Below are 117,016 nucleotides of genomic sequence, written 5' to 3'. Positions count from 1 at the left end.
AATTTTTTTTTTCAAAAAATAAAAAAATATTATTTTAATATATTTTTAAATAAAAATTTATTTTAAAAAATATTTTCTATTGCTGCAATCCCGTCCTATTCAGATACAGTCTCACTTGCAAGCCTACAAACTCAGCTCACAAGCAAACTAGAAACATCAAAAAGTTGCAACTCACAAGCAAAATAGAGACATTAAAAAGATGCTTTATTTATGTTCTTTATCCTGGAGCGTGGCATGTGTGAAAGAGTTGATTCTAATAAAAATTAAAAAAAATCATGCTTTAATAAAAAAAAAAAAAAAAAAAGTTAAAGAGATTAAGAACTGTGTGTTTAACCAGGTTGGTTAGTAATAAAACGAGTCACAGTGACCTGGTAGATCCGATGAGCTGTTCTGAATTTTATGAGTATGATAAATAAGTTAAAGTTTCCATAATTAACAATCATGGAAAACCCAAGATCAGTGCACACTTCACCTGTAACATTTTCTGTCCAGGCGAACAAAACCAGTAGGCTTCCTCTGCTGTAAAAGTATTGTCTTCTCAAGCATGACTCCCCGCCCAGGTGTGTAATCATGCAAGGCCTGTCTGTAAACCTTGAAGTATACCTGTCTTCAATGTGGCAAACAAAACCATTGACCATTTGTCGGGCCATAAAAATATGCAGCATGGTTCATTGATTCTCACAGTAAGACACCTGCCCAAATGGATCCTGGCTATCATGCTTGCTTTTACTGTAAGATTTTAGCCATCATATTTCCAGTCTCCCTCAACAAAATCTAGGGTTTTCCCTATTTTCAGATGGCTGTTTCAATTACAACCACTGATCTTTTATGTGCTTGGACTTGTCATGAAATAAGAGTATTGCTGACTCCAAATTTAATTTGAATTGAGATTATTTCAAACTATTTTAAAGAATATTTTTTATTTCGGGATTGTTTCGGGTTTACGACCCGGGACGGGGGGTAACAACTATATTGTCTAGTGTTTTTTGTCTCTCTTTTTTGTCCGAAATGAAATTTGTTTTCAAGGAGCAGCATAACCTAACAAGATTTGCCTTACCTCCAATACCTTTTGTTATAGTTTAGAAACTCGGCTCGGTTCGGCGGGTCAATCTAGAACCCGGCTGATTCGGGATTGAAATTGAGCTATGTTAAAGAAAAAACAGGGAAAAAAAAACTTGGATTGACCTTGGTCAACCCAGCAAAACCTGGCTGCAAACCTGTTAACTTTTATATTTTTTGTTTTTTTAATTAAAACGATGTCATTTTGATTTTTTAAAAAAATATTGACCGGACCGACCCGATCAAAACCTGGAACCCGAGTCTTGGACCATGATTTTTTTTATATATATACGGAGACTTTTCAATGTAGCTCATGCAAAACCGTGAGATATACTAATTAACCAAATATTATTAAAAATGATGCAATTTTGACTATATCCCACCATGTCATTAAACAGGCCCTGTTTATAGGATGAGCAGTGACTATATTATTATTTTCTAATTTTTTATATCTTCACAGCTATTTTTTAAACGGCTCAAAGATGGAACTGGCGATGTCAAGTCACACGAATTATTTATATATCTAAGTTTTTTATGAAAATCACATGCCTAACAGTCCACAAACATGAAGAATTACAAGAGAAAAGTAAGAAAAAGAACCCAAAAACCTGCAGTGACTTTGGCTATAATTCTTCAGTGATGACTTGTTAAGAACGGAAACTGGAAGGCACTGTTGCGTGTGGGATTACTTTTACTTGGTAACTATGCTTGCTACGCCAGGAACGTGTCTTGGGTAAGCCAATTTGCCCACCAAATCCTAGCATGATTCAAAGAATATTCTTCTTTTTTCACACCATGCGTTTTCAATTTTATTTTATTTTTATCCTTGTTATTAGTTATTTATAGGCTGTTTAAGTGAGTTGTAAATGTTAATTTCAGACTGTTTTTTTTTTTAAATATATATATTAAAATAATATTATTTTATTTTTAATATCAGCACTTTAAAACGATTCAAAAATACATATAAAAATTAATTTAAAAATAATTCTTTTTAAAATATGGTTAGATTGCAACAAATTGAATAATATTTAAATTTTTATATTTGATATATTAATGTAAAAGTTAATTTATTTTTAAAAAATATAAAGAAACGATAGCTTTTTTTAAGAGCTATTTAACGTGTTTTTTTTTTTATTTGTATAAAAGGTTATCAAATTTGATGATTTTCCAATTGAAATGTAATTTAAAAAGGAATTCCAAACTCAGCCCAAATGCACTGTAAAAAAAACTATAGGAATTAAAGGGTAAAATGGAAACTTTCAGAAAATAAATATAAGGATGATGTTGACAATTTGAAACTATAGGGATGGAAGTGTAGCATGGATGCATGGATATGTGTGAGAATATAAATTACCCGGAATTTTATGGAGGATATATAGATTTTTCATATGATCTCACCCTCTCTATCATCATCCACTGCACATCTTTCTCTCCTAATCGATTTCTATTTCCATCTTTTTCTCTCTATATATATATATCTAATCTTTGATCATCATCTCTCATATTTTCTTCAGATTTTTCATCCATTGATCTCCTATTGGGATTTTCTCTGCTTTGTTCTTTGATCAATTCAAAGCAGAGCTTTCACTCTTGAAACAAACTTGTCTTTTCTTGCTGATTTGGTTCACTGGTAATTGTCTAATCAGATCAGGGAAAACAGGAGAAAAGATGGGATTTCTTGGAAAATTATACTGGGGCTTTTCTTTTTCCATTTGTTGACTTGTGGGCTGAGAAATTAAAGAAAAAAAAAAAAGGTTCACAGAAACAGAGGATATTAGGTCGGAGAAGCAGGGAAGACTGAGACTTTGAGATTTTGGTATGGGTTCTTTGATAAATTCTTGAACTTTATGGTGTTTATTTTGTATAGATCATAGGGAAAATCCATTTGAAATGGTAAAGTTAAGCATGCAAGTAACTCTTACTCCTTGCTAAAGCCTTTATCGTGAATGATTAGTGTGTATTTCATGCATCATGATGATGATGGTGGTGTTGACGATGAAGGACCAAAATTGAAAATTTATACAGTTTTCTGCACCTGATCATCACAGGGAGCCAACCCTTCTAAGGAAAAGGAAAAAAAAATTGCCTTTTGAAACTTGGAGACTTTTTTTTTGGTTGGAATGTAAAGATGATTGATTTACTTGTAGTTGTTACTGTTGGTTTGATCAAAACATGCTGCATCAATGATGATGCCAGCTGGTTTGGATTGATGGTTTATGTTAGCTTTGGAGGAGAGTTCATTTGCATGTGTTTTATTTTGTGGGTTTGAGAATTGAAGTTTGCTGATTGATTTATAATTTTAGGTTAATACATCTTGGATGAGATTCTCTTACTGTGTAAATGTATTATGAAACACTGAAGTTTAAGTCTTTATTACTATGTTGGATAACAATGTGGTGATCTTTGCCTCTGTTTGTCTGTTTTTATCCAGCTATTTAAATCCTCTACTCTGCCAAGTTTGTGCGCTGCGATCATTTGGCAATGGCCATGGATTCCACAACGAGTGGAACCCCTACTATACAATACCATAACATCACTGATCAGCCTGTTACAGCCATTGTTGCTGTTCCTGTCTCAACGTATCAACGAAATCAGCGTCATTGCTTTGGGGACTCAATTCCTGGAGAATTCCCCTTAGCTGCCAATCCATCAATTGTCCTCCATGTTCTCACCACATGTAACTTGGATCCTCAAGATCTTGCAAAACTAGAGGCATGTGATATTTTTCCTTAACTTGCGACTGTGAAGCTTTTTTTTATTTCGTAGAATTGATAGTGCTGCTGATTTGATTTCCAATGTCCATATTGCAGGCAACATGTTCCTTCTTTAGGCAGCCAGCAAGCTTTGCCCCTGACTATGAATTATCCATGTCAGAGCTTGCTGCTCTTGATATGTGTCAAAAAAGAGCCATATTTAAGCCAATGACACCTGAAGAACGCCAAGATTTGAAACAAAGGTGTGGGGGCTCATGGAAACTGGTCCTGAGATTTTTGCTGGCTGGAGAAGCATGTTGCAGGAGGGAGAAATCCCAGGCAATTGCAGGACCTGGTCACAGTATTGCTGTGACTTCGAATGGAGTAGCTTACTCCTTTGGCTCTAATAGCTCTGGACAACTTGGGCATGGCACCACTGAAGAGGAATGGCGACCTCGGCAAATCAGGTATGTGTTGTTAGTTGTGGAAAATGAAAAGGGTGATTTCTGTGCTATAGAAATTTAATGGATCTTCACTGTGTTGCAGATCCCTGCAAGGCATTCGAATTATCCAAGCAGCTGCTGGGCCTGGCAGGACAATGCTGATTAGTGATGCTGGGGAGGTTTATGCCTTTGGAAAGGACTCCTTTGGTGAAGCTGAGTATGGAGTTCAAGGAACTAGAACTGTCACAACTCCACAGCTGGTTGAGTCCTTGAAAAACATATTTGTGGTGCAAGCTGCAATAGGAAATTTCTTCACCGCTGTATTGTCCAGAGAAGGAAGGGTTTATACGTTTTCTTGGGGCAATGATGGCAAACTTGGTCATCAGACCGAGCCAAATGATGTTGTACCCCATCCTTTGTTGGGGGCACTTGAGAACATACCAGTGGTTCAAATTGCAGCTGGATACTGTTACCTTCTCGCTCTGGCCTGTCAACCTAGTGGCATGTGAGTTGCTCCTTGTGTTTACCATGAGACAACATTGTAAAAGAAAAAACTAAAAATTTTCTTAGGAACTTACTTTTTAACCAAGGATAAGTATAAAGGTCTGTTTAAGAAGTAACTGTTATTAACTATTTAATATTTCCTTCTGATCTTTTCAAAATCCTTGATTTAATTCTATCATGTCTCATCCAACTGTATGGTCGTGACTGATATTGAATCGGCTACAACAGCTTAGTTGTCTCTAATCTTTGTGCTTTATTTTGGATGTATATAAGGTCGGTATACTCTGTTGGATGTGGCTTGGGTGGGAAGCTTGGACATGGATCAAGAACTGATGAGAAGTACCCACGATTGATAGAACAGTTTCAGCTTTTGAACCTTCAGCCAGTGGTGGTTGCTGCTGGTGCATGGCATGCTGCCGTGGTAGGAAGGGATGGACGGGTTTGTACATGGGGTTGGGGCCGCTATGGGTGCTTGGGCCATGGAAATGAAGAGTGTGAATCGGTTCCTAAGGTGGTTGATGCATTGAGCAAGGTCAAAGCTGTTCATGTTGCTACAGGGGATTACACAACCTTCGTGGTATCTGATGATGGTGATGTATACTCATTTGGTTGTGGTGAATCTGCTAGTCTAGGTCATAATGCTGATGGTGATGGACAGGTCTGGCCCTCTTCTGTTTGATCCTATGTTTATATATTGATAGATTTTGTTTCATTAATGTGGAAAGAAAGAAGTTTGCCTAATTTCCTGGTCTCATGGAACAAATCTTGAACACACTCAGCCCTTTCTTTACACCTCCATAACATAATTTCATTGCATGAAGTGCAATTTAAGATCGATGATGTAATCTGTTAATTGCTTACTACTTTATGCAGTCATTACATAATTATATCATATTTTTTTTCCATCTTAACATTAATTGGTGGTCCCCTTATTGCTGGGGATATTCTTGCTTTCTTTTCAATTTTACAACTGTTTCTCTGACATGCTAACTACCAGCTGTTTAATTTCCTGATATTAATGATTTGTGTGCCACTGCCAAGTGGAAATTAACCATATTTAGCAAGATATTGAATGATTAACCTTATGGTTGTTATGTCACCACTGATATATAATGGTTACTGAAAAGGTGATTGCGACACGACAAACTGGCAATGCTTCATGTTGTGCTGATTGATTTTAGAATCTCTTTAAGTATTTTGATTGTTGTCCTGTCTTAATATGGCCATGATTCTAAAATGCTATCTTTGAATATTGATGCTTGCATGAATTCGGTCCTCCTTCTGCAAAACATGTTTTAACTTATAATTTTTTTTTTCTACAGGGAAATAGGCATACTAATGTCTTAAGCCCAGAGCTAGTAACATCGTTGAAGGAGGTGAAGGAGCGAGTGGTGCAGATCAGCCTAACCAACTCCGTATACTGGAATGCTCACACCTTCGCTCTCACTGAATCCGGGAAACTTTTTGCATTTGGTGCCGGAGACAAAGGGCAGCTTGGCATGGAACTTGTTAACAACCAGACTGAAAGGGGGAATCCAGAACAAGTGGACGTGGATCTAAGGTAGAAATTAACAAAATGTCGTCCCCATGGCTCCTTCAACCATGCTAGTATAATTTATCATCATTGCACATTGCATTTGGTGTTTAGATTTCCTTGTTTATTGTGTACATAGAAACAGAAAAGAATTGTGAAGATTCAAGGCTAGGTAGTAATGGCCAAAGCTCAACCATGTATATGATTCGACAGTCAAAAAGATGGTTAGTGCTTGGGCCACAAGTTGTTAATAGTTCATGCATTGTTTAAGGAAGGTTCGTTAATAACCTGTTTATGTTGATTTGGATTCCTGATTCATTTCATGTTCACTTGACTGTTAGTAGTGGTGAGTAGGTTTTACATATTTGTGATCATCAACAAAATGTATCCCAATTACTCCGACCGCGGTGGTCGGCGAATTGACAATTCCACCCATCTTGGGCAGGCTTGTTGTCGCTTATTGTAATTTTCTAATGGAGCCATCCAAACTAATTAAAAGAATAAGTGCCTTCTCAATGTGCTTTTTTAGTGCCTTCATTTCTTTTCTTTCTTTTTTTCCGTCCTTGGGGAAATTATTTACTGATTAAAGGAGTTTTTTTTTTTTTTTTTTTAATTTGACCAGTTAAGTCAAGAAATTATTGTTTTAAAAAAAGCTATCTTGGATTAACTTTTTAAAAGTAGTATAGGCTGTTTTAGCAGGAGTAAGTTTAATTTAATTTAATTTTAAACTCGGGTTACATAATAAAAAGTCGGGTTGAGAGGGTAATTAGATAAATAAATAATTAGATAAACAAATAATTAGATAGTAGTATTAAATAGGAGGTGGTGGTGGGACCACATAAATGTTGATGAAAGCACAGCACTCAAGAATGCTTGTGCACTCAACATCCTTTTACACTAGTTTTTAAGGAGCTATTTTATGCATTACATGTTGACTCTTTTATGAAACATATAACAATGCTGGATGCTTATTTATTAGGGTATTGGTTTTATAAAAACAACAAAAAAAAATAAATTTGCCCGTAAATTTCAATTACAAATGAAGGATATTTTAGAGAGAAAAAATTAGATTTCATGGAAACAAACCAAATCATCAACTTACAATAAATATTTATTATTGTATATATCTATATATTAATTTATTTTATTATTATATATAGTTGTGCTTTTACTTTTCAAATTACTTTTTACTTAAAAAAATATATTAAATTACTGTTTTTTAGATTTTTTTTTATAATTTTAATAAACTGATAAAATTATTTTAATATATTTTTAATAAAAAAAATATATTTTTAAAATGTACATTAACATGAATTAAACATTAGATTATAGTTCACATGAACATAAAGCCCATTAATCTAGTAGTTTTTGGTCCTTGACGAGCCAATGCCTATATTGCCCCAAATTGCACGCACCATAAATCATTCAATATTCTCCTGTTTAATTATTTGCATCTCCTAAAAGTCTCATCCAACTTGAATGGGTGCTTTGATTGTTATTCAATGTTCACTAAACTAATTTTTTATACATTTTATTTATTTATTTATTTTTTTTAATGTGGGGTATATGGGTTAGCTTGTGCGTACCTCAACTAATCTTGCAGGCCCTAAATTAACGATTCATTTTATTTATTTGTTGTTGTTGCTGCAACATAACATTATTATTATTATTATTATTATTATTATTAAAAAGTATATTATAACTTACAAGCAGAGAATATATTTTAGAGTTTTTTTAGTATTAATATTATTAAAAAGATACAGGAGAGACGCTTCAATGGACAAGAACAAAATATCATAACAATATCTAAGAAAATGTTAACGGAGCTTCTCTATCTTTGACAAAGGAAAAACCACAACACCTGCCTCTTAAAGAATTGCTAAACAAAGCACATAGCATTGGAAACACGTGCCTTGTATAATTTGTAAAAAATTTATGGAAATGTAAGATTCCATATGATTTAAAGATAATATAAAATATATAAAATTAAATTTTTTTTGAGTGTTTTTGGATAGTTTTGATGTGTTAATGTCAAAAATAAATTTTTAAAAAATATTATTTTAATGTATTTACAAAGCAAAAATATATTTTTAAAAACAACATCTACCGCAAAGCAAAACACGCATGCATGTTATGTGCATGATAACATTATATTTCAATACACATTATAGTTTTTGAGAATTATTTTTTTAAAACCAAATATTATAATTTGTGCATATATTTAATATTGTGGTACGTAATGATACTTTAAAAAAAAATTACTTTGCAATTTATTAAAATAATTTAATTTTTTTTTTTTTAACATCAACACATAAAAATCATTGCAAGACACTAAAAAAATTCATAAATCTAATTTTTTTTGAAGTAAAAAATATTTTTAAAAATCATCAAAAAGTAGCTATTATCACATTTTAAACATTAATAGCATGTTTGAAAATATGATAGCTCAGAAATAAATTAAAATAATGTTTTTAAAAAATTATTTTTTATATTAAGACATCAACAAGATTTGAAAACTTAAAAAATATTAATTTTAAATAAAAAAAAAATTTTTTAAAAAAAAAAAAAAACAGTTTAAACCATGTTCGGAAACATACCCTATACATGAATATTCTTATTTTCCATTGTACGTGAACCACAGGCCATACAAGTGGGTCCTCTGATTTGATCCTACTGTAGATGATTTTCCCAATCAAATCATGTTTACCCTTACTAATCAAGAAATATTCTTGAATATAAAGTAGGTCAAACATTGATGTCTGCCTCCTAATTTGATATCCCAATAATTCACCATTCCATGCATGAGAAACCCTAAATCAAGTTTGATGGCTCCCTCGCCACCATTAATTAAAACATTAATTATTTTCAAATTATAATTATCCTTAAATCAACTTTTACTCATCTTTATTAAATTTATCATTAAGAATGCTGACCATCCTTTGCTTTGGGGTTTAGAAAATTCCCAACTCTTGAAATTTTTATAATTAAATACTTCGCATTCCCTAAAAATATCATGTTTTCCCCCTTTGCCCTTCGAAGTTTACTCTTTTTAAAACTCAAACTCATTTCACCAGTCACCTCCTAACCTTTGTCAGCCTCTTAAGAAAAATAGAAATTTATCCTATTTGTTTTTATATTTTAAAAATATTAAAAAAAAAAAAAAAAAAAATTAATTTTTTTTTTTTATCTTTATTTTAAATTAATATTTTTTTATATTTTTAGATAATTTTAATACACTGATATTAAAAATAAATTTTAAAAAATAAAAAAAAATCATTTTAATATATTTTTAAATAAAAAAATATTTTAAAAAATAACAATAACCAAACTTCTAACCATAAATATTTCATAAACAAACGGCAAGCATTTGGTTATTACAGTTTCAGATTTATTGGAAAGTGGATTAAAAGGAGATTTATTTATGATTTTGTAATACCGTAACTCTATGGATGGATCGTACAAAGGTAGCACTCATGGATGATTATAATGGATTTTATTTTCATGTAAATATAATTAATATCATCAAAATCGAATCAAGTGATAAATCTTCGACTCACTGGTTCATTAATTCAATAAATGGTTATTTACTCAACTACCAGTTCATTCTTTTGTTTAACTAGTCAGTAATTCTTTATTCTTTTCACGACATTGTTTTGGAGATTTTTTTTTTAAATCAAACTGAATTTTATTTGAATTACTAGTTGACTTGTTATAATATGTTTTAATTTAGTTTTTAAGGTAATATTTTGTTCTCATTATCAAGGTAGTATTTTAACCACAATTAAATCGAGTTATTTTTTATTTTTTATTTTTTCTCTCAGAGATTATCACGGTTTTATTATCCGAATCATGGCTTGTCTTCGTTTCATGATCCAGGTCTAGGGTTTGACATAGTAACCTAATTGAATTAGTTTTTTTTAATTAATTTTTTTTAATTTTATCATTTAATATTATGTTTGATTGAAAATTAAATTTCAAAATTTGTTTTAATTTACTTTTTGTTAGGTTATCTCGGCTTTATGACCAAGAAATAATGCTTAACAAGTTAACTTGGGTTCACTTGGCTTATTTTCTTGTTATTTTTTTTAGACAGGATTTTTAAAATCTTCATCATTCAACATTGAGCTTAACAGGAGCAATTGAGAAATGAGTTTCATAATTTATTTTGATTTACTCTCTAAGGGGTTATCTCAATCTCATGACCAAAATCACGGGTATGGTAGGTTAACTCAAGTTAAATCATGTTATTTTTTTATTGTATTTCTACGAGGTTATCTCGGTTTAATAGCTTGACTTATAAGTTTAGTGGATTGACTTGAATTATTTTTTATGTTTTTTTCTAATTGATTTTTTTTAATTAATTTTTTTTATGAGGTTATCTTGATTTATAATTCGAGTTGCAAATTTAACTGACTAACTCAAGTCAGTTTCTTAAGTCATTTTTTAATTGATTTTTTTTTTCAGTTTCATCATTCAACATTAATTTGATCGAGGATTATATTTTATTTTTTTATTTGTTTTCTATAAGATTATCATAGTCTTATAACTTAGGTTGCGAATTTGATAAGTCAACTAGTTAATACAATATATTTTTATTTTAATACTAAAAAAAATAGCATCTCCAATCTTTTTAGTCAAATTATATTTTTCAAGTTGTATAGATTACTTTTTGATCCACATATTCAATCGGGTTATACCGAGTTAACCCTTATATATTTTAATTTTTTTATTAAAAAATATTAGTAATATTGAAATATTTTTTATATTAAATAAAAAACTCGAATATAATTATACTATAACGCTGGTAGATGATCTACTAACGTACTAAACAACCACTCAAAAACAAACGAGGTTAAAGAGGAGGCAAGTAACCAACTCGAAAAGAGGTTTAGGTAACGTGTGATGCAGCAGGGAGCCTGCAATTCCTGGCCCTACAAATTTCCCATCACTTGACGTGGTTGATTAAAACAACACCATCATTTTTTCCATAAATCATCCACCAAGATCAAGCGGTCGCTGCAGATTCTCTTTTTCTGATTGTGACGGGGCCCACTTACGTGACGTCACAGACACGTTTCGATATTCAAGGGGGTCTGGGGTCCACTTCTTGACATGTAACTTTTCGCGCCGCGTCTATATTCTATCTGGCGCGAAGCTCTAGTTGGCTTGAAGTTCTAGCCGCTGCCGCCGCCACTCCGTAGGAATATATTTTTCTTATTACCATCAAATATATAACAGTATATGTTAAGATAAAAAAAAAAAAAAAAAGGGCTTAAATTAGAGGGTTATTTTTGAAGTCAAGATAAAATTTATGTTAAGCTAATAAATTTCTATTTATATAAAACAAGATAATTGGATAAACATTTTACAGAGGCTTGAAGACATTACATTGTAGCTTAATTAGTTTGTTAATTTTATGTTAAAAAAAACGTTTTTGAGAATTTTTATTTTTTAAAAAGTTATTTTTTTATAATTTTAATTTTTTTTTATGTATTGATATCAAAAATATTAAAATTATACAAAATTCTTATTTAAATTTTAGTGATTTTTTAAGTTAAAAATGCAAACAACTTGATAAAAATATCCAAATATAAATGTGCAAGCTTGCAAAAATATTAGTAAAAAAATAATTAAGGATTATTTTAGGGTTTTAGGTTTTTTTTCTTTTAATGGAAATTCCCCTCTTCCAGCTATGTATACTTTTTTTTTTTTTTTCCTGGTTAGATGTCCTTTCCAATCAATATGTGCGCACCACATATTTCTAAAACAAAAAATAATTAAAAATTAATCTCAAAAAATATAAAACTGGTCAAGTTTTAAATTTACTTTTTAAAAATTATCAATTCAAGTTTTATAAATCAGAGTTCACTAAAGATTTACATGATTGTTGACTTTAAAGCTCAAGAAATTAGTCAAGTATGTATAACCTGACCCTGAATATCTCAATTAATAAAAATAATAATAATTAAGAATTGATAAAAATAATTTCTCAGGTTCTCATATTAATTAAATTCTTTTAACCAGCCGAGGCAAAATCTATATAAACTCAGCTTGTGAGTGCTTGTGAGTGCTTGTGAGTGCGTGTGAGTAGGGTTCAGACTCAGCCATCCATCACATTTAGCAATCGATAGCTGGCTAGCTTTTTTTTTTTTTTTTTGGCTAGGGAAAGAAACTTGATAGACTTGAAAAGGAAAGCACTACCTCCTCGGTGCCATTTTTCATAGGTTTTTTTGGTACTTAAAAGGTAAGTTTCAACAATTGTCTGGACTCTGGACCCTTTCAAGACTCCCAAGTCTTTAGAGTCATTCTGAAGCATCTTATATAATGAATATATATATATCTAGGCCTTATATAGCCTCCTGTTGAATTTCCTCGACAGAGAAGAGTAAAAAAAAAAGAAGACAAATTAGAATTAAAAATGCTATTTTTTTACCTAACCTAGATTATCGGGTGAACCTAGATTAACCCTGATTAAGTTAGCAATGTTTTCTTTGACCTGAACAGGTTTTTCTTAAATTTTAAAAGATCCATGGTATCGAAAACTATTCAAAATAAAACAAAATTATAAAAAATTGAAGGCATGGGGAAAGCCGAGGTCCCTCCTGAATTACCATGTCTTTGACACAAGAAAATCCAGGGACTAGAGAACAAGAACAATAAAGAAAGGAAAAGGGGCAGCAGAATCACTTGTTACTTCCTCGACTCTCTTGTCAGAAACCATAAAGAATAAGCATTGACTAATTCATAAATATGTCTGCAAGATCAAATATGTACACACACAGTATATTAGGGCTCGTTCATGTGGCAGATGGGTGATTTTACTCAGCCAAAAAGCACCAAATCCGAGTTCTTTTTTAATAATATCTTATTTGATAATCTATTTGAGCTGCATTTAAAATATTTTTAGAAAAAAAAGCTAACAAAATCATTGGGAAAAAATATATATATAATACTTTTTTCCCCTCTCAAATCGAATACACTATGGCTCTATTTCCTTACTTTACTTCGTGAAAGTTAACTTATATTTATTCAAAGTTTTGCAGCAGAGCCAACAGCTATGTTTGGCCAGGTCCATTGTTAAAACCGACTTCATATTTACCAAGCTTAAAAAATGTTTGTTTGTATTCAAACCAACTTTTTAAATTGTTTTTTTTTAATGAAAAGATATTAAATTAATATTTTTTTAAGAAAAAAGTTCCTATAATTTTAATGTGCTTATGTAAAAAATACTCTGCACAATATTATCAAACACCACTAACCTTGCACAAAGTTATTAAACCTAAGCTAAATCCATAACTTAACACAAGAATATCCAAGTCATAAACTAATTGGTTAACCCAAGTCAATCATAACAAAATAATGTTATTTAATTTTTTTTTTTTAAAAGATATATCATTTTATTTTAAAAGTCTAACTAGATTTTAAGTAAGTTATATATTGACCTACTAAATCACTCAGGTTTAATCATATTAATTAACTCCCACATGATTTTTCTGAAACCCATTATAAGTCACGTTTTAAATCGATTCTTCAAGTTAAATCAAATTTAATAACAATGCATATAATCATTTGGATTTAACTAAATTAACTTCCATAATTTTTCTTAAATCTGAATATAACAATGCATGTATCCTCTTCCAAGATTTTTGTTTAGACCATAAAATCAACAAGATTTTTATTTATAACATAAAATCAGCATCACACATGCGTATGAAGGATATTAAAAGACAAGAATGGCCCGTTTTAATTTAATATATACTTGATTATTTTTATGTTTTAAAAATATTTTTTTAAAAAATATTTTTTTATTTTAAAATTATTTTATATTATTTTAATATATTGATATCAAAAAATAAATTTTAAAAAATAAAAAATATATTAATTCAATAATATATATAAAAAAACACTTTAAAAAATAAAATTTCACAATTTCAAACGTGCTGACAATAGTGAAGAACTACTAGCCAACACAAAAGCCACAACAAATACCCTCACAAGTGTTCCATCTTTATGCTTTTAAGACCACTTTGCAAGAAAGTTAAAGAGCAGTTGATTTTTTATTGAGCAAAAGACTGCCTAGCTTTTCTCTCTCTCTTTCTCTCTTTAATCCATGGATACTTCTACTCAGTGGCCACAGGTAAAGGCACCGATTTTTATTTTTTCTCTACACATAATCATGCTGTTCTTTTCCTTTCGCCCCCCTTTCTGGGTTGGGATTTAATTTGAAGGCTATTTAGAATATAATTTATCTATTGTCTTGTTGGTATATGTGTTTTTTTCTTGATTACTACTTGCTAGTATATATAAAGTCTCACCTTTTCTCTATGAGATGATGCTGTTCAGCCCCCACTAGTGTTTGAATTTAGTGTTCTTTCTCTCCTTTGTTCTTGAAAGTTGAAAGTGATGCCCTTCTTTTTATCTCCGCCTGATAAAGCACCTAGAAAAGTTGTCATAGTTAGTATTTTCTTCTTCTTCTTCTTCCAGTTGCATGTAATCCTCATGGTGTAAAGAAGTCTCCTTTTGTTTTTCTGAGTCATCATGTTTGTTTCCTTTGAGCTTTCCTTTTCTCCATCTTTGTCTACCAAATTTGGAGCGAGAGTTCTGAGAGGACTTGTTTTGTGTTGTGTCAGTCCTGAAATAATGGCCTTTTCGAGTCTGTGTTTTTTCACTTTCAGGGGATTGGTGTTGGTAAACCAGTGGAAGGGCCTGAAATGTTAGAGAGAAGGGCAAGGCCGCAAAAGGAACAAGCTTTGAATTGTCCGAGGTGCACTTCGACTAATACAAAGTTTTGTTACTACAACAACTATAGTCTGTCTCAGCCAAGATACTTTTGCAAGACTTGTAGAAGGTACTGGACTGAAGGTGGGTCTTTAAGAAATGTTCCTGTTGGTGGTGGTTCGAGAAAGAACAAGAGATCATCAAGTAATCCATCATCATCAGCTGCGGCAGTATCTGAAAAGAAGTTTCCTCTTGATCTGACCCAGCCAAATTTCCATCAGTCAGCTACTGATCAAAACCCTAAGATCCATGAAGGCCCAGATCTAAACCTAGCTTACCCTCCATCTCATATCTCAGCCATGGAGCTTCTCAAGAGTTCTGGAATGAATCCAAGGGGATTTAGTGCTTTCATGTCGATTCCCGCAGCATCTGATTCAAACAACATGTTTTCAACTGGGTTTCCTCTGCAAGAATTCAAGCCATCAACCCAGAACTTTTCTTTTGAAGGGTTTGAAAGTGGGTATAGTAACATTCAAGGTGTGCATGAGACTGGTAGTAGTGCGAGGCTTTTGTTTCCTATCGAGGACTTGAAGCAGCAGGTCCCAAGTAATTCTGAATTTGAGAGGATTAATGCTAGAGGGCAAGGAGATGGTGCTCCTGGCTATTGGAATGGAGTGTTAGGTGGTGAATCATGGTAAAATTCACATAGAGAATTATGGATATGATCACAAGATGTTAATTTAGCCTTGTGTTTTATCTTAATTTAGTTTTCCTTCCCCTTTTCTTCACTCGGCGATCGAGTGACTTGTTTTATGTTAAATCGAAACTAGCTAGCTAGCTGACAGATAGGGTTAATTTTCTCTCTTGCTTTCATTAATTTCTAGCTTGATTTTTCCACCCTTTTCTTTACTTTCATCTTGCTTCGTCTTCTTCCTTCGCTCATTTTTACTCAACATGGATGATTGTTTGAAGCTTAATGTAGTTCTAGCTAGCTTCATGATAGAACAGGAGGTCTATAGGCTTCGCTATAAATTGAGAACAAAGACAGCATGTACTTACCTAGCCCCCTCCTTTGGCTTCACACCAAGGGTTGTTACCAACCTAGCTTAGGTTTTAGCTTAGGGTTGGGCATAGATGTTAATTGTTTTTTTCTAATTGAATTTTACTTGAAAATATACTAAAATAATATATTTTTATTTATTTATTACAAATAAAAACGATGTAAAAAACGCAAAAAATAAAACCAGCCATTCTTCCGAACATTCCCGGCCGGAGAGAGTAGCATGCACTGTGATGATGATGATCAAAACTTGACCTGGTTTTGTTTATATATTAAATTAAGCACTGGGATGGATTTGTGGGGATGATTATTGGTGATTGATTGTGTACGGACTATTTTCTTTCTTGGCGTAGAAGCGAGGTGGCGTGATGGCTGTCAATCCTTCACAGCACCTTTTTGCGTTTCTCCCCTCTCCTTTTCTTGCTTTTTTGCTCGCCATCAGGTCCCCAAGTGTCGGGTCTTATCAGCACCATTTTGGTCTTTGAGATTCTTCCACCCATTAAAGCAATCTTTAGGATCTGAAGGAGAATAATTAACCTCCAGAAAGTATTATTTCTCCGCATGGTGTGCCACAATTTCTCCCTATAGGAGGTCTAATTCAATGCGAGCTTTCTTCAGATCACACCTCTCACCTGCTTTTCTAAACAGCACTTCAATTCTTCATCCATTTCTTTTAATAATCCGTTTGTCTACGCTCTTTCTCTTTTACGTTTTAAACTGCGGTTTAGTTGGTTGAAAAGCAGCCAAAATAATACTTTTTTATAATTAATTCTAAAAGCGCAGTTTGAAAAGCACAAAAGCACGTAGACAAAGCACACCTCTTCAGAAATACAACCTAATTCCTATACCTACTTGATCTTTATACCTGAAACTTTGTCATGTCTTGCATATGTTTCCTATTTTAGCTTCTCAATTCTGAACTCCTTGCTCCACATTTTGCTCCAATTCCATGAATGATAATTGCTTGCCCCCATTTTTATTTCCTTCGTGTATTTCAATACCGTCTAGCTTGAAGTAGTATTCTGCCTCCCTCGTTGTTTCCCACAAACATTCTCCTCGGGAACTCTGCTTAGGAATAATTTTCTCCACTAAACAAAGCAAAAGATCTCTCTCTCTCTCTCTCTCTCTCTCTCTATATATATATATATATATATATATATATATATATATAGACCAGCCATGCATCACCATCCTTAAATATATTTACAAGAGAAAAGTAGGGATGTACATCTTGCATTTATAGATTATTACTGTATTATCATATGCAATGTGTCCACCTTAAAGGCGTGAATGGAGGTGGTGGGGTGGTCCTTTCTTACTGATTACTTATGTCCCTAACTTGTTATTTTTTAAGTACTTATTTTTTTACCCTTCTGTTCTTCGAAATTCGTCAATGAAATTGACAGATGTTTTCATGTTTCCCTTAATTTCTAGTGTCGGTGGCAATCAGAGAGCATAGTTTTAACTCCTTGTGGAGGTGGCTCATTGCCTTGTGCCCGGAATCATTGGGTGAATTTAGGAATTGTGTATGTAAATATTGGTTATAATCTGGAGGGTAATATAAATTAAGTTTGCTCAAAAACTTATTTAAATGTTGGACTCCATAATAATTGTCTTATTATCCATCCATCATTCTTAATTACAAAAACTCTACAAGCCTATAACTTGGTGGTTAATTTATTTATTTTTCTGAACCACGGCCATAACTTAGTTAATTATTTCATCTACAAACCTCTACCCTAAATAAATGTAGCTCCAAAAACCATCAAATGCATGTCACATTCAATCGCACCGACTCCTTGCAAACAAGGAAATTTCTTATATATATATATATATATATATATAAAAAAAACTACAGTTCTCTCCATGTTGGATCCATATGCTGATGATGACCAGCCTCTCGTCAGGGTGAGTGTGTTGCCTATAAAAGTTTCTATTCTGGTGCAAGACGCTATAGCTGTAAATGCAGCCCACAGCATCGAGCTAAGTAGATAAGTATTTATGAAGAAGATGGAAGCTTATTAATATGGTGAAAGTAATGTCTGCAGAAGGCAATGATGTCGCCATCATTAGGTCACTCATTGCAGCATTATTCAGAGCTGCTGAATTGGAGGACAATGGACACCTGAAAGCTACCTAGCCCTCGATCAAAACAGACAGCGACAGAGTTAATTTATACTCACTGATTAGTTTTGAGAAATATTACACCTTAAGTAGCCTATTAGCTTAGTTCGTCGCCTGCATGTTCAAATCCTGCACGAGACACATTTTTGGATTTTCTCGAATTACTGGTTGTGTGGGCCAATCCGTATACCAGCAAGTTGTTTTAGGTCTCTTGTGTTTTTTCAATGAAAGGATGTTGATTTTGATATTAAAAAACCATATTAGTTTTGGATAAAAAGAAATTAACAGGTGGGTCTCCACTAATTAGTTTTCTAGACAATTTCAAAACAAGGTCGGTTTGATAATATCACTAACTAATATAAATTCACATTATTTACCAAATACAATGTACATTATTTTGTCGGTTAAGAATTGTGGTCGGTTATTTATTTTGAAAATATCTAAAAAAAACATATCTAAGCTTGAATTTTTTTTAGGTTGATTTTAAATTTCGGGACAATTATTTTGGGTTTTTTTTAGATCATTAATAGATCTATCATGGTTTTTAAAATGTTTTAGATCAAAATTGATTTTTGATTATCAACCCAGATTTTCCAGCAACAATAAGAATCCAGATTCTGGACATGTTGTTCTCCCTAGATGCAAAGGGAAAAAAAAAAGAGAGAGAGAGGACTGTAACAAAAATGGTCTCAAAAAATAGTTTTCTCTAGGCAGGCTGGCCTAACCTTCTTTTATTTTTTTGTTTTCTTTTATGACTTTTTATTTATTAATTAATACAAATAGTTTTCAATTTATTTGATCACATATAGGAATACACATTTTTAGTTTCACTTAGAATTTTCTTAACTACAAAAACATGTTCGAAAAGCCTATTATATAATTATTTTTGTTGGAAAAAAAATCTTTATTTAAAATGGTTTTGTATTTGATATTATTGTTCTAAGCCATCTATCATAACTATTTTTTGGTTATTCCCCCAAAATTTACTCCTTTTCCTTTAAAAATAATAAATAAAGTAATAATTGCAAGAATATTGATAATTTAGTAAAAATAGGCTCATGAAGATTTCAAATGTATAAATCATCAAGTTGCGATTTTGAATGGGATTAGGATTTTCATTGTGCCCCATTGTATCAAAGACTGCATAAACCATAGTTTTTAGGCTCGACCTAGTTCAAGGCTCGGGCTCCGAGTTTTGATCGGGTCATCGAGTTTTGACCGAGTAACCAGGTCGCTCGGGTCAATTTTTTTTTAAAAAAATCAAAACAACGTCGTTTTAGTAAAAACAAAACAAAAGTCAATGGGTTGCAACCAAGTTTTTGACTGAGCATTGCCGGGTCAACCGGGTCGTCGGGTCACGTCGGGTTTTTCATTTTTCTATTTTTTTAGTCAACCTAGTTCGGCTCCAGGCTCGGGTTGACTCACCGAGTAGGGCCGAGTTTCAAAACTATGGCAGAAACAATGTAGATTTAAGGTCAAATTAAATGATTATTAAACGAATTTGCATAAAAATTAAGTTTAGGGACATAATTAGATTTTTAATAGGCCAATTTGATTTAATCATGGGCCAAATTAAATTTTAATTATGTTTAAGAGTTAATTTGGGTCAAATTAAAGGATTTAATTAAGTGTAAAGACTTAATTATACTTTAAATGGGTCAAATTAATTTTATTAAGAACTTAATTGGTGAAAAATTAAGTTTGGAAGTCCAATTTGAGTTTAATGGAGAGGGTTGAAATTTTAAAAGACCAAATTTAATTTTAAAAAAGTCAATTGGTTCAAATAAGGGGTAAAATCATAAGAAAATTGAAAGTTTAGGGTCAATAGAGGGCTAAATTAAAGAAATTCACAGCCAATAATTTTTAGATACTAAACTCTAGGGATTTAATTAGCTGAAATCAGGGATGAAATTGAAAAAATTAAAAGTTTAATAGTCAATTGAGGGTCAATTTGCATAAATATAAGACTAAGGATCATACTAAAAAAAGTGTTGAAATTCAAGGCTGATGTTGAAGTTTGACAGGGACAAATTTGCTTAAAATCATAAGTTTGAGATTTTTTTATCTCATAACCTATGTCACGAGTTTAACAGGTTAACTCGGTTGATTAAAGTTTTTTTATTTTTTTTAATTGATATTTTTTTTCAATTTCATCCTTTAACATTGTGTTAATTGAGAATTAGACTTCATGATTTATTTTAGTTTTCTTTCTAGAAAGTTATCTTGGTCTTATGACTTGAGTTACAAGCTAACCAAGTTGAATTGAGTTTTTTTTTTCTACCTTTTTTTCAATTAATATTTTTTCAATTTTATCCTACAATTTTGAATTGATTATGAATTAGGCTTCTTACTTTCTATGAGTTTATCCCGGTCTTATGATCCAAGTCACGTGTTTTGCGGGTTAACCCGAGTAGACTTAGGTTGTTTTATTATACCTTGTTTTTCAATTGATTTTGTTTTTCAACTTCAACCTTAAAAACTAAGTTAATTAAAAGTTGAGTTTCATAATTTATTTTGATATATTTTCTATGTGGTTATCATATTCTCATGACCATTGTTACAGGTTTGGTGGGTTAAACTTGGTTGACTCGGGTTATTTTTTTTGTTTATTTTCTATGAGATTATCTTGATCTTCTGACCTAGATCGTGTGTTTTCCAGTTAACCCAGGTCATTTTTTTTGTTTTGTTATTTTTAATTTATTTTTTTAATTTTACCCTTTAACGTTTGGTTGATTTGAAATTAGGCTTCATGTTGTTTTTAGTTTTACCTCCTATAAAATTCTTCTGGTTTCATTACCCGAGTCACATGTTTGGTGAATTAGCTCAGGTTGACTCAATAATTTTTCTTTGTCTTTTTTAATTATAAACTTCAACATTGGGATTGCCTATCCCTAGTCGCGAGTTAACTCAGTTTTTTTGCAGCTTTGACATGTTAACTCGGGTTGATTCGAGTTGTTTGTTTTTCGTTTTTTTTTAATTGATTTTTAAAAAAATTTCATCATTCAACAATATTGGTTTTAGAGAATTGAATTTCATATTTGGTTTTGATTTGCTTTCTATGAAATTATTTTGGTCTCATGATCCAAGTTGCGAATTTAAAAGGTTAACTCAGATTAACCTAAGTTGATCCAATAAATTTTTATCTTAATATTTTTTAAAAATACATGTTTTAATTTTTTTAATCAAACTATATCTTAAACGATTTTACATGTTATCTTTGAACTCGTCAAGTTAATCAGATTATATTTGGTGAACCCATAAACAAAAACTTTGATGGTTTGATTACCACTTTCATCAATGTTTAATGTTATGTTTTTCCTTAGAGGTTTTCGTAGTTTCTGCTGAAAGTGTAAAGGCTAGATAAAGAGTGAGCTAGGGAATCAAGAACCTTGACTCGGGGTAGTAGTGCTTGCGAACTTTGTGGTATGTTCACGGTTTGATTGAGGTAAAAAACTCCAATCGAGCCGGGAGTTCTATGCTTCCTGGAGAATATACTAAACCAAAAACTGGTTTAAATCGAACTAGTTTGGTTCGATAGGTTGGGTTTTTTTTACATTAAAAACTGGAAAGTGTATTCTTGTTCGCCCGGTGCAAAAATTGCCTAAAAACAATGAAGATATTATCTTCTTCTGGATCATTGAATAAATATTTTACAATCTAACAAAAAGGGAAAAAATAGGATTTTTATGCTAGCAAGTACTGTTAAATCAAATCCATAATCATAACAGAAACATAAATTTTATCCGTCTTGTTGATTCAAGTCAATGAATTGATGGTTATAAAATCTAACAAAAACAGAAAATTTGATGGAGGTTTGGTGTTCTCATTTACTTTTTTTCTAGTTTTTATGGTTTAACCGGCTAATCGGTTTTTTTTAACATCTTTAAAGACTACATATGCATACCGGCAAAGAAGCTGTTGAAGTTGCTACGTTATCTCTGCTGTTTGGTCATGGTTTTGATCGATTTTACTGTATTCCTTTCACCTTCCTCCTGATTCTTGAATGGAGTTCCTGTTTTATTTCCTGCAGCGGACTTTCTGTGTTTGCTCTTGAGCTTTGCCGTGTCAATTAACGTGCCATCGTCATGCATGCTCTGGATCATCATCTCACAGTTTCTAGCCATTACAAAGGCGAGAGGTACTTGATTTCAGTGCTTGAAAGGTCAAATATTTGGCATCTATCATTTCCTTTTGGTACAAATATACTGCTTTTGATGTTGAAAAGGCGTAATCTATACAACTCAGTGCTGATGCCACCCCTACAAAAGTGCTGGGTTGGAGGGCAACGGGCACCTGCAAACAGCGAAGAGCTTGATCATAACAGCTTCGAAACCTGAGCCTTTTTTTTTTGTCCTTGTCATCGACCATTGACAAATGCACAATTTTTTACTCCATTGACAACTTCTTGATTTCACACACTGCTGTACTAGCTGATCTGATTCTGATGTGATCATTGGTGTTAACCTCCTACCTTTCATGACAAAACCAGACACTGATATTTACTAGCAGTAGCTTTTAGAAATGTAAAGATGCTAGACGTGGTGGCTCTGACCCATCGTCGTTGACTTAAGAGGCTCAACTCAACTGCAGAGAACATGTCCCGTTAAGTTTTCAATCCATCTAACCCAGATGATGATGATGAAGTTTGGTTATTGTGGTGCATGGGATGTTGCTATTACTTGTTCATTATAGAGAACGCACCAGGAGAGGATCGGGCAATTTATTAACAATTTTACTTAAGCCTTTGTCATGCTATATCATGTGAAAGCTGCAGTTTATCAAAAGGCACCATAAATCTGTAATTATTTTGCAAATTGATAAAATAAAAATAAAGGGTGAATTCCAAATGGGTTTTATAAAAAACTCACAAGAAATGTGTTCTGCATCAGTCTCCTCAAGATCTCACCTAGTTCAGGCAAGCATGTAGCTAAAGAATCGCCAGCAATCCAGGATTTCATTGTTCTGCCAATCCCAGTTCTCAGATTAGAATTCAGGATTGCGGATGGCCAAGTAAAAGGGATTCCAAATTAATCAAACCTTTGCCAGATTCTATATAGATCGTTTGTTTTTGTTTTTGCTGTGCACAGCACAAAAAGCATCAATTGGTGCACCACAAAAACAAACAAACAGGCACTAAGAGCACCATTTCTTTTCCATCTGCTTCCAGCAAGTAAAGCAGAAACCAGAAAAGCCTTGTATCTAGTACTAATACCTACCACTTAGTAGGATTGAATATAGAGTAAAAACACCATTAGCCTTTTCAGGTAAATCGCAATTCTATTAACAAGGAAATTGAGAATCCAGCCATCTTTCATACAGGGAACATGACAAGAAGGAACTACTAAGAACAATTGACAATTTCAATTGGTTGATAAATTCCTGTACAAGATGAACATCACCAAGCAACAAAGCAGCTACTGAATCAAACACTGGAATAATTAAAGGGACTCTGATGGGGTGCTACCAGTTCTCCTTAACAATCTTCAACTTCTCAAATATGTATTTCCCTTCCTTGTACTTCTGAGATGCCTCATAAGCTCTTTCATACTTCCAACCCAACACCTCACGACACTCGGCACAAGATATATCAGCAACAGTGTGGAGACCAGTCAAGAGATGCCTATCTTCTTTAGGTCCCACGACAATATTCATCGCATGAGAGAACAAAAAGGCTCGACCATGTCTTCCCTATGAACAAAATTATGGAAGAGAAAATTGGATAAATTTCTGGTCACTACTTTCTATCATAAAAAGATATATAATTCCAATGTTTAGCAGAAAATAAAAATGGAATAACTTGACAAAACTAGCAATCTAAGACGAACTGAATACATCAATCTTAGAAACATAAAAGAATGGCAACTATTAATTGTTCTTGTGTTTTCTACATTATTCAAGATAAAGCAGTCATCAAAGACTTTCTTACAGAAACCAGATGATAAAGGGCCTGTATTTTCTACATAGGGTGCCATCAATGGATGAGAGCAAATACTACGAACAGGATCGATTCACACATGTGTAGGTAATAATCCAAATCGTTTATCACAAATATAATGAAACCATTTCAATCTAATGAAAAATTACACAGAAAATCTAAATCACAGATGAACAAGGCACTAACAATTATCAAATTTCATGATCATCAAGACCAAGTCAAGACATGAGAATAAGGAAATGCCAATTGTGATCAAAATAGCTAGAAAGATAAATCAAGCAACAGTTTCATCAAAGATTCAAGTGATTCACCTGGAAAGCCTTAGAAATTATATCATCATGAAGTGAAACATGGTTTCGACAATTACAACAGCTGTACAACCTTGGACCCACGAATTCCGCCATTAATCAACAGTTTCAATGTCTAAACACCTTACTGATCACCAACAAAACATAAACACACGAAAAGAGAAAAACAAATAAATCCAAGATTGATCACTCACACGGCAAGAAAACCCAAGAGGCAATACCTAACCAAAGTTGCAATCTTTACTCTACAGTGATCAAAACACGAATAAGAAGAGAAGCAAGAGACCACAAGGCACAAGTTTCTTTACCTACAACAAATTCAATGATGGCCCAAAAGTCTGAAACAGGAAGATAAGAAGCCAAAAATAGTGTTAGCGTGCAGGAATAGACTAAAGTTTGAGTGTAGATTCCAAGTAAGATTAAATTCCAGTTTTGAAAAAAAAAAAAATTGTGGGGTTGATAGCTACAAGCCTACAATGATTGGCTTGAAAGGGTAAAACAACAATGACATCAAAAATTTAAAACTAAAAACATTACTGTAACACACTAACAACGGTATACTTTAAAAAGACATATATAGGCATATGTTTTACACAAACCCACAATTTTATTTTTTTTCAAAACTGGAATTAAAAAAAAAAAAAAAAAGACATATAAAGGCGGTTCAAGGTAGAAAAGTTTTACACAACCCCATGTAATTCAAAGAGGAGGTTATATTCTTTGCTTGTGTATGATAATTAGAATTTTATTTGATCATCGCTGAAAACTTTTAGCATCAAGAAATGATAAAGAAACTTGCTTTAAAATAGTAGGCAAGTAGTGCAACTGTCTGGTGAATAGCATAGAACTAACCTGACCACTGTGGCTTGGGGTTCATGGCTTTTGAGTAGTCTAGCGACTGTAGTCTATGATTTAATGAGAGCCTAGAGAGAGAGATTGGAAGAGGGAGAGAGGCTTTTGCGCAATACTTTGAGCTGATGATCATGGTGGTTAGCTTCCTTCAATACACTCAAAGAGTTGAGTTGGTGAAGGATATTTTCAACCTTATAATTGTTTAAGTATTTTACTCTCATACTTAAAGTTTGAACATTACTGTGTTCTTCTATCTTGAATTAGCTTTTTGATCCAAAATCAATCTCATACCCTCCACTCATACAAGAATATTCTATTTTTTCTTGTATTTTTCTCCAAAAATTGATGAAAATTGCTTAAATGAACTCCATAATTCACATTAATACTTGTTGTATATTGTTAGTTAAGTTTTATTGTCAATGTATAAACAATATTTAATTAAAGTATACTTCCTATATCTCATATATATCTAGGTTCGTGATCAACTTCATGCGAAAAGAAAAAAAAAGCATAATGTATAATATGTTTGTATTAATTTAAATAAATTAAATCACAACTCCATTAATTTAGGATAAAATAATTTATATAAAAAGTTCAAATATAAAATAACACCTTAAAATAACCATTTTTTGGATAAATGGGACTCAAGAAATGGATCCCACTTAGCCAACAGATGATTTTCAGAAAATGAAGCTTTGAAACAATTAACAATACTCTAAAGTTTAAGGACTGAAATGTAGTATTTGAAAAGTATGAGTGGGTTTTGTAAGAAATGGACAGAGCTGTTAATCAATAAGGAAGCACGCGCCTTAAATAGCGCATGGAGAGCACATGTATTGAAATGATGCAATAGCCAAAGCTGTCGTTTGTTAGTGATTGAAATTGTAATACCTTTGCTTTAAAAATGTTTTTTTTTTAAATATTAAAATAATATTTAAAAATAATCATAATTTTTAATACTAATATATAAAAAATTTCTAAAATTTTTAAAAATATTTTTTTATTATAAAAAAATACACATTCTATCATTACTAGTTCTATTAGTCGACCTCCTTAATATAAAAATAATAAAAAAAGGGAATTGATCTGGATTATCCAGTTAAATCTTGAGTTTATTTAGTGGAATTTGATGAAAAATTCATTGATATTTTTATTTTTGAAATAATATTATTTTTTTTTATTAAAATTAATTTAAATCAAACCGAGTTAATTTTTTTATTTCATAATCCAGACTTTACCCCGAGTCAATCTCATGTCAAGTTTAATAATTAGGATATATATACTATCAACATTCATAATAATTAAATATAAAAATATATATTTTATTCTCTAACTTCATATATTCAAATCTTAAAATAATTATTTAAGAAAACTTTTTTAATAACTTGTTTGTCCTTCTATTTTTTTTTAAAAAAAAAAAAAACTTGAATTGTTTTGCTTTAAAGCAAAGCAATTAAATAGATGTTTGGTAAGAATTTTAATAATTTATTGATAAAAATATAGTAGCTAGTATTTTAAAAAGCATGAAAAAAAAATACCTTTTGAGATAGAAGATTACTTATTTTGTTTTTTAAAAAGTAAGATAATCTTAAAAAAAATTATAATAACAAAAATATCATTAGGACAGTGTTTAATAAAGAAAAAAGAAAAAGTTAAACGCCGTAGATTTAAAATAAATAATTTATAGTCAAACCTTTTTATATCCAAGCTTATATAATTAAGTTGATAAGTCCGATTGTAGATATAGTAACCTAACCGTTTAATAAAAAAAGATAAAAATTTAACATTAAAAAATAATTATGATAATCGTGATGCATCTCAATTTTTAAATTTATTTTTAAAAAAATATGGTACAATAATAGAGTTTCATTTCTAAAGATATTTAATCATTCATTTGGTAATGCGACTAAGTAACCACATGTTTTGAAAAATTTTGAGTTTTTTATTTAAAATTATTTTGATATATTAATATTAAAAATAAATTTAAAAACAATAATGAAATATATTTTTTAAAAAAATACTTTAAAACATAACCAATAATATTATAGTATAAAACACAATCTAACTAAATAATTCAATAAAAAATGTTTGGTCTTCAACCAAAAGGTCATCCAACCGTTCCCGGATAATTAGTACAAGAAAGAGACTCATTTTTAATGTCTCAAAACTCAATTACAAGGTTTTCGGATAATATAAGCTTTTTCTCATATTAGTCTTTTTATTTTGGGTAATAATATTAAAATATTTTAATATCAACTATATATATATATATATATATATATATATATATATATATATATATATATATAAAGAATCATCCTATTCATATGAGCAGAAATTAATCTTATTAATCATTTTATTTAGTGTCTGTTTAATATTGTAGTATAGTTTTTGTTTTTTAAAATGCTTTTTAAATTATATTTTTTATTTAAAAAAATATCAAATTGATGTTTTTAGATATTTTTTTTTATAGTTTTGATGTACTGTTATCAAAAATAAAAAAATATTAAACAAATTTATAATTTTAATGTATTTTTAATTGAAAAATATTTTGAAATCTATCTTGTATGTTATTACTAAATATTATGTGTTTGGCATTGAGATAGTTTCTACATTTACTATTTACATAATTATATTTTAAAAATATAAATTATAGTTTTTTTAATTGAGGTTTTAAGATAAAGTATTTTTTATGAAACCATATAAAATTATGGTGTATATATACTTTCAAATTTATGGTTCGAGTAAAACGCATCCCGTTACACCACAAAAACAAACAGGTAAATTCTATGTTTTTAATGTTGCTTATTTTAGTCTAAAATTAAATCAATATCAATACACAAATAAAATGTTTTCAAGCATAAACAGTCTTATAAATAGCAAACAGTCAAATGCAAATGAATAATAATCACATCATATGGGACATATATATGCTCAGAATCTCATCTAAACAAATTGCATAGAGAGAAAAAAAAGTTTTTGAATCAAAAGAGAAGAAAGTTGTTTATGATAAGTAGTGATTGCATCAAGATGACTTGTGGTGCAAGAAAAGGGAAAGTGGAAGATGAACTTGATTTCTTGCAATTTACAAGTTCTCAAATTCTAATTATATTTATTGCATTAATTAGTAGACAATGCTCTGTTATTCCCAAGTAAATGCTAACTATAATTTAAGTATATTGAATTTATTGGTTGAGTTTGAGATGCTTTTAAAATATTTAAATTCCTTTTTAACTCTATATTCTTCCCAATTTATATCTTAAACAGAATAATTAGTTAAAATGTTTATTTAATGAATTAAATTATATCACTAATAAGATTATAAAATAATATTTGATTTTTATCTCAAAATAAAAAAAATTATAAGAAAACCAAGTAAGCCTATTTTTTTAGTTTTTTTTCCTTTTAATTTTTAGATATTTTTATTATATATATTTTTTTTTATATAAATCAAACTAGAGTTTGATAAACCGTATATAGAACTTTTTGCGCGCACATGTATTATGATTTGTGAGTATCACTATTTATATATTCTCAAATCCATAATAAAAAAAAAAGGAAAGAATAATGAGAAGAAGAAGAAGAAGAAGAAGAAGAAGAAGAAGAAGAAGTTCTTTTGTTTCTTAAACTGTTTTCTCTCTTTGAAGTAACTTACTTAGGGATCAAATTGGGAATATTGGGAAACATCAAGGATGACAATGGGAATTCCAAACTTTAGGGGTGAAGATATAATTTACCAAAGAAAATAAAATCTAAGTTAACTTCCTGTTCTTGTAATTTATATCAATTCCAGTTTCAGTTCTCTTAATATCCCATCTTCCCTGCTCTTTTTTCTAAGACATGGCGGATAGTTACTGGAGATACGCCGGCGACTCACGGCAGCCGCAACCGCAGTCTATGCCTTCCCTCACTGGAAAACGCCCTCGCTCCGATTACGGTATGACTTCAAAATCAATATTTATTTCTTTTTAATTCTCTATTAAAGCTTCTACTTTTCCTGCTTGCAATCCCCCCCCCTTTCTTTTTTTGTTTCTCTTAACATTTTGTGCCTTGTAGTTGTTGATTTACGTGTATAATTTCCTGCTTAATCATGGGTTTGGTAATGGGGCTGAAAGCTTTGTGTTAATTGTTTTTGAAAGGAAAGGGAAGCTGAAAGGATTGATCCTTTGCATTAATTTTGCTGTTGGTTTTAGATGCCTTTATGATGTTGTTGCGTTATAACATGTGAAATTTATGTTTTTGGATAATTTATCGCCTTTTGGGTTTATATTCAAGTAAAAGAAATCTTCTTTCTTGAGTTTTTCCTCTTACTGAGTTATTTTTGTTTTACCATTTCCTTTACATATCAACTGGAGCTCTTAAAAAGTCTCAAAATTGGTGGATTTCTATGTTTATTTTCTGCCTTTTTAGTGCAGCCTTGGCCATTTCAGCAATTTGATTCTCTGCAATGTAGCAATCTACGGTTCTTATTGAATTCTATGTTGAAAAAACCAGTTTATGAGCCTTTTGTTTTCTATAGATTGTTTTATTTTCACTCACATGTTAGCTCTGTTTTTATGCCTTTTAATGCTTTATGTTCCTTGGTTGTTCTTCTGATGGTTTATTTCTTGTTGGCATACATTCTTGATCTTGTAGATGTACCCAGTGGCCGTGACCTATCCAGTTATTATTCCCGTGATGATGATAGAGGAGCTCTTCGTGTAATTAGAGATTCGGACTCCATTGGAGCATCCTATGACCGTTACTTGCATAGTGGGGTACTTGGTTATTCTTTATCTCTTTTCATGTCAAATCAAGTGATTTGGGGGGGGGGGGGGTTGAGAACAAACAGTACTTCTGTTTATTTGACCCATCAATGAAAGCCTATGTTGAATGTCATGCTGGGGTGCTTTTATATGGGCATTGAAGAATGTAGAACAAATGAAACCAAATTGTAATGCCAAAACAAGGTCATAATCTGGATTTAATAATAAGAAAATAATAGATACCCAAAAGGTGTCCAAATTAATTATGTTCAAAATTCTTCTTAAGTTACAAGTTGTTAGCTGCTAATGTCTTTGATAATGGTGCTCTTGTTTCATTTTTTAACCTCAATTCTATCTTTCTTGGTTGGCTCCTGATTAAAACTATCTGAGTAATTGAATGAATGTTTCAGACAATTTCATCTTACGGTGGGGGACAGTCTGCTAGAGCCATAAGTGGGGTGCCTGCTCGTCCTGTTGATGATCTGCGCATGGTAAGTATGGGGTCCATGGACCCAGGGTCTAGTGTAAAAGACAGGTCAATGCGAACAGGAAGTGGAAGATCTGAGGTTTCCCTTCCTCCTGATGCTAGCAGCACACTTTTTGTGGAGGGCTTGCCTTCTGACTGTACACGCCGGGAAGTTTCCCGTATCCTTTGATTGTTTTCCATATGTAATGACAGTATTGCTTGGCCCTTTTACCTTCTATTTTTGTTTCCTAGCCTTCCATATGTAATTTCAGTACCCTGCTACTTTTTCCCTTCTGTTTTATGTTCCTTCACTTGGGATTAACAGATATCTTTCGCCCTTTTGTTGGCTACAAAGAAGTGAGACTTGTAAGCAAGGAATCAAGACATGTGAGTCTGTTTATCCTAGTTATTATTATCAATATGATTATCATTATCCATTATCATTGTTTTAGTATTTGCTGGGTCAATGTTATAGCACATCAGTGAATTCACTGGTTGTTAAAATGTGCAGCCTGGGGGAGATCCGTTGGTACTCTGTTTTGTTGACTTTTTGAGTCCTGCACATGCTGCCACCTCCATGGATGCATTACAAGGTGAGCTTAACATGCTCTGTATTCCCCCCCTATCGGAAGTCTCAGTCTCATATATCAGTTTACTGACCCGTAGCATCATAGCTGTTACTTATCTCACATTTCCTTTTCCATGCTAGTTTTTTATAATGTACCTATTCTTTTTTCATTTTTTTTTCATTGGGGGTTGTTCACTGCTGTGTAGCAGTAATATATTTTAGGGATGTGAGCCAACTTCGAGATGGTTGAATAGTAGTAAATGCATTAGAGAGTCATTTTCTTGGAAGTCTAGGCAGTTGATTGATCATATTGATGGATTTATCAAATAGCCGTGACATTTTGACCCGCGTATACTGCTAGGAATACTGTAAACCGACTTGAGTTCGTCATCAAATCTTGATGGATTTTAAGCCTAACTGGTTAAATAGGTTAGCCAGACTATTTGAGGCCTTTATGGTTATCCATATGGCTAACTGTGTTTTGCAAGATCTGATGTCATTCTCTCACGCCACGTTTAGCCTTATGTTTTCCTTATCCCAGTTTCAATATATGCATATGGTAGACAAAAAACACTGCCGCAGAGCATACCTTGGGAAGTGCATGGGCTGTCTTGGTCCTTTCTGCTTTTGCATTGCCTTTTTTTCTGTCAAGAAGCGAATGGTGTTCCATATATGCGACTTGAGTGTGTTAAACAGTGATGATGAATGTTTGGTATATTTTGAGTTTATGTACTTGAAATAAATGATTTCAACGCCTTAAGGGAGCTATCTATCGATGCCCTAATTCGCCGTTCAAAGCGTGGTTAATCGTGCAACGTAAAATAGTCAAGCTCGATTTTGCAGGTTATAGATTTGATGAGCATGACCGTGATTCGGTCCATTTAAGGTTGCAATTTGCTCGCTATCCTGGTGCAAGGTCAGGTGGCGGGCATCGTGGAAAGCGTTGAATAGTGCGGTCTTGCAGGTGATTATTGCTTTCTTTTCTATCCACTCGACCTCTTATTATCCATGGCCGTTAGGTGCTATGTAAGAGAACTTTATTGTAAAGCGATCAGTCAGGCTAAACCATGGAAACGGCCATTTTCTGTAGGATTTGCAAACTGGGAAATGGTAATGGGGGATGATACCACAACCTTGCAGTTTCGAGAATAGCAAATATCTGAATCAGCACTTTTAGTAGGATAAACATTATCGTGTGTTTTTCAATAATTATTCGACAATGGTTAACAACTCGGATTCGACGTTCTTTCTGTTACATAATTGCAGTTTTATTTGTGTTAATTTACCCATGGTTGTCTCCGTATGCATAGAGGAGGATACCGATGAATTTGTTTCTAGTTGATCCAGTGAGGACTTTTCTGCATTTGCCCATGTATTGGGATTAGACACGTGACTGTCTGTGCCAGTGAAGACTTATAGTTATTTGCGCTCGCCTATGTATTGGGATTAGGAAGAAATGATTGCATGTGCACACAGACAAGACATAAGAAAAGAGCACCAACATTGATAGATATCTGCATACATTCACACATATCACATATGCCGGCGCGCCCACACACATGGTTGATTTATTTTTTTGTCTGCTTGCTAAACTTGTTGAGAAGGAAATAGATGGCTTGCCTAGGAAATGAAAAAAGGTTTCTTGCTTGGTCTGTTTTCATATTTTCTCAATCCAAAGTAACTCATCATGCATACTGGATTTTCTTTGTGGAAATATATTTTCTGGATTCATCTACCTCTCTCTCTCTCAAAGTTTCATCGGGTTGCTGGGTTAGAGTATAACTTTTACTGTCCTATTTGATTTGAATTTCTTGTCAGTGGTTGAGCCATTTAAGAGTCCTTGAATTTCTTTCAGTAGGTTTCAGTTGGATAGGGGAGGTTTGCCAACTGCCAAAAGCCTAACAAAGTCCATTCAGACTATTGGTATGAGAATAGAATTTGACATATTGTGATTTTTGAAACAAGGGAGTGATCTGCTCTTTTTGTCGAAGCAATTTACCACAATTTAGCAGGATTGATAGGTGATACGAGTGTGTAGTAGGTTGGTTTGGATGCAGGATAGCTATTTGGCTGCTTCACTTTGAAAGGCTATCACAATTGTACGTTCAGGTCTTTTTAGTTGGGTTGTAGATCTGGTTCATGCTCCGCTTTGTTTCATCCCGAACACTGTTCTTTAGATACACATAGCATTGAGGATAGCCGTTGAAACCTATCTCCGGCATCGGTACCTTCTATATCTACAAATGCTGTAGTTTCCAGTGTCTTATCAGCTGAATATACCTGCCTTCAAACTAGAGGTAACTGTGACATTTGCATCTATACCGAAATGATCATGGCTGTGAGGACTGTTGTCTCCCTGAATAGAAGGGGTTCATTAACGTCTATTGATTGTCGTGTTATGATTGACTTCTTATACTTGGACTTGGCCACTTCAACACCGTGGCTTCTGCCTGCTAAAGTAATCTTATCGGTGATTAGCTTTTGTTTCGAATCTCATGCATTATCATACACAAATCACCATGATCAGATCAGAAGAACCATCTTGGCTCTGGGATGTGTTACTGGAGTTACTAGTTTTTCCCCAGAGACCATTAGCAGAGCAGCCAGCGGAACAACCTTTTCTTCCTTGGCATAATGGAAGCTGATCACCCCTGATATGGACAACGCCCTCCTCTATCTGTCTCTCTTCATGTGCACGCGTGTACTTGTGTGGAGACATCATCTTTAGAAATTTATAAAATGAAAATAACCAATAAGCCATATTATTAGCTGTTTTCTGAGTCAAGTCTGTGTTACAGACATTACCTTGCTTCTGTGGGAGCTTTGACAATAAGGCAGTCATTGTACACCATCTATCTCAAACACTGCAGAGCACTGTCTACAGCATCTATCTCCTCCCTGAAGAAGCCATTAAAATGGAACTCCCTGCACCCGTCCTCACTAACCATCAAACATGTCTAGTTTGTTTTCTGAAGCAATCTTCATATGCCATTTATCCAGACATGACTCATCTTAAAGAATTGAAGTTGAATGACCATCAATCATGATCTTGATTAAGAGAGGTCAACCTGTGCAACTTCTTTCGCATAAATAGTATTTGCCTTATCAAGCAGCTCTTTTGCCCGCTTTTAAGCATCTTTCTGATTTTTTCATAATCCGATAATTGTTCCCCGGAGATAAGACTCCAATTCAAGCATATGTCGACATCGCTCTCATCTCAAGAAATAAGCTTGGCGCAAGTGTATATCCTCGTGAAACTTCTACCACTCGGAGATGCCTTTGTGACGAGCAAAATCAATCAAGCATAGGCAGTTGTCAAGCTGGCCACTGCAGCTATTATTTATCTCTGGCCGTATACCTGTACCAATAAGAGAGTTCGTTAAATGGTTTGAGGATAGAAATGAAAAGTGATATAAATGTGTTTGATAAGAGTTACTGACATAAAATAAACTTGTTTATGAAACAATTTTGCATTGAATTTATGGCTTTTCAAACAGGAAGTGTAAAGGGTCATGTTTTCTCTGTTTTTACTGTTTTTCATCTTCTTCTTTTTTTCATTTTTCATTTTTCTTTTTAATCTCAGTACGTTAACCAAATACATTTAATAATTTAATAATTGACTTTGTCTGATCTTGATACCAATCTCTATGATTCTCCGGTAGCTTACTATGAAGTTTACCAGTCCTCACATTTTACCTTATCTTTTTCCCCTAAGAGCATGCTTGGGGGAGGAGATCTCCCAGGAAGAAGCTGCCCATAGGTTTGAAACAGGAACAGTTTCAGGAATAATTGTTAATATTTTCAACATTGAAGGAGACAGTGAATACGGATGTCGCTTAAGGAGGATGTTAGGGCACCGATTTGTCTACTTACAGCAAGTGCAATAGCAGTTTCACTGAGAGATATAACATGGAATTTTCTACATTCCTCCTCGCTAAACCACCACAATGAGTATATCAGTAACCTGTCGGTCAATAAAAATAAAAATCTGATAGTAATTTCCGCGATCTATGCTATTTTTTTTTAATCGACAGAAAGAACAGGATGATGCCTTTTTTCTACAAAATCTCTAGGAACTTGTGCAGCCTGCCCAGGCACTAAAGAATTTCCCTATTTTACAAATTGCATTTCCACAGATGATAATACCTGCTGCCCATGTTGCCTCGCTATATGTCTCTAACCTATCTGTCTCAATGAATCTTTTATTCAACCAAATAACAATGAAAATAAACATACACATGAACAAATATCATGGAAGCCTGCATATATTCAAATATATCCTTTTTAGTTTTAGACATGAATGGTATTATTTGGAAATCGATTATAAATTGCAAGTAGGTAGTGCTAGATCATTTAAAATGTTGCAAAAATAAAAATATATATATAAATGAAAGAAATAATATATCTAAAAATTAAATAAATAAAAAACATTAAAAAAAAATCTCAAATGCTTAATAAGTTCCCTCGACTAAAAGACTTGCAGTTAATTGGTTGCAGCCTTTTAAGCATCGTTCCTCCGGCTCTTTCTTTCATCAATTCTTCAAGATCCCTTGCTATCCTTGACTTTTCACATAACAATCTTTCTTTTTCTGTAGTCCCCTGGTTGTCCAACTTCAGTCATAGCTATCTGACAACCCGTTACAAGGTTCAATTCCACACGCTTTTGGAAAAATGACTTGTCTCACAAATCTTCGTCTTACCTATAATCAACTCGAAGGTGGACTTTCAAGATCCTTTGGAGGAATGTGTAGCTTAGTGAGCTGGATTTTTCCTCACAAATCTTCGTCTTACTGCTATGAGAATCGGTTTTGGTGTTTTCTTTTGAGGAGTTTCAGGTGCTTTACTACTAAAGTTTTCTTGGATGAAGCATGGGACTGGAGCTACGTGAAGATAGCTGTGCAGAATGCAAGATTGAAGCAGATATTTCAGAGGCTCCTGTCTTAGGAGGATGGAAACACGCTCTCTTTAAGATAAAGTGTGTGGTGTGCCATTGTAATTTGAATGAACCGTGTGTCATTGTGTCTTGTTTCTTGGGAGTTTGTGTTGTTTTTGTGCTGTTATTGCTGTTCTTCTGCGTTGTTTGGAGTCCATAAGATTGCCAATATAGAATATCTGCTTTTAAACATGTGAGATATACATGATTACTTCTTCATGCAGCTTGCATTCTGGAGTAGTTATTTTCTATTCTTCACTGTAATTAGAATACCTTGTTGGTCCGTTCTTTCATTTTGTCTTGTATGCGGATACTTCGCAAGGACATACATTAGCTGATGATTCTCTAATCCCAATTTGCGATTTTCCCTGCCCCAGCTTCCACTAGAGAATCATTTAATGGTCAGACTACTAGTTTTAGCTAGTTGAACCTCTTCTTAGCTACCCATAAGTCTTGTACATAGGATTTTTCATCGCATGTTGTGGATATCAAGCTGGTAGTTATGTCCTCTTATTATCCTCGGAGTTATTTGGTCATGGATATTCTTATTATTGATGTTTTGTTATATCGTTTCTTTGTATTAGTAGTTTGCAATGGTGGATGGTTAAGCATTTAGGGTTTGTTTTTAAAGCGGCCAACCACGCGGTTGGTCGCGTAAACAAACACATGCTAATGGAGGTTCAGCATCGCGGTTGCAAGATATGATCTTGTGAGTTTTTCTTGTTTGCTTTCCACTGTCTGAATTCTATACAACCAATCTGGTTGATAGGAACTCTTTTTTTATTCGATGTAGCAAATATTTACAACGGATGGTAGTAAACTGGAATTATGTCTGAGGTCTTTTAATAGTTTAGGCAGGGGCTTCAAGCTAACAATCTCCTCGTTAAAGGAGAACTGCGGCAACCAGTTCTGCATGTATAAATTCTTCACAATTAGAATGTTCATTAAAGCACTTGTTTAAATTTTCTAAGATCTTGATTGCTCACAGACGAAAATATCATCTACAGATGCAAGTGAAATGTTAGAACTTTTGATGAATTTTATATGAGATCGAACATGGATGGGAACTACTGCTGTATCCTTCTATACTTGCTCGTCAATTTTGTGACTGGAAACCTGTCCAAAAATTCATAGGTTTAACTTGTCTGTTGCACAAGCAACTTTAGAAAATTTATAAAATTCAGGGTTAGGCTGGCTAGTTTTGTTTGTGGAGTACGAAATGACAGTGTACAATTGGTAGCTAATACTGTTCTAATTAACTCTTAATCTGAATAATTTGGATGAACTCTTTTCCATGCAATATGAGGCTGCAGCCTCTTGAACTTCAAGGAATTCAGCAAAAAACTTTCTGAATTTGCTGCAAGCTGTGTCTATGAGGAGAGAAGACGTGCTTAGGAGATAGAAGTTGAGGCTAGCTTGTTTGGAGTCTGGAAAAATGGAAAAAACATGGCTTTATAATTATCCATATCAGCAAGCATGCCTCATCAGTAATGGGGTAAAATTTTCCTGATAGGCTTCAAGTTGATATCCCATGAATATGATGATGTGCTGCTCACCTCTAGAGACAAGCTGAAACTTTCAATGAGTCTTCCATCTTTGAGAGTTAAGATCATCCCTTCTTCCTGGTATTGATCACCTTAACTGGAAAAAACGATGTGAACCTGTGTGGAAAAGATTGTGATAAGAAGCTGTCAAAAGAATACCGTATCATTAATGATCGATCAGCTCTCATCTTTCTTCAACTGTTCTTGATGCAAACTCCTAGCATGAACATATGGGACATGTTGCTAGTAAAAACACCCAAAAAGAAAACTAATTTTTTTCCATGTAGAGATTAATCAATACAAAAAAACAGTTGATAATTATAAGCATCAAAATGTAAATGATTAATCAAATAAAGTCTGCAACTTTTCTTTAATTTTGGTAAGCTCCATGACTAATTACTAAATATGATTGACAAAGTTGATTGATAAATATATGATGAATATAATGTGATATAATTTTTAGGAAAAAAAATATTATTAATTACATATTAAAACTTTGATATTGTAGCTCAATTGTGCTTTTATTTAGAGTTTTGATATTATTTTGATATGTTAATATTAAAAATAAATTTTAAAATATATAAATTTTTTTTTTTTTAAAATTTACCCTAAATAATAAAATACTAAAATAGTTAAAATTGGATGAAAAATTAATATAGAATTTGTTCAGTTTCACTATATTCTTGACTTGACTTACTTGACTTCACTTGACTGATAAAGATATTTAATAAATAGACAAACGGATCATTATATTATAATTACAACAAAAGCCAAAAGATGATTGTCTTTTGCGCAGTGAATTCACCGGCAGTCCCGTAATTATCGTCAACTTTGATGTTTCTCTGTTTTTTGGCTCTGTCAAGCAAGTCTTCAGCTGGTTTAGATCTATTCTCCTTGGTCTAAATGAGAGCGTGGTGAGGATATGGGAACTAATCATTCGTAGGTTTTAATCTCTGGGAAAACACATATGGTTCAAGGTATCTGGAGCGGACAAAGTGGCGACGGTGGCTCTCTGCTATGCTCTAAGCCGTTTCTTTTAGGCAGCATAGAGGCCAGTTCATGGTTGCCAGCAGATCAGAGTGGTGGCTATCACCAAGGCCAGACCAGTTTCGCTAATTAGACAAGTCACCGATATGGGTAGCCGTTGTTTGGGCAAAAACTACGCTCAGGAAGTCAAAGAAAAAGCACCCCAGGTTTCTAATTCTGTTTAAGATTCCTCATCTTCACAGTTAATTACGTTAAAATTATGCCCAGGATACTAACTTATTGGTGCTTTTTTATGGGTTTTGAATGCAGTTTTCAAAGGATATCGAGTGGGATTTCTTGGGCAATTTATAGAGTAATCAAGTTAAATCTTTGCTAGGTATTGTTCTTTTGCCTTCTTCGTCGGTTTAGAAATCGTGGTATAAACTAAAAAGCAATTACATCCATTCATTAATTCTCTAGAACTTGGCCTACTGGTTTACCAGAAAGGAGAACAGGCCAAAACTACATGTCGTTCAAGCTTTAAATTATTTAATTTTTTTATTTTTAACCATTCTTGCTTGATTAATTGTTGGTCAACAGTGATTGGATTTGTTTTTATGATTACCTTTGTTTAATTTGTTCTTTTACATTCTTGAACTTCATCTAAGAACACTATTGGTTTGGTTACAAGAAGATGGTGTTGGGAGGTACTTTATTTAAAAAAAAAAAATTAACTTGGGTATAGTTTAACTTGAAAATTTGCCACATTCTACCAAACATAAAATAATGTCTTGTTTTTTTAAGATTTTCTGTAATTTCAACCAATGCCTTCTATATCTCTATAAGACTTTCTATAATAATTATTGATGGTGACCATGAGTATGGTGGTATTCTTTCTACTTAGGGAAGTGAAGAAGAAAAGAGAGATTGCTACAAAAAGAAAGGAGCTGGATGCAACAACATAATTGGTTAGTTGTTTTTCATTAGGAGAATATCTATGGATATTTAAGTGGTACGATTGTTAATTTATTACTTGAGTTTCAACATTTAAGTTACATAGATTTGAATATAAATCATTTGAAGGGAATCATTTTTTATATTTTATTGGGTCCCTAAAAAAACTGAGATATTTGAAACTCTGATAATTTTTTAACTGTAACTCTCTCAAATTAGCTTTGCAATCTCTTAAGATTGTAATATTTTTATTTTAGTTATAATTCTAATGTTAATTTTGAAAGTTTTAACTACCTCTTTAACTTTTTTTTTTCTTGAGCATCTTGACCTGAATAGAAATGATTGTAGTCAAGTCATTGACTGGGTACAAACGGTTAACAAGTTTTCTCTTTTAAAAGTTTTATTGTTAAATAATTATTATCTTTCAAACAATTGTCCTTTCTCTCGTTCCTTTATAATTTTTTCTAAATCCCTTGTTGTCACTCTCTCTCTTACAACCATATTGCTTCAACTTTCAATAGGTTGTCCAAACTTTAGTAACAACTTTGTTTATCTTGATCTTGGGTATAATTGGGATATCAATTCTGAAAACCTTAATGGGTTTTTTTATCTTTCTTTTTTAGTCTTGACCTGAGTGGAAATAATCTTAGTCAGACCAATTAGCTACTAATGCTTGCCAAACTCCCTCACGTACATGAATTGTGTTCAAGTTTTTGTAGTTTTTCAAATGTTATTCCTCCATCTATTTCTCTTGCAAGTGTTTTTAAATCTCTTGTTGTCATTGATTTCTCAAAAACCTATCTTACTTTAATATTCAATAGGTTGTCCAACATCAATAATAACTTAATTGCTCTTGATCTATCATATAGTTTATTACAAGGTTCAATTCCATATGCTTTGACAAACATAATTTCTCTTATGATTCTTGATCCATCATTTAACTAATTACATGGCATTGCGAGATCATTTGGGCTAATGTGCAATTTAAATGCACTACATTTAGGATAAGACAATCTCACTAGAGAGCCTTTTCAGTTCTTTCAAGACTTTTATAAATGCATGGAAAGCTCATTAGAGATTCTTGAGCTATACAACAATCAATATTATGGTTTATTGCTTGACATCATAAGATTCACTTTCATGAGAGAGTTGATATTTTCTCAACCAATTGAACGAATTTTTATCGAAAAGATTTGGACTATGTTTTGAACCTGTTTCCTTAGGCTTTAGTGGAAATCAACTCACTGGATTATTGACCAATGTTATGATGCTTTCATCATTGATCATTGAGAGAGTTGTGGATCGATAACAATCGATTAGATGGAATTTTTTTGAAAGTGTTGGAAGCCTATCTCAGCTCATTTCATGTCAGGAGAATTTTGTACAACGTGTGTTGTTTGAAACTCATTTTCAATCTTTTCAAGTTATACATACCAAATTTAACTCATAACTCATTTTATTGGGCTGTCATTTTTCAATCGGATTGAATGTTGTTTTCATCTTGCAATTTGGGCCTCATTTTCCTTAATGGCTTCAAAATCAAAATGTACTCCGACTTGGTATCTCTTCTGCTGAAATTTGAGATATTATCCCTAATTGGTTTTGGATTTTTTTCAATTCCAAGTTAAAACTCTTAAAACCTTCTCCATAATAAGACTAGTGAAATTTTGCTAGATTTCTCATCAAAATATCCTATCCTCCAAATCATATATTTAAGTTTCAACCAGTTTGATGGTCTCACTAGGCTTAGAAATTCGAGACTAATTGGGCTTTTATTTTTCAGTTGGATCAAATGTGGTTTTCATCTTACAATTTGGCTCTTATTTTTGTTGATGGCTTTGAAATCAAAATGATGCACTTCAGCTTGGTATCTCTTCTACTAAAATTTGAGATATCATCCCTAATTGGTTTTAGAATTTTTCCAATTCCAAGTGAAAACTCTTAAACCTTCCTCACAAGAAGGCTATTGAAATTTTGCTAGATTTCTTTTGTCGTGTCTATGTCGACGATATTATTGTGTTCAGCAATAATGATAAAGATCATATCACCCATGTGACAAAAGTCTTAGACATATGTAAAGATATCGGTGTTATCCTATCTTTACCTAAAGCTCAATTATTCAAGGAAACTATTAATTTCCTTGGCCTCATAATTGATAAAGGACAGATAAGATTGCAAAGTCACATAGGTAATCACTTAAGTGAATTTGACAGTAATATAACTGATAAAAAACAGTTACAAAGGTTTTTAGGAATATTAAATTATATTTCTAATTTCTGCCCAAAGGTTGCACAAATCCGTCAACCTCTTCAGGCAAAGTTAAAGAAAGACACTGTTTGGCAGTGGTCTACAGAAGATACCAACTATGTTGATAAGCTTAAAAAAGCAATAAAACATCTTCCACCTGTCCACCATCCTGGACCAGAAGAACCCTTAATTATTGAGACAGATGCCTCAGATAAATATTGGGGAGGAATCCTTAAAAGTCAACCAGTTGAAGGACCGGAATTAATATGTGGTTATGCAAGCGGGACCTTTAAACCTGCTGAACAAAATTATCACAGTAATGAGAAGGAGCTTTTAGCTCTTATAAATACCATCAAACGGTTTCAAGTATATCTCATCCCAGTGAAATTCAAAGCTAGGACAGATAATAAACATGTATTCTATTTCTTGAATACTAACATTACAGGTTCCTACAAACAAGGAAGATTAGTCCGGTGGCAACTCTGGTTACAATATTTTGATATTGAGTTCGAACACGTTGAAGGTATCAAGAACGTGTTTGCAGACGCTCTCTCTCTCGAGAGTTATCAAAGATATGTCTAGATCAGACATAGTTGAAGAGATCAACGATCTCGACATAAAGATTGCTAAAACGCAAAAAAGGATTCAGGAAAAGCAACTCAAGCTTGAGAGGCTCACTGAAAAACGAGGTAAGTTATCTCTAAAGTTAGACACTAAGCCCCTTAGTGCAGAAGGTCTTCTTGAAAGATTTTAAGAAAAGATGGCAGTAGCCAAGGAAACTGGTCAGTCTTCACAGACTCCTTCCAGTCCAGAAGATTTGGTTATTTCAAAACCAAAAATCCTCGATCAAGGGATCCAAAAGATAGAGTCTGCCTATAAGGCCTCTAATCCATATTATGTGCCAGAAGCACACAAATGTTATGTAATTTTTGCAGGACCCAAAGCTGGAGTCTATAGAGAATGGTCTACCGTCCAACCATTGGTATCAGGTAAACCATATGCCTATCAAGGGTACAAAAATTATGAGCTTGCTAGAAAAGCTTTTTATGATTATTGTGTCAAACACAATACCCCTCTTCAAAGTGTCCCTCAAATGATAACACCAGTTGATATTATTCAACCTAAAGTATCAAAAGTCCCAACTTTTGCTGATAAAGCCAAGATGCCTGCCAGTCCAGTAGTCAATAGAGCATTTGCTCGTTTTAATAAAATCAAGGCCATAAACCCTGATGATCATGAATTTATCCCTCTGGAGACATTCGATCATTATTATGCTCTAGCCGAGTCTACATGTTCAGATGAACAAAATCACTTCTTTATAAGTGAAACAAAAGGATTTCGTTTGTTTAACGTCACCATAGGAGCAAGCCCCAAGTTTGTTCAGACCTTATTTTATTGTGGACTGCTTAATGCAGCTTACCCAAGTCCAAATCTTAAGGAGATCAGTCTCCTTCCACCTAAAATATTGGTTGCAGTTAAACACTACCGCCAAAAGGTCTTACAGGATCCAGAAAGAAGAGTTTACCTCTCCTTTAAAAGTTCATTCCTTGACTGGGAAGAAACCGAAGATGAGACAGACAGTCTCAGGAATTATCCGGCATACCACTACATCAAGATGGGTTTGCTGAGAAAACAAATAGATGTGCGTCCTTGTACAGAAACAAAGAATCCAACTCCCAATCTGCACCAAGCACTTCCGGAGCTGAGAGCCCAAACATTAGGCCATGTGCTTAAGAAAATCAGGACTTCCTTGTTCACCGACTCTAAGGTCAGAATAAATCATCAGAGCGATCATGTTCTGCTGGCTACAGATAGCCTACAATCAATCAGCCCTGAAGACTGCCAAAGGATAGAACGTTTTGAAAAACAGTTCTATTGCAATGATTTAGCCATATCAGTGGCTACCAAAAGAAAGTTTTGCTCCTACGCAAGTGAGGACCACAAATGCGACTTCTGTCCAGAAGACGACAAAATGGAGACATGTTCCTCCAACAGTGGTGAACACTCAGAAGATTCCTGCCAACCAGGAAAATTAAGAGTAGCTGAAGAAATGTAGTAGTCAGGTTACTGTTTAAGTGGACCCGACCACTATAAAAAGGAACTATGTAGTTCTTTTACTGTTCATGTTTTTGGCTATAAAAGCCACACACCTTGTATTAGAACTTCAGACTAATCCTGAAGCCACTACCCTTTGTTTGAAACCTCTCTACCTTGTAACAAAGTTTTTAGTTAAATAAAGAAAATCCTTAACAGGATTCAAATTTTAATATATCAACTTTTGTTGATAAACTTTACGGTTCGCAAGAACTGATTAAGTGTCTACTTCCATTCTGTAAGTAGCCTACTACGTAAGTGTTCTGAATAGCACCTGAATAGCGCAGTAAGACCCGTGAAGATGATGATGAGAAGGGCAAGAGCGTTGGTGTTGAACCAGTATAATGGCGAAAGGACAAGGGGAATGTCTCAAACGACACAACATCAGTAAATTATATCCAGGTATGGATTCTATTGTTGATAATATTATCATTCGTTATGAATGGCTTACATTAAATGATGCATCTACTCTTAGGATGTTTATAGATAAGATTCAAGAAAGGATAAACTTTCATGAAGATAGTATTCCAGAATACATAGATGATGATTGGTTTAGCCAACCTGAAAATATACCACTAAGTTATAAACTTAAATTTTTAAGAAAAACAAAAAAGAACTTGCTTAAGCTCTTAGAAGAAGCTGAGGATGACTCTCAGAGACCTGATGCTGTAGATAGCAGCGATATTGATGAAATAGATGAAACAGGCAGTTTCAATCCTGACAACCTCTAGGGGTATTGTGTTTGACACAATAATCATAAAAAGCTTTTCTAGCAAGCTCATAATTTTTGTACCCTTGATAGGCATATGGTTTACCTGATACCAATGGTTGGACGGTAGACCATTCTCTATAGACTCCAGCTTTGGGTCCTGCAAAAATTACATAACATTTGTGTGCTTCTGGCACATAATATGGATTAGAGGCCTTATAGGCAGACTCTATCTTTTGGATCCCTTGATCGAGGATTTTTGGTTTTGAAATAACCAAATCTTCTGGACTGGAAGGAGTCTGTGAAGACTGACCAGTTTCCTTGGCTACTGCCATCTTTTCTTAAAATCTTTCAAGAAGACCTTCTGCACTAAGGGGCTTAGTGTCTAACTTTAGAGATAACTTACCTCGTTTTTCAGTGAGCCTCTCAAGCTTGAGTTGCTTTTCCTGAATCCTTTTATGCGTTTTAGCAATCTTTATGTCGAGATCGTTGATCTCTTCAACTATGTCTGATCTAGACATATCTTTGATAACTCTCGAGAGAGAGAGCGTCTGCAAACACGTTCTTGATACCTTCAACGTGTTCGAACTCAATATTGAAATATTGTAACCAGAGTTGCCACCGGACTAATCTTCCTTGTTTGTAGGAACCTGTAATGTTAGTATTCAAGAAATAGAATACATGTTTATTATCTGTCCTAGCTTTGAATTTCACTGGGATGAGATATACTTGAAACCGTTTGATGGTATTTATAAGAGCTAAAAGCTCCTTCTCATTACTGTGATAATTTTGTTCAGCAGGTTTAAAGGTCCCGCTTGCATAACCACATATTAATTCCGGTCCTTCAACTGGTTGACTTTTAAGGATTCCTCCCCAATATTTATCTGAGGCATCTGTCTCAATAATTAAGGGTTCTTCTGGTCCAGGATGGTGGACAGGTGGAAGATGTTTTATTGCTTTTTTAAGCTTATCAACATAGTTGGTATCTTCTGTAGACCACTGCCAAACAGTGTCTTTCTTTAACTTTGCCTGAAGAGGTTGACGGATTTGTGCAACCTTTGGGCAGAAATTAGAAATATAATTTAATATTCCTAAAAACCTTTGTAACTGTTTTTTATCAGTTATATTACTGTCAAATTCACTTAAGTGATTACCTATGTGACTTTGCAATCTTATCTGTCCTTTATCAATTATGAGGCCAAGGAAATTAATAGTTTCCTTGAATAATTGAGCTTTAGGTAAAGATAGGATAACACCGATATCTTTACATCTGTCTAAGACTTTTGTTACATGGGTGATATGATCTTTATCATTATTGCTGAACACAATAATATCGTCGACATAGACACGACAAAAGGATTCGAATCCTTTGAAGGTCTCATCCATATGTCTTTGGAATATGGACGGCGCCTGCTTTAAGCCGAAAGGCATGACTTTCCACTGAAAGTGTCCTTGTGGGCAGGTAAAAGCAGTCAGAGATTGTGAGCTGTCATCTAGCAATACTTGCCAAAAGCCACTTTTGCAATCAAAAGAGGAAAACAGCTTCTTTCCACGAATCTGATCTAACAATTCATCTTTTCTAGGTAGTAGGTATCCATCACCTATCGTATGGTCATTCAATTTTTTGTAATTGATTACCATCCTTCTTTTTCCACGTTTCTGTTCTGAGTGCTTATTGACTAAGAACGCAGGACTAAAGTGTGGGGACTTACTTGGCTCTATTAGATTGGCATCTAATAATTCTTGGATTTGCTTAGCAAATTCATCTCTATCTGGTGCAGTATACTGCATGGGTGGTACTTTTATCTTAGTTGTTTTATCAATCAATTCTATATGGGCTCTAAACTTATATTTAGAGATATTATTATCTAATGGATTGTCACTACAAACCAATTTTAATTTGTCTTCAATAATGGAGATACTCATAAGATTTAATAAAAAATCTTCGGTAGGTGAAAGTGTACACAGACTCTCCCCCAGACTTTTTTGATCAAAGGCTTTGGATTGGGCCTAACTTCAGAAATAAACATAACTATCTTACAAACAAAACACCATTTCAATTTGCTTAATGTGTTAATAAATTCTTAAGGAATAAATAAATAAATAAATAAATATCTATATATATATATATATATAAAATTCCCAACTTCGAATGAAGATAAAAAAGAGTGACAAGACTAGTTGCTTTAAATGAAAAATTTTAATAAAAAATTTTATGGTATTTAAGGAGTAATTAATAATATCCTATTAGTTACTTTACTTTTGGGATCCATTTTATATGCTATATATATACATATATATATATACATATATATATATATATATATATATATATATATTTGTCTCTTTCTTTTAAATGATGAGCTATAGAGAGTAACTAATAACATGCCACTAATTACTCTCTAGGCATTGTCATAACTTATTTTTGAATTATTTCTCTCAAATTTATCTTTTTTTTTTCTTATGAAAATTAAGAATAAAAATAATAAGACTGACAATGTGGCAAAAGCAAGTTGAGAAGGTTTCAAATATATATATATATATATATATAACAATCATGCTGGAATTTTCGATGAAATTAGGAGTTTGATCATGTTTTATTGTACCCAAGCCTAAAAAGACAATGCAGATTTAATGTCAAGTTAAATTATTATTATATAGATTTGCATGAAAATTAAGTCTATTTTTAATTGGCCAATTTGATTTAATCATGATCCAAATTAAAAGTTCAATTATGTTTAATAATTAATTTTGATCAAATTAAAAGATTTAATTAGGTGCAAAGACTTAATTATATTTTTAAATGATTAAATTAATTTTATTAAGGATTTAATTGGTGAAAAATTAAATTTAGAAGTTCAATTTGGATTTAATTGAGAATATTAGAATTTTAGAGGACCAGACTTCTTTTTTTTTTCAAATTCAATTTATTGAAATCAGGGGTAAAATTGCAAGAAAATCAAAGTTTAAAGTCAATTAAGGGTTAAATTGAAGAAATTCATAGTCAATGACATTTTTCAAAAAGTCGCTTAACTTCGGGGATATAATTTGTTTGAAAACATGGGTGAAATTCAAGAAAATTGAAAGTTTAATGATCAATTGAGGGTTAGTTTACATAAATACAAAACTAATTATCAAAATAAAAAAGACTTTGAAATTCAGAATTTATGTTGGAATTTAATGAGGATAAAATTATATAAAATTAAAATTTTGAAGTCAATTAAGGGTGCTGGTATGACCAAAAAAATCAAAAACCAAATAACTAAATTGAACTTTAGTCAAATCCCTAATTAAAACCCTAAGTAGTCAAAATAGTGTCGTTTAATTTAAATGGAGCAACTCATTTTGATTAAAATAACATCGTTTTGACCAGCTGAAACAAAAAAAAAAAGAAGAAGAAGAAGAAGAAGAAGGAAGAGAAAGCTAGATGACTTGTTTAGTTATCGTTCATCATCTTTTATCTTTGTGCTCGAAAAGGCTGCTCAGGTTACTATTTTTTCAGAGCAATTAATGATTTGTCTCTCAACCAAATCAGACAAACCATACACCACTATGATGGCTTGACATTGTATTACATCCCAATGTAATTTTTATTGGCTAATTGTATATATAGTTGTTGTAATACCATCCCCAAAAAGGCCAACCTGATTAGCATTTAACAACCTAATTTTCACAGATCACGATAACAACTTTAAACAAACAGTTGATATCCTTACAACCTAAATTAAAACCAAGATTGGTCCCCCTAAAAAAGATAAGTTATTCCTCTTTCACCTCCTATAAATAAAAGTGGATTTCGGGTATTTGGGGCAATAAAGTTTGGTGGAAAGTTACCCAAAAAACTAGCCTTTACACCATATTCTTTTACCAACCAACCTTGTTTCCTTTTCATCATCTTTTTCCCATTCCAACACCGTAAGTAATTCTTACCAGCCACACCGCTAGCTAGAAGGCCACCACCAATGCTTTTAGCAGCTTCAGCAACTTGAGCAGCTGTTGTCAATCGCCAGCTTCTCCATCATTCCCCTGTCTTCACCCCTCCTTCCACCCCCCCTCGAACCAAGCAACCACCTTCATCACTCTCCCTTTTCTTATTCTTATTCTGTGTGTAAACATGCAGAAAATGACTTAAAATTCACGTTTTGCAGTTTACCGCACAGTTAGTCAGTGGGCTAGGCCAATTACTAAATTGTGTAGGTTGGACCCAACCCAGCCGTGTTGGCTAGGTTGAGGGTCCAACCCATTATATATAAAAAAAGAGAGTGAGAGAAGATTGTTGGGCTGTTAGTTGGCCCAACACAATCTAAACAGGTCGTGCTTAGGCTTCGTGTACGAGCAACCCATGTATTAAAAAAATATATAATAATACTTAAAAAATAATTATTCAAAAGACCATTCTAACATTATATGTGGATCAGTCGCGTGTTTTTCAAACAATTTTGTTTAATATCAAGCCGCAAACTTACACTGTAAGATATAGACACAATATTAAAAGAATCTGATTTTCTCCTATAAAAAATAGAAAAATCCAAAATTTCAAAAATGAACTTTATTTAAAAAAATAAAAGAAGATGTTTTGTTTTCTTACGTCCTAAAGGATTATTTCATGCATATTTTTTTAAAAAAGATAAAAATCATATTTATATCATGTTTTAAAAATACAACAATGGATATCGTATCCGATTTATGATTATCCATTAAGTTTTGATCAAAATACTAAAAATCTCATAATAACTAGTTTGTTACCTGGAACATTAGGAATAGGAAATAATTGTCATGATAAATCTTGGACTTAGAACAGTAAAGGATTTAATCCAATAAGATAGAGATTTTCTCATGAAAGGAGATTTGTTTTCGATGAGACTAACAGATAAAAACATGACCTAGAAAAAACAATTGACAAACAATGCAGTTTACCTTAGGTAGGTTGCACTGGTGGTAATGTATTTTTTCTTTGCACAACAAATCCCCTTACCCGGATTCTCACAAACCATTAGGTTTTCTAGTGGTCATAATATAAGATGACGACTGCTTAATTTTATAATTATAGCTTTATGATTAAATCTAAAACCCTCTTTAACTTCCACAAGGCAGCTTCGTTATGCGACGTTGTGCTCATTATGACAGGCATTAGCTTTTTTTAATTTTTATCAGGTATTTTCATAATTTTCTTAATCCTTTTGTATAATTATTATGGATATTTAAAGTATTGGTTCACATTATTGTGTTGCGTAATAGATGCATGATGCTAATGAAGAAATTTTAAGAGGTTGGTGCCTAAAAGGATATTTGAGAATAAAATAACAATTGATTTTTAAAATATTTCATTTAAAAAATTATCAAAATAATTTTTTTTTATTGAAATTTATTTTTAACATCAACACATCAAAACAATTCAAAAACATTAAAAAAAAAATTAAATTTTAATTAAAAAAAACAAGTTCATGCTCACTCCCAAACACCCCACTACTCCTAAAAAGATGAATTTATGAATTTGTTGAATTGATTAATTAATTTATCCAAGATGCAACAATTTGGTCTCAATAAGAACTTGTATGGTTTATATAAACTTGTTTTTGTGATGACTTGTATGATCCATGATTTTCAAAATCACAAGTGTTATATTTGAATCCGTCATAATACACAACATAATTTGCCTGAAAGCAATATAGCCTTCTCCATAAATGTTCTATATATACATAGTACAAATGTATATAATCTTGGGTCAGAGTAAGGTTGGGATAGTCATTAATCATTGATTAAGGTAACTATCCAAATTTCAGGTCAGTATCTATTGGTTCAGATGAAATTACTATCCCTACATGCGATGTCAAATTGTCTTCAAAATTGTATTTACGTCTTGTACTCCTAGACCACAAATAACTCTAGGGCTCCCGTATACTCCTCATATCTTATGAACTCAGCTGCAAGCTCCCGTATACTCTTCGTATCTTATGAACCCAGCTGCTGCGATGATGCTCGTCCCTGCCCTCGTGGCATTTTCTTCGACCCCGCTGCCAAACATAAAACCAAATGTCACTAAACACAATGAAGCGCAATGTCATATCACAAGGAAGCACTTCTTCGGTACGATAAATTAAAACGATTGTGGATTGCCATCATTGCAAGCTAATACCAAGATTTCAACCGTCCTAATGACAGATGCATGCACGTAGAACAAGCTTTTTTCATCTAATTTGCATGCATCAAGTTCTTACTCTCTACAGGATATTCAGAAAGAGTTCCCATTTTAAATTCTCAAATAGAAGCAAGAATTCCGATCTAAGCCCACTCAAGACGACAAATCATTGTCAGCCAAATCATGTCATTCAATAACATGCGGAAGGCAATCGCTTTTCAGCAAGGAAAAGCTATTTATACTAGGCATTCGTGGACGCTCATCTTATCTGTTTACTATGTTGTTTATACTTGACTGGTATTGGCTTATAAGTTGTGTCCTCATTGCAAGCTTGAACAGCAATAATATTCAGGCCTTTCAGTAATACACGCACACATGCACGCAAATATACACAGAGAGAGAGGGAGAAGAGAGCATACGATCTTCAACATCCTTCATCTGGTAATAATGGGGAGCTATTTCTACCAGCCAGTCTGGCTTTAGTTCCGTTACCTGCAATTCGTGTTCCAAATTTCAGCTATAACCCAAAACATATTCCAATTTCCAAGTGAAGCCCTTGTTGATGGGAGTAATATCTGAAATGCGTGTTTGAGATGAGTAAAACTTGCCTGCCTCATGTACTCCTTAGTAGTAAGAACCAACTCGTGGTATACAGCCCATCTTGGGAGCACCTGCATTGAAATAAATAAAATATATAAGCACACAGCAAAACACTACATGGATAATGGGATTTGTACAAGTTGAAATAACAAATGCCGCCTGACATGTACTTGACTCCTTGTCAATTTCCCCACCCAAGAAAACGCTTGTATGGTGGAGCACATTAGAGAAGAAAAACACTTCAGGACAAGCTTATGGTGGAGCACAATACAGAAGAAAAAAACACTTCAGGACAAACTTATGCACAATATAATTTTCATTGGAACAATATTATCTTGAAGGAAAAAATCTATAACAGGTATACTTACAGCCTACATGCCCAACTGCTGAGTGAAGATGACGAAAAGGAAATTTCCCTATTTAACACACAGGTTAAAGCCTTCTAACGTTGTGCAAAGGTTTAGCGCAAGCATTTAGGTTCCTTGGACAACTTAAAATCCAGATAGATCAGGATACAAAGAAATGTACACCATCTGTGAGATTTATAAACAGTTTTCATAGTCATTATATGCCTAATCCCAAGATTGGTATCGGTTCAACAACCATCCTGGTCTATAAATGCTTATGCCTAGTGTTTATGCAAACTATCTGGCTCTTGGAAATCAGCATTCCAAAATTATTTGCAACAACTACACCAGATAAAAACCAGAATCACCCATAGAAAATTCCCTACCTAGATAGTATACAAATCTTTTCAATGGAAGATGTCATCCTGAGGTTAAGAAAATAAAAAGCCACGGCGGTTTACTTCAAACTCATTTCAAGTATAATACAGAAAACCAGGGACAATATCTATTTTGAAAATGTTGATATGCCATCCTAGACAATCACAAAGAATCATTAATGACAAAGGGTCTGTTTAGCGTGCCTATAATCAAAGCACCCCTCTTAGTTGACTATAATAGAAGCAGGAGAAGGTGATGTTCTCTCATAATCATCTTTTACCTGCTTTTCTGAGATATAATGCTTGCCTTTTCAAAAAGCAAGCTCTTTACCAAACACTTCTACTTTTAAAAGCTAGACAAAAGCTGCACACTACTATGCATAATAGCAAGGCCAAACAGAGCCAAAACACATCTCACCTGCGACAACCCTGAGCTGGGATGAATGTGAACTGTCTGTGAATGTTTCACAGTTTTGTAGGATCCATTCTTCTGTAGCCTAGCAGAATGGGGGAAAAAACCTAGAAAGGATGATTAGAGTTGAATTAAATACTGAAGATCACGTGAGTATTTTGACTCCAAATAAATAGTAATAGTTATTGCTAGTAAATTTACCAGATGTTATGGACTTCTTTATCGCATCTAAATCATTGGGGCTGGATGATAGCTCAATTTCAACCCTCTCCAAAAGGCCCTCCAACTGGTCTCGTACATCCCTGGCTCGCTTCATACTCCTTACCTGATACCATGGAGACCATGGGTAACAAGGTACTACAGATCAGATATCGCTAAAAAGAAAATTGAAGGGCTAAGCTGAGTGTCAGATGAACTATATTGTCAAATTTGCAGTTTAAAATATACACACTTCAAGTCTACCATGAGTAATTAACATGAACAAAATAAAAATCTGTAACCACATATTGTAATGGCCAGCATCAATCAGTGTCATAATCCCGAGGTGAGGCCACACAATATTGAAGATTATCTTCATGTCTACGGTACCAAGAGTGTGGAGCTTAAATTATAAACTAAATCTGTAACAGCAGCAATGCAGCTGGAAGAACTGCTTGGCTTGCTAAGTCAACAAAATTCACACAACACTAAACAAGTGAAGAAATTAGCCCACATTTTGGACTCCAGCAAGCATGGGTAGGAAGTTAAATTTTCGAACTTGAAGAGAGGGGGGGATATCAATCAAACAAACTTCCCGCCGTCATGCTGAATTGTTTATTACTGAGTTCTAGGCATTTTCTTAGTTCTAAACTCACAAACAATTCTTTATGCCAAGTTAAAAGGTTTAAAGTGATAAAAGTTGTGTTGTGTGTGTGTGAGAGAGAGAGAGAGAAAGGGAGGGAGAGGGAGCAAGGAGAAGATCAAAATTAAAATAAGAGTTATCATTATACTGCCACGAATAACTTAGCCACATGCTGACTGGTCAGAGATCAGACTTTTATGAGAATTGGCTTTGGAGGCTATATTTAGTTTTTCAATTATGATAGGAGCAATCTATTTGAAATTCAAGTCAGATCTCCAGATGCCCATGTGCACATTGTGCTGCTTGAAAAAATTCATGTTCGGTTTTACTAAAAGGGCTCAAGTGTGCTGATATACCAGCATGCAAAGAACTGTTTATCCAGAACAGGGGGAGAAAAAGGACTCTTTTGGAACCTACACCCTGCACCCATTTTATGGATCAGAGGCCTCAACAGTTGGAAAAACTTGGACTCATGTCTATTTTGAACACTCACAGTGGGTAACATAGCACAAAGAATCAGGAATTTAGATGACAATATGCCATTCTAAAATATTGAGCCATACCTGAATATAATTTTCATAACACCATTGTGTCGAATAATTAGTTTCCTTCCAAGAATTATACACCTAAAAACATCAGCAACAAACATTGTGAGGCAACCATTCTGGACACCTTGAATCAAGTAATATGAGTAATTCAAATGTAGTTCATAAAATAAAAAGGAAAACCACAATGATAATGCAATTCGTATCATAATTTCTGAAAATGTAACATAAAAATCTATCAAAATCAGAACAATATATTGCAGTAAACTGGGAAAATTACCAATAGGTTCAGTTTTAGGAAGTAAAAGGCCAATAAGTTCTATCATCATTTTCACTGACCAATAAGTTCATATGTGAATTATTTATCCAAAAAAGTTATATTCCATGTGTACTTTCAATTTTTTAAGGGAACTCATAGATCTAAACCTTTATTTCTTAATTTTTCAGCTTGCATTATTTATTGCATTTTTAAAATTTAGAATTCTTCAACTCGTGTACCTTTGTTTTTGTTTTTTTTTTTTTTGGGGGGGGGCCTCGTTGATGTGTGATGAAGATCTCTTTCACATTTTACATCATATGGTAAATGTTTTTGGAGAACTGCGAGTTAACTTCTTCTTCAAGTTGTGTTTTTAACAGTGACGAAAAGTATACAACAAAACTTGAAGAATTTACTAGGAAAAGAAAAAATGAAGAAATTAAGCTCAATCTAATAAGTTCTCTTCCAAAAGGTAGGACAATTAACAATAAATGTATATTTCATATTTGAAAGGGTATTTTGAAGAGTGCAAAATAAAATGAACTTTCTTAAAAAAGAATTCAAAAGGTGAACCATTAGCCACTAAAAAATTTGATTGAACTTACTGGTCTTTTGCTTCTTTTCCTATTTTTCCTTTTGATGAAAATTAGCCTTCTGCTTTTTAATTTCCTAAGTAACCTTGTTTTAACTAACAAATGAATAACAAACAAGGAGAAAGGGGGCGGGAGAGAGAGTGATTGAGATTGATAAGCATCTCTAACAAGTGTACATGCATAAACAAGTATGATGTACAAACCATTGTGCCTATATTAGTACAGCATGTAATTGCAGGAGACCAAGTGTGGGAATATGCATGTATACATATAATTATATGCATTTGAATCCATTCCTAGCGTGTTACATATGTAACTAACCTTGAGAAGAGCAATATGGTCCCCCACATTTCCAGTGTGGAAATTCATTCTGGCATTGTCAGCATGAACTTGTTTGTCCTTTGGACGATAGAAGATTGAGTTTCCAACAGAAAGCATGGCAGCAATAGAAATTATCTCATCTGAGCATTTGTACTTGTCAGAAGCAACAATCATTTTAGACAGCATGGGATCAAGGGGGAACTCAGCCATTCTTCGACCAACTTTAGTCAATTCACCAAGTTTATTTAGTGCACTCAGTGCAAAGAGCAGTTCCAGAGCCTTAAGTAATGCCTCTGAAGGTGGAGGATCCATAAAATCAAAATTTATTAGGTCATGGATTCCAAGACTCTTCAAAGTGAGCACGACATTGGCCAGATTAGTTCTTTGTATTTCTGGTATTGTATTATCTTCCAGGTCATGAAGATAATTGTACGCAGTATACAACCGAAAACACTTTCCTGGACCAGTTCGTCCAGACCGGCCAGCACGCTGCATTGCTGAAGCTTTTGAAATGGGTGTGACCAGCAAAGATTCCATCCCAGTCCTAGGGTTGTATGATTTCATCTTGCAAAAACCTGGATCTATGACATACTTGATCCCATCAATTGTTAAGGATGTTTCCGCAATATTTGTTGCAAGGACCACCTTCCGTGCTCCTTCAGGAGTGGGCTCAAATATTTTAGCTTGGAGCTCTGTGGGTAAGTTAGCATATATAGGGCAAATAATAAGTTCCGCAATTTTTGTACCCAAACCCCTTGTCCTCTGCCTCATAATCTCCTCAGCTGTCTCTATTTCCTCCTGACCAGTGAGAAATATTAAAATATCTCCAGGCGGCTGTGTCACATGGATTTGAAGTACGGTTACAACAGCTGCATCTAAGTAATCAGCTTCCGGGGCTTTTGTATAGTGTATCTCAACAGGAAACCTCCTCCCAGGAATTTTGAAAATTGGAGCAGAATCAAAGTAATCACTAAATTTCTCAGCATCAAGTGTTGCACTTGAAATAAGCAACTTTAAATCTGGTCGAAAACGGGCTATATCCTATCACATAGAAACATGGATGTTGAACAATCAGGTAATGATCAAGAGTTTAACCGGTACATGTACAAAAATAAGTAATCCTAACGCTGGTAAAATTGTTCCTACAGATGTAATCCTAATGTGGTTATACTGTTCCTAGAGATCTGACATTGCTAGAATATATTCATGGAATCCTGGCAGTGAAATAAATTATGCATTAATGTATTGAATGAGCAAAAGAATCTGTACCTTCTTTCTATCAGGTAGAATATACACATAGTCATGGTTTTATACATCCATAAATATATTAAATGAATTATAGCTATAAAGTTGAAAGAATCTACTTGCCTTTACCAATCCAAACAGTATGTCAGTTGACAAAGTTCTTTCATGTGCCTCATCCACCATCACAACACTAATTTGAAATAAAATAAAAAAACGCTTTATTAAGCCAGTGGAACCGACCACATCAAAACCACAAATAAGGCAATGAGACATAGCTCACCTGTAGCCTGCCAGATCTGGTTCGCCAAGAAATTCACGCAAGAGCATTCCATCGGTCATATATTTCAAAACAGTCTTATCGGATGTGCAATCTTCAAAACGAATGGAGTAGCCAACCTGAAGATAACATGAAAACCATTTACTGTTAAATGTTATTTAATAGTAGGTTATTACCATTTCTAACATACTTCCACAAATTAAGCTTTCCTTGTCTTAAATGCTAGGAGTTTCGAATCCTATTAAGTCTGTGATAATAGAAAATCTCAAATGATGATATGAGCACACCTTAAGCCATAATAATAGCTAGATTTCACAAAAACAAATCACTCTCTTTTAATTTGTTTGTAAACATTCTGTCTTTATTTACTGTCCAACCAATGATCATTGCAACGTGCCTTCAAAGTCAACTGCATGAATTAGGTTTAAGTCATTTTGATATAGGAGCAGATCCTATATAGTACTTTAATTTCAATAAGTTATTGTAGCATGGTATTTTAGTGTACTTAGCATCTTTCACATAATTACAGTTATCATGTTAGTTTGATGGCTGAGATTTAATTACAGTTATTTAATCCAAGTGACAGTGAATACAACATATGTGAGAACGCATATAAACCTACACTTGGTAAAATAAACAAAAACATGAGTAGAAAAGAGAGACTGAGAGTAATAACAGATGCCACACACCTCATGCCCAAGTTTCACACCCATTTCTTGTGAAACTCTAGCAGCAACACTCATGGCAGCAACTCGCCTTGGCTGTGTACAACCAACCTGTAAGAAGCAACAAAAAAAAGTTGATAGTCTCAAAAATGTCAAACATGTGGACACCAGCTTTCTCAAATCATTTAGGCAAAACCTTTGGTTATCTCTTGAAGTAATCTGGCACACTTTTAATTTTGCCTATCTTAGCACATCATTTTCCATGTTGCAAGTCATTGTCAAGTAGAATTAAGGAACAACAAAAACACCACAACATCACCCAGTCCCAATAGTTTCTTTGGATGTAATTGTCAACATTAAGAACACAAGGCATAATTGACTCTCGAGATAAATATATATAAGATACAAAACTAGGGCCATTCCCAATCATTTTTCTTGGATCACAAATGACCCTATGGGAGTAGGGGATGCACGCATCCAATGTACTGGGCCATTGCCCTACTGGTGACACACTAATTGATGTTTCAATGTTATATCAGTTATCATAAAAGAATCAGTGTTACAGGCATGTCTAGCTGTGTGTAAATACAAATGCTTGTTACATTGGTGTTCGAGGTCATTCCTGTTTTGACTCTCTTCTTAAATCACTAGAATTAAGATTCAGTTAAAAGAAGAAATTATGGAATTTAACTACAACTTTAGGCAAATAATTGCAAATTATACCACAAAAAGAATATCAACATAATAGCAGAGCAAGTTGCAATAATTGCATCAGTTGTTGATTCCCAAAAGCCCAATACTGTAACAAGAAAATTTTGCATGTGTGTCCATTTGTACCGAAAATATGACAAGAAAATGCTACTCAAATTTTTGACGAGTAATAATTCACTAGAGGGTGACAACTGGAACAATAGAAAAATGGCAATTAGCATCTACAATGGCAAATGCATATGAAGGAACAAGATTATACCTTCCCATGCTTGGTGTAACCAGCTTCATGAAGATACTGTGGTATCTGTGTGGTCTTCCCTGAACCAGTTTCTCCTACTATGATAATAACCTGCAAAAGAGATTATAAAATATTATTAAAAAAACATGAACTGGGGGGTCTACATCCACTCATGCACATGCAAGTAGTAAGTAAATGCCATGTTACAGACTCAAGCACAGTGGCTGGAGATGCCCCATCTAATAAGACATTATAAATTGTATGACTGAACACAGTTCAGCAATTAGATGAAAGCATTTATATGCTTAAACTACTGGATAGAGGGGATGGCAAAGAATTTTGAGGTCCAAAGAGAGATGCTTTAATTTTAAGTCATTTGATCCAATACTAGTTAGGAAAGACATGGTCAAGCAAAACCCCCGAGAAGTGCATTTTCTTCCTATTGAAGAAAGACTTGGTCACACCTAGAAGCAACTTTCAATTGGTAAGCTACTAGGAAGGCAAATGCACTTCCCAGGTGATTATCTTGGCCGATTGCTGATTAAGCTGTATGAGTGCTTTGGAATCAGTTCGCTGCTTGCTTATTCATTTCATTTAAAGCACAAAATTGATGTGCATATCTTCTCTGAAGCTACTAGGAAGACAAATGCACTTCCCAGGGGATTATTGTAATGACCTGAAATTTCAATGTAACTTTTATATTTCTAATCATCATATATGAGTATAATGTTAATCCTCACACACAATCACGCTATTGAGACTAAAAGTGGTAAGAAACTCGGAAAAAAAATTTATGTCAAGTATGAATAGGAATCTCCAAAGAATTAGTCTAAAACCCAAGATGATTTAAGTAAATTATATAGTATGCGAAATTCAGATTTTTGGCGTGAAATTTCCAACTATCTAGTTTTACAATATTGAACATATTTCTCGATCCAACCGTTGGATCGGACTGAAATTTTACGTGGATCTTAAGACATAATGTTTTACCTTGGGTTAAAATTTTCCCAATCATAATTATCATAAAATTTTTCTTTGGGTTTCTTACCACTTTAGTCCCAATAGCGTGATTGTGCGTGAGGATTATACTAAAATTCGACGTTTATCACGCATAGGGTCATGCATTGATCCATACCCAATTTACAAAATTTCCTCCTTCAAATTATTATTTTTACCTGGTCAAGGAGTTTTCACGATTTATCGTTGACTAATATTTTGCATGTTATTTTATTACTTTAGCTTCTCTAAATTTTAAATTAATCTCCCGGAAATGTTCATCCTAATTCATAAGATTTTCTCCCTAATTTATCATTTTTCAATTAATAGTTACCTATTTGACCCATATTTATCTATTTACCCTATTTATTTAACCCTGAGTTACCTATTTTTGACTAGGGGTTTACAATTATCTTGGCCAATTGCTGATTACTCTGTAAGAATGCTTTTGAATCAGTTGTTGCTTGCTTGTTCATTTCATTTCGAGCACAAAATTGATGTGGATGTCTTCTCTGTGGCAGGGATCTGTTTGGGATGCAAGATTGATTGAAGCTGTGAAGGCTTTGTGAGGTGTACAGTGTAAACAAAACAAGAGGAGAATTCTTGCCTTTCTACCTCTTACAATTTTTTGGCTAGGACAGGAGGAGTGTAATAAGAGCCTTTTGAGAGACAAGAGATGCCTCTCTCTTTGTTAGTTTGGATAGCTCAAGTACAACACCTTTCCCCTTCTGCTAAGACGAGAGATTACTACCATCAATGAAAAGCAAGAAAGACTTCACTTGAGAGGAAAATACTAGGGAAAAAATAACCAAATAATATCTACCCTAGCAAACTAGGCCTAATCCAGAATCTGAGTGGTTTTGGTAGCATGCAATAGTAGCGTGCAATTCTTTGAAAGTGTTCTTTCATTCAAGGTTTTTTATAATCATGATCTAGTAACTTTGCCACTCTTAATTATTTTTTCCCTCCAATCACAAGAAAATATATATGACGCTTTAGGATGGAAAAAAGAAATACAAGAATAGGCCTCTTGTGATAAATAAAAATCAGTGTAATGTAGCAATTAGAAAATAAATATCAAAATCATATTTTTAAGTTTTTCAAAACAAAGAAATTGTATCCAAACTTCAAAGATACTGAAAAAATTGCTTTCTTTCCTACCCTAACCAACCTTTCCTAGCTATGGTTCAAAACAGGGTCGAATATGTCAGCTGCTGCTGCTGAGCCAGAACTTTGTTTTACTATGATTTCTTGGTCTTCTGACCTCAGGCAATTATCTTTACAGCTAAAAACCTGTCGCAAAAAGGTGTAAACTCCAATAATGCCAAATCAGGCAAACAATATCGTTTCAATAGTACTTTAACCTTTGCCATTTTTCTTATCCTATTTTCATTAATGGACACAGGGAAACAGGCAGCCATTCTTGATAGCATGAAATACAACTTAGCCCACAATATCTCATTTCAGAACAAGTGGGACTCTAGGGAATGAGGCAAGTTCATGTACAAAAGACTATAGTTTACATATGAGCAAAAAATAACCAGCGACAAGAAGGGACCAATTAGCAAAAGCATTAAATGTTGCAAGAAAATACCTGATGATCATTGATAGCTTTGAGCAGTTCATCTCGATATGGATAGATAGGCAAGGTTTTTCTATCTTCCTGAAAGAATAAAAAATGCAGGTGATAGTTAACAACATAACAGTAAATCACATGTTTTCTGGTAGACTACTAGACATGCAAATGTTCCCACAACCACTGCAGGGGTTTGTTACTCAGAAAATCCTAGAAGACTGCAATGTCGAGTGAGAAAAGAAAACACATCAGATCATGCATTTACAAAACAATAAATGGTCTTTTATGCATTGCAAAATGATCATCACAGCCTGACTCATATTCATTGAAGCTTTACTTTCTGGGAGCTATTTTAATGCTTTGTCCACATTGCTTATTTCATTCCTCAGAGTAGCAGAATTACTCCCAAAGAAGAAAAAGAAGAAGAAGAACGGAAGCAGACCCCATTAGCCAAAAAAAGATTCGAAAATAGCACCTGGAAAGTTTATTGTAGGGGGAAATCTAAAGCTACAAGCATGTCCATTTGCTTGCCATAATTGGAGCTAATCTAGACTGTTTTACTATTTAATATAGCATATTTTGGGGGTTCTAACTGAGAGGGGCAGTTTGTAATTTTTGTTTGTCAGGGGTAATTTTGTGATTTTTGAAAGTTGACCAGTCAACTTCTTCAGCATTAACAAACCTGCCAAACACCACCAGTTATGGTGCACCTCCTTAATCACCTACTTAAGGCACCTACTTATTAGCCTAAAAATATTGGTTGTAACTCCTACTTTGCAAGGATGGGTTTTTGAGTGGATGAAATTGAGATTTTCTGCCTTCAAGGTTAGGTTCATGATGTTCTTATCTTAGGTGTGATGCTTAAGAATTCCTATGAGTGATTTCTAGAAACCCCGGTGGGATGCTAGGTTTGATTTCTTCCTTCTTTTTAAACTACTTTATCCTTAGTTCCTTGTTTATTTACTTTTCTCAAGCACAGCCATAAGCTAAACATATCCAAATCCCCACCTATAACCTATTTCCCCTTTTTATAACCTATCAAATCTGTTGTCACTTGTAAACCATGGTATTTAGATGCAGTAATTAAAGATCTTGCTTCAGCACACCTGAAGCTTCTCTAAAGCTGATTTTGCATTGGACTCTTCAAGTGACTCAGTGGCCAGCTCATCATCAAACTGCATGTCGGAAAAAAGCAAGGATAAGAGAATTGCAGCAGAAAATTGAATGATCCTTGAGATTTAAAAGAACAGGAAAAATAAGATATACCTTGTCACCCTCCTCGACCGTTGCCTTGATAAACTCAATCTGATCCTCAAACACAAACCTAAACACATTTAAAAATACTAATTATCTGCAAGTTCATGAAACAAGCAAAGCATCAAATAACCTCCATATAACTTTGTTTAACTGAAAAGAGGAAAACAAATAAGAAACCAAAATGAGAAATGGAGATGTCTCATTAGAAATTAAAACAAGACAAAAAAAGCCATTGGGATGGAAATTTTGCCGATATTGTAATGGTGAAGAGATGTTTTAACTTACTGATAATCATCAGATATTTGCTTTTTATTTTTAGAACCATATTTCAATGTTGCTTTTTCTGCAAAATGGTGAGTGAAGAATATAAGTACATCCAAAAAAATGAATGGAATAAGGAGTTAAACATGATGTGTTTGGTTGAATGTAATTTTATGTAATATTCCATTACGAATTTGATGATCTTCCCAAGCTTCCTGTTCAGCAAATGGGTTCATTTTATCTCCAGCGCTGCCATCCCTACAGCAAACAAACAGTATGAAATGGTTTAACATCAGAACAAACCACTCCCGTCTAAAGCAAAATATGCTACTTGTGAACACTAAAATTTTCCATTTCTAACAAAATGCGGTTCATGTTCTGCAGAACAATTTTGGTGATTTCAATCACCAGATGCTTCCTTTTAAACTGACCTGTAACGCTGCAAGGCCACAGAAAATCTCTTCTCCTGATTAACGCCTCCTTCCTCATCATATGCTTCTGGCATCCTGTACTGCACTCCAGAAAGAATGTTGGATGGCACATCAAGAGTTAGCAAGCAACAATGACATATAGTGACTAGAAAAAAAATGTATACAAACAGCATATAGATGGCAAGCATCTTTAAGATCGTTTTTCTTTTTTGTCATGAAAACTGCTTAGAAGGTCTCTAGCAATTTCAGGTGTCACAGAGAAAGAAATGTTGAGTGAATTTGCCTTCTAAAGTCTCAGCCAATTTGAATTTGAATACCTTAAAGAGGACGTGATGATGAGAAGGGAATTTAAAGGTTTAACAATAGTGTAACCAAGTGATTCCATATGTGATTAAATTCAAAAATCAAATTTGCAAAATCAAAAACTTCTCATCTATCTCTCTACTTCTAGAGAGAAACTAAAAGCTGGATCTGGAAAGAAGTTACAACTAAATTTTCTGATCCCCTCCCTTCACTTCTCTCCTCGTTTGAATACCTAAACAAAGGAAATTGTTATATCTTTCCACTTTTGAACATAGTGTAGTGCAAAAGTACCAGCTCTGATTGAACATACCTTGTAGAAAGTATCCTAAATAAGCAAGCACACTAGAGTTTATTCAAGAGCATCTAAAACATGTTTACTTGGGAATGCCAACAGAATAGTGACCACTACGTGTCAGACTAGAGGAATTGAAGAATGCAACCACCTTTGTCAGTGCAAGGGGAAGTGCATTACTATTTAACAATATGTTCACTACTCATTAATATAACTAGTTAAAAATTATGACAACTATACAATTAATGAAACAATTCTAAAAAATATGACATTTTATTAGCATCGGTGGTGGCAGAGTGGGCAAGGGCGTGCATGAGTGCTTCCATGTGTGAACACTTATATGCATGTGAGAGAGAACTCCCAGATTTTATTATTATACAAGTTCCAGATTGTCCCATGAGAACACCAGTAACTCAAGAAAAACATGAAGGTTATATTGGAGTGGTTAGGAGCAGAACAAATTTTTTGATATATACATTGCATTGGGTAGATTTGGCATATGATTGTGTGAAATGATGTGAAAGGATCCATCTAGCTGACCCCAACTAGTTTAGGATTGAAGCATTTTGTTGTATATATATAAATTACATTGCTAGGAACACAAGAAAGGGTACACCCATGCACACCAAAACTGTACAAAGTAGAACCCCCAAGGCTGCAAACTGATAATATTTAATAATCACAAATATGAGTGAAAATACTACATAACAACTAAAAGCCCAATCTAAATTCAAGTATATGATTATGCAAGGAAAATGTGAAAGAGCTAAGAATCATCTTCTGAAGTAATTACCGCAACATAAAATAACTCAATCAAGATAACAAAATTAAATAGAATCATCAAAAAATGGTAAATTACCTCATTCGTGTCCTCAACATCCTCTGACCTCTTTTTCACAAGCTCATAAATTTCCTTCTTGTATCTGTTAAAATAAAGCATCCGTAGTGCTTAATAGTAGTCAATATCTGGTAACTGAACTACCCAACATTACTGAATATAAAAATATGTCCAGAAGCCATTACAGGAGAATGATATTTTGAGCTTGGGGCAGCTTTGAGCAAATGGTACAAAATGCATATGAAAGATTGTATTGTTTTACCTAGAAACTAGAGAAAGATTTTGATGGCTACAAGTTTAAGTATGTTCTCCAGATGTCCAAGTACAAAACAAAAGGACCACAATCCTCATAAGACATGACTTGAACCAAAATAAAAAGATATGAAGCAGTCCAAGTCATTGCACCACATTATTTTTTGCACCATGGCCACATTAGTGAAGGCATAAAAGAGCCACCCAAAAGAGATATTCAACTTAGGTGACAAAGGGTACCAATTATATAAAGCCATAGCACAACTAAACAATTACATAAGACCACTGTTTGGCTACACTAGCAGCTAACAGTCCACAAACCACTAACATCAAAAGATACACAATACACTCAGAATCAAAGGGCTTTATGACAAAGCCCTGATCAGCAAACAAGTTGAAAAGTATTGCATGTGGTATTTGTCTTCAATATCTAAAACACACACTCTAGAACAGTTGCTATCGCAATAACCAATTAATAACCTGTTATTGTTTTTATCATATGGGTATAAACAATTTTGCAGGTGAAGATAAAGGAGGAAATTTTGTGAAAGAGTATAGATACATCGCAACAACGAATTGGATTTATTACCTTAGTTCACGATATTCAGCTTCTGTGAGCTTCACACCATCAAAGAGGTATTGTTCATCCTCAATGTCATCTCTGAAAAGGATATGGATAATTGAAGAAAAAACAGGGAAAGAGAAGAAAAACATAAAAGTAGATATCATATGCAATTTATGATTTGCAGCCTGAAGTTCAAGATTATTGAACAGTGTCAACCATAAGCAAGGTTATCATGTTATTAAGGCTAAAAACACCAGTAAGCAAGACAACTAAAGCAAGGTGATAGCAATATCCCATGCGTGATTATGCAATACCTGATTTCTTCCAATTTCTTTTGTTCCCTTTTCTTTAGATATTCTTGTCGTGACACCTTTCTGAATCAATGCCAACGAAGAAGAATGATCAGCAATGCTACCCTGTCATTAAACAAGGAGCAGCAGATAATCAAACACAAACCTCAAAGTGTCAAGCTCATTTTTCTCCAAAGCATTTGATCTTCGAACTGCCTCTTCTGTTGCATGATAAGAAAAATGAGAATTCCATGAAAAAAAAAAAAAGCATTGTTAGAGAACTTTTATGGATGTGGGTACGTAAACATAAGCACTCGAGATTTTATACCTTCCTCCTTCTTTTTCAACTTTGGCTCTGTTAGCTGTTATAATAAGACCAGACAAGACCGTCAGTAAGAAACATGTACTGTGAATGTTTGCAAGTACATATTTATGAGATTTACATTTAATACTAAAAAAAAAATTGACCTTGCAAGAGCATGCATTAGCTTTAGAAGGTGTCATACTTCAAACAATGGCAGAGCGCAGAAATATAATAAAAGATCATAACAGATCCCAAAAGCAACAGCATAAATGAGCAAGACAACAAGATAGATCATTAGATGCAGATGTGTACCTTACGAGTCCCTGCAGCATCACGTTCTCTAATATTTCTCTCTAATTGTTCCCTCTCTCTCTGATCACGCAATCTCTCTTCCTCTGCCTACACACAACACAAGATATACAAGCCATATTTAAACTCAGAGTAAAAACTGCTAAAAAAACCAGTGAGCTAAGCAAAATACTGTGAATAAATCATTTTACAACAGGTTTATGAACTATTAGTAAAATCTATAATGATCAAGGTAAGCAACACCCCAGCAATGCTTGATAAGAATCTCTTTACTAAATAGCAAGGAAATAAATTACAAGGAAAGGGATCAAATTAATTAATACGAGGCATTTGAACAACAAAGGCATACCTCAGAATCACCATCATCATCTTCATCTTCTTCATATGAGGAAGTCCGTCTTTTAACCCGTCTTGCTTCTTCCGCTTGTTTGACCACCTGCAGCATTGCATTTGGTCAAAACAAAAAAATGCTGTCAGAACTGACATTGACAAGCAGCTTACCTAATGAACAAAAAAAAAGAGTTCTGGCAGTAAGAATATAAACACTCTACCTCATCACCTTCATCCTCTTCACTCTCAATCTTCTTCCTGAACCGTTTCTTGTGCCTATCAGATGTAGTGGCAATCAAAGACTTATTGTCAATACCACCAGCACCATCATCCCCGTCATCGTCATCGTCATCGTCATCAGCATCCAAAAGTTGATAGGTCTTCTGCTTCCTTGCCAACACAGCAGCTTCCCTTTCTTGTTTTTGATAAAGCTAGGGCAACAGAAATCAAAAGCATCATTCATTTAACAAACAGAATAATGGCAAGCAAACCAAAAAAGCAGCCAACTATAGCAGAGAATAATCATAATTCCCAAATTAAAAGGAAAGAAAAAGAAACAGGGAAAAACTCACATTTAAACCACCAGATGCTTTACGGGGAACTTTAGCAAAGATTTCTAGAGCAAAAGATTGGGTTTCAGTCGATGATGGAAACCCAAAAGCCTCAAGTTTACTAAGCACATCAGCTGAAGAACCAGCTTGTTTAGCTAAAAAAAAAACCAGAGAGAGAGAGAACAATTATAAAGTAGAAAAATCAAAAGAGAAAAAGTGACACTATGAATTGAACAAAAAATCACTAAATTCAAACTCACAAATTCCAATAATGTACTGAACCACAGTTGCCTGTGAATATCCAAGCAATGACATTAGCTTATCTGAGACCCATGTCTTCAGATTATCATCACCCATTGTCACTCTAAGAAAAACTAGAAAAATCAAAACGGAAAAAATTATTATCTATGAGTAGAACAGAAAACCACAAAATTCAACTTCATCTGAGAATTAAAAAAAAAAATCCGACTTTTTTTTTAGATTTAGAACTGAACCAGAAACCGGTTCAAATTTGAGATTTTTACATTCTTCATTGTTGGGTTTAGGCAGCCTTTAATGCCAGGAAAAAAACAAGAATTAAAGGCTAGTGACTATTGCAGCTCTAATACCTAAATATTCAAATACCCCGCCCAAATTTTTAAAAAAATAATTTTCAACACTTTAAAAATAGGAAGAAGAGAAATGAATTGAAATTATCATAATTGATTAGATTGTTAAGCAAATAGAAGTTAAAATATGTTATAATTCTATATAAGTTGCTAGATTTGCTTTGCTTTTCATATAGCAACAACACTACAAGAGGGCAAGTTTCAAGCATAGAGTCTCGTGTCAATCACAAGCCTCAGCTGATGGAATGTGCTTTTGTCTTCCCTCATCTCATCACAGCTCTCTTCAAGACTCTCTTTTTTCCTTCATTGAATCTAATTTAATACAAAAGTTGTTGTAATTAAAAGAAAAGTTCCACATGCACTAGATAAAAATTTGAGCAACCATTCTACGGGATTTTTTTCTCTTTTTTTATCAACGCAATTTAGTTGTTGTAATATAGCCTACTCATGCATCTACGCATTAACTTGCAATATAAATACTTGATTTTGCTAATAAATTAACAATTCCAATTTGTAATCAAGTGATAATGTGGACCATCATGGCCACAAATTAAGGGTTTTGGAAATTATTTGGCTAAATCCACGCCTACAATAATTCTCTTAACTAACAAAACAGTTACCAAGGATGCCAACAGAACTAGATACATGGTCATGGCTGTCATTCAGTCAAATTACAAATAAATATATATAAAAAATAAAAACATTCCACGCACAGAAACTACTGGATTGCTTGCTTTGTTAATTTAAACCAAAACCCTAAATTTTGTGAAACTGTCATTAAACCAAAACCCTAAACTTCCTCGTGTCACTCAATTCAACAGAGAAAAAACGAAATGTAGAGATTCCATGGACCAAATAGAATAAGATCATCAGTAAAATAAGGCTTCAAGCCTTCAACAGAAAACCTAAAAATCAATGAGTAAAAACAGTGTTTCAAAAACTGTGGAGAGAAGAAGAAAGGAGAGGTTAACTTGCCTGAAATTAAACGCAATCCAAGCTTAAATTGAAGGTCAGTGCTCGGTAGTAGTGGAATATGAAGAAGAAGAACAGCAGAAGCAGATTGGTAACTGAAGGTAGAGGTGAAGACAAGAAGAGGGGAATTTTTTTTCTGTTCTGTGTGTAGCTGCCGTATATGTGTATAAAAAATTAAAAATAATAATAATACTAGCCGGGTCTTCATAGTTTTTAAAGTTTAAACTCGGGAGGGAGGATTTATTTTTTTATTTTACAGAAAAATAAAAATAATATCATTTTAATAAAATAAAATATCAACTGATTTTGATAAGGCATTGATTGGGTTTTTCTGGGCTATTTAGTATCGGGTTAACCCATGTTTTTAGCATGCTAGATCATGGATTAACCTATTGAACCAAGTTGGGTTTCTCGCCTGGTTCCTCCTATTCACCTGCATGTTGCCTAAGTTAGGCTGGGAGGATTTCTGTTTATTTAGGAATATGTTAATGGTTATGATTTAAAGTATTTTTTATTTAAAAAAAATTAATTTTAATATCATCACATTAAAAATATTTAAAAATATAAAAAATTAATTTTAAATAAAAAATTAATTTAAATTTTAAAAAATATAGTTTGTACCGTAATTTCTAAATATGTCGAAATCAAGATAGGGTTGACCAGTCTGGTCTGGTTGCAGTGGAGGCCGGCTTTAATTTAATTGTACACGGTCGCTACAGTTTAGCATACTAATTAAATGATTCTCATTGTTTTAGAAATTATTTATTTAATATTTATGTTTTAAAATCCATTTATAACTTAATCTTTTTTTCCATTTCATGATTTTCCCGATTTTTTTTTAAATAGAAAAAAATAAAGTAGATAAGATGGAAAGATTGATGAGAAAAACCTTTTCTTAATAAAACAATACTAAATAAAGCGAGATCAAAACCTATCAAGAGACAATTTAATAATTCTTTTATATTTTAGGGATTAATTAATTTGTTTTGTTTATTACTCTCCTTTTTTCCATGTAATAATTTCTAGTTCTGTAAATATATACTAACAGCTGATTGTTGATGATGCAATGATTTCTACTATATATAGTTCCAGACCAAGTACATGTACTCGCAGAATCTTCCTTGTATATGTCCGAGGTTGAAGAATCTAGTCTTGTCGATTACAGCGAAAAGTTTCTGAAGAACAAGTAGGATGCAATTTGGCAACATGAAAGAAAATATGTGAAAGAATTATGTTATAATTTCGTTAGCTTAGTGCAAATTCAAAATTACCAGAACAAGGTAATGCTAGATACATGTGTAAGAAGATTGCAAATATTTTTTTATGAACAATCAGAAATAAGAGGATTGTTCATTAAGAATACTCAGTAGAGAAAGTGCTCTAGCAGCTAAGGATTTCATGCTATTATTATTGGGGAATCCGACTGGTGATGTATTAATAGTTGTCCAATGAATACTTAGTATACTGATATAATATTTAACGTGATTTGATAAATTAACTATATTCACAGGAGAGGTTAATATTATTAGAAATATAAAAAAAATACAAAACAAATACATGGAGGAGGAAAACTCACATCTATTATAACTCAACTTCAAACTCACACACACTGCTGCATATGGCAGCAATGGGCAACAACTCATCTTTATCTCTTTTTCTCTTCGCTTCACTCTTTATTCTCTCATTGCTCTCAAATTATTATGCCTTTTTTATAGGTATCAAATGATAAGCTTCTCCAGCACACTTGTTAACTTCAGTAGGACAAGAAATTAAAAATAATAATAATAATAGTCGGGTCTTCATAGTTTTTAAAGTTTAAACTCGGGAGGGAGGCTTTATTTTTTTATTTTATAGAAAAATAAAAATAATATCATTTTAATAAAATAAAATATCAACTGATTTTGATAAGGCATTGATTGGGTTTTTCTGGGCTATTTAGTATCGGGTTAACCCATGTTTTTAGCATGCTAGATCATGGATTAACCTATTGAATCAAGTTGGGTTTCTCACCTAGTTCCTCCTATTCACCTGCATGTTGCCTAGGTTAGGCTGGGAGGATTTCTGTTTATTTAGGAATATGCTAACGGTTATGATTTAAAGTATTTTTTTATTTAAAAAAATTAATTTTAATATCATCACATCAAAAATATCTAAAAACAGAAAAAAAAAATAATTTTAAATAAAAAATTAATTCAAATTTTAAATAATATAGTTTGCATCGTATTTCTAAATATATCGAAATCAAGATAGGGTTGACCAGTCCGGTTTCGTTGCAGTAGAGGCCGGCTTTAATTTAATTGTACACGGTCCCTACAGTTTAGCATACTTATTAAATGGTTCTCATTGTTTTAGAAATTATTTATTTAATATTTATGTTTTAAAATCGATTTATAACTTAATCTTTTTTTCCATTTCATGATTTTCCCGATTTTTTTTTAAATAGAAAAAAATAAAGTAGATAAGATGGAAAGATTTATGAGAAAAACCTTTTCTTAATAAAACAATACTAAATAAAGCGAGATCAACACCTATCAAGAGACAATTTAATAATTCTCTTTTATATTTTAGGGATTAATTAATTTGTTTTGTTTATTACTCTCCTTTTTTCGATGTAATAATTTCTGTAAATATATACTGACAACTGATTGTTGATGGTGCAATGATTTCTACTATATATAGTTCCAGACCAAGTACATGTGCTCGCAGAATCTTCCTTGTATATGTCTGAGGTTGAAGAATCTAGTCTTGTCAATTACAGCGAAAAGTTTCTGAAGAACAAATAGGATACAATTTGGCAACATGAAAGAAAATATGTGAAAGAATTATATTATAATTTCGTTAGCTTAGTGCAAATTCAAAATCACCAGAACAAGGTTATGTTAGATACATGTGTAAGAAGATTGCAAATATTTTTTATGAACAATCAGAAATAAGAGAATTGTTCATTAAGAATACTCAGTTGAGAAAGTGCTCTAGCAGCTAAGGATTTCATGCTATTGCTATTGGGAAATCTAATTGGTGATGTACTGATAATTGACCAATAAAAACTTAGCACACAGACATAATATTTAACATGATTCGGTAAATTAATTATATTCACAGGAGAGGTTAATATTATTAGAAATAGAGAAAGAATATAAAATAAATATATGGAGGAGAAAACTCACATCCATTATAACTCAACTTCAAACTCACAGACACTGCTGCATATGACAACAATAGGCAATAGCTCCTCTTTCTCTCTTATTCTCTTCACTTCACTCTCTATTCTTCCATTGCTCTCAAATAATTATGCCTCTTTTATAGATATCAAATGATAAGCTTCTCCAACATACTTGTCAACTTCAGTGGGATAAGGAAGTCTTAATACATGACACCAATTATGGCACTAATGGTGCTTATATTTATACTTTTTTGGTGATGGGGTATTGTCATAAAATGGCAATATAATAACATCTACTTCCCCTTTGTATTATATCAACTAATGGCATCTGTGCTGAAGTTCCATATTTTTGCTTGAGTTCAACCAGTTGAAAGATCCACTCTAAAGCTCAGTATCTTCTCCTGTACTGTGGCAGAAGTCGAGCTCTAGACCTTGCCACCACTTTGTAGCCTTTGGCCGTCAACCAATGTCAAGAGTGCATCTAATGAAGCTTCACAGACTCCAAGATCAGCCTCTCCGAGCATCCTCACTAAGGGTTCCGGTGCGTTAGCCTGTAAAATACAGAAGGAAGATTCCACTGTACAAATTCCCAGGTGTACCGGGCAGCATCTGATCACTGGTGCAGCCAAGCAGGAGAAAGGCCTCGTCTTTTCACCGGGCTGCTTAAGGTACTCAAACTTTTAGAAAGCTGTTTTAAGTGAAATGGCAGCACTTTGTTTCGCCAAAGCAGTTCCAAAAACCAGTAATTGTACAAGCATCGGAATAATTTCAGCTTCAGCTACTATCTCTTGAACGACAAGGAGCTTTAACAGCATTCTCTGTTACCTGCCTTCTGTGTGAGGCATTTCTGCTCCCATCAGTAAGAGAGGTAGAACTGTAAATAGCATAAGCATTAGAAAAATGAGGGAATAGATTATTTGAATTAGCTGCTACATAATTCATCTAAAATCATCAAGGACAAAAATGATCCTAGATAATTTGTTCAAAGATCAAAAAATATATCTGTCTATGCTAAGGACATTGCATTGTCTAAAAGGGTTATTTTCCTTCATACTAAAGTGCTCACAGGATTGCATACCTGTCTCAATTTTGCCCTTGTTTCTTCACCAGAAGGAGATTGACTCCTTGCAAGAAAAGTTCGAAGAATGCTATTCTGTATTTCCAGACCCGTCAAGGAAATAAGACAGAAGAGTTTAAAGTATCTTCCTCGGATTCCAGTAATGAGATCTGCTCGCAATCAGCTTCTTGAGCAGTGGTTGCCACGGCAAGGTTCATAATTATGACTGCAGCCTGCTCGCGCAGATGTGGTGACGATAAGCTGTTCTGTCGATAAAGAATTTCGAACAGAGCTCCGACTGCACCTTTTCTGATCATTTGAAGACCATTTTTAGGTGCATTTGAAAGGTTCTGAAGAGCTTTAGCAGCCACCTTTTTCACTTCTAAATCATCGTTTACGAGAAATCAAAGAAGTGGCTCCAGTGCCCCTTCTGTAAACAAGGACAGTTTATTGTGATCAATCAAATCAATCTCTGCTAATGTCTCGACTATGATCATTCTAATTTCCTTAAACACATAGAAACAGGCCTTAAACACTCAACCGATTAAGAAATCATGCAAGGAATTATCCTTGGCTGATCACTAATTTCTCAAGGAAGTGTAAGCTCAGGTAAAACATTTGAACTCAAGAATTATCCAGATTTAATAATGACCAGAATCTTAAATCATTGAAATTCTAAATGAACTGACTAGCATACCTGCAGAAAGAAGCTTGAAGGAAAGACATTTTGATCAAGGTAAGACAGATTCTCCAAAAGCTCTTCGGCATCTTTGGCAGCTTGAATTTACTCAAAAATGGGGAAATAAGAATCTATGCTCTGCCCACCCTTTTCACCCTTGCGAAGGGCAGTGACCACGATAAGGTACATCAATCCATTTTCTTGTGTAATTATTTAATAGTTCATCGTTGATAAGATAAATAAACTTGAGCTAGCCATGTAATGCTCTTCGATGTGCTCAGCATGCAAATAAACTGACCTCCTAATTTTGTTTTTATTAGTGATGCAAGGATGATAGATTCTCAATGGTGAAGGAGATGGATGTTTTATATTTTATTTTATTTTCTTAAAGTTTCCAGAAATTTTACTGAGTTAAATATTCTATTTTGGCAGGAAAATATTGCTAAAGCAGATCGTGGACTTGAATTAAATAGCCTTTTGTTTTTTATATTTCAAAAATATTTTAAAACAAATTTTTTTTTCTTTATTATAAATTAATATTTTTATATTATTTTTATATTTTCATATAAAAATAATTTTTTAAAATTAAAAAATTATTATTTTAATATATTTTTAAATAAAAGTATTTTAAAAAATAATCATTATAATAACTCCAACAACCTTTTCGATTGCTTACAAGCCAGATCGGGGAAAGTAAGTTGGCCTTTCAGTTGTTACTAGAACCACCAAGAAACAATGTGGGGCGTGAGATTTAATTAAATTAATATTTTTTAGTACTTTTTATTATTATAATATATTAATAAAAAATAATTTTTAAATAAAATAATATTAAAAAAACAATATTTACTACGCTTCTAAACATCTTCCGAAAACACCCTAATTTTATGTTATTTTTAAACTAGATTTTATTTCTTTAACCATGATTATAGTTATTATTAAAAAAACAAGAAGCCCATGGCTAAACTACTGCAGTAAAAAACACGATTCACTTAAAAAGTGAAATTATGCATTTGTCCTTGACAATGAATTGATAAACTAGCTTTGAGAGACAAAATTTTCTTTTCACGCGTCATTTATCATTCTAAATTTGTTAAGGGAAATCTCAATCTTTTCCCAATTTTTTTTTGCATAATTAAACTACTTGAATAATCTTAAAAAACAATATATATATATATATATATATATGTCATTTGAAGCATTCTTGGTTTTTCACTTTGTAAAGCATACTTTAATAACTCTATTATCCTTCGATTAAAAATTCTCAAAGCATGGGCTTATTCCTAATTTCATAATGGTTTTTTTTTAATAATTATTTGGTACTTGTAGCAATGTAGTCTTTTGATAAAAAAAAATAAACAAATAAAAATTCTCAAAGCATGAGCTTATTCCTAATTTCATAATCGTTTTTTTTTTTAATAATTATTTGATACTTGTAGCAATGTAGTCTTTTGATAAAACAAAAATAAAAAACAAACAAATCATGTATTATACAAGTTAACCTCTTCACCACCTTAGAAAAATGTGTGCGTCTAATTCTAGTGGTTGGAATCACTATTCTACTATATCATTTGAATTATTTCGATGCCCTTTTCCTCCCCAAACAATGCATGCATGGTTATTTCATTGAGTTTGGTGTTGATTCATTTTTTTTCCCTTTATTTTTATCTCCTCTACCTGGATTTGCACGATATCTTTTAAAAAATCATGGTAGTCATTCGAATTTTTTTCCCTTTATATTTAGTTATTTTTTTATTTGAAAAAATAATTTCAAATTTTATTTTATTTCTCAATTTCATCATCCTTCAATTTTTCAACTCCCATATATGTCCTTATTCTTTGAATTGTTATTTTTTTATTTGAGATGATTTACAAATTTGATATTTTTTGTGATTTCATTCTTATTCATTTTTTTTTTATCAAGTTTGATTTTTATTTCTTTCATTGCTATTTTTTCCTATTTCAATAAGTTTTTTTAATTGATTTTTTTTATTCTATGTTTCAATATTAAATTGATTAGAAATTGAGCTTCTTACTTGAACTCAGGTCTAAAATTTCACGAGTTATGGTTTTAGAAAATTAATGAGTTTGCTTAGTTTTTCATGTTATTAGATTAGATTATCTTTTTTATATTATTAAATTAACTGAACTTATTAAATTTATTTGATTCAATGACTCAAGTCTCATATTTCTTTATATATATATATATATATATATATATATTAGCATCATCTTAATTTTTTTATTCCTTAGCCCAAAAAGAATTTATCATGGCCCATGACATTGCGCCGACCATCAATACAGGTTTGCTCGAGCCACTTTTTTAAAATTAATTTTTTTTATTTTTGCTTTTGGCCTTTAATTTTTGATTCATTAAGTTTTCTAATTTATTTTGATATGAGTTTCATGGTTTTATCATGATCTTATACCTTATATTATGGGTTTCGAAGGATAACCATGATTGAAACAATTTTTTTACTTTCTAGTACCTTTACAATTTGTTTTAGGTTTTTTTAAAAATTATCCAACTAGTTGTGTAGCACGGGCTATAAAACTAGTCATAACTAAAAACCAACTATAACAACTTGGGTCTGTTTGGAAGTATGGTTGTTGTTGCTTTTTAAATAATATTTTTTTTTATGTTTAAAAAATTATTTTTGAGATCAATGTATTAAAATAATCAAAAACATAAAAAAAAATAACGAAAAAAAACTGAAATTTTTTAAAACCCTCTCTTAATATTATTCTGTAAGCAATTCAAATAATACTCAAAACTTGATTTGATCTTTGTCAAAACAAGCTTTTCTTCTTTAAAAAAAACTAAAATAACATTTTTTTCAGATTTATTTTCTTGTTTTAGGCTTTTTTTTTTTTAAAAAAAAACCCTTGAAATAATGTTGTTTAAAACATTGGTTTTTTTCTAGTGACTTTGCTTAAGCTAGGCCTAGGTTGGTGGATTATCAAGTTGATCCGTTGGGTCGATGCTCTTGGGGAGAACTTGAGGTGTTTTCAAAACTTAGCCACGGAAGCATTTATAAGTATATATTTATAATTATGATGTAGAGTGTTTTTTAAAAGTGTTTTTTATTTAAAAATATATTAAAATAATATTTTAATTTTTCATATTTATTTTTATATTTCGATATAAGTATATCAAAATAATATATATAAAAATACTAAAATAACATAAATTTAATATATTTTTAAGATAAATACATTTTTTAAAAAATAAAACATAAAAGTGACCACATCTCAAACGACTCAAGTCGTTTTTTCACCTCCCATCTCAGAGACACATCCTGGTCTGATAACATGATTCTTTTGTGTCATTATGCTTGATTATAGAGATATGTTTTTTTTTTTTTTCTAATTGGATGACTTTTACTAATTTGTTCTTCTATTTTTGTTATTATTCATGTTTTTGTTTTTATGCTCAAGTTATTCTTTATTTTGCATGGACGTGCACAGTCAAACTAGTTATCTGAATAGGTTTTTGGATGTAATAAATTATTAAAATGAACATGCCACAAGAAAAATTAATAAATAAGTATTTCTCCTTTTCTTTTCTTTTTTCGTTTAATTTCAAATACGAATGAAATCTGATGATGCGTGTTCTTCACAATGAAATCAAATGACTATTACAGTTAAAATAAATTAATAAAAAGGGTCACAATCTACTATATATTATTAATGTACATGGCTGCCCAGGGCCAGCATAGAATTGACTTCCATATTTATTTTCTGCAATTCACTTCTCGGTAACAGATGTATTCATAAGAAAATTAAGAAGTTTCGTTAAATTAGATTAATTTATTTTTATATTTTAAAGTCAATTTTCAGTACATTTTTATAAGTTAAATCATTGATTCTAATCTATCTTTATATTCTAATTAAGTCATTCTTCAATCTAGTTATCTTTCTTAAACACACAAACTGTCAGAAAAGTCAGATCTTATATAATTTATTAAAATAACATGATAGGATTAAAGAAATAGTCGTATGTTTAAAAATAAAATGAAATAATTAAATCTATAAAAAAACACAGATTAATTATAGACAATGCATGAAATATAAAAACAATTGTATTAAAGAATATTATATTTTTTGCAGATAAAATGAAACTTATCGGCAGGCATGGACTACGCATGGCTGCTGCTACAGCAGCTAGCTAGCTTGGATGTTCTTTATTTGGTAACATTAAACACCCATTAATTTATTAATTAAGAATCGTATCCTCTTACGTACAGTACTGTACCATAAATGAACATAAGACCATCTCTTTATGTTCTCAGAAAATTAATCAAAAAGCAGAACATTTCCTCTATGTTTTGTACGTGGTTTGATTTTTAAAATCTTTTTTCAGACAATAATCTAATGAAGGCAGCAGTAGTGGAGCTTATTATATATACACCAATGGGCTAAATGACTGTTAATCTATGGCATGGACGGCAAACTAGCTAGCTAGGTATACTAATTAAATGTGCATTATGATATTAAGGTTGTTTTACACAATATGTAAGTAATGTTTCACATCACATGCAGCTAGATTCAACTATATACTCTGTGCTTGGAAATTCGACTCCATTAATACTATCTTATAATCCTTTGAAGCTATATGCCAGGTAAGTACAGATTGAGAAAGGAAGTGCTCTTGAATTCTGGATTTGATGAAAGTAACTGATACATCCATGAAAGGAAGAGAGAAAGCTTAAATTGAAAGCAGCAATGTGTTAAACAATGCTTTGAATGATGATGATCGTAGCTTAGCCAGAAACATTGAACTCAAGCATGGAAGATCAGCAGTACTCATAAGCCTACCGCGGTAAGGATGGTTATTATCCTGCTAGCTGTTGCTGACAAGCTTTAATTATGGCATTGCCACTTCCTTCAGCAGCATCCACTAATATTTCAGAACTTGATCTTGACACCAACATGTTTCTCGATCATGCATCCATCGATCAAAATGGGAAAAGGAAATGACCTGATACAAAATCAGAAACTAATGTTTAAGCTTAGTCCAGTAACAATTACTTTGAACAACGATAGGAAGAACAAGTAGTAGATCCCAGAAACAAACTGAGAAGGTTTAATAGTATATCCCACAGTACTTTTCTTGCATATTGACTAAATAGATCCAAGCAAACTCAATAGAAAATAGACCTAATTTCTGGTTATTATATATATATATATATGGACAAGGTATAGAAAAAACAAAATGAGGGCAGAAAGCATTTCTCCAAGGCTATATCAGAATCAACTAGTTTGATAATCCAGTGTGCACGGCTGGGTATCTATTAAAAAAAATAGCAATATTGAAAGGAAGAAATCTTCAGGAAAACAAGCTAGGAGAAGTTAAAAGGAGTAGAAATTATGCAAGCGCAAGCTAGCTCGGAACTTGTTTCCTGTACTCTTGAAACAGTACACCAGAGATGACGGGAAGAAGCATACAAGAGTGATATTGATTCGGCTCGTCTTCATGAGTGAAGAACTTCAGATGCTTATGCACAGAAGATGAACCGGACCAATATCACGCCGTGTCTACTTCTCCAGAAACATGGCCAGATCAGTTCTTGACCTCGATCTCTTCCATGAAACACTGCTTCAATTCAATGCTTAGATAGCGGAGCTGGAACCCCCCATATATAGAGGGGGGGGGAAGGGTTTTTCTGTCTCGATACTGTGGATGGCCCCTAGCTAGAAGCAAGGACTTGAGGAAGTAGGGCAGAATCACTACAAGCATATCGGAACAATGTTATCAAGATCAAGATTTTGGAATCCCACTAGCAATCTCTTTCCTATTGTTTAGGAAAAGAAGTAGCATAATGGAGTATTTCTTTTAATCTTGGGATGTGAACAAGAACGCAGAGCAAGTCACGTCGCATTTATATCGTAAATACGCACATGTCATGGTTAATTTATTCCTGAACTAACCTACCAAGCTAGCTAGCTCCACGTACAGTCACCTATAAATCCAGTAATACATATACATACATACATACATACACACACGTCCTGCACTCAAGGGCGGAGAAATGTAGGCGGCTAGGATGAACTGTATCCCAGGTAAAAAAACAAAAAAAAAAAAAACTGCTAAGGTTCTGGTTACTGTGTAATTTCTTAAGCCTGCTGGAGCGTGATTGCAAATATAAATGTCATTATGCAATTAATAATGCCGGACATGGGCTAAGCTGAACATGTTATTAGAAGCTATTTTTTTTTTTTATTTACGTGGGTGTTCGGGCCAGCTTGCATGCACCACGACTAATTCCACGACTCACTGAACATCCTGTAAACCTAGCGAGCATGTAAGGCACCGCGGGGGTGACATGCATGCACGGTGATGTTTGAACCCAGGATATAGAGGAAGGGAACAAGTCCCTTCAACCGCTGGGCCAAAACCTCGTACTATTAGAAGCTATTTTGAAATCATGAGATATTGACATGATTTTATCGTCATGTAGTTTATATTTCATGAATATCATGCTAAGGCATCAATATTTCTTTATCGTGCACTGTCTTTCCTAATCCTCTATTATTCATTATAAATTATAATGAAAAATCAAGAAAGTAAAGTAGAGAAAAATATATTTTCACTATGTAAACCAGGTGAACATTAAATATTAAAGAACATTTTCCATAAAATATTGATATTTCAAATCATAATGATCAATCCCCTTTTAAATTTCAAGGAGTTGAAAATGATGTTAATACTATTAAACAAGATCCCGATATATGAATTTTGTTGTGGCAACATCATATTAATTAATAAGATAAAATTAGAAGAGTTTACATCAAAATAGATCCATATCAATCTAAGTTAGAAGAGTACTCGAGGACTGAATCAGGATGACAATACCATCGATTTCAATACACTTGATTTGATCAATTTTCTTGGTTAGAGTGCTTTCCATCAAATTATGCAATATTTTGTTTTTCATGCTTTTTTTTTTAAAATAAAGTGCATCGTCATTTCACATTCATTACCGAAGGCTTTAGAAGTTGGAAGAGAGTTAATAATAGGTTAAATGTGCACTTTTAATGCATGTGGAAAGTCCCACTTCTTTATATAACTTTTGATACATGTTAAAACCATGCTTCGAAATAAAATGGATGAGGAGTTTTTAGCAGATTTTATGATAATTTATATTCAACGAGAGGTTGTTGAAGATATTGATTCGGATTTGATTATAAATAAATTGTATTTCACAAAATATTAAAGGGTGTAACTTCGATAGTGTAATTTATTATTATTAATTTTTAATTTTATATACTTTAAATTTTATTTTTTTATATTTTGTGTTATGTATTTGGATTGAAACTTTATCAGTAACTTAGCAAATATATATATATATATATAATTTATCTTGAAAAATAATTTTTATTTATTTATTTTATAGCTCAAAATAAAAAAATAAAAAAATCCTGACTCCATCCTTGGCTTGGACTGATACATGAAAATGCTGCAGCGCTTGTGAAAAGAAGGGGGTCACGTCATTTTTTTACCGACTATTTGCAGGGGCGAAACAAGAAATCTTTTAGTGGTGATTTTATAACAGAAAGTGGGCGTAGAGTATGGAAAGAATTACCTCTCAATTTCCTCACCTCTACAGAAAGCTAAGCAATAGAGAAAATCTAAACATCAATAATAAGAATAAGAATAATAATAATAATCTACTGAGATAAATAAACCGGACAACCGTGTTTATACTGATCTTAGACTTAAATCATAATTTTTAAAAAGATTTTTTATTGAGAATTATATAACTAATAAAATCCAACAAGCATTAAATTTTCAAAACTAAACAAAAATTATAAAATAACCAGGAAAAAACAACATATAATAACTTTGGATTTAATCTAAATATGAATTAATGATTAATTTAAAAATAGTACTCGTTTTTCATTAGAAAACTTGTTTGACTTAACTGAAATTCTTTTTATATTTATACTTGTGTGTTTATTCCAAGAAAGATGAATTAAAATTAGAATGGTAAACTTGAAAATGAAAAAAAAAAAAAAAGAGTATGAGAGAAAATACATTACTTTTAGGTATCCAAATGTATAACCATTATGAAAAAAAAAATCAATAACTTATTTTTAAAAAGTAATAAAAAGGTGTTTGTTTACACGATAGCTTTTGCTTTTAAAGCTCATTGTGTAAATATTATGTTTGCTAATATTAAAATGCAATTGGCTTTTCATATGGGACCCATTTATTTTGTTTTGTTGAAACATCGGTTTCTAAGAGCTACTTCTCATGTTTGCCCACCTTCTAATTTATTTTGGCATTGTTTGCGTGAATAGTGCCATGATTATAACTACTTATATTAAAAAAATATTTTTTAAAAATATTGTATTTTACTAAAAAAATTAGTGTTTAACATTATTTAATAACACTGCTTAAATTAAAAGAACATCGCATGATAACATAGTATTTGTGGAATTTGATTGCAATTCTAATTTTGTTTCCGATGATATTTTACTTGCTTTTGTTGCGTACTTAAAAAATCATGAAAATTATAGTCCTTATCAGATGAATTTCATATATGATGAAATTGTAGATAAGTTAATGAAATAATAAAAAATATTTGATGTAAAATATTATTTATTTAATGAGTAGTAACAATAGTTAAATCTATAAAATTTAAATTAAAAATCATCAATATTAATATATATATATATATATTTTAATTATTTTATAATCTCAATTTAAAAAACATGTTTAACAAAATACATTAAACTATTTTTTATTTAACCTCAATTTCAATCACAATTTTAACCAAAAATATATAAATACCAAACCAACCTCAAGTAAAAATTATTTTTTAAAATTACAATCATAAAAACTACAACATAAATGTGATTTTAAAAATGTATGATGTCATGCCCTAGAAACATAGGGTAGTTCCACTAAGAGTAGCGATATATGCTGCAGTTGAAGATTTAGAAAAGTTAAACAGTTGTTACAAGCTGAAATATTTGGCTTAGACATGCACAGACTGGTCACTTGATCATTATCCTAGAGGTGTGACATTGCCATGGCAGATTTTCTATGCAGCATCAATCACCAGGACATGCATGCATTTTATATTTCATGTTTATTTTTTATTTTAAAAGTATTTTTTACAAAAAATTAAAAATATATATATGTTTTTGATTATTTTAAATCGTTGTGATATGTTACATTAAAAATAAATTTTTTTAATATATTTTATATAAAAAATATTTTAAAAAACACTCACTGCCATAATACTAAATAAACTTTAACTTTAATTAATTTGTTTATATATAAAATTTTTTTTTGCACATGTTATAACTTTGATAAATTAATAACTCTAATTAAATAACATTTTTGTTTGTTCCCAGCTTGAGTTTGAAATTTAAATAATATCTTAATTAATTAATTTTTTTTATGATTATATGGATATCAATTTATAGAGGTTTGTTTATGGACAAGTACTTGCAAAGTTTGAAGGTGTATGACACAACTTCTGCTTGTATTTTTAGGTATTGTTTTTTAAAAAATTGGCTTAAAAAACATGAAATTGATTTTTTTTTTTAATGTTTTGAAATAGTTTTGATGTGTTAATGTTATAAATTTTTTTTTAAAAAAAAATATTTAAGTATATTTTTAAATAAAAAATTATCTTCAAAAACACTATACACCACATCTCAGACATCTAGAGATGTTATCTAGTCGTTATAAAGGTATAGAAATAGGAGGCCATTTATCCTTAATTTGCATTTGATTGAACCATACGTTTCTCTTTTCTGTTTCTATTTTTTATTTTGTTGGTCTTCCTCCATTACCGTCTTGCCTCCCACTGGTCACTTCTGCAACCCTAACTAATTGAAAATGCAGGGAAAGTCAAAGCCACCAAATCTAAAAAGATCAAAGAACCCCTTCCTTTCTTCCAATAGAAATTCAAATGTCCTTCTTTTTCCACGATTATCTTAGTTCTTAATTAATGGTCAATTAATTTACCAAATTTAATGATGAAATGAAAATGGATTATGAGAGGTTCTCAGTCAAAGCATCCATGTAGCTTTCTATATTTTGCAATTTTTTTTAAAAAAAACCATTCTTTTGAATAAAGGGGCTTTGGATTCTGAAGAAAAAAAAAACTAATAAACAAATTCCTACTTGAATTTTCAAGCACGTTTAGCATTGTCATCTGCATAAATTTGATATTGTTTTTTTACAATATACACTTCTTTTTATCAAATAATATATACTTTTTTCTGTACACCATTGCAGGTGATAAATATAGACTATATCTTTGGGATCACGAGGTTTGTTTTTCTTGTAGTTTCAGGTTCGAGCCATGTAGTTGCTAATATAATTGCTACTAGAAACTTACATAATTTTTATTTTCAGGGCCCGTGAGATTAATCAAGGTGCGTACAAGTTAACCCAAATACTCATATTAATATAAAAAAAATTTAGAATATATGCTGGTTGAAACATTAACACACACACGAACTAGAATCTAATTCAATTGATACTAAATATATAATGCATGCCAGTTAGCCTATGGTCGATAAAATATTTAATCTGCAATCATACATGTTTTAAGATAAATTATACGAGTTTATTAGTGTTGCGGACCGGATATAATGAATAAATATAAATATATTTGACTGGAGAAATATAAATATAAAATAAATATTTTTTCATGAAAGTTTTAGAATGAGTTTAAATAGAAAGTACTATATGTTTTTTTTATGGAAATATTAAGTAAATGTTATTTTAAAAATAAAATATAATATTATATACAGGATAAAATTAAAGTTTAGCTAGCAGCCACGTGTCACCTTTTGCTATAGATCGAATAAAGGTGAAATGCTAATTAGCTTGATTTGTCTTCAATGGTGGAGTTTAATTCCAATTGAAGATCAGAAAAGATTCCCGCCATGGTTAAGATTGTCCCTTTCACCATGGATTTTAGGTCCCAGACAGGAAGACTTTAACATGCACCTTTATTGGTGGGTGTTTGAGATTGTGGTTGCGGTTAGTTTTTTAAAGTCATTTTCATTTAAAAAAACATGTCAATAATATTTTTTTATTTTTTAAAAATTATTTTTAAAATTAGCATATCAAAATAATTTAAAAACATCAAAAACATATTAATTTAAAATAAAAAAAATAAATTTAAATGTTTTAAAAAACACTTTTCCATCACAATACCAAACACTTATGAGTGGTTTATGTTAATTTTGTGAGTGTCGACATTTATGTATTCTTGCAGTCTTGAATTTGAAACTCTTGCCATCAATCGCATGGGATTTTAAAATCATTAAAATTTACGAGATTGTGATTTAAAATAATTTTTTATTTAAAATATATTAAAATATTTTTTCATATATTTTAATATTAGTATATCTAAAAAAATACTAAACAGACATCAAATTAATATTTTTTAAATTAAATATATTTTTTAAAAAATAAATAAAAATAATTTTTTGAAAAAAAACCGCCGCCCCAGCCGACCCTTTCATTTGACATCCAGGGGAGTTTTATTGACAGCTGCTAGGTACCTTGAAGGTGACACTACTATAGAAAATAGTATTGATTACCCAGGAATATAACCCTTATTTGCTAATTTTGCTTCGTGAAATAATTACTTAGAGGTAGTGATTCAAAGTACCGTGTGGCACTTGATTTTTTATTTTAAAATATAATTTTTAGTATTTTTGGATTATTTTTACATGTTGATGTTGAAAAATAAAATTTTAAAAAAATTTAAATAAATTATTTTGATATATTTTTAAAACACTTTAAAAAAAAAACAATTACTACAATATCAAACACTATCTTATTCCAATATTCTCTCGAAGGAGTAAGGTAAAATGAAAGAGATCTGGGTTGAAGTTCATGGATGATATCTCTTTATATCATAAGGTATATGCTCCAATGTGTCCTCTCATGTAGAAAGTCATGTTTGCAAAATTCTCAGCCAATATCAGGCAAGATGCTTGCAGAACAGTTGACCTAATCTGTGCTGATGCTGATAATTGAGATCATGGGCTGATGCTGAAATTGAGATCATAAAAATGTTTAAAGATTCTACAGAACAGCTGACCTTTTCTGTGCCTCACAAAAAAATCCACCGATCTTGGGGAAAAGGTTGCCTGGATAGATACATACACCACCAGCAAATTAAACTGTCGACATGAATTTGCTTCCTTTTCAAGCATTTTATCCTGCCAAATTTAAACACTCTGGAGAGCTACCTCCACTTGTTACAGGGTTAATTTCTCATTAAAATTTTCGGTTTTATGTTGTAATTTAGTTCTAAAGCTTAGTTTTTTCCTATCGATTCACTTGTATTTGCTTACAATTAGTTCAATTCTACAAGCTTGAAATCCAAGAGGTTACTCACACTCTTTCAATATTGCTGGATACATGACCCGCGCGATGCCGCGGGTTTTTTTTTTTGCATAAAAAATATTAAAAAAAATAAAAATTTAAAAATCTTGGGTTTTTTTACAAAGCTATACTTAAAAATTTTAGATTTGACTGCAACGCCTGACCTAAAAGTAATATTTATAATATTAATAATAAAATTAAACTTACATTACCCAAGTTTAAGTTAATTTAGCCACAACACTGAACCCAAATTTACTTATAATTAGTTTAATTCTATAAACTTGAAACCAAGAGGTTACTCACACCCTTTCAATATTATAAACAAGCAAAATATACAAATGGATATGAACAAATATACATGGCACACACGCAAAAAGACTTATAAATATATCATTTTGAGTTAATAAAAAGTAAAGATTGGTCATGTAATAATAATTTGTGCCTCAGGTGCAATGATTTTTGCAACTAGCCTTGGTAGCACACGTCGCAAATCCATTGATTTAAAAGCCCAAGGAAAACAATTCTGCTGCAAAATAGGTTGGGGAATAAATGGATCAAATTTTGGAATTTTCAAGGAATTTGCAGAGGGAAAGTTGACATTTTTAGAAATTTTGGTGGGGATTTGAGATTTGTAGTTTTTTGACCAACTAGGAGGGAGTTAAAAAAGAAAAAATGCAAATGGTTTTCATCTGTAAATTGGTAGATAAATAAAATAAAACTCAAGAAACGGGATTTCCAGCACTGAATTGTTTGCGAAATGAAATAAAATTTCTTTTGAAAATTTGAAACAAAAAGAGATAAGAAATGGCATTCATTAATCTACCAAATCAATAACTTAATATATATTAAAGCCAATCATTTCTAAACTCTAATTGATTAATATAAAATATAATAGAAGGGATTTTCAATTTTTGAACCCTAACTAAATCATATTATAAAAAATAATAATATTATTATCATTCTCATCAAAATCAGAATTTTATTGGTTTGAGAGTTGAGAGTATATTTGTTTTTGTATTCAAAACTTGTTTTTAAAATTTTTTGATTTTTTTTTGCTTCAAATTACTTTGTTTTGTGATTTTAAATTGTTTGACATGTTGATGTTAAAAATAAATTTAAAAAATAAAAAAAATATTATTTTAATATATTTATAAACAAAATATATTTTAAAAAATAACCTTCAAATACTATTTTAAAATGAGAAATAGATGGAGGGAGAGATAGTAGGTTAAAAATTAAAGTGAGAAAGATGAAGAGTGAGAGAATGAGATGAATATAGAGTTAATTTCTTGGGTAATACAAGATAAAATACATTATAAAGGAAAAAATAAAAATTTTCTAATTTTTCTCTTGCTAGAATTAGAGATTACCAATCTTGAGTGCAAATCGATCCCAAATGTGAGGTATTTGATTTTTTAGAAATTGGAGACAGATTTGTTGTTTTAGAAATTATGGTGAACATGTTCAACTAGGGGATAATTTGGTTATAATATGTTATAATTTGACTTATTTGGTTTTTAATTTATGATAATTTGGTTTTTGTTTTGGTTAGGTTTGAAAACCGAACAAACTGAAATGTTTTTTCTCATTAATTTTTATTTTTTTAAAATGTTCTGGTGTTCATATTTCCTTTTCTTTTATAAATTTTAATTTGATTTGGTTTGGTTTTTAAAAATTGAATAAAATAATTTGGATTTTAATTAACATATATATCAACTAAAAGGAATACCAACGACACCTCATTCATTCCAAACTATCAATTACCAAATTAAATTTTAAAATAATATAAAAAAGCCTTACAGTTAGCATTATGTGGAATCCAGCAATTAATTTCACTCCATCAATGGATATATTGTATTATTTGGAAAATTCATATTTCCGAAAAAAAATTAAATTCATAAATTGGATACCAAGCCCAACAATGATGCTACAAGTAAAGCAAAAACGCCGAAAGTTATTACAAATGGGCTTTAAACGCCCAGTCCTTCCTAATTAGCAATGGGCCTTTCTCTTCAAGTTTAGAGAAAGAAGAAGAAGAAAGAAGCATCACCACCCTCCTTCCTTCCGCCGTCTGTTTCTCCGTCTTGTCACACAGAAACGGCGTCGTCTACCATCGTCAATGGCGGAAGACGAAATGCTTTACGAGACACGTCTTCATGTCTCCAGAACTTACATTCCTAATTACCCTCCTCTTCAACACTACAACAAGGTCTCTCGATCTCTCTCTCTTCGCTTTAATCTCTACTTCCTAATCACAATTAACGTATTGATTCGTGTTTTCTGTGAACAATTCAGGTAAACCGGGTCGGTTTTTTGTCGGCAATCAAAGATAAATGGAGTGATTACAGAAATTACAATTCTAATAATTCAAGATTAGCGACAAGAATTAAGAGGAATTTGTCGCTGTTTATATCTCCGAGAGGTGAATATGTTGCTGTTGCAAGTGCAAATCAAATTACGATTTTGTCCAAAGAGAATGATTATCAGCAACCTCACGGCATTTTCACCTGTAAGACTTTAATTGTAGTTACGTTTTAAATTACAAGTTCAGATCATTAATAATTTTTTATTCTTATTTTTTTTTATTCTGTTGATTTGTTTCTGGATTTTATGCCAGGTAGCAGTGGTGGTGTGTTTACGTGCGGGGTTTGGTCAGAAACTCATGGTGTTTTAGGAGTTGTTGATGATAGTGATACGGTTTATTTTATCAAAGTGAATGGGGAAGAGATTACGAGAATTAGTAGACGGCTGTTAAAAGTGAGTTCGTCGATAGCAGGGTTGATTCCGCAGGATGATGATGATAAGGATGCGCAGCGGCGGTCTTGTTTGTAAGTGTTCATGTATTTGTGTGTTGATCATTTGTAAAGTTAAGTGATTTTGATGGATGATTAATTGGTTGAAAAGTTTTTCAGGTGTAGTTTTGTTATTATCACAGCAGATGGATGTCTTCGTCAAATTGAGATTGGTAAAGAGCCAAGTGCTTCTGTTTCAAATAGTGAGGTGAAGTTGCCGGGGAAGTTTCCCAAGGATGTTTTCTGCTTTGACTATAGTTCGGAATGTTTGTTGCTTGTTGCTGTTGGTAGTGCAGTTGGCCTCTCGGAATCAACTGGTGGAAATTCTGCTGGTATGTTTTAGTAATCTTTGGTTTCATTGCGGTACTTTAGAGTTTGAATTTATAGAGAGGTTTGTGTAATTGATGTAATATGATTCAATAAATGTACATTTGACTTGATAGACACCAGAATGCATTGATTTCTCTAGTTTCTGAACAATATCAGAATTTTGAATATCAATTTATCTTATTTTTCTAAGCTTCATGTAGCGGGATGCTTGTCAACTCGTTTATTCTCTTATAATTTTTATCGAATTATACTGAGTTTAAATTTCCAACTATATTCTATATATGCAAGTACCAAAGCATGTTATTGTTTGTAGCCTGACTTGCATTCTTCAAGGGAAGATCTTAGGTTTTAGTCCTGCTAAGCAGATGATTACTTTATTTTTCAGATTTAAATCCCTGTGTCTAGCCCATACATATGGGTACTCACACAGGGTATTGAGATTCTCCATTTTTTTCTTTACTCTCTGGAGCATACTAAAATTGGAAAGGAAAAAAGTAACAAAGAAGTAATATTCTAATTGATATTTTCGTTTATGAAATTGTAATGCAATTCACATAGGCAAAAATGTAGATGGTGAAATTAAAGAAGTACAAGACCACCTCAGGCAGCTTGGAAAGTCATTTTTTTTTACTTTCTTTTCCGTTTTAAATCACATCACATGGTTTTTGAATTTATATTCCATTTTTTTTTTCAGGATCTCGCATTCTTTCTCTTTGGTGTAGAAGTCAAAACTTTGATTTGGAACCATTGTTTTCTATTCAGTTTGAAGGCTTATACTCCAAATCAAAAGATGCCATACTAGCATGTCCAAAGGTGCTAATTTCACCACTTGGCAAGTTTGTCGCCACTTTAGATTTATCAGGATGCTTGCACATTTTCAAGATGGATAAAGAAAGCCGTTCACTTTTGATCTTTGCTGGTGAAGAGAAATTAGGTTCACAAGGAACCAGTAACTTAACAAATGGACAGAATGAGCTTTTAAGTGATGTTGTGGATTTTACTTGGTGGTCTGACCACATCATGACTGTTGCAAAACGTGGTGGCACTGTGACCATGCTTGATATTGTTACTGGCTTGAAGTTTCAAGAGGACAACCATCTATATTCAATTATTGTTTTGGATAGAATACAGCAGTTTCAAGGACACATATTTATTTTAGATAGCAAAATCCCATCTACTCATAGTAGAGAATCAGGTGATGTGCACAATGTAGAGCAGATCATGGGAGACAGAAGTGATCAATTTGATGTTTCCCAGTTGCACTGGAGTCTGATCTCACTTTCAAAGATATCTGTTCCTGAAATGTACAATATCTTAATTAGTAGTCTAAAATATCAAGCTGCCTTGGACTTTGCCGATTGTCATGGCTTGGACAGAGATGAAGTTTTGAAATCTCAGTGGTTGCACTCTGGCAAAGGAAAAGATGATATAAATATGTTTTTGTCCAAAATAAAGGATCACAGTTTTGTCATTTCTGAATGTGTTGATAAGGTTGGACCAACAGAAGATGCTGTAAAAGCTTTACTTTCATATGGGCTGCATGTAACTGATCAGTTCTATTTTTCAGAGTCAAAATCTGATAAAGGGAGCCAGATCTGGGATTTTCGTATCGCTAGACTTCAGCTGCTGCAATTCAGGGACAAGCTAGAGACCTATATGGGGATAAACATGGGCAGGTATTATGTTCTCTGGAAACTCAATACCTTTCTCCCTCATGGTTTGCAAATAATAATAAGATAGAATGTGGCATCAGATCTGGACAACCATTTTGATATATTTTATGAACCTTTACTTGTGAAACAGGCTAAATACCTTGGTGCACATGCATGCTACACAAGTTCCTACAGATGTTGTAGATAAAAAGACATCCTTCTGTTCTTCTTAGATATTGAAGCTGTTTCTATAAGCTACAAGCAGAAAAATCTCATGCAAATTTCTTGATTAAGTTCCAATTTCATATTGTTGTTTAATTTGGATAATTGAAGATGTTAAATCTACATATATGATTTGATTCTTTTCTTTCATATGTGAAAAGCTTTGGTACAATGATTTTATAATGCTATGGGTTTTATTATTATGCTGTTGTTATTTTTATCATTGCTGGAAGTTTCTTGTGTGATTAAAGAAATATTGCATAAAGTGTTCTGGAATTACTTTTAAATTATTAGTTGTATTGACTGACTGCTTATTGACTTAGTCTTTGTGCAGGTTTTCTGTACAGGAATATAGCAAATTCCGTGTTATACTTGTCAGTGAAGCTGCCATAGCACTTGCTGAAAGTGGGAAAATCGGTGCCCTAAACCTCCTCTTCAAGCGTCATCCGTATTCGCTATCTCCTTCAATGTTGAAAATATTAGCTGCTATTCCTGAAACTGTTCCTGTTCAAACCTATGGGCAGCTTCTTCCTGGGAGATCTCCTCCCCCAAGAATTGCTCTTAGGGAAGAAGATTGGGTAGAATGTGAGGAGATGGTAAACTTTGTCAATAGCCCACCGGAGAATCATGAGATTGGCATCCAGATCCGAACTGAGCCCATTGTCAAACTGTGCCTTGGTTATCTTTGGCCGTCATCTAGTGAACTTTCTGAGTGGTACAGGTGTAGAGCTAGAGATATTGATAGCTGTAGTGGCCAGCTTGACAACTGTCTCTTCTTGATTGATTTTGCTTGCCGCAAAGGCATCTCTGAGTTACAGAAGTTTCATGAAGATATTCTATACTTGCACCAGCTCATTTATTCAGATGAAAATGATGCTGACACGTGTTCCAATATGAGCCTTATCTCCTGGGAACAATTTTCTGATTATGAAAAATTCAGAATGATGCTTAAGGGAGTGAAAGAGGAAAATGTGGTAAAAAAACTGCATGATAAGGCAATTCCATTTATGCAAAATAGGTTTCACAACATCCCTTTTACTAAAGATCAGGATATAGACGGGCATTTTCCCTCTGTTCACATGGACGATTCATTTCTGGTTAAATGGCTGAAGGAAATTGCTTCGGAGAATAAACTGGACATATGCTTGATGGTTATTGAGGAAGGATGCAGGGAATTGCATGTTAATGGTTTCTTCAAGGACGAGATTGAAGCTGTAGATTGTGCTTTGCAGTGCATTTATTTGTGCACTGTTACAGATAAATGGAGTATAATGGCTGCCTTATTGACAAAGCTCCCACAGAAGCAAGGTAAAGTCTGTGTAATACATATAGATTCTTATTAACCCCAAGATGTAGTTATGAAACTTACAACTTGACATGGGAATTGGCTAAGAAGATATAGATCATTCCAATTAAGTTCTGCTCTCAAGTTTGGGTTGCTTTTAATTTCAGAAGTTGTGGTAACATGGGTTTTCTTTATCACTTTTCCTGGATCTGGAACTATACTTTTCTTTTTAAGTTCCCCTTGTATATTCAAGAGTCTTGCCTTTAATGACTATTATATTCTGCTGAAGACTGAGATGTATTGAAAGATCAAAACACACAAACAAATGACATATGCATTTATGTGTGCATCTTTATTATTGAGATTGTTTGGCTATCTTTGATTTTGGAATTATCAATGATAAAAAAATAATCGATAGCATTTCACATTAACAGATGTTGGAATATCTATTGAGGGCCTTGAGAAACGACTAAAACTTGCTGAAGGTCATATTGAAGCAGGGAGGCTTTTGGCATTGTATCAGGTTTGTCATTTGTTTTCTATGGCCCATGCTTCTTTTGATCAGGGAATTCATTTCAAGCATCAAATAATGGAATCGTTAGATATATGTTTCTATTCAGGCATCTTCACTCTCTAACATGCTCTTTACTGTAATTTTGTGGAACAATAATGATAAATGAATTTTTTTTTTAGGCTTTCAGCATTCTAAAAGTGAGACTGCAATGCAGATTGTGTGGTCTAGAGCCATTAACTGCTCTTGTAATTTGTTCGCGCTAATGTGATAGCAATGAATTGTTTGTTTCAGGTTCCAAAGCCAATGAAGTTTTTCCTGGAAGCTTATGCAGATGAAAAAGGTGTAAAACAGATTCTCCGTCTTATACTCTCAAAATTTGTTCGGAGACAGCCAGGTCGATCAGATAATGATTGGGCGAACATGTGGCGTGATGTGCAATGCTTGCGAGAGAAGGCTTTTCCTTTCCTTGACCCAGAGTATATGCTTGTGGAATTCTGCAGAGGAATGCTGAAAGCTGGGAAATTTTCTCTTGCAAGAAATTATCTGAAAGGTACAAGTTCCGTAGCCTTAGCATCAGAGAAAGCAGAAAATCTTGTTATTCAAGCAGCACGGGAGTGCTTCTTCTCGGCTTCAAGTCTCTCTTGCTCTGAAGTAAGCACACATGTCAAGCTTTGTTATGGCTTGAGATATCTGGCAATAATTTGACATGTTTTCTCTTTATATATCCATCATAAATCCACTCGTTCTGAATTTGAATATTTATTTAGTATGCTATGTTTTGTTTTGCTAGGAATTGTTACTCTTGTATGTCAGTAGTTATTTTTTATTAGATATCTGTGCAACTGTGAAAATCTTTTGGTTTATTGTTCATCATATGTCAAAAAATGAATTTTCTAGCTATTAACATGTCATATCTTTTTGGTGTGCCTATTTCCACGATACTATAACACACTCATGGAATAAGTAATGGTAACATATGTTATAGTTTTTCTAATTTTTTTTACAAGAAACATTATAATATACAGTAATGTTTTCATCATTTTTATGGGGTGCTATTGAGGTATATATATTATTACAAATATAAATATTTATATATAAACATATTAAAAAAAGCTCTCTGTAAATTCTTTTATTATCACTATTGTATGGTAGTAATTCTGGCTTATTTAGATTTATATTCTAATTGAATTCCAGCTGACATTGATTCGTTTGTCAAATGGCTGTCTTCCTGTATAAATTGATTGATTATGTTTCTGCAACTTGTTTCAGATCTGGAAGGCCAAGGAATGCCTTAATTTATTTCCAAATAGCAGAAATGTTCAGACAGAGGCTGATTTAATTGATGTTCTCACTGTTAAACTTCCCTACCTTGGAGTGACTCTACTACCTATGCAGTTCAGGCAAATAAAGGATCCTATGGAGATCATCAAAATGGCAATCACTAGCCAAGCTGGAGCTTATCTACATGTTGATGAACTCATTGAGGTTGCCAGACTTCTTGGGTTGAACTCTTCAGATGATATATCTACTGTTCAGGAAGCTATTGCTAGAGAAGCTGCAGTGGCAGGTGATCTGCAATTGGCATTTGATCTCTGCCTTGTTCTTTCCAAAAAAGGGCATGGTCCTGTTTGGGATCTATGTGCTGCAATAGCAAGGGGTCCTGCCCTTGAAAATATTGATATAGGCTCTCGAAAGCAGCTGCTAGGTTTTGCTTTGAGTCATTGTGATGAGGAATCTATTGGCGAGTTGCTTCATGTGTGGAAAGATCTTGACATGCAAGGCCAGTGTGAGAATTTGTCTATCTTGACTGGGACAAGTCCGTCCAGCTTCTCATATCAAGGTTCCTCCATTACATCACTCCCAGCTCATGGAATAGAAGAAATAGTTGACCTCAAAGATTGCTCTGAACTGGTTGGAGGAGCAGGCAGTGGATCTCAAAAAGTTTGTTTCAGTAACATTAAAAATACACTTTCTTTTGTTACTAAAAACTGGCATGTGGATAGCGGAACTGATCTGGAATCTTTTTTGCGGGAAAATGGAAAACTTCTATCTTTCGCTGCTATTCAACTCCCATGGTTGCTTGAATTGAGTAAGGAAGCAGAAAATGGTAAGAAATTTTCCAACTTTATTCCTGGAAAGCATTATGTCAGCATAAGAACAGAAGCTGGGGTAACTATCCTGTCCTGGCTGGCAAGAAATGGTTTTGCTCCCAGAGATGATGTTATTGCCTCTCTGGCAAAATCAATAATAGAACCACCTGCTACTGAAGAGGAAGACATCACAGGGTGCTCTTTCTTATTGAATCTCGTGGATGCCTTTAGTGGAGTAGAAATAATAGAAGAGCAGCTAAAGATGCGGGAGAATTACCAAGAAATTTGTAGCATCATGACTGTGGGAATGACATACAGTTTATTACATAACTCTGGAGTTGAGTGCAAGGGTCCGGCTCAGAGGAGAGAGCTGATGCTGAGGAAGTTTAAAGAGAAGCACAAACTACCTAGTTCAGGTGATTGGATTTTGTCCTTTACATGACTTGAAAAATCCACTTGGCATACAATTTCAATATGACCCTATTTATAATATCATCTCTAAATAAAATAACACTAAATGTTATTTCCAGTGCAATGATGGTATTTCTCCTGTTTGTTGTTTTGCCTATTGAATGCAGATGAAATGACCAAAATCGATGAAGTACAGTCCACGTTTTGGAGGGAATGGAAGTTCAAATTAGAAGAAAAAAAACGCATTGCAGAACGATCTAGAGAGTTGGAGAAAATCATTCCTGGAGTTGAAACTGGGCGTTTTCTGTCTGGTGACCTAGACTACATCAAGAGTGCTATTTTCTCCTTGATTGAATCCGTAAAGTTGGAAAAGAAGCACATTATATGGGATGTGTTAAAATTGGTCGATGCCTATGGATTAAATCACACTGAGGTATTTTAGTGTCTGTAAATATCTTTATGCTTCGAGGAGACATCTACTTGATCTCTTGACTTGTTGTATGATGTATTTTCTCTGTCCTGCAGGCGCTACAATGGTATCTAAGTTATTTTCTTGTTTCTGAGGTTTGGACTGATGATGATATTAAGGCTGAAATTTCAGAGGTCAAGGAAGAAATAGTTGGCTGTGGTTCTGAAACCATCAAAACTATCTCCTTGGTTGTATACCCTGCAATTGATGGGTGCAACAAGATACGCCTTGCTTGTATATATGGCCTCCTCTCTGATTGCTACTCGCGGCTGGAAGAAGCTAAAGAATCATTGTCAACAGCTCATCCAAATTCATCTAATTTGTCTGCTCTTGAATTAGCTCATTTGTACAAGGTGTTTGAGCAAGAATGTCAAAGGGTTTCCTTTATTAATAACCTAAACTTTAAGAAGGTTGCTGGATTAGATGGTTTAAATTTGCAGTCTTTCCGAAATGAAGTCTTTTCACATGTTGATGAATTTAGCGTGGAAGCCTTGGCAAAAATGGTACAAGCATTGGTCAGTATCTACACTGATTCAGTACCGGAAGGTCTCATACTGTGGCCAGATGTCTACATACATTATGTGATGAGTTTATTGATGAATTTGGAAAATAGAGTTAGAACAGAGTTTGATGTCAGAAATGCTGAAAAGTTTCAGGACTTTATGAGTGGACTGGAGCAAACCTATGATTTTTGTAGAACATATATCAGGCTTTTGGCACTTTCAGATTCTTTAGATATTATGAAGCAATACCTCACAGTGATTATACGACTGCATGATTCTCATGAGAGTATACCAGATAACTCAAAATGGCAGGATTGCCTCGTCATCCTTTTGAACTTTTGGCTTAAATTGAGCGAAGAAATGCAGGAAATGGCATTAAATGAGAGGTCAGTTGGAAAATTCAGGTTTGATCCAGAGTTCTTATCTAGTGGTCTGAAGGTTTTTATGAGGATGGCGATGGAGGACAGTGTTTCACCAAGTCAGGTCTGGGGCACCTTAATTGGTTATGCAAGTTGTGGTTTAATTGGTGATTTTTCTGTTGAGATACCAATTTTCTGCAGATCTATGTTATATGCTGGTTGCGGGTTTGGAGCCATTTCAGAAGTATTCTTGGAAGCAATGTCGAAGTGTGCCATCAGTTCAGCTCCAACTGCTGACAATGAATCCCTGGATCTTCCTCATCTCTATATAAATCTGTTGGAGCCGATTCTAAGAGATTTGGTTGGTGGATCCCATGAACACCAGAATTTGTATCAATTTTTATCATCTCTGAGTAAGTTGGAAGGCCAAATAGAGGATTTGCAAAGAGTCAGGAATGCAGTTTGGGAAAGAATGGCTCAATTCTCTAATAATTTGGAGCTCCCTAGCCATGTTCGAGTATATGTTCTAGAGATTATGCAGTTCATAACAGGTAGAAACATTAAGGGCTTCCCTACAGAGCTAGAATCTAATCTATTATCATGGGAAGGATGGGATGGGTTGCTCTCTACCAGTAAAAAGAGTGAGACTTCTGCAAATCAGGGGTTGCCTGATCATATAGATACTTCTAGCAGGTTTACAAGTACACTGGTTGCCCTCAAATCATCTCAGCTTGCATCCTCCATATCCCCTAGGATAGAAATTACCTCTGATGATCTCGTGAATATTGAGACTGCAGTCTCTTGCTTCTTGAAGTTGTGTGCATCTTCCTGTACAGAACCTCATTTTGATGCATTGATAGGCATTTTAGAAGAGTGGGAAGGTTTTTTTGTAACGGCAAAAGATGAAGTAGATACCACAGAAGCAGCAGAAGCAGAAAATTGCTGGAGTAATGATGGCTGGGATGAAGGATGGGAAAGCTTTCAGGACGAAGAAGCTCCTGAGAAAGAGAAGACAGAGAATTCTAATCATGTTCATCCTTTACATGTTTGTTGGATGGAAATTATCAAAAAGCTCATCGGGTTGTCCCAGTTTAAGGATGTGTCAAGGCTGATTGATCGATCACTTTCAAAATCTTATGGAATATTGCTTGATGAAGATGACGCTAGGAGCTTGAGCCAGGCTGTACTAGAGAAGGATTCTTTTATGGCTCTAAAAATGGTGCTTCTTCTGCCTTATGAAGCAATACAGTTGCAGTGTTTGGATGTAGTTGAAGACAAGCTGAAACAAGGAGGGATTTCGGACTTGGCTGGCAGGGACCATGAGTTCTTAATGCTCGTGTTATCTTCTGGGGTTATCTCAACTATAATCGCCAAACCCTCTTACAGCACCGCTTTCTCTTATCTCTGCTATTTGGTTGGGAATTTCTCACGCCAGAGTCAGGAAGCTCAGTCATCAACAATCATGAACAAGGGAACAGATGAACATGTAAACACAGAGAAAGACGTGTTATTGCTTTTCAGAAGAATCATGTTCCCCTGCTTCATTTCAGAGCTTGTGAAGGGCGATCAGCAGATCCTAGCAGGATTTCTCATTACCAAATTTATGCACACAAATCCTTCTCTCAGTCTCATTAACATCACAGAGGCTAGTCTTAGTAGGTACTTGGAGAGGCAGCTCCATGCACTGCAGCAAGCTGACTTTTCTGCCCAGGAGATAATTTCCTGCGAAATGTTTAAGAATACAGTCTCCAGATTGACTATCAAGTTGCAAGATCTGATCCAGTCTGCATTGCCATTGATTTCTAGCAATGCTAGATGATAGGCTTGTTAGAAGATTTTCATGTCAGAATAGCAGTTGTATAAACTATCTTATGAACTCTTCATTTTTTCCCTTGAAGGGGGGTAGTGAGGGTATGATTTTAAGAAACCCATCTAGATCACAACACACGTGTGCATTGTTCCTTCCCTGGTTTTGTAAAAGAAGATAGGGTTAGCCTGGTTCTTCGGTCCACTGGCCTTTCCCAGTAAGATTTTTCAATTTTGCAACCTGGAATCGCTTGAACTTTTTTATTGTGTTTCAACTGTAGGATATTTTTGAACCTGTTTTTTCACATCAATATCTCTCTTTTCTGATCAGTTCTTAGTTAGGTTATTTAGTTCTTAAGGAGATATATAAAGACCTGAATTGGATTGGTGCATTCGTGAGAATTTTAGATAGACTATTATTTGTCTAAGCAAATGTGTTTAACCGCTAAATGTATTGGAAAGCCTACTGCTATAACATTCATTTATAGTCTTTTGGTTTGAAATGTTTCCATGGCCTTTTCCTTCAACTGTGTTTATTATGTTAAGTTTCTTTTTTTGGGCAGTATGGGAGCTGGAAATTTATCTGGTTTGAAAGATTAATAATCTATTTTGTTTGCGATAAAGGACAATATGAGCTTGAACCCTTTTCTTTTGTGGATAATCTATATTTCTATGTTGATTTATGCCATTTTTGAGGAAATAAACTTATTTGTTTTTCCCTCGAATGTTTTGCAGGTGCCAATCCTCCCAGGTGATGCTTATGCCATCAACAATGCCTTGTCGGCTGATGATTATGAAACCTGTCTCAAACTTTTGGCTCATACTGGCGTGGTAGATAAATCTTCATTGAGTGGATTCCCGAAGTTTGATCGGATGCTTATCGGCACGGGTCCGGTTGGGCATGTAGCTTCTCTTTTCCCTAGACATCCACTCCTCAAGGAAAATCAGGAATGGGTTGCATCAGTCTCTCCAAAACCACGTCCGGAGAGAATCACCTTCACTTTAATTCCCTGTGATCAATTCTTCTGAACATATTGCACTTGTGTGTGGCGCTGGTAAAGCCGGGGTGGTGGAATCAGCAGTGGGAAATACTCAGAATTCTGATGCAAATGCTTCAAAGCTGCAGGATTGCATGTCTTAGCTGATGATTTCATCCCGTCCAAGTATATATAATATATATAGAACTAGCAGCATGTTTGTTTTCTCCTGTGTGGTTGATGATCAACAATGGACGTGCCTTCAGAATACAGAGATTCGCCTCCCAAGTCCTCAACCTTCCTGCCTGTGGAGTTCTCAGGGGCGATAATATCTTGTCAGCTTTTCCAAAGTTTACACACACACACCCACACCCACACCATTTTCTGTCATAAATTTCTAATGATTGTTTTATCTTAATTATTGTTTGATAATTACCAACACCCTAAATATACATTGCTTTTGATAAAAACTTTTTATCAAAATAATATTATTTTTTAAATTCATCAATATTGTTGATTTGGCCTTGTTTTACTAAGTTAATTGAATTACAAGTTAATCTCTCAAATCAATATTTAGTTTCATCAAGTCAATATGTATTTTTGGGTTCAAATTAAACCTCTAATCTAATTTAGTTTTTTAACCATGGATTTCTTAGATTTGAATTATAGACTAAATTGGATTTACCCTTTTGACAAACCATGATTCCCATTCGCTTACCCTTTCAAAGCCCCAAGATGTACAGGTTGTCTTAGTCTTCCCCCTTCACGACTTCTCTGTAACCCGTAACATAGCCAAGCTCCCTGCTAAATTTCATCTCTTGCGTCATGCCACAAGTATGCCTCATTTACGTCGTCAAATATTTGCAGGGCTTTCTTCTACAATGGAAATAAACCTTCTCTCTCTTTTGTTTTGGAGTTTCATTGGGCTGCACTAAACAAAAACTTTTCGATAAAACTGAGGATTTATTAAATGTTATCAAATAATAATTGATATTTAGGTATAATTCAGAAAGAGGTTCTTTCTTTGATGTTTCATATTACATTACTGATTTAATTAACATTTGGACATGGTGTGTGTGTGTGTGTGTGTGTGTTTGATTATTTGAAATTTAAGTTTGATTCTTGTTGTCTTCTGTCCGTTTGTCAACAACAATTTCACTTCTCATTTATTTAATGCGATCCTTCACCACTTCAATTAATTCTGTTATTACTTGTGTCCTTTCATATTATATCCAATTTAGAGTGATGCCGAGAGATTTCTTACGTAAATCTACCTATAGTTGAAGGACAACATGCTAGCTTTCCGACATGTTGTGCCCAAGTACAAGAGATCTTGAGCTGAAATGAATGGCTAACTACTCATGTCAAGAAATATTGACGACAGAGGAGAGGAGGATAGGGATATAAGCTCTCCCTTTCGTGTACCTATGATTCATATGCTTATTAAGCTAGATATTTATATTTTAAAGTAGCCATATAATTTCTAATAAGGATTAGGGTTTCGGTGTAGGAATTGTATACATAAAAATACCTAGTTTAATTTTTCAGTACGAATTTGATAACTAGGTTTAAATATAGTTGTAATTTTAAAGTTTGTGAAATTCTAAGCTCATCGTTTCCATTATACGCGGCGTAAACTCATCACATATTTACATGATCCTCAATATGCTTGTATTCTATGTATGTATTAGTTGGCTCATTTTCCCCTTATATTAAAATATATTTAATTAGTTTGAGCTTGCACATGAGTCACCCTTCCTGGAAAATGCTCTGAGAAAAAAGATAGCTGCTTCCATTCCATCTATAAAGCTCATCTCACCAAGACTCGCTTGTTTTAATTAGTGTTACTATTGAACCATGATCCTGCTTAAATACCCACACAGTTCTGTCAAAAACTCGTCATTCACCTTTGCATTCATCATATTTGTGTGTGTGTGATGAATAGTCGTTCCCTTGCATATTGTGTTGGTTCCTGTTGATGACGCCTCGCTAATTAAGGCTTGAATTCTTATTGCACGAGTTGATATGGAATTGGCACCAAAGGGACAACGATACTGCAGACAAGTTCAGAAACAAATCTTACACATTTGCTGTCACTGTTACTTTGTTTTGGGAATTGTTGTTCTTATTTCTTGTTTATAATATGATTTCTAAAAGCATTATATACTGTCATGGAAATGGTCAGTAGGCAACCATAATTTATTTTTATTTTTTTATCATGCAACATATATGAATCGATGTGGATTTCAGTTTTGATTTTTTTTTTATTAGTCCCTTGCAATTTAAATAAAAGTTGAGGTCCTAACTCATATAAAATTATTGAATATATATATATATGATGAGTTGCTTATTGGTGATCAAGAGTGAGACGCGACTAGCTAGCCAGGAGAGTTAGAAAGAGACCTAGTATACATGAGTTGCTTATTGCTTATAGTGTGAATAGTACTCTTGCATGTATGATCAAATGACAGATGAGTTAGTAGTGATGATAGAAATAGGAAAAGCAGAGGGCAGCACAGTAGCAGCACGGCAGGAGATTACGTCTCCATGGGTGCACCAACCCTAGCTAGCGGTAGCTAAGCCGTATAACATGTCTTTGGCTTGAACACGCAAACTAAGATTTTAGATTTTTCCATGCTAGCTAGTGACCATCTTTTCAGTGTCAGCTATCAGAGAGGAACCATTAGTAAGCTGCTAAAAGCTTATCGTGCCATCTTCCTTCTGTTTTATATGTATATATATGTATATGTATGGAGATTGTGATAAATTACAAGACCAGGAAACCACAGGACCATCTTTCTTCTGCCTTCTAATTAATTCTCTAATATATTACAGCCCTTCCCTTCCTGGCATCATCATGCCAATGGCCATGCAAAGAGGTGCATGTTTAGAAAATATGGGAGAATTTTAAATATAGTACAGGCTTAGTTTTGATGTGTTGCATGCATGGCATTAGAGGAGGCAAGGTATAGGCAAGAAAAAGGTTTATTTTGGTAACTTCGATGATTTTGTTGCTGGGGAGACAAGGGGCAGTATTAGGGTACCCATTAATGGTGCGAGTATGAACGACAGCAATAGGAATATACGGGTAACTTGGTGCTAAAAACAAGAAGAAAACCCTAGTTCAAGCTCATGTTCATTCATCCCCTCGATCTAAAAAGTTGAAACCACAGCTACCTAGCTATATAGCTAGCTATATTCAACAAGACAAGGGAGTTTCGGGAACCAAACGTGGGCTCTTTTCTCGTCATTTGCTTGCAAGTTAGTAAAACTGATCAAGCATCATCATGGATAGAGCTTATGTATATTCCAATTAAGTAAAGCTAGCATTATTAATTATAATTAAAGATTGAAATATAACAACCTCAACATTGCACTAATATTTAATTAATTAGCAGACAATTAAACATAATCTTCTGAGAAAATGCTGCTAAATGCTTTGATACTGCTTAATTTGTCAGTGGAAACTGACTGTGACCTTCCTCGATATAATATTGATGCTGTGTTCATGCTAAATACAAAACATCGATTGTTCTAGCTGAATTAATTAATTAAGAAACAAAGAAATTAAAAAGTTTACTCCTGATCTACATATAAGACAGATAATTATATAATACTACATTCATATAGGAGAACTAGCATTGATGTATAAGAGGAGACATTAATGATTAGTTAGAAGAAGGCTATTGATATTTTAGCATGCACGCTAGCTAGTGCCAGGAAGAGATAGAGAAGAGGGAATGATTCTGCCAACCTAAGAAGAAAGCATTTTTGAGAATCTGAAGCTGATAACCCTCTGAAGGATAATGGAGCCTTAGCAAGAGCTTGGCCTGGGAAAGTGCGAAGGGACTCAATGGAACTTTGTTAAACCCTACACTCTTCAGCATCATTTCCCAAGTCTCAAACTTCTGGTGCCTTTCTCTTCTTCCTTCTCCCTCCGCTGCTACTATGTCCATTATCTCTCTCCCAAACCATATCTGCTCAACTGCCAGTCTCTCCCTGTTTTTTGGTGGGAGGGTTGCCTCTAGGGAGTCAAAGAGAGCTTTGTAGTGATCCAAGGCCTCCAGGAATCTATGCAAGAAGAGAGGCTGGTTGTGGTTGGCTTCCCTTTCAGCAACTGTCACCACCCTAGGGTTCAAGGCCTTGATTTTATGGAGAAAAAGGAGGAGTTCGCGAGAATGATCCTTAAGGAACCTGTGAAGATACAACACGCAGTTCACGGCTAGGGCTTCATCTGGGAGAAGAGTAATTGCTGAAGGGAGATAGAGGGCAAGAGAGGTAGGGTCATTGTTGAGAAGAAGAAGAGGATGGAATTGGAACCTGAGGCCCAAGGACTGAGCAAATTTCAAAAGGCGGTCTCCAGTCCTGTGTAGAATGTTCAAATCATGTCCAGTTCCAGTGATTCGAAGCATAGGAGGATGATGAAGAGTGTTGTTGGGTCGATCAGCTAAAGCTTGCATCAATGGAGGCCATTGCACCCCATGCATGATATCAAAGTCTATGATGTGAATGGCTTGCTGCCCTCCTTGTACGGCTTCCAAGATTGCCTGATTGGCTGTTAGATGGCTGAATCTTATGAATGGGGTGATCTGATTCAAGGACAAATAGCAAGACCGAAGAGTCTCCTGATCCGAATCATAGTTTTTCAACATCTTATTATTAGTACCACAAGGGGGAGGAGAAGTATTAGCTATGTTGTTGATATTGAAAACACGAGGGGCAGGAGCAGGAGCAGTACTAGGGGGGATGCCATGGCGATCGAGGCGGAGAGAAAGGGCTCGAACAAATTGATAGACCAACCTCTCAATAGAGTCACCACAAGGAGAAGAGTTGGAGGACAAAATGGAGAGGAGGCGTTTCGCGGCGGAGTAGTCAGATTGAGAGATGAGGTCTGCACAGGTGACTAGCAATTGACGCAATTGAAATGGTGTTTGTGGCCGCGGAATCTCTTCTTCTTGACCTTGAACATGGGAAGTAGATGAACTCATGAGCTGTGACTGTGACTGCAACTGTGAGCCAAGCATAGTGGTCTACGCTAGAATCCAGCTGGTGACCTGCCTTGGCTGAAGCTTAAAATGCATCAGGTCAAGAGTTCTTTCACAACTTGGTCAAAAAATAGAAAAAAGATTTATCAAACAGTGAACCGTAAAACGCAGCCTGTGCTGAGCTTGGTGTGAAAAAGGGAGATTTAATGGCGACAGAAACCAGCAGTCGGTCGTGGGTTGACATGGGCAGCAGGAGAGGTGAAAACCAATTAAATACATTCGTCTGCCTCTACCTGCTACTGCTGCAGCAGCAGCTGCACCTCCCCTACCTCATCTTCCTCCAAGCTAGCAAGATACTCCAGTAATTAATTCTGTGTCTAAGGGTGCATGGACTCATTAGACGTCTACTGTTTAATTAGATGGATCAATTCTAAGGATAGACGCTGTAGTTAAAAAGAAGAATTAGGAGTATAGTACTATAGTGTGTTTGATTTTGTGTTTTAAAAATATATTTTTAAAAAATATTAATTATACAGTATTATTAAAAAAGATATTATCTGCAGATATTAAAATAAAAAATAATAACAATTAGGTGGACCTATCTAAGTATAAGTCATGTTACAGGTAGGTAGACGTAGTACGACGTACGATCCTGAAAGAACAGTGAATCCCATCAATCTTTGTGTTGTGTTGCAGACTTTGGAATTTGCTCAGGGCCCGGGAAATTATATAATTATTATACATGGAACGTGTTTGATGAGTGTTTTTTGGCCGGTAGTTTTTGCCTTTTTTTTTCCAAAAACAAATTGCTATTTATTTTAAAAACTATTGAATTAATATTTTTTATACATGTTTTTTTTTAAATGTATTTGATATGAAACTAAAAATATAAAAAATTATTTTAATATATTTTTAATTAAAAAACACATCCAATGTTAAGCTAGATTCCTTTTATGAATTGAAAATTTCATAATGAGTTTTGATTTGGAAATCTTTCTTCTTTAAGCTAAAACAATGACATGTATAAACAAGTGATGAAATTCTTACAAGTACTACTAAAATAGTGGATTGAGATGTAGTTTTGACTTGATTATTCATCCTTTATTTTGTTTAATAAAAGTTAGAGCTTGATTTTTTATATACAGAAATTAATTTTATTTTTAGTGTTGAAAGTATTTATTTTTAAATAAATATTAAATAGAAAGCGCAGGAAATGAAACTTAGATTATGATATTATTGATATATTGTAATTAGACTTGTTTCAAATTTTTTTCTTTTAGTTTTTTTTTTTAAATTTATTTGTTTTTCTGACTATTATCCAAACAATTATTTCATTAATAAATCAATCATTATTATAAAACAAATAAGGTAATTCTTATTTCAATACCCTCCATTCTTTTTTCGTGAAGAAAAATGAAAATAGATTTACATGGTCGTGCTGGGTTATTTTTTCCCTAGTTTAGCCAACGTCATATATATATATATGCACGAGAGAGCTTTCAAAATTGCAATTCTATAACATCTTCATGCAGCTACTCTTCTAGTCTTTGGTTTCTTTCCAATCAGTAGGATGATAAGTTATTATTAAAGATAAAACAAACGTAAATTATATATATAAAAAATGGTTATGTAAAATTACAGTCTTTATATACATTACAAAAGAGAGGTAATCAAACGCTATCATCAAGGATTCCAAGTCTAGATTATCATAATTTTAAAAATTATTTAATTTTTATTATTTAAACTTATTTTTTATATCGAATTATGTTAAAAATTTAGGTTTAAAAAAGCTATAATTTATAAAATTTTTAATCTATTTCTGTAAACTTCAATAGTTAAAAAAAAGGAATACTAAATTCATCACTCTTTGTTAACATGGTACACCATGTTAATAATAGTTTATTTGAAAATATAATAAATATTATTTTTAAAATTATTTTTATTCAAAATATATATTAAAATAATATATTTTATTTTTTATATTAACATATAAAAATAATTTTAAGATATAAAAAAATAATTTTAAACAAAAATTTTAAAAACTTTCGAGAAACCAGTTTCAACAGTACTCCACCACCCTGAGGGTGCAAAAGGAATTAATGTTGGCTGATCCAAACTAAATACATCCAAGATTGCAATAATTACAAGTGGGCCTCGGTAGAGAGCATCAAAAGTCTTGTATGATTACAAAGAAGTGAGTATCGACAGAAATAGAAAAAGCAGAGTTCAGCAGCAGCAGCAGCAGCAGGAGGAGGAGGAGGGTAACGTCTAAATCAGATTGAAAGCTATATATTATATAAAAAATAAAGGGAATGATTTGATTCTATCTATCACTGTTCATGGCTTGCAAATATTGCCATAGCATGCCATGCGTGCACTAACCCTAGCTAGCTAGATATAGTCTTAACATGAACACGCGAACTAAAAGTTATAGGGACTATCTCATCAGTGTCAGCTATCAAACAGGACGCAGCAGCTTGCTGCTAAAAGCTTGTGGTGACAAAACAAAATAAATAAATAACCATGGACGTACAGAACACGAGAGAGATCCATCATCCATCCCTAGCTTACAGTAGAGCAGGAGGAGGGTTTTGATCACGTGTGTGTGTGTGTGTGTGTGGGGTTTGCATGGTGTTAGAGGAGGCAAGAAAAAGGTCTATTTTTAGGGAAGTTCGATGATTTTGTAGTTGATGAGGGGACAGGGGATAAATATTAGCGCTAATTAATTAACGGTGTTAATCTGGAAGACAGCAATGGGTGTATGTATAGTGAGGAAAACAAGAAGATGCTGCCTGCAATGTACTTAAAGTTAGAGATTGTAGGAGATAAGATTTCTGAATATATTAGGAAGTTTAAACAAGAGAGATAACAGCCCTCCTCTTCTATTTATACGTGTAGGATTGTGTACAGTAACAAACATACGATGTACACAGACTTATCCTATACAAAGCAAATATGTGAAATAATCCTGTAATTCCTATAAAACTTTTTATAATATGCCCCTTCAGGAGGCTAAAGGTGAAGAATCCATATAAAGTTTGGATTGAAGATAAGCAAATACAGCATGAGAAAGAGGCTTGGTAAGAATAAATAAGTAGCACTTAAATTATCATACTAGAATATAGTCTAGAATATAGTCATAGGAGTATGAGAAAACAAAAAATCTAAAACAAAAAAATGAAGCAACAAAATCTCAGTAGTACTATCAACTAGAGCTTTATATTTTACTGCAGTTGAAGATCTAGTCACTATTCTTTACTTTCTGAACTTCTATGAGATATGTGTATTATCGAGATTCACTAAGTAACTGTCAATGGATTTTCGATCATCAACACTACTAAACCAATCAACATCAGTGAAATCATACAAAGAGATACGGGTAATATGCAACCTATAGAAGGTTCTACCTCTTAGAAAACATAAGATATGTTTGATAAGAGACCAATAACCTTCAGAAAAAAAATACATAAATTGACATGTCTTATTGACAGCATAACAAATATTTGGTTTTGTAAAAGTGAGATATTAAAGAGTATCAACAATCTGTCTATACCGTGTAGAATCAGAATATAAAGTACCAAAAGCCAAAGCCAACTTAAAAGAGGAAGCAACATGCGTGTCTACATGTTTATAGGAAGACATGCAACTCTATGAAGGATAGTAAGGATATATTTGTGTTGTGTGAGCATGAATCACATGAAGGTGTGTTTAAATTCAATCCCTAAAAAATAATGCATAAAGCTTAAGTCCTAAAGTTTAAACTATGAATTCAGCAATTGAATCAATTGTTTAAACATAACTAGATTGCTCCTAGTAAGCAAAAAGTCATCCATATACATACGTAAGAAAGACATAGCATCACCCATAACTAAAATAAACAATGATGTATCAACTTTAGAGGAAAAAAATGAGAGAAAGAAGGTAATCATCGAGCCTAGTATACTATTCTCAAGGGGTCTATTTTAAGCTGTATATAGACTTATAAAGGCAACAAGCATGAAAGGATAGAGTAGGATGACTAAATCTAGATGGTTGCTCCGTATACACCTTTTCATAAAGGATCTCATTTAAGAAGGCATTATAAAAATAAAGCTGATTAATAAACCAACCACGAGAAATAACAATAGTGAGTACTAACTTCATAGTAACAGGTTTAACTATAGGACTGAAAGTTTTTTAAAAGTCAATCCCCTCTTGTTGTGTAAACTCTTTAACAACTATACGAGCTTTGTATTTTTCAATATTGCCATCTACTCGCCTTTTAATTTCATACACCTAATTATTACTAACAACATTCATGTACGATAGAAAAGGAACAAGAATCCGTGTACCTTTTGAGGGCAACGCCTGAATCTCATCTTACATGGCCTAATGCCATGCTGAATACTTTGTGGCTTTTTTGAAGGTTAGCGGTTCCCTGTTAAGAGGAGAAGTAATCAAAGAATTTAAAGGCATCGACACATTAAGGTTAGCATGCTTAGGTTACCGTAGACAATGAACTATGAGATGAAATCAGGAAGGTTATGTTGGAGGCACTTGATCACTATTTGATACATGTTAAAGATTAAAGTTAGAAAGATCAATTACTAGATTTAACCTAAGAGGAGACACAGATAAGGGAGAATCCAGTACTGGACTAGGCTATAGAAGATGAGACAACACATGTTAAGGATATGACCTTGATGAAAGAGAAGTAGTACCTAGAGAAGCAGAAACCATACCTTCACAGTGATTAATAAAAGAGGAGCAAATTGGAGACGGATTATCAGGACAATTGCTCACGGGAATAAGTTGTGGAGAGGTGTTGTTCACAGGGTTTGTCATAGTTTGATGAGAGATGTAAGTTGTAGATGAGGGACATAGATGAACATGATTATTATGTATAGGAATAGATTTTGGCGAAGTGTTGGCTTCGGGGTTTGTTTTAGGTCAAAAGGAGGTGTAAGCCGTAAGTGATGGAAAAGATGTCAAGGCTGTTAGGGATGTTGTCATGGATGATAAAGGGAATGATATTATATGTTTATAATATATGAAGGTAAACACATTTTTATGGAACTAAACATGTCGTGCAATGTATATATGATTGGAAGATAAATCAAGACATTTATAACCCAAGTAAGAGGCATTATAACCAAGAAACACACAAGAAGCATGACAAAAATCTAATTTGTATCTATTATAGGGATGAGGCAATGAAAAAAACAAACACTTGAAAATACAAAGAAAGCTATAATCAGGAGAAGACTTCAAAAAGCTTTCAAATGGTGTGCAATGCATGTGACTAATTTGATAGACAACTGTTTTAAAGGCATAACTCTAAAACTAAGCAATAATTTAATATTTTTTTATATATTTTTGGATGTTTTTAATATGTTATCACTTAAAACATAAAAAAATACTTGAAAAATATCAATACATATATTTTATAAAAGTATTTAGATCGCATTACTAAAACTCACACTTCAATATTTTTATAGAGCATAGGATATATATAAAATATTTAGGAAAAAAACATTGAGTGTAGGTGAAATTAAGAGTAAATGTTTGGTATTTGGAATTGGGATAATGTGGACACCATAAATGGGTAAATTCTACAAATGTCTTAGATTGGGAATATCCTAAACTAGGCATTTTTTTATGCCAAAGAGGAATAATGTTTTTCGAATCAGTTCAATTGGATGTTGCGGCATATGTTGGGAACAATTATGAAACATGAACATAATTTTTTTATTTGCTCATTTAATTTAAAGTATTTTCAGGCCAGCTAGAACGTCAATGAAGACTGAAAACATATTTTTTTATATCAGTTTAGTGTATTAAAAAAAATTAATAAATCTTCATGATTTTTGTTTATATAAACAAAATATAGTTAAGACCTAGAAAAGGCAACAACAACTACATACCCAAGTGGTTTGCGGAACAAAAACAACAGGAAAAACAACATAACCAGGACATGAAAACATCTTGTGTTTTGGCTATAACCAGGACATTAAATTCAGTACTGAATTTAATGTATGGAGTTCCCAAAAAAGGAAAAAAATAAGTAGAGAGAGGAGAGAAGAAAAGGGAAAGCTATAATGAAGAGAAGATTGAGATTGAAGAGTAGCTGTGGAACAAGATTGATATCCTCGGCAGCAACACGCAAAGCCATAAATGCGTATAAGAGAGAGCTGCTTCTCTTCTAAATGTATTCAAGTCTCAAGCCTCAACGCTGCTAGCTGCTCAGGCACCTCCTCTTGTCGCTTTGCTTGTCCCATTAATCTACTCTTGGAATTGATTCCTTTCCTTTTCATTTCACAGTGAAAGATACTCTCCAATTATAGGCCAGAAATTAATAAATGCCCACTACAGAGATATATTTCCTGTAACGTGAGTGTATATCCATGCTAGCTTCAAGCCATGGCTCCATGTGTATTCGCAATGTTCAGATATGAAACCTTTCCTTTACTTTCGGTGAATGTTATGCAATCACTCCCTGCTCGCTTATGATCAGTAATGCATATTCCTTTGTTTTTTGAACTTGCAGGGAGACGAGACCATCTCCCATATCGATCCCTTGCCGTAACAGGTCATGATGATCTACACTACACAAGCAAACTCCCCTCCTCCTACTCTCTTTGTCACAGCCCCACGCACGTGTGCTGCTGCCTACCCTATATACCTGTACCCTAGCTAGCTAGCTTGCTTACAAGTTTAGGTTAGCTTCAATTCATGAATTCCTGCTCTCTTTTCTTTCTAAATGGAGTAGTAGTGATTTATGAGGCCTCCTCCACGAATTCGTGAGTGTTTTGAAGTACAGTAGCTTTTGTTTTCTTGGTGTGATATAAAAATTTATTACCTTGCACATGGAAATGCTTTGTGACGCACATCTCAACAACGCTCCCAAAGCATCAACATTGCTGGAGCCCTAGTAGCAGATATCAAGAAAATCGAGTCATCGACAATTCTTAGCTCTCTTGATAACGCTGATGCTCATGTTTTTGAGCAAAGAAGCCAATTTTAAAGATGGCCCAGATTGCCTTGATATATGCTTACAAGGTTGCACCTGTACAGATGGGTGGAGACTGGAGATCATCTTCAGATCTGTGTCTCAATATAACTCCATATGCAGGGGTCTGGAATTTTGGAAAAATAAAAATATATACATCACCTTCACCAAATCAGTGCTTCTTGTGAGTTGCAAGAGAAAACTTGCATGAAATAATTTACTAGTTGGAAAAATAAAAATATATACATCACCTTCACCTGTACAGATGAATTTTTTGCTTGTGAAAAGAAGATGAGTTAATTAGATATACGTATTGAATATTTTTTCGATCATTTTTGTAACTGATAAATTAATTTAGAAAGGGAGAAAAAAAATGGGCACAAATACTCTCTAAATTACAACTAAAATTTTGGTCCCTTTCATTTTTTTTTTCTATTCACACCCCCGAGTACATTTAAGATAAATATATACCCTTCTGAAATCTAAATTTTAATTGAGTAGCGACCGAAACGCTTTTCTCTATACACAACAGATAACATTTCTCCATATTTCCTTGCCATCTAGTACGTAGATGGCTAGCTGTTCATAATATAATCGACAATTATTAAGAAAAAAAAATAATTCCATATGGATATAGTAATGTTCAACCTTATTATTTATATAATATCTATCCTATACTAGGAGAAATTGATAATTGAAGCATGTCATATGTCAGTTTTCATTGTTTCTATATCATGATTCCATTTTTTAAATCCATGAGGATGAAATGTCATTGATGGTATATATTTTTTTATACCTAGAAACCATGTTTTATAAATTCAATTGAATCAACAAAGTTTTATAATAAACGTACTCAATGATGTTCCTTGAAACAAAAAGGGTTTTCAGATTTGGACCGTATATACAGCAAGAAGAAAAAGCTCATGATCCTCACTGTTAGGTATTGAGGTCTCAAAAATAATTTTAATATATCATTTAACATATCCTTTCAAGTAAAAAAATTTTTAAACTTAAAATTTATATAAACTTGTATTATCTTGTGTTTAAATATTTTTATTAATTAGAATGGAAGTGGTAAGATTTGAACTTGTAACTATTTGATTAACAAAACTCTAATACCATATAAAGAAATTATTTTATCTAAAAACTTAAATTTTTAAATTAAAATAATTCTTTAATGAAAGTTTATAATCATACATGTACACAAACGGAGGAGCTTAAAAGAAACTAGTATACAAACACACAGATAAAAACAGAAGAGCCAAAAAGAACCCGCAAAAGCCAGTGACAAGAGGATGCAGGAAAGGGTATGGAATCGAGGCTTCTGTGCTATTGCGGAAATTTCAAGATTCAAATAGCACATCTTCTGACATGTACAACATAAAATAAATAAGATAATGGTACAACATTATTACAAAAAATATCTCACATTGAATGAATATAAAAATATTAAAAAAAATAAAAATGGACCATCAACCATATATAAAGCTTATTATAGAATTTATTAAATTATCAAATTCAATAAAGTACCAACAAAAAAAACAAGACAAAATGGGTGAAGAGAAATAATGTTCTTCTAGGGTTAGAGAAGATTCATATTGCTTAACTCTTTATACTTACATAAGGATACGAAATGTCCCAAATCAACGGTAAAAAGACATGGCCAACTAAAAAAAAGGAAGGAAAGCTCTATACCAAACTAAAAGCTGAGATTTTTAAAAATTTAATTTGTTCTCTGTAAAATGCCTTCAAGATCTTATATAGATCCAGGCCCAGGACTCTATAAAGAAAAATTATTGTTTGTAGATTAACCAAAGAGCCAATATGAATTATAAGATAAAAGATTGATCTATTTACTGTAAATATAGACAAGGAATCATGCAGGCATGTCCTTGATTATACGTGGTTATGAAGGGGTTTTTTTTTTTTTTTTTCCAGACCATTGTGGACGTTTGCATGATGTTGGTCTTTCTTTCCAAAACTATATATAAAATTCCGTAAGTATGGGGTTTGGCTTGCGTGGCTGCAACGTGGAAGCCTTACGGCGACCAAAGCCTGTGTGTAAAGTGTAAACTGCATGGAACTCTTGTGGACATGTTCTTTGACTTTCTTTAATGGAAAATGGAGCCGACACTTGGATTGTCCAATCTCTCAGCTAATATTCGTCCCGACGACGCTGGTGCTCGTATCCATATCGTCTTGATTTTTCCTTATCTAAACAGGTGATGTAGTGATCGAGCATTCACTTGTTTGTCGGTTTTGTCGGCAGTGTTTGAAAAAATAATATCAGTTATTTAAACTGCACTCCCAAACAGTGACAAATTCTAGCCAAAAGACGAAAAACTAGAGCAAGGCGAAGAATTACAAAGCCAGTCAAAAGTGCGTGAAAAACCAGAGCAATAATACACATGGGTTGAGGACTTCATAGACTGCCTATAACAAAATTAATGCCATAATCAACTTCTATGGACTAACTCAACTTATTATTAATCAGCTGCAGCAATGCAGAAACAGCCCAGATGAACAATTGCAGGAGCAGCTGCATCGTACTTTGCACAAACAAATTAGAATCAGCGGAATTAATTCAATGCAAACATTCCCACTCAATGCTTATTTCGGCAGCACAGATTTTTTGATGAACATGGACTGAATGCTGGGCTGGTCAGGCAGGAAAATTCATCTAGAGAATAGACTCATGAAAACAGGGGCTGACACGGGGACACCCCCCCCCCCCCCGGGGCGTGGAAGAGGCTTGGCACTGCTGGGGCCAGCCCCATTAAACAAGCAGCATCAATAAACAGTTAGATACAAGGCACAAGATCAGGAACGTATCTGCAGTCTACAATGGAGTGGCAGGAGCAAAATCTCAGACCTTTACATGAAGAGCTTACTTATCAGCACTTTGATTCTATATTGGTGCATTGTTTAATCAGCATCCCATAGACAACATACTTCCAGGACTGAATTCAAATAAAGCACCTTTTTCCTTCATCTTTCTCCTTAGACATGCAATGTTCATACTAATAGAGTCACGAGAACAATTAAAACAAAACAAAAGGAAGACCAAGAGCTGCAACTAGCATATAAAATAAAATGCCAAACAGAATGTTGTGGCACGGAGCTTTAATCAATCAAATGGCATAGGGCAGCTTTCCTTGTTAGAATCCAAGGACGACATACTGAAACTTCCAAATAGTGGATAAACAAAAACAAATATGTAATAAAACTCTATCAAGCAAAGTCAACCATCTGTATTCGCATTTTTGAAAATGAAGCAAAGCAAAGAACATCCTGGCCCATAAATTAACAGCCGCATAGAGCAGGTAAAAACTCCCGGAACAGATCCTTTACTGCATATCATATAAAATTGCTACTTTCGCATTCATTCGCTTAACATAGAAGTGTTCCAGATATTCTCAAACCATCAGTCATTCAGGTTAAATATCAGTGAATTTTATATCAAAGCATGCTCATTAAATAAGAAAGATCACGAGTACACGGAATTTTATACAGAAAGGAAAATGTGAACTTGTTTAACTCTTTGAAACCTCAAAAGTTGAGAACCTAACAGAAATCTATATGTAAATCTGCAACATCCATGGCCATCATTAACATATCCACAATGGTTCTTTAGAACACCTTAGCAGTTGTTCTGTAGTGGAAGCCCAAGTCTTGAGAGCAAGCCTTCATAAAGGAACTTGGGCCTACCATTTGGAATTAACCTCTCATCTAACTTTCTCCTACAATACTTGAGCATAACCTTTCTCCTACTATACTTGAACAAAACTCTTTTCCTACTATACTTCAGCAGATAGCGATCATGCTTTCTCTTGCATCCTTTATCATCAGGAACCATAGACTCGTTTCCTTCCCTATAAGATTGAGAATCAGAGTTCACACTGCAATCATTCCCCCTTGAGTTTATCAACTTGTTGAAAAAGCTCTGTTCTTGCTGCTGCATGCCCACATTCCTATCTTTCTTAGCATCTGGTCTGATTATACCATCATCATTTCCATTTGATTTCCGACGCCCCATGTCCACACTTTTACTCATGAAGCCATCAAGCTTTCCAAAAGCACCGAGATTCCTCAATTCTGAATTTCTAATCCGCATTTCACCATTACCCTCCCCTATCATAGGAACACCCAAACAACCTGAATTAACCAAGCACAAATTACTTGAAATCCGAGGTGAACTATTCATTGCTCTATGCAATTGAAATGCCAATTCAATATCATCAACATTATCATTATTCTCCTTGCCACCCTCATTATTAGCCACCAAATCTAATGCTTTCCTAGCCACATCCGCCGCCTTCCTCGCCTCCAAAGCCTTCCTCACAGCCAACTCTCTAGCCCTAACCGCAGACTCGACCTTCTCCTGTACCGTGCAAGCAGCATCCTTCACCACATCCTCCAAACTTCTACCCAAAACCCCAGTATCGTTTCTCTTGCTAACACCACAAACCTTCCCCCTTTTAATAGCAACCGATTTTGGCACCCAACAGTCAATACAAACAGAAAACCCACCACTATCACCATAACAAGAATACGACCAAGGGGCAACATTCTTACGTTTAGCAAAACAAGATTTATGAACAGCCCTCTTACATTGGCAACAACGAAAACACTTAGTCTTGACAGAAAATTTTCTAAAACAATAAGAGCAAATTTCGGAAGACTCAACAAGGTTAAAACATTTTGTACAAAGAAGGATGATTCGCCACTCACTGTATAAAATTTCGAGTCTTTTATGAGAGGGGGTGCGGAGACCACAAGACTGACATTCTGTCAAATTTGGCTGATCCCTTGTCTTCTTGGCTTCGTTGCTGATCATCGGCTGTTCTTGTTCTGCACTCATTCTCTCTTTTTCGTGAAAAAATCGATGGAGATTTTCTGGTTAAGACCAACTTCTTATCGTTTCCATTATCTTCTTTATTAGAGAGTAGAGACCCTAGAAGAGCAAGAAGAAAATGAAAATGAGAGGTTAATGAGGTTTGGAGGTCCTTATAGTTTTTGTTGTTTGTGTAAATAGTCCCTCATCAAAACAATCTTTTAATCTGACTCCTATTCTTTTGCCGCCTATATCACAAGCTTGCTAGGTCATTTTAAAGAAGCTATTTTAGATAAAGATTTAAAATTTTTAAAAAATATTGTTTCATGGAACAATTCCCACATTTTCCTCCAAGTATCCTACAACCATTTCATGGAAAAATTCCAAAGACTTAATGAAACTGCTGCAAGTATATTTTTAGAGGATGATCAAAGGCTCAAGGAAGGGGGAGAAAGGTTAGAAGAAGAGAGGCAGAACGTGACATGTGTTATGTATGATTTCTCCAAGCACACTGTAGAGACACGAGAGAATTTAGAAAAGAATACTGATTTCTGTTATTGATTAATTCCCTCTGTTACAACTTATAGGGTATTTATAATAACCCTCATGTTCTATTTGCTATATTCCTCTTAGCCTTTACACGTGGCTTCTATACGTTTAATTCAACATTAACCGGGCTGCACAAAACGCAATTGTTTAACTAATATTTAAATTCTTTGCCGCTTCTTCTCAACATTGTCGTTTATGTTGTGTTTGAATTATTTCCCTCTTCTTCTGTGCTAATCCCTAGCTTCGTTGATTCCAATCGTGACAATGCCCCCTCCATGATTACCACCTTGTCCTCAAGGTGAAACTCAGGAAATCGGAAGCAGAAATCATTAATATCTTCCCAGGTGGCTTCAGTCAAGGGTAGGTCTTTCCATACAACTAACAATTGAGTAATTGTGATATTTCCCCTTTTTCTTATTCTGCGCTTGACGATTTGCAGAGGCTGTAGCAGGGGCGGCTGCTGAGAATTCGGAAGATCGGAGTGGACTGCATGATGGCCCACGTGTTGCTTGAGCTGAGATACGTGGAAGACGGGGTGAATGGCTGCTGAGGCAGGTAATTGCAATTTATATGCTACTGAGCCAATTTTCTGAATAATTGTGTAGGGACCATAGTATTTAGCTGATAGTTTGTGGTAGATTCTTTTGTGAACTGAGTGTTGCCGATAAGGTTGTAGCTTGACATAGACTGAATCCCCCATAGAAAAACTTCGTTCACTTCTTTTCTTGTTGGCTTGTTGGGTCATTCGGTGTTGAGCTTGGAGGAGATTATTTCTGATTTCTTTGAACATATCTTCTCTTTGGGTGAGGTAATGGTCCACGGCCTC

The 117,016-nt window shown here is 33.4% G+C and overlaps 7 protein-coding genes and 1 long non-coding RNA gene across 16 annotated transcripts; 4 read left to right on the top strand and 4 right to left on the bottom strand.

The window, feature by feature from the left end:
- The first annotated feature begins 2,457 nt into the window (after positions 1-2,457).
- On the top strand, positions 2,458-6,562 carry LOC118057105 (ultraviolet-B receptor UVR8). The gene is made up of 6 exons (XM_035069571.2): positions 2,458-2,875; positions 3,491-3,771; positions 3,870-4,219; positions 4,299-4,700; positions 4,973-5,357; positions 6,022-6,562. Exons 2-6 carry the CDS (start codon positions 3,541-3,543, stop codon positions 6,262-6,264), a joined length of 1,611 nt encoding a protein of 536 aa, XP_034925462.1. The 5' UTR covers positions 2,458-2,875; positions 3,491-3,540; the 3' UTR covers positions 6,265-6,562.
- Positions 6,563-14,228: 7,666 nt separating this feature from the next.
- LOC118057104 (dof zinc finger protein 1) lies at positions 14,229-15,848 on the top strand. The gene is made up of 2 exons (XM_035069570.2): positions 14,229-14,370; positions 14,909-15,848. Exons 1-2 carry the CDS (start codon positions 14,344-14,346, stop codon positions 15,647-15,649), a joined length of 768 nt encoding a protein of 255 aa, XP_034925461.1. The 5' UTR covers positions 14,229-14,343; the 3' UTR covers positions 15,650-15,848.
- A 7,544-nt stretch (positions 15,849-23,392) lies between these two features.
- Positions 23,393-25,355, bottom strand: LOC118057103 (protein yippee-like At4g27745). 3 transcript variants are annotated; one of them, XM_035069567.2, is made up of 4 exons: positions 25,231-25,355; positions 24,687-24,716; positions 24,382-24,505; positions 23,393-23,823 (listed from the first exon to the last, which is right to left on the bottom strand). In XM_035069567.2, exons 3-4 carry the CDS (start codon positions 24,472-24,474, stop codon positions 23,596-23,598), a joined length of 321 nt encoding a protein of 106 aa, XP_034925458.1. In that variant the 5' UTR covers positions 24,475-24,505; positions 24,687-24,716; positions 25,231-25,355; the 3' UTR covers positions 23,393-23,595. The 3 variants fall into 3 exon arrangements, with proteins under 3 accessions (XP_034925458.1, XP_034925457.1, XP_034925459.1); XM_035069566.2 differs by lacking the exon at positions 25,231-25,355 and having other exon boundaries at positions 24,687-24,901; XM_035069568.2 differs by lacking the exons at positions 24,687-24,716; positions 25,231-25,355 and adding an exon at positions 24,600-24,618.
- Positions 25,356-29,004: 3,649 nt separating this feature from the next.
- On the top strand, positions 29,005-45,041 carry LOC118057102 (RNA-binding protein 1). 4 transcript variants are annotated; one of them, XR_012168039.1, is made up of 8 exons: positions 29,005-29,167; positions 29,866-29,987; positions 30,386-30,620; positions 30,767-30,828; positions 30,953-31,034; positions 35,605-38,679; positions 38,783-38,849; positions 39,357-39,551. XR_012168039.1 is itself a non-coding variant. In XM_035069561.2 (7 exons), exons 1-6 carry the CDS (start codon positions 29,071-29,073, stop codon positions 31,954-31,956), a joined length of 702 nt encoding a protein of 233 aa, XP_034925452.1. In that variant the 5' UTR covers positions 29,006-29,070; the 3' UTR covers positions 31,957-31,973; positions 32,100-32,290. The 4 variants fall into 4 exon arrangements, 3 of the variants coding, with proteins under 3 accessions (XP_034925452.1, XP_034925451.1, XP_073260935.1); XM_035069561.2 differs by lacking the exons at positions 35,605-38,679; positions 38,783-38,849; positions 39,357-39,551 and adding exons at positions 31,853-31,973; positions 32,100-32,290 and having other exon boundaries at positions 29,006-29,167; XM_035069560.2 differs by lacking the exons at positions 35,605-38,679; positions 38,783-38,849; positions 39,357-39,551 and having other exon boundaries at positions 29,006-29,167; positions 30,953-31,496.
- A 5,064-nt stretch (positions 45,042-50,105) lies between these two features.
- LOC118057099 (pre-mRNA-splicing factor ATP-dependent RNA helicase DEAH1) lies at positions 50,106-68,381 on the bottom strand. Of its 2 annotated transcripts, XM_035069558.2 has the most exons (28): positions 68,162-68,338; positions 66,839-66,952; positions 66,600-66,733; positions 66,249-66,458; positions 66,047-66,133; positions 65,701-65,787; positions 65,413-65,446; positions 65,251-65,305; positions 65,109-65,168; positions 64,819-64,890; positions 63,999-64,062; positions 62,545-62,624; positions 62,304-62,371; positions 62,138-62,195; positions 61,862-61,919; positions 61,702-61,770; positions 60,614-60,682; positions 58,045-58,134; positions 57,099-57,185; positions 56,413-56,528; positions 56,256-56,322; positions 54,888-55,928; positions 53,736-53,798; positions 52,533-52,656; positions 52,338-52,438; positions 51,204-51,266; positions 51,015-51,087; positions 50,106-50,470 (listed from the first exon to the last, which is right to left on the bottom strand). In XM_035069558.2, exons 2-28 carry the CDS (start codon positions 66,933-66,935, stop codon positions 50,409-50,411), a joined length of 3,189 nt encoding a protein of 1,062 aa, XP_034925449.1. In that variant the 5' UTR covers positions 66,936-66,952; positions 68,162-68,338; the 3' UTR covers positions 50,106-50,408. The 2 variants fall into 2 exon arrangements, with proteins under 2 accessions (XP_034925449.1, XP_073260934.1); XM_073404833.1 differs by lacking the exon at positions 66,839-66,952 and having other exon boundaries at positions 68,162-68,381.
- Positions 68,382-71,393: 3,012 nt separating this feature from the next.
- On the bottom strand, positions 71,394-73,438 carry LOC118057098 (uncharacterized). Its single transcript, XR_004688910.2, has 3 exons — positions 73,076-73,438; positions 72,400-72,808; positions 71,394-72,195 (listed from the first exon to the last, which is right to left on the bottom strand). It is a non-coding gene; the product is annotated as an uncharacterized lncRNA (long non-coding RNA).
- A 13,963-nt stretch (positions 73,439-87,401) lies between these two features.
- LOC118057097 (MAG2-interacting protein 2) lies at positions 87,402-99,342 on the top strand. 3 transcript variants are annotated; one of them, XR_012168000.1, is made up of 12 exons: positions 87,402-87,633; positions 87,720-87,933; positions 88,042-88,252; positions 88,337-88,548; positions 89,241-90,222; positions 90,755-91,728; positions 92,140-92,228; positions 92,511-92,870; positions 93,489-94,725; positions 94,888-95,153; positions 95,246-97,962; positions 98,593-99,342. XR_012168000.1 is itself a non-coding variant. In XM_035069557.2 (11 exons), the coding sequence occupies exons 1-11, from the start codon at positions 87,544-87,546 to the stop codon at positions 97,868-97,870; spliced, it is 7,260 nt and encodes a 2,419-aa protein (XP_034925448.1). In that variant the 5' UTR covers positions 87,402-87,543; the 3' UTR covers positions 97,871-98,097. The 3 variants fall into 3 exon arrangements, 1 of the variants encoding a protein (XP_034925448.1); XR_012167999.1 differs by having other exon boundaries at positions 95,246-98,075; XM_035069557.2 differs by lacking the exon at positions 98,593-99,342 and having other exon boundaries at positions 95,246-98,097.
- Positions 99,343-102,288: 2,946 nt separating this feature from the next.
- LOC118057096 (scarecrow-like protein 18) lies at positions 102,289-103,996 on the bottom strand. Its single transcript, XM_035069554.2, has one exon. The coding sequence runs from the start codon at positions 103,856-103,858 to the stop codon at positions 102,545-102,547; it is 1,314 nt and encodes a 437-aa protein (XP_034925445.1). The 5' UTR covers positions 103,859-103,996; the 3' UTR covers positions 102,289-102,544.
- Positions 103,997-117,016: the final 13,020 nt, after the last annotated feature.

The sequence above is a fragment of the Populus alba genome, chromosome 15, assembly GCF_005239225.2.
Source record: "Populus alba chromosome 15, ASM523922v2, whole genome shotgun sequence".
NCBI classification, from domain to species: domain Eukaryota; kingdom Viridiplantae; phylum Streptophyta; class Magnoliopsida; order Malpighiales; family Salicaceae; genus Populus; species Populus alba.
Note: the sequence above shows the minus strand (reverse complement) of the source record. Positions and strands in the feature narration are given on the sequence as shown.

Excerpts from the sequence above, each read along its gene's own strand:
- LOC118057105 (XM_035069571.2), top strand. The coding sequence starts at position 3,541 with ATGGCCATGGATTCCACAACGAGTGGAACCCCTACTATACAATACCAT. Across the intron at positions 3,772-3,869 it reads AAGATCTTGCAAAACTAGAG|GCAACATGTTCCTTCTTTAG; the intron begins GCATGTGATATT and ends TCCATATTGCAG. Across the intron at positions 4,701-4,972 it reads GCCTGTCAACCTAGTGGCAT|GTCGGTATACTCTGTTGGAT; the intron begins GTGAGTTGCTCC and ends GATGTATATAAG.
- LOC118057104 (XM_035069570.2), top strand. The coding sequence starts at position 14,344 with ATGGATACTTCTACTCAGTGGCCACAG. Across the intron at positions 14,371-14,908 it reads CTTCTACTCAGTGGCCACAG|GGGATTGGTGTTGGTAAACC; the intron begins GTAAAGGCACCG and ends TTTCACTTTCAG.
- LOC118057103 (XM_035069567.2), bottom strand. The coding sequence starts at position 24,474 with ATGGCGGAATTCGTGGGTCCAAGGTTGTACAGCTGTTGTAATTGTCGA. Across the intron at positions 23,824-24,381 it reads TAATTTCTAAGGCTTTCCAG|GGAAGACATGGTCGAGCCTT; the intron begins GTGAATCACTTG and ends TTTTGTTCATAG.
- LOC118057102 (XM_073404834.1), top strand. The coding sequence starts at position 42,414 with ATGGCAGTAGCCAAGGAAACTGGTCAGTCTTCACAGACTCCTTCCAGT.
- LOC118057099 (XM_073404833.1), bottom strand. The coding sequence starts at position 68,366 with ATGAAGACCCGGCTAGTATTATTATTATTTTTAATTTTTTATACACAT. Across the intron at positions 65,169-65,250 it reads AATGAGCTTGACACTTTGAG|AAAGGTGTCACGACAAGAAT; the intron begins GTTTGTGTTTGA and ends GCATTGATTCAG. Across the intron at positions 64,063-64,818 it reads GCTGAATATCGTGAACTAAG|ATACAAGAAGGAAATTTATG; the intron begins GTAATAAATCCA and ends TTATTTTAACAG.
- LOC118057097 (XM_035069557.2), top strand. The coding sequence starts at position 87,544 with ATGGCGGAAGACGAAATGCTTTACGAGACACGTCTTCATGTCTCCAGA. Across the intron at positions 87,634-87,719 it reads CTCTTCAACACTACAACAAG|GTAAACCGGGTCGGTTTTTT; the intron begins GTCTCTCGATCT and ends TGAACAATTCAG. Across the intron at positions 92,871-93,488 it reads CAAGTCTCTCTTGCTCTGAA|ATCTGGAAGGCCAAGGAATG; the intron begins GTAAGCACACAT and ends AACTTGTTTCAG.
- LOC118057096 (XM_035069554.2), bottom strand. The coding sequence starts at position 103,858 with ATGCTTGGCTCACAGTTGCAGTCACAGTCACAGCTCATGAGTTCATCT.